Source organism: Maniola jurtina, chromosome 19 (assembly GCF_905333055.1).
Source record: "Maniola jurtina chromosome 19, ilManJurt1.1, whole genome shotgun sequence".
Lineage (NCBI taxonomy): Eukaryota > Metazoa > Arthropoda > Insecta > Lepidoptera > Nymphalidae > Maniola > Maniola jurtina.
In genome coordinates, this window is record NC_060047.1 from 4,367,023 (window position 1) to 4,489,683 (window position 122,661).

At 37.2% G+C, this 122,661-nt stretch overlaps 3 protein-coding genes across 4 annotated transcripts; 2 read left to right on the forward strand and 1 right to left on the reverse strand.

Moving 5' to 3' along the window:
- Positions 1-55,790: 55,790 nt before the first annotated feature.
- LOC123874747 (nucleolar protein dao-5-like) lies at positions 55,791-60,358 on the reverse strand. Its single transcript, XM_045920233.1, has 3 exons — positions 57,575-60,358; positions 56,904-57,128; positions 55,791-56,234 (listed from the first exon to the last, which is right to left on the reverse strand). Exons 1-3 carry the CDS (start codon positions 60,143-60,145, stop codon positions 56,151-56,153), a joined length of 2,880 nt encoding a protein of 959 aa, XP_045776189.1. The 5' UTR covers positions 60,146-60,358; the 3' UTR covers positions 55,791-56,150.
- Positions 60,359-60,898: 540 nt separating this feature from the next.
- LOC123874745 (chromosome-associated kinesin KIF4-like) lies at positions 60,899-78,092 on the forward strand. 2 transcript variants are annotated; one of them, XM_045920231.1, is made up of 20 exons: positions 60,899-61,124; positions 61,216-61,611; positions 62,416-62,517; positions 63,134-63,325; positions 63,881-64,040; positions 64,957-65,168; positions 65,737-65,899; positions 66,523-67,057; positions 67,499-67,687; positions 68,027-68,200; positions 68,551-68,754; positions 69,576-69,730; positions 70,275-70,423; positions 71,068-71,312; positions 72,161-72,286; positions 72,801-72,989; positions 73,566-73,805; positions 74,507-74,556; positions 74,636-74,936; positions 76,612-76,695. In XM_045920231.1, exons 2-20 carry the CDS (start codon positions 61,371-61,373, stop codon positions 76,615-76,617), a joined length of 3,633 nt encoding a protein of 1,210 aa, XP_045776187.1. In that variant the 5' UTR covers positions 60,899-61,124; positions 61,216-61,370; the 3' UTR covers positions 76,618-76,695. The 2 variants fall into 2 exon arrangements, with proteins under 2 accessions (XP_045776187.1, XP_045776188.1); XM_045920232.1 differs by lacking the exon at positions 74,636-74,936 and having other exon boundaries at positions 76,612-78,092.
- A 3,477-nt stretch (positions 78,093-81,569) lies between these two features.
- Positions 81,570-121,248, forward strand: LOC123874769 (putative epidermal cell surface receptor). The gene is made up of 18 exons (XM_045920257.1): positions 81,570-81,759; positions 101,529-101,654; positions 110,859-111,355; positions 111,534-111,720; positions 112,070-112,199; positions 112,700-112,847; positions 112,935-113,313; positions 113,410-113,626; positions 113,770-113,978; positions 115,728-116,058; positions 116,135-116,333; positions 116,430-116,566; positions 116,937-117,127; positions 117,484-117,703; positions 117,947-118,050; positions 118,284-118,451; positions 119,204-119,287; positions 119,664-121,248. The coding sequence occupies exons 2-18, from the start codon at positions 101,546-101,548 to the stop codon at positions 119,669-119,671; spliced, it is 3,318 nt and encodes a 1,105-aa protein (XP_045776213.1). The 5' UTR covers positions 81,570-81,759; positions 101,529-101,545; the 3' UTR covers positions 119,672-121,248.
- The last annotated feature ends 1,413 nt before the right edge of the window (positions 121,249-122,661 follow it).

Genomic DNA, 122,661 nt, shown 5'->3' on the forward strand with positions numbered 1-122,661 from the left:
GGTAGATACATGAGGCACAATGCAGTTCCAAAATTGGTAGATGTTTGGAGCCATTGGAAACTAGAGCATTGAATAGTATTTATGGATGGAAAATCCGATGCATGTTTGCTTTTCCGGGTTGCGTGTGCCCGACAGCCGACAGTCGCGGGCAAACACCGGCGCGGACCGTGCTGTTGCGAATACGCTTACCATTAGGTATATTATAGGTATATAGGACGATATGTACTTTAATGTGTATCAAAACTATGTGTGTTTAACGCGTATTATAACACGTCATAATCAACCCATCGCCGGCCCACTACTGAGCACGGGTCTCCTCTAAGAATGGGAAGGCTTTAGGCCATAGTAACATCACCACCCAAATACCTTCAAAGTATAAGAGTGAAAAGACAACTTAGACCTCATCATTGCTTTTTGAGCATGATCATCGTCAAGCGTAAGCCTATCATGTAAAAAAGTTTAATTGAATAAAAATAATTTGAATTTGAATTTGAATTTGAATTTAAAAAAAAAAACTTGTTAAAGTTAATATTATTAAACTACATATTACTTATTAAATTATTAAAATAACAATCCGAACTGGGCCAGCGCGCTCGCCCAGTTCGGATTGGTAGACTTCACAAACCTTTTGAGAACATTTATTCGGTTTGATCGTGAATCAGTCAAATATTAGGCTATGGGTAACGTCAAATCAAAGAAATCTAGGCGTTTCATAGCCTACCTAGCGTCAAATGTAGGTAACATTTGACGCCTGCCAGTGACGTCGAAGCCTCTACGATTTGTTACAAGTTCCCTAACTGTCGTGAACTGTGACATTATGGAGGACAACTGAAGTCTTCGTGAATTCCTCTTGCAGATGAAAATAGATTAGGTAAATTTGGTAGGTAGGTACTGTATGAACGGTTTCGTAATAAATATCTAATTCTGTTCAGTACACATTATATTTAACGTGATGTTACGAAGGAATTTGCATGTAGCGGTGCCACGCTTGCTCTAGCGAGCAAATACGATCGCGGGCAAGCGTGCGGGAGAGTAAGCTCGCGAATAAGCACCACGCCACGTCGCTATGCCAGATGCATCAATTTGCAGTGGCCCACCAAAATATGCTACATAACTAGGTATACAAATAACTGAAAAGCCAATAAGTTGGGCCTTGTTAGGGTTTTACGCCCAAAGTGTAAAACGGAGTCCACACTTCATAGTCGCTGATCGTCCTTCCCTGGGTTGAGGATAGTACGCAGATAAATTTTCTGCTTTTATAAAATAACTAGCTGATGCCCGCAGCTTCGCCCGCGTGGATTTAGGTTTCTAAAAATCCCGTGGGAACTTTTGATTTCTCAGGACAATGTCGCAAAGTTTTTCTATCGATAAAAAAAAAAATTACGCAAATCGGTTCAGAAATCTCGGAGATTTCGGTGTACGTAGGTAGAAAAACACAACTCCCTTTTTGAAAGTCGGTTAAAAAAGTAGCCTATGTTACGCCCTGGTCAATCCTCTATTTGTCTGTGAAAATCCCGTCAAAATCGGTTCAGCCGTTCCGAAGATTAGCCTTTTCAAACAGACAGACAGACAGACAGACAGACAGACAAAAATTTTAAAACCGGGTGATTCAGTTATGGTATCGTTCAAATAACCATATGAGCTTAATATGAGGTAGTTATTTCGAAATTACAGACAGACACTTCAATTTTATTTATTAGTATATAGATGAAGGTCTGGCATTCGCTGACTCTCTCTAACAGGTTTATTAATGCGGACGCAATCTAGTCAAACAATATTATGGCATTACTAAATCGCAACAATCAAACACAGAATTGATAGAAGTTTATTTATTTTTTATGGTCCACCAAATTCGCAGAAGCGGGGTGCACTTAATGAGATGCGGTGTAAACACTCCCTCATTCCTTGGGGAGTGCCCGGTCTTTCGGAACTGGGTGTTTTTTGATTCGACTCGGGTATTTGTCGAGAGCGCAAGTTTATTGCAATTTGTTAGCAGTAAGGGGTGACGTCAAGCGTTGTTTTCAGGATGCTATGTTTTGATATCTTTATGTTTTTCTTGTTTGTATGTTATATGCTGACACAGTGGCGGTCTTAGGGCGTGGTAAGCAATGCAACTGCCCGGGGTCTCAATCTTGCAGGGGTTTGGCGCTTCAACCTAAATAGAAAAAGTCATAATGAGGTAGCTAAGTAAGTCTCTGAGTACTAAATACTAATGTGTACTTGAATCTCACGCAATGGCATTATTTTAAACAACATTAAAACTCTAAATTTTTAATATTTAAGGAATAAAAATATTTTCAATTAACATAAATTCTACAGAGCCTAACGGCTACCACCACCGGCCCACTACTGAGCACGGGTCTCCTCTGAGCAACGGCTAAACGCGAAGGTTTTAGGCCATAGCCTACCACACTGACCAAGTGCGGATTGGCAGACTTTACACACCTTTAAGAAAATTATGGACAGCTCTGAGGCATACAAGTTTCCTCAGGGTTGTGTATCATTGTGCCTCAATTTCAATAAGAATAAAGTCGACTTCGATTAACAAATACCACACACAGTCCATAGCAAACAAGTCCTACTATCAAACAACTGCACCAAATATGAAATTTCATCATGAAGATTTCTATTCAAAACAAACAATACACGCCTGGCTCGTTATCACAACAGCTTGGACATGCAGGCCCGGTACGGTGTAATGTCAGTTGGGAGGAAATTTTTTAATTATTCACCGGGAATGTTTATGCAGGTGTGTAGCTGCCCTAAATACCGGGCGGAGTGGCGCTGTCTTATGCGACAATAGTCGGTTTTAGGTGCTATTGTGTCTCCTTAATTTTTTCTATTACAAAATATTGCTTCCTCTATCAGCTATAAAATGATATACTTAATTGGAGCAAATTGTGTTGTGGTTCGATATAACAAAATTTATTTGTCTGTTTATTGGAGCGTATAAAAAAATCTGCTCATGGGATTGCAAAGCTGGAGTCTGGAGGACATAGTCACAGGATACAGTAGAAATCAACAGGAGCAAGCCTAGGCCTAAGAGACCCTAGAGCCTAAGGATGTAGGCGTGCGTCGATGACGATGATGATTGTAGTAATGTCTTTCTTGACAGGCCAAAATCTGAGCCGAGCTTTTTTTTATTCAGATACAAGTTAGCACTTGACTGCAATCTCACCTGGTGGTAAGTAATGATGCAGTCTTAGATGGAAACGGGCTAACTTGGAAGGGGTATGCCAGTATTTATTAAGCCCTTACTCCTTTGGTTTCTTCACGGCATCAAACCAGACGGCACGCTTGGTGGCATGGCTTTGCCGGTAGGGTGGTAACTAGCCACAGCTGATGCCTCCCACCAGCCCCGACCAGTGATTTAAAAATTATACAATTCCAAACACTGGCCGGGAATCGAAGCCGGGACCTCCCACTAATAAGACCACAGCGATTACCACTGCACCAGGCAGGTCGTCAAAGGGGCGCCAGCCAGGTAACCTCCCAGTGTGCCTGGATGCTGCTGGTCCCTTTTGGATGCGTCCGAGGGGAAGAGCAGTGTTCGGGCCGGTGCGCCCCGGTAACATGGCCAATAATTGCTCTTCGGAGATATTGTTGGCTATGGCTAATGACCTGGCAGGGGGGGAGGTTTCTCCGCGTGTCCCTCTGACTAGCAGAGGGCACAGTGGACGAAGCGTAGGATGGGACGCGAGCGACGTGCGCGTCCCAGGGTCTCGGGGGACGCACTTTCGTTGGTGCGTCCCGGAGGTGCGGTGGTGGGTCCCCGGTGGAGGGTCTGCCTCGGCAGACGTCGCTGGCTGGATCGCGGTTGTTTGCTTCGGCCGTTCCCGTGACCCAGTCGCCAGGCGACGCGCAGTAGCGCCGCTGGGGTTTAGTGGGTATTCCGGTCGCCTCTCGGCCGGCGAGTCCCACATACCCTCCCTCAGCTGCCTCACGGCTGGCTGGCTAGCTTCCGGGGGGGATGCGTAAATGCATTCCCCAGCGTCAACAAAAAAAAAAGGCAGGTCGTCAAAAGGCGCCTCCTCCGATTCCTCCGATCCTCACAAGTAGCTCGGCTATCTGGACTATTTGTTTCAGCCATTTTCCTTTGCAGTAAGCTAAGGATGCGCCTGTTCAGCATCGGCCTGACAGACAGTCAAGTCTATAGTTTTTGGTGTCATTTTTCACCCCCGACCCAAAATAGGGGTGTTATAAGTTTGACGTGTGTATCTGTGTATCTGCCTGTGGCATCGTAGCTCCTAAACGAATGAACCGATTTTAATTTAGTTTTTTTTGTTTGAAAGATGGCTTGATCGAGAGTTCTTAGCTATAATCGAAGAAAATCGCTTCAGCCGTTTGAAAGTTATCAGCTCTTTTCTTATAGAGGTTTTTCTGTCGGGGGTATTTTTAAATTTTGAGTTATTTGTAATGTTTCTTTATGCATTTTAGTCTGAGTTTATTTAGTACTACACATAAAGTAATTACTGAAGGTAAATTGAGTACAGAGTAGAAGTAGAGTAGTAGATAGGTAGTAGGTACCTACTTCAATTTAATAACGACACAGAGCAATAATTATTATAATGAGAAGCTGAGGAGCGCTCCCACCAATTAATTACCGCCGCCTTCTAAACTCGTAGTTACACTAGGGTAATATTACTTGTTCTATTACTAATTAGGTACACTGTGCTATCTCATCTAGTAGATACGATACCTAATGTTTACCTATGTACCTTATTATTACCTATGTATCTTGTATCTTTAGGTAAGTACATGAAGCTGGGTGAGACTTCGTCTGTGTTGGTGTTAGCTGGCGGGCGTGCTCTGCCTTTTTGGAGTGTTTTTTTTTGTTAAAACTGACTGGAAAGCGCTCTAAGGGGGTGCTGTGCGTATGTCGGCGAGCGCCGGCACAGACGGGGTCCATACTTGTATAGTTTAACTAACTTGTTACGAATAACTACAAACTTGACATTGGCTAATCTTAGTAAAGCCAGACGAGAAAGGAAGGAAGCTGGGTCGCCTTTGTTTTCATAAGCGTGAAATTTGATTTTGGTGCATCCTAATTCCCAATGTAGCTCATGAGGTACGAGTAAGCTAGGGTGGGGCTAGTTGAGTAGGTATAGGGGTAAATTGGGCAATCGAAATATCTAGATATATGTAGATAACTGGAGATAGAAATGCCTTAGTAGAATGTGTAAGGTAACTGTAATTAAATGTTAAGACCTACTTGTACCCATATTCCAATGAATAAACCATTATTTATCATATATTTATTTAGTGGAAATTGTTTTTGCTCGAAAACTCGGTAAAATTCAACCTTTCAGCAAAAAATTTCTGAGTCATTTTTTAAATTCAAAGATCTACATCAATAAAGATTTTTTTTATCGCACTAGGTCTAACAGTTGGCCATTGAGTGCAATCTCACCTGGTGGCAAGTGATGATGCAGTCTAAGATGGAAGCCTAATAATCCCATATCCCTTATCGGTTTCTACACGGCATCGTACCGGAACGCAATCGCTTGGTGGCACGACTTTGCCAGTAGGGTAGTAACTGGCCACGGCCGGAGCCTCCCATCAGACCAAACTAGAGACAATTTAGAAATTATTAATTTCCAAATCACCCCTGCCAGGAATTGAAATCAGTACCTTCCACTTATAAGACCACAGCGGTCCAGGGAAGTCATCAAAATGATGAGATGTTATATTTGATTTAAAATGGTAGCTTCATATTTCGTAATAAAAATTAACAAACTTTTAATTAAGTAAATGGAAGACGATATTAACAAAAGGAAAAATTCATTAAGGTTCAAGTATTTACTCAGCAGCATCAGCGACATCCGCGGGCGAAGATAGCGTTTAATTTCGCTCTGCCCTGTTTTATTACACAAATTAACCCGTTTTTACTGCGCTATGCGATACATAAATAATACGGGGTACGCCTCCTACTTCCCGTCTTCGAAAATTAAGTATTTGTTCTTATATCATTATCATTATTGCCTACTAACTTCCTTTTCTCTAACAAAATAAAGTTAAACAGTACTGACATCCAATTACTGCCCGCGAACTGCCGAATAGATAGCTATATGTATGTATGTATGTATCATACATGACAGATTCTATGTTTTTCACCGTAGCGCCTAAACTGCTGGGCCGATTTTGATGAATGAGGTGTTAATTGATTCGTTGTAAAGGTCCAGATGACATAGACACACGAAAAAAGTGACCTGACGGATGTCACATCAAAAAAAGTGGGGGTCTCCAAAAAATATTTTTGCTATTGTATCGAGTGGGAATGTCAAATGAAAGAGCAGAAAATTCTGAGTTCATGAATACAAATTACAGTATTAAAATATACCAAACGACAGAAAAACAATTTTACTATAATATTTCAGCGTTTGTCAAGACGATCATAGTCGAGTTTTAGTTTTCAATTTTATCTTGTTATTAAAATAAAGGTCAAATATATACTATAATGATAAATTTGACACTTAACCAAATTGCAGTGGTAATTAAGGCTTGACCAGACCAGGGGTTTCAATAATCACAATGAGCAATAAATATAGAATAGAATTGAAACGTTCACACCGCTGACATGCCCCTCGTATCGTGGGCGATTCACAGTTACACAAATTGGTGTTAGGGTTCAAACCTGCACTCATACGCAACACATGTTTAATGATTAATAGTTGTACTTACCTACAAATTGACAAGCGGTCTTTTATATCACTAACTAGACGTTGCCCAAAACTTTTACCGGCATTTTCATTTTCCCGCCGAACATAGAAATCCCCCATATTAAACGAGTGTGTTTATTTGTTGCTTTGTCCTGCAACCACAGCGCAACAGAAAACTCAGTCTCATTATCCCTACAAGATTGATTTTTTGACCGACTTCCAAAAAGGAGGTGGTTCTCAATTAGGCCCCCTTTTTTTTTAAATGTAACTATGTATCTACAACGATCTTTACAATATTTCTGGACCGATTTGCAATTTTTTTTTGACTGTCGACAAGCGCAGGCCTAAGTTGAAATTAAAAATACTACGTTATAAGAATTCACCCAGTCATCATACAGTACCTACCTACCTACCTGTGTAAGCATTACATGGTATTAGCCTTATTAGGTTTGTCTTAGATACAAGGCATTCCACAAAACTTTCATAGAAGGATGTCGGTCCCTTCACGTTCCCCTTTATTTATATCTTAACATTTGATATATGTTTGAAAGTAGGTAAATGGTAAATGCGAAGACAGAGCGCGTCTGTCGGGGCGCGATAGCGGGCCCGTGCCGGCCCTCATCCCCGCAGGATTAGAACGACCCTAAACTTGCCAAGAAACCAACTTTACTCCAACGCCGATGCGCAGATTACAATATGCCTAGTGTCTGATTAAACTCATTTAAGTTTGTGCAACAATCGGATAATTCATTGGGACTTATCTAAGTTGTATACCGAAATAATTTTGATTTTGGGAAATATGGAAACTTATTCAAGGGATTTACTGGTATAAAAGTATGCAAGCTATCTCCATACCAAATTTCGCTAAAATGAATATACTTAAATTAAAACACGTTATAACCAATAACATGAAGTCGTGGGTAAAAATTTGTAGTAACATAGAAATGTGTAGAAAAATTACTTCACTCTCAAGTCCCACGTCGGGCGCCAAATGTTAAAAATTTATTTTTTCTTGAGCAACACAATTAATCGATCTTTTGATCTGTTAGTGTTTATTTTCAGTCAATTTCTATGTGATTTTGTATTGAATATATTCGCGTCCGTTACATGATGCCCAAAAGTGGTTATTGAAAAACTAAGTATTTGCTGAAAATCATCACAACGTTAACTTTTTACTATTCTATTTTAGTTTAATTACTGTGCTGTTTCTCTAGTACAATCACTTGCAGAAAAAAAATCATGAAAATATACTAACATAAGCTTAGTGTAAAATTAGACATTCGGCTTGCTACTTTGTTTTAGTGGACAGTTTGTCCACTAAAACAACCTAGCGAGTCGCAACTTATTATTTTTCGTTCAACAAAACAAATCTACGTATCAGTGACATTAAGTGCTTCAATCTCTCGCGGCCAACAATATGGCACGTATGCCACACGCCGGCCACCGTGCCACGTTATTACCATATTCTTTTAATATCGTGCCACAGTGCGTGCGCACGCGGCCGTGTTTACGGCACGCGTACGCCACGCGGGCGTTCGAGGGCCACACCTACCATCACTAATTTCATCGGGAACACGATAATGAGGGTGGATGCGTTCCAAATTTAAAATAATTTGCTCATTTCGTTGTTGCGGCGCTGTTTTATTTGAAAACAATGGTGGACGGTGCAGTATTGTTTAAATGTCGATGTTTCCATTTTTCCCCTTTAGGATAAAGTTCAAATGATCGTACAATCTCTTTAGTTGCAATTTTTTACTCGTATCGCTAACTTGCTGCATAATATTATTTTCGACAGACTTTAGTTCTCGTTCTCTCGTTAGGTAGAGCAAGCCCACCCTGCAAAATTTTTGAGAATTTTGTGACATGGAAATTTTAAGAAGCAATTCGCATACATTTTTTGCAAGTTCACGTGGCTTTTCCATATTATTATGTCAATAATTTTTGTGGGGAAAATGCGCGGTGAAAATTTGCAGTGCGGGCTTGCCCTAAGATCTAATTAATGCATTTCTATAGTTAGTAGGTAGGTATATTTCCAATTTTTTAAATCCACAACTTTTTTATTATTTAGGTATTAAATTTAATACGATGTAACCTTACGAAAATTGTTTCGAAACTATTGATACCATTATTGATTTTTTTTCTGCGATACGGTCTACTGATAATAAGCATTTTTTAACCCCCGACCAAAAAAGAGGGGTGTTATAAGTTTGACGTGTGTATGTGTGTATCTGTGTATCTGTCTGTGGCATCGTAGCTCCTAAACTAATGAACCAATTTTAATTTAGTTTTTTTTTGTTTGAAAGTTGGCTTGATCGAGAGTGTTCTTAGCCATAATTCAAGAAAATCGGTTCAGCCGTTTGAAAGTTATCAGCTCTTTTCTAGGTATTACTGTAACCTTCACTTGTCGGGGGTGTTATAAATTTTTAATTTACACTTGTTTATACTTTTGACCATCTTTTAAATCTGGGAGAAATTCTTACGCTTGACCGATCTACGCGAGGACATCAGAGTATGACGTCAAGCCTTAGAGGCGTCCTGGTGTGCGTATTTTTCGTCACCTCCATCCAGTATAGAGCTGGGCTGTAATTGAAAGCAAACACGCATTGTTGCGGCCCGTATCAATCAGCCCGCGATAGTTTTAGAGCAAATACTAGGGGCAGAAATAGGGTTGGCACTTCGCAGCTGCATATCAAAATCCAGCGTAAACCAAAGACTCAAGTGCTACGAAAGTTAAAAATATGGAGACTACCTGTAGACGTAACTGAACTAATCAATAAATAAAATAAATTAACGAAGTTACTTTTGACGCACAGCTATTTGCTTGTATATTTTTCGTTACATTTTCCACATTTTCATGCTTATTGACAACCCTATGTAGGGCAGTCCCTCTGTGGAATTATCTTTAAACCCTGTCTGTGCGTATTTCTCCACAGTGTTAATTTGTGATTTTAATGGACAATGAAGGAATTAATCCATGTATTTACGACATTTTTAGTTTAAATTAAAAGTTTGTAGATTAGTTATTTACCTATGAAAAGTTATACAGAAATGTTTGTCATAATTTTGTTGAATCCAACATAAAAATTAATGAATAATAATTAGTTTGTTAATGGTAAATTACTTATTTTATATACCTAGAACATTGTATAATAAAATAGGTACGTACCTAATAATATGACGTTAATAGCATATTGGTAACATTGCGGCATGCATACCTACTGTCTCTCTTCCCTATACGAGCTCATACGAAACGCATTGAATAGAGAGAATAAATTGAGTTTTAATTGTTAAGGCCAACTTCTACCAACACTTAATAAGGAGGCTACAGCCCGCCAAATTCACAGTTTAAGACCAGGCTAAGATACCCTAGGGTGCTTTGAAAACTAGCAAATTCTAAAAAGTAGCTAGTGCCAGTGCTTTTGATCCAAATTCAATAAACTGGTGTCACATTCACACCTACAGCAATGCCGATGCGATACATTGCATCGAAAAATTAGACAAAATCAATAAATCCATGTTATTCAACATTTCTATTTTTCTATGCAGTCACGTGTCGAATAGGTTTACACTAGCGGAAAAAAACTGTAACAATCGAGTCGAAAGCGTAGTGAGAGAATTTTAACAAGTTGGCCCTCTCTATTTGATTTGTTTTCAGCCGCCGGGGGCCTTTGAAAACCGTCTACCAACTATTTTAATATTTCATTACAGGCACTCGGTTTTAATAGCTTTCAATGTTAGGTTTTTATTGTAGTTAGTCGGTTTTCCCGCTAGGAGGTTTGAGTTTGTGGTTTAAAACCATTTGATTCTGTTTGGGAGATGTGAATTTGAGATGCTAGTGTGCATGTTGGGTAATGGGGTAGACTTAGCTCTACATATCATTGATGTCTATGAAAGTGTGTTTATTACAATACAATTAATAGAGATAATGACTACTATTCAGCTCTCTAAATGAAAATTAAAATAACTCAAAATTTAAAAAACCCCCGACACAAAAACGTCCTTAAGAAAACTAGAAAAGAGGTGATAACTTTCAAACGGCTGAACCGATTTTCTTCGATTATAGCTAAGAACACTCTCGATCAAGCCACCTTTCAAGCAAAAAAAACTAAATTAAAATCGGTTCATTAGCTTAGGAGCTACGATGCCACAAACAGATACACACACATGACAAACTTATAACACCCCTCTTTTTGGGTCGGGGGTTAAAAAACATGAATTGCCCTTTGTGAAATTGTTACAGAAGGAGCTTTTATGGACTTTAGAAGTACCTATATATTCATGAGTAGGTAAGTAGATATAGGTAAGCTTAGCCATGATTGGTTATTTATTTATAATTTAGATAATTTATCTTTTACATGGTCTCTTGACACAGATATCGCTACTTATGTCAAGAAAATTATGAAGTAGAATTAAAAGTAAAATAATTAAACTCCTACTCAAAGTTAGTTAATAATATCCCGTTTTAACATGAAAATTAAAAGTTTCCGTGTAGCCAGGCGACGGGTTTAGTCCGAGTTAGTAACCCCATCGTATCGTTCCGCGCCTTATTTAAAACACAAATATTTGTCTCGAATGAAACTTTTCCACCGTCTCCGGGGCCTTTATTAATATTTTATTATTTTGTCTTGTACCTACCTCCGTTCCAGAAATTTTCAACTTCCCCCGTTCGAAACTCCCGGCTCTAAAGCGATTATATTTTAAATTATTTTAATTAAAACACTGTGTAAACGTCTAAGATTCGAGCTGTTTAGTTTGTTTTGGAAGTGTTTGAATTGTATACTCGTAGTTAAAACGTAGATTATTTTAATATCATACAGATATCTTAATTAATTTTCTGAAGAGATTTTTTTTATCTGGATCCCATCTGGATGGACTGGGCTGTACCATTAGGTACCTTCTACCTTCTACATAAAACGTATTAGATATAAATAATTGTACAACATGACTTCTTCACCTATACATACAGTGCGATGTTTTCAGTATTTGAATTTTTAAAACACTCTCAAAAAGAGACTCCATAAAATAATAAGTTAGCATTTTTCATTTACACTATTATTACGTATTATATTACAATTCTAAATTTTGGTTTTTTTTTACCCCTATCGATTCTTTTATTATTGCCCGTAAATATTTTGACATTCTAAAGAATACTCAAGAAAATATTGACTCATTTGAACGATTTACATTAGACGACATAATATTGATACCATCATCTTTTGCCGCACGATTTCAGTTATGTGGTAAATATAAATAGTAATAATTAGTGCATTTCTAGTTTCAAATGATTAATTTTGTAATTATACTCACCTAAATTATAATAATTACCAAGAAAAGTATAAATACCAACCTTAGTACCAAGTAAAGTAAGAATAATTACCAAGAAATTCCTTAAATAATCTTATAAAATATTTACAAAAGCATACAATATAATCCAAATATTCAACGAGCAGTGGTAAGGTGGGTATAGTACATAAAACGCTGGTGTGGTGCTCATGGAAAGTATAATTTAGTTTTCAAAAATAGAAATAAATTTTATCATATACCAGGATTCTTAAAATATACCGAGGAAAGCATTATCAAAATAATTTCCCGAAAATCGAGTTTATCGGAACCCCAAACATCTCAAAACTCAAACATCTTTATTGAAATATTATTATGATTATTTTTACACTAATTCAATGGTATTTAGGAATATATCCAGAGTCGTGTCGTGTGTCGTCGTCGTGAGGTGTAAACGGGCAAATTGTTGCCATGTTGTCTTAACAAACTCGTGTAGACCATTTTTACTCGGAGGTGAGCTAAGTGTAACCGACACCGTTTGTATTGTAGATTAAAAAATGTTTATGTACATCGATGGAGTTTCCGTAAAATAGCGGTGTTTTCAAACAAAATATTGCCTTTATCCCTTTTCCATAGCCACCAAACCTACTTTTAGGTAGGATTGGCTTATGTAGGTACTTATATACTTATCTATTTATCTACATCTTAGGTACTAATAGGATTGGTTTTCCATTGTGTTAAACCCTGTATCAATTTTAAGACGAGATGTGTTCAGCAGACGATTCAGATGAATAACATGATTGACTTGCTCAAGATATCTCGTGTAGTAGTTAGTGACTTTAACAATCCTGTTACTGTTGTTGAAACTCATTTAAAGTAAACTTACATTTAATACTTAAATATTTAGCGTTTTAATTCTCATCTCGATTAAAAATCCTATTGGTGTAACTATACCGCCGAATTTTACATGAATTAGATAAGTACCTATATTAATATCAGAAATGTGAAAGTATGTCTGTTTGCCTATTGACTCTTCATGTCACAACCGACCTTAACGAGCAGAAATAGCTTGCCTTCCGGACTACTTTACATCCGGAAAATCAAGAAATTACCACGGGGTTTAAAAAAAAATTTACGTGGATGAAATCGCAGTGATGAAGTGTCCAATAAATTAGATGATGAGTCCTAGGCATGTACTTACAGTAAAATAAAGTTAAATATTCAGGTAAGTAATAGGCTATTCAAAACATTAACATATTACAAGTTTGTATAAGAAGCTCGTAACTTATGCCATGCAGCTAAGTTTTTATAAATTTTACACAAGTTCCAAGATTACCGAACATTTCCCGAACCCTGGTAGAACTTTATAGACGTTAATTAATTCAATCGATCAGTGAGAAAATCGGAAAATAATTTTTGGCAAGTTCTCAATTTTAATTAAATTTGTCAACTTTTAATTAATGATCTTCTAAAAAGATTAACGGTTTTAAAAGCTGTCTTTTTATAAATTTGTGAAGTGAAGATCACACCGGTGACTTCGTCTGCGAAAATCACAGGCGAAGATTTAGGTTTTTAACTAAAAATCACGTGGGACCTCTTTGATTTTTCAAAATAAAAAGTATTCAATGTTCCTCTGCGGGATAGGTACTCACAACTACAAGCTATATCTTTGCCTGTCTTCAAAATCGGTTAGATATACCTACCTACTGTGGCCTGAAAAAAAATTGACTGATAATCACACTTTCGCATGACGTATAATAAGTATTAGTAGGATGGATAATTTTCGAATTGGATCACAGATGGATTTATACCTAGTTACCTAATTACTTAATTTAAATAGGTAGGTGCCTCGTAGGTACCTACTTCTAGGCAAATTACCTAATCTAATCTATACCTGCCTTTAAAAGAGTGGTTAAGTAATATCGATCTTGTTTAACGATTTTTTAATTCGGACATCCTCCGAAAAAAACAACAAAGTAATAGAAATAAATATAGGTATCAGAGCTTGAAGATTTTCGTATTCTATTCCTAATTCATAATCTAAGCTTTTATATCTAGATACCAAATTGGATGTATGGCTTATCTGTTATTTAAATGCAGCTCGGGTAATCCACAGAAAAGCTACTAAGTACATAATATACCTAAATACCTACATAATTATTGTGCTAAGATTAAAGTTACACCGCCTAATACCATTTCAAGAGGCAAAAAATTCCGCAGGATTTTATTAAATTGTATTGATTTTTTTATTATTTACTTTATTGGAATAGAGTAATTTTTTTAGTTTATGGATTTAGCAGGAGCTGTCACTTCACGCGCAATTTTGGAGGACCCTCGATGTTGCCAGCGTACGTCACGCAAAAGACATCAAGTGGTTCTGGGATACGAAAACGAGTCTTTGTATCATTATATTTTGTCGGGATATATGTTTTTGACACCTCTCTTGTAAGCACAATAATTATTGTTGTTATATTTTCTTTTATTATAGGCGATTACGCCAAAAGTATGAGGGAATCAAAATATTATGTTGAAATATATAAAAAATATAAATCTTTAGAATAGAATTCATTTCAAGTATCAAACTAAGACACACTAATGTTTGTCAAATAATATGATATTTTATATTATTATCTAAGTGTTTAAAAGTTTACTTCTGAGAAAATAACAATAACACTCTATTTAAAAAGGAAACAAGACTATTTCGAGTCTATTATAGATCAACCTACCTATATATTTATCTCATCATCACCAGCCCATAGACATCCATTCCTAGACAAAGTTCTGTTTTACTTACACACGAAGATAAAAAATAAATTAAGTACTTAAATAGGCATGCCGCTGAGTTTTAGAGCCACCTACTGAAAACCATGTTAGAAAATAGTTAAGTAAGTATAGGTAGTAAACTAACATTAATTAAAAGTAGGTAAATGCCTATATATCGTGCTTGATTATGTGAGCTCTAGTAAGGAGAGCAAACACTACTCATCCGAGAAACAATACTTTCCTACTGATAACTTAATGATAATACTTATCTCATCCTCACAAAACTTATGCACGATTTCTGAACAAGCTGAAACCTTAAAATATTCTGTTCTACATACTACCCTTGTTACTCTTCTTACACTACCGTAAAACAAAGTGTCCACTACCAATAAAACTTACAGAAGTTAGCTCTGGCAAGCCACTTGCATCTGTACTATCATGTATTCTGAGCTTGCACTATGTAAATACTTGCAGCAAGTCAATTTTTGCAAGTTTTAATAGGTAGAAAAAAGAGTTTTTACTTTGCATTGTGAACTCTATCTTCAGTGCTCGGGCTACATTAAGGTTAACGTCAATGCCATAATTATCGCGATAATTCCACCGATAATAATCAACGATTCAAACTGAGTAACCACACTTGAACGTTGTCTAATGCTAATAGAATTGGAGTTAAAAACGTCTTACGCCAAACGGCAACGTGAATGCCGTTGAGCAATTTATCGCGTTGACGTGGCTACACCTACGGTTAACGGGAAATGCCGTTGAAAAACGCATTAATGGCCGTTAATGCAGCCACGGCATGAGGATGCTTTTCGGAGTGAAACGTAACCTATACGTTGTGTGGTGGTAGAGCGTATTGGTTACTTGCTTTTCCTACATGTTTAGAAGTGGGGAGGACGGATGGTACATATCGCATACTGTTGTACATTATAATATTCCTATCTATTTAAATGTCTTTGCATGTTGGGCCTTGTACCTTACAGATTTGTATGTTTAGCGTGTATGGGTATGACATCCGCAAAGTCCTACCTACCTACTATCTAAAGTCTCCTTGGAAAATTTGTTTCCAAATTTGGAAACATACTTATTTAATTGCAATAAAAGCACGTCATTTATATTTTGTTTATAATTAAACTAAAATATTATATTTTGTTTTTGCCTACCTAATTACGTAAAACGCCAACAACGAGAGCAAACAGTAAATATCTACGTAGGTACGAGTATAGCTACGAGAAACAATACTGATAACATGATAATCCTCGTATAAATCACACACAATTTACGAGCCAGCTAAACACATGCGGTAAATTATCGCATTGTACTTAAAAATAACACCCTGTTTATGTACATATTACTCTCTTCTATACAGGATGTTTAGTAATTAGTATATAATGACGACACGTACCCATTCTACTTTGATCTGATAAACACAATGCTGAAGTAAAATGACGAAATAAAATTTTAACCATACAAAATTAAAAAAAAAAATATGTCAAAGTTTTCATGACCCCTAACGTGTCCTAACTCACTGAGATCGTTGACCATCTTTAGATAGGCCGAGGCCAACAATCTTAGTGAGTTAGGGCACATTAGGGCCATGAAAACTTGGTAATAAAAAAAATTTAAAATTGTGTATGGAAATTTTAATAATTTTATTTCATCATTTGACTTCAGCATAGTGTTTATCAGATCAAAGTAGCATGGGTACGTGTCGTCATTATATACTAATTACCAAACACCCTGTATATTGTGTACCTACTAGATAATGTCAGCGACTTCTGTCACGTGGACTACCATAATATGTAGGTACCACTTGCCTTCTCTCCTAATATCACCTCCGAGCTATACCTATGGTTCGAGCCTCGATAGCTCAACGGTTGAGGAGCGGACTGAATTCCGAAAGGTCAGCGGTTCTTTGCACAAAGGGTTGCACTATTGTCGTACCCACTCCTGGCACAAGCCTTACGCTTAATTGGAGCGGTAAGGGGAGTATTAATCTCTAATATTAATAAGCTAATATTCTTTTTAAAAAAAACAAGGTAACATAGTAGGTATCACACTAATATTATAAAGGCGAAAGTTTGTATGTGTGTGTGTATGTTTGTTACTCCTTCACGCAAAAACCACTGGACGGATTTGGCTGAAATTCGGAATGGAGATAGATAATATTCTGAATTAGCACAAAGGCTACTTTTTATCCCGCAAAATCAAAGAGTTCCCACGGGATTTTGAAAAACCTACCTCCGCGCGGACGAAGTCGCGGGCGTCAGCTAGTATTTTTATTGTTTTCTACAATATTAATGTGATGTAAATATAATTTTCAATTCGTTCCTATTAGCCTAATATTAATCAAGGCATCTAAAATTAAAAAATATGTTTTATAAAAAAAAATTTTTACTTTTCCGCTTATAGCGATCCATTGTGCCACCAACACGTGGCGGTGTTGTCATATCACCGTACATTTTTCCCTTTTTATATTCCCAATTCATCGTACCGGCCAGACGTGTTTATTATTATTCTATTCTTCATTCATCTTTTGTACAAAGAACCGAGGAACTATAGGCCGCGTATAATAAGTGACATAATGTCCATAGCAAAAACGCATCATGAATGTTAGAAGAAAAATGTTATGCGTCCATTCAATGTGTATTTCGGATGTAAAACAAACTGACATCGAATGTAAATACTATTGTCGAGTGTTGTCATCCGAAAAATAACAATTTATAATGGATATTTAATGGGTCTTTTTCAAGGTCTTTTTGATGAATGGAACATCTTTTAGACAAATAGTCAAATGACTTGCATGATCGATGCGACCTTTGGATTTTGTGATAATTTGTCTTTGTTTAAACAGGGCACCTAATTAGGTTATTCTTGTATCAGCTTATTAGAAATGATGTCGTATTTAAATACGTATCTGATTAATATATTACAGTAGGTATAGATAGGTAAACCTATACCTAAAGTACTTCGTCCTCGTGGATTTAAGTGTTTTAAAAATCCAGTGGGAACTTTTTGATTTTCCAAGATAAAAAGTAGCCTATGTCCGTCTCCAGGATATTAGCTAGGTATGTATTTACCAAATAGACCAATAGCCATCTTTCACGTGTATTTAGATTTTTAAATCTAGAGGGAACTCTTTGATTTTTCGGGAGAAAAATAGATTAAGTACATAATTATTATATTAATATGTGCAAGTAAAAGTTTTGAGAAGACTTTTGGTACAAGAATAAGCCGTGAAAATGTAATAGACAGGCAGACAAACTTTCGCAATTGTAATATTAGTATGTAATATTAGTATGGAATGTTCGTCAAATGATTTTTCTTCCCGTGTTTTATGACTCTTGCAACTTGAAAATCGAATGTACCTAAGTAGGTATACCTACCTTGTTGTGCAAACACAAAATATTAGCACAAAACTTCAAAAGCTTTTTTCTCGAAACAGCCTTTTTTGCGTTACTGCTATCTCGATTACCAAGGCAATTCAAAAAGTATATCATAAAAAAAGTCTGGATCCAAAGACTTTATAGTTACAAACTTAATTTGATAAATAATTTTGCTAATTTGTTTTCTCTCATCTTTTGGACCATTTTCTTGTCACTACACGAAAATAGTCTAAAATCAGAAAGCCTATATATCGACTATCAGTATTGAGCTAAGTATAAAGAACTTTTAGTCTTTCTCATTTAAATAACAATAAAACAAATCATTTCCGTATTGTACTAAATAACATTTTGAATTAATGTAAATAGATTCTTTTGTGTCCAAATTTCGATATGTTCTTCGTTATGATACTGTATTTTGTATAACATGTATGTCTGTGCATCGTCCGTTTGTCCGTTTATTCACGGTAGCACAAACGTGTCACGGTCTTTTGACAATCCAAGGAATAAAAAACACCAGTCGAAAATCCTGTAAAACATTTTAACCTTTTCTGTCTACGTAATAAAGATTAATTTTGCAGAGGACTCACAATGTCAACCGCAAAATTATTTTGGTTTTCCTTTAAAGGCGGATCTCGAGTTTTGGTTACGTAAAAAGCACCCTGCGCGTGAGTGGAAACCAAGAAGAATTTCATGCGCGCTTATGCTAATATTTTTTTAACACGTAAACAGTCCTATTTTTGAACAGTTGAAATTATGCTTTGTTCACCTTCAATAAAGTTTAAAATTACTTGAGATAAATTCAAATTAAAAAATTAAATAAGTACCTAAATGTATTTCGGGCGAATAACCGCAATGAGTCACATTGAACGCCTTTTATTTATTTTTCACAAAACTCTTTAGGCTAATTCCTGTATTTATAAAGCTTTATACTTAACAGATAAATTTTTATCTGTGAACAGTGACAAAGAAGCAAGAAGTCTTCTTTAAGTTTTAGTAAAGATACGAGGCTTTTATCTTTGAGACTAAAGAAAAACCCGAATAATCTCTTTCGTTCCTCTAGGTATAGCGTATAACCGTATAACTGATAGGCTTCACGCGCACCGCTTCACTACCGCAGGAACCTACTCAGTTAAGCGTTATGCCTGTACACTTGTACCCCAGCAGCACCCCCTGAAGCCCTGACCCACCTGGGTGGCCTACTTCGATTCTGGAGTAAACTTGGCTGGCTTGAGTGGTCCGGCGAGACCAGCGGTCTCACGTACAACAGACAACTAGGTATGTCTAAGTGAGGAAACGAAACCCAGGATAAAGAAGAACAACCTCCTTCGTATTTTTTCAAAGCTATGAAAATTCCACCTTTTACCTACCTAAATCTACCTTTGAATGCAAGTAATATAGTAGGTAAGTACCTAGTATAAACATAAATATTTATAGACAATTTGAATCAATCTATTCAGGCATAACATTATATTTGGAAAGTATACAGGTATTAGAATTGTATTGTTAATTCTACAAACTACAACATACGTTCATCTCTCCTAAATAGAGTCGTTAATTTGCGTAACGCAAACACAAGTGCATCATGTGAGCCCTTTGCATTCCTCAACTACACTCACAATGTACCTGTTCCGAAAATAAGACTTCCTGTACCGACAAAGGGTATCGCGGATTCGCCACGCCCAAATCAAAATATATTATCGAGTAATAAATCCGGCAAAAACGTTAGGAACTGGCAACATCGGATGCGATTGGGGAAAAAAAATTTGCGATGCCGTTCGCACAATCAATCAAGCGCTAAGCCAATAAACCTCAACGATGCGCTTTTGAATTTGGAATTCGATTTTTGTTGAGGTATTGTTGGGGATGGCCGGCGGCGCGCGAATCTGCCTTGTCGAATTGCACAATGAAAGGGCAAGCGGAAGTGAATATGCCGGTGTCTCTTGGTGAATAGAATAGGTAGGTTTGATGCGTTCAGGAACTATTGAGGTCGCTGTAGAATTGTCCGCAATGGTACAGACAGCATAGAAAGTTCCTGATGAGAGATTTTCAGGCAGCAAATAACGTAAGCCAATAAAAGACGACGACTAATGATGTAAATCAATATAATTATGAACTTAGGTCAATATTTTATTAACCAGTTTAGATTAGGCTTTCATTTGGATTCAAAAGTTAGATAAAAATATTCTAGCTTCTATAACATTTATGTAGGTAGGTACCTAATGTTACACCAGTTTGTAATAATTTTATTCGTTTTTCAATAATTATAAGCAATATAAAATTTTCATGCTAACGCTACCCCTAACAACCATAACGTTTGTAAAATATTGAATAACAATACAACGCCCCCTATTGAATAGAAAAACTGCTATTGTAACCTTTAGAAAAAAAGCTCTGGGTTGCCAGCTACAAAACTAAACATACCATAAAGGTAGTAATAATGAAATATGTATTACACGTATAATGTTGTTAGCCCCCGTTTAGGGCTGAATGGGCTTTTTGATAGTCCATTTGACTCGTAGCTTTTGTGAAAAGTTGTGCGTGAAATCGTTCGAGATGTGATTGATTTATGAAAAAGGTAGGGAAGCGATACCTCGGCTAAATGTTTGATGGTTTAGCTAATTACAGGGGTTGATAATGGTTATAGGAACGTTAATACGCTCAGTGTAACTGATGAAAATTTAGTTTTATGTCGATAAAATATTTATAAGAATTAATGGGAGATGAGTGGTTAGAAAATAGACACAGATTTGCGATAGACAAAATATTTTTACTTGATAAAAATTGAGAATTTGTGCATAATTGCGATTTTGTTAAAATGTGATGATAATGTCAAGATTATTATGTCTTTTATGAAAAATTTTAAGTACCATCAAATTTTTAAAAAAACTACAGAAAGCTATTAAACATACTTTCATCACCAAACCCAAATTAGATTTATGCAAATAGGATTTTTTTATCTCTCAGAATCACGAAGACATGCAATTTTGAACACTATATCTGAACAACTAAGTTACATTGCTTCAAATCGAGTGTGGTACTTTGAAAGCTTCACTTTCTTAGCGAGTCCGAGATGTAGGTAAAGCCAGTTCACACTAATTAGTGTTAACCAAATAGTGTCCCCTTTGACTTCAAAACCAGCCGCTTCCGGTGCCTAATGGCTTTGATGTAGGTGCTGCATGGAAAAGTGGTTATGAAATTGAAATACATTTTTTACCGACATACCTACTCGTAAAATTGGTAGAGTCAGTTAGATGGAGATACTTGATAGATTAATGTTTAAACAGCTATTCATGAGTGATTTCCTTTTTAAGTATAAAATGGACTAGCTATACTTACGTATTTAATCGATGTTAAGCTATAACCGACGCGCAGCGAGCCGAGTCCCTATGAAAAAAGACCCCGGATAGGTTCGAAACGAGTCACATGGACTAATTAATACGTGAGTATAACCGGTACATTCTATACTTAATAGATACCTACATAAAAAGATATACAGTTTAAAAAAATATCATTATGACGTGATCTGCGGTTATTTTCAGTTGCTTATTCTATGTATACAAAAGGTTATAGGTACCTAGTACCTACCTACCTAACATTTAGGTTCCCCCAGCCATAAGCCTATATACAAAAATATTTTACATAAACTCTCAAGAATGAAAGTTTCCTCACGAGTGAAGAGGGGTCTCTCCGTCACTCGCTCCATTCAAACGTAGTTCGTCTCTCATTGGAATACTAACCAATCATACTCATTGGAATTTTGTAGAAACGTTCCGGGAACTAATATCTATGCCTTAGGTTTTCCAGATTTTCGTTAAACTATTCAGTTTCAAAGTTACGCGGTCTTAAAAATTCACATACAAATCTTTGAGCCCCTGTAATTTTAAAACTACAAATTTTTAGAAAAATCTAAAACACCACAGGCACGGATATTAGTTTCTAGAATATGTCTGCAAAATTTCATGGACTTTGGTTGCTTAATATTCAAATGAAATTGGGACTACGATTGTATGGAGTGCCCTGGAGAGAGCCCTGTTAAAACACACAATACTCCGGGAATAAAAGGTGCGTGCCCGGGATCGATCATCGAACCCCCGACCTTCCGAATAGGAGGCGGATGATTTTATTGACTCAAGTGAATCACAACTCACAAGTCATGCGACTTTGTGATAAACAAAAATGGCTGCAATTATATCAGGTGTCGCAAACATTCGCAAACAGAGGAAATCGCGGGGCTCAAAAGTGACGTTAATTTACAATTCAGAGGAGATGGGGTGTCACCTGACAGTCAAAGCATTCGCAGAGTATAATGTCAAGATAAATAATGAGACCCGTTATCAGAGATAACTTACTTCGTGGAATCTTCCACTAATTACACGGTTGATCAAAATAGTAGATACCTAGGTCCTACCTACCAAAACTACATAAGTACCTATAAGTGTTTTATTTGGTAAAGAAAATAAATTAAAAGGTATCTACTTACTTATAGCGTAGCTAGGTAGTAGCTACGCTATAAGTAACATAACTACTTACTTATAGAGTAGCTAAGTAATTATTTCTGTGACAAATTTTCGATTCACCGTTAAAAAACAGACAGACAGATAAATAGACATACAAACAGACACTTTCACATTTATTATATTAGTATGGATCATATACCTATGTATGGTTATAATTATGGGTTGGATGGATGCCATTATTATTGGTAGTCATCAAGCAGATTATCTAATGTACTTGCCTACTTAAGTGGATCTACTAGTCATATAGGTTAAAGATATAAGCTGCCTTAACTATCCCACCCTCGTTTACACTGTACTATTATTCCTTTAAATATTAACTAACTCAAAATATTTACTCCAAAATAACATAGAATTATGCAAGTCAATATTAATCGCGTAACACTCACAAACATTTATCAAACAATATTTTTCGTTACAATCCAGAGCATATTACACAGAATTAAACATTAAATATTTGCTTCAATAAACGCTAGTATTGTTTGCTAGTATAAAATAATATAAGACTTGACAAATTCATTAGAATGTTGCTTCAATTGTTTTGATAAACAATAACTTATAGATTTAGGGCGGGCGTACATTGGCATTTGATGGGCACTTTATTTTAGTCTTGCCCGTTTTAAAACGTACATATCTACTTTAGCGGGGTTTAGATTTTTCTTCCGAAGGTAACTAGCTCTTTGATTTTCTGGGATAAAAGTAGTCTGTGTTCAGGATGTAAGCCAACTCTGCACCTTTCATCAAAATCGGTCAAACTGTTGGACCGTGAAAAGCTAGCAGACTGACAGACACTTTCGAATTTTTGTTTATATTAGTATGGATTATTTAAATCACATACTGATAAAGGTCACCATCAAACGTAGACCACAGAATGCAACAGCGACATGTAAGTAGGTGCTACAGGTAGGTTGTTAGGGACAGCAAGTTCTCTCGTGGTTTATTTATTAGCACCTCACTCCGAAGTTTTGATGCGCGGGCGCAGCTGAGATGCTCTGACAGAATGCAGTATTTCAAAGTGACATAACTTGGAAATAATGAATACTTAGGTGTCTTATGTAGACACCTAAGTATGAAGCGGGCTAACCTGGAAGGGGTATGGCTGTCTTCACTTTAGTTTCTACACGGCATCGTACCGGAACGCTAAATCGCTTAGCGGCACAGCTTTGCTGGTAAGGTGGCAACTAGCCACGGCCAAAGCCTCCCACCGGACCAGACCCGGGAACTCCCACTAATAAGACCACAGCGCTTACCACAGGCTGTCAGATAGAAGTATAATAAAATAGTAGAGGATGCCCGCGACTTCGTCTGCGTGGATTTAGATTTTTATAGATCCCGTGGAAACTGTTTGATTTTCCGGGATAAAAAGTTGCCTATTTCGATTACAGGGTCGCAAGCTACTTCGGTACCTTTCATACAAATCGGTTAAGTGGCCCATCCACTTAACTTTAATAATCTTTAATAATCCCGCGGAAACTCTTTGATTTTCCGGGATAAAAAGTAGCCTATGTCCGCCCCGGGATATAAGCTAACCCTGTACCAAATTTCGTCAGAATCGGTTACACTCTTGGGCCGTGAAAAGGTAGCACTAAGACAGACAGACACACAGACAGATAGTCAGACACATTTTCGCATTTATAATATTAGTAGGTATGGATTATTTGTGGATTATGCCACTTTGCCCTCACACGCCTGATATCTGTACATCACGGTGTTTATTTCCATACGTAATTTTCCACATTTGTCCACAGTCCACGGCCGCAAGATGGCGGCCGCGCTAACGGCTTGGGCAAACATGATTATTGGAAGTCGCACGTCCACGCGTGTTTGATCTCGCTTATTGGACAACATGGATTATGGTGTTAAAATACGCACGATCGTTGTAAAGTTTCATTATCATCATCATGATCAACCAATCGCTGGCCACTGCTGAGCACGAGTCTCCTCTCAGAATGAGAAAAGTTAGTCCGCCACGCTGCAGCTGGCCAAGGCTGGAATCTGGATAGGCAGACTTCACACACCTTTGAGAATATTATGGGGATCTCTCAGACTTGCAGTTTCCTCACGATGTTTTTTGCTTTTCGGAGGTATGTAACTCCGAGTTATAGGTGCGTGCCTGGAATCGAACTCAACCGTCGAGTAGCAGGCGGATGTCTTAACCATTAGGCTATCGCGGCTCTCTGCAGTTAAAAAGTTTCTATCGCTTATCTAAATGTTGGATGCCTGCAGCTTGCTTCGTGGATCTATGAGTAGTCCTTTCAGGCTTTCACCCTGGTCTAGTGGCTTGCGAATCTTGAGATCCTGGGAATGAACAGGCCAGACTTGGTCACGAGAAATATGCACGAGTAGGTGTAACTGTATAGTGCATACCTACAACGGTGCATCTCTACGACGGCTTTCACGTACCTAACTTTGATTCCTTCAAGGCATTCCGAAACAGTGGTAGATTATTTTCTTGATTCAAAAGCACTTGCAAAGTTTATTTGAATAATAAATATTAAGTATTTCTAATTCTATTTCTAAGTATGTCAGAGATAGAGATTAGAGTAAGCTGCAGCGCTTTTTTTTAACGCTTGGGAATGCTTTTACGCATTTTACGGGGGGGTATGTGGGACTCACTGGCAAGCCAGAATACCCACTAAAACCCAACGGAGCCGTCTGCGTCATGACGAGACGACACAGGAACGCAGTTTTCTGTACGAGCTGAATTGCACTTAATTTCCAGAGCCGCTATTTATTTCATTGTCTTTCTATTCTGTACCTGGAAGGGACTATTAATACTAATAACATTAGTATAAAGCATTCTGTTAAATAAGTCCCAGTCCGGGTCAAAAAGTTGGTCCAAAAACCTATTAGGTTTTCCTACCAAGAAATTCTTAGTACCTAGCACTAGCAGTCCGGAAAGCTCTGGGTACGAGAGTGTAGGAAGTAAGGGTAGGTAACCCAGATAATATGTGGGCACAGACAGACAATCATAATATGTATATCGCTTTTCAAATATGAATTAGCCCGGGCATGTTATTATATTCTTTGTGGGCATGAATTAAAAAGACAAGCATTGTTCTTGCGCTTTTTTAACTGAGCCTCGTTTGCAACGCGATCCGTCTTGAACGAGTTACAAAATACTGTCTTTTACATAGTTTGTTGAAGTTTATGTCGTCGTATCTTACTTATTTCAACAACTGTTTAACTTCTTGTTTATATTTTTTTTAAATGTACTTTTGTTGCAATGAATTGTTTATAAAATGTTTTGTAATTTATCTAAGTATTTAGAAATAAAAGAAAAAAATAACTAACATGTTAAACAGCTTAGTACCTATAGTTTGAAAATCTGCATCATTTAGGTTTTGTCTGTTTAGAATACCAAAAGAATTTTGAGCAAGTCCAATGGGATGCAAACAAAAATTAGTTTTTTTTTATATCAAGTTTCTTGACTCGTTGTTTGATTTAAGATCGATTAGTCAGTCATTTAGTTTTTCTTTTTACATATTATTAGGTATGGCCGTAAAACCATTACAATGTGTATCATAAAGCAAGCAGGCTTGTATGTATGTTTATGAGTGCATGTGTGTGTATGTGTGCTTAAATGTTTTAACATTAAATATTACTTAATCCACCAAATAAGTAAATATATGTCTTCAAGGCGTGTTACAGTAAACTATATACGTGTGTCACGTTGCTATGTACACGTGCGTGTACACAGAAATAGCCTTGAATACACTATGTCTACACTTCATACATTTCATTATGTTTACTTATTAATTTCATACGCTCACTACTTCGCAAATGTCTACTTCTAGATATTGCAGGTAGTTATAGTAGTCATGTTCACAATTTAATAGTGCCTTGAAACGATGAATTTCATTAGTATTATGTATTCATATTGTGTGTGTTGTAAAACTCGAAATTTAGTAACCTAAAGACTGAACGCATACTTCAATAGGCGCTTTATAAGTGCCTTACACATGCCTAAGTGGGCTATCAATATCCACTACATTCCTTCAATCACGTAGCAACGGAGTAACGAATCAACGTGATTTTTCGCACTGATATACGTTGTTAAAGGCCTGGACAGTGATATAAGCAACTTTTATACGGAAAATCAATTAGTTCCCATAAGATTTTTAAAATCTAAATCCGCGCGGACGAACTTACGGGCATTAACTAATAGGTTCTATTTAAGGGATAGTAGAAAATGATAATATATGCAAGGAAAGTCCAATTTCTCAATAAACTTTTAACACACATACAAGAGCTTTGTACGAGATCGTAAAAAGAAGAAAATAATTTGCCTGCAATGTTGTTAATGTAGTTAATTATTCTGGTAAATATACAAAATTTCATAGGTCTTTAACTAAGTGTCACGTTCACAGCGTTCCCATGCGTTGACAAAACCCAGTTTGCTGAGACCAATTTCTCAGACATCCACCATCGTGAACAATGACTCTTAAAAGTGTGTAAACGAGGCTTCAAAACTTTTAATTTATTATTTAAAGTTCTAGTTTATTTAAACGGATCATCAATTTTCTACAATCTATTATATTATTACACGATTGTCCTAAAAAGGAGTGTAATGTTTTCAGGGTTTATGTATGTAGTGTTGGCGTCACTCAGAAAAGCAGGTATTATTTAAATATTTTTATCGAATTATTGGAATGTCCTCTCCAAAACCAACACAAAAAAACACAAGTTTAATGTGTAAGGTTATCCGAGAGTTTTAATCTAAACAAACTAATGCCAAAATAAATAATTTAACTAGAGCGTGATTGTTATCACAACATCTAATTATTCAGTTCACAATCCAAATACCGAAAATATGCGATATCGCTCCGAATCTCAGAAGGAGACTAAACTAAAACCTTCAAAACACCCGTATTTATGCAAGTTCAATCTTGTTGGCCTCCTAGCAACAGATTGTATGACATCGAATGAGCCAAATATCGATTTTATCAAACTACCTGCATTAGATAAATTAATAATTTTATATTATTGTTGACAATGCAAATCAATTTTTAAAAGTAACCTTACAGTTGGTATGTATGTGAGTTGTTTTTTCTACCATAACTTCTAAATGCTACCTAGAACTTTGGATATTAGTAAGTATAGGCACAGTTTTATCGTTAAAATCCTTACATCAATCACGAGTGACACTGGTTATAATTTTTTTTTAATTCAATATGATGGAAAGGGAAAATTTTCATTTTTGCAGGGCAGTGCTGTTTATCAATTTGTTTAATTACAATTTCCGCTGCATTTCCCATACATACATTGCCCTATAAAATAAAAATACGTACTACAGCAGGATAATTTTTCATAAAATAATGTTATTTTTAACCCCCGACCCAAAAAGAGGGGTGTTATAAGTTTGACGTGTGTATCTGTGTATCTGTCTGTGGCATCGTAGCTCCTAAACTAATGGACCGATTTTTTGTTTGAAAGGTGGCTTGATCGAGAGTGTTCTTAGCTATAATCCAAGAAAATCGGTTCAGCCGTTTGAAAGTTATCAGCTCTTTCTAGATACTGTAACCTTCACTTGTCGCGGGCGTTATAAATTTTTAATTTACATTTGTTATTTACTATCATATGCTCATGGTTATGAACGGTTATGAATTGACACATTTTTCTACAAATTGTAACAAATGGCCAGTGCATCCAACAATATTTGCCATGTCCACACATAACCCAATCATTAGCCGGGGCTATTTTTAAAAATAATTTTACCGTATTGTATAAAACATTTTCACAAATATTGACTCGGCAAATGTATACCGATTTACCCTTGCTTATAACCTTCGAAGTCACATTCTAGCATGATAACCTGTGTAAATTTATACTCATACTGTGCGGTAGCCTGTTATTTATTTTCAAAAAGTTTTTTGAATGCATAGTTGCCCAGATTTAAGATGTACCTATAATTTTTTTTTCGTTTTTGCTTTTCTGATAAGAAAACCTAATACGGTTGAATCGGAAATAAAATAATCTTACATGTGATATAAAATTCGATTAAATAACACATGATAGGTATGTTAATAACTCTTAAGTAGGTACTTATCTGTTTTTACCTGGCTACCCTTGGTTGCGCAGAGCGAAAAGTAGGTAAGTACTTAGGCAACCTTAAGGTGCCCACGCACTCGAACTGAACTGCAACTGAACTGCAGCTGAACTGCGCGTCGCGGCAGCGCGCTGCACGATATTCTCTCCAGCCGCGACGCGCGTACCGCGTGGCGCGGCACTGCCGCCACCTTGGTTGCGCAGAGCGAAAAGTAGGTAAGTACTTAGGCATTAGTCTTTCAACTCCATGGGTATTGGGTAGGAATATTCCTACAGTTAATATAATATTCCTATAATTTCAGCTGATGCTCGACTTTCATACGAGTAAATCTACTAATCAAGGAAGTATGATCGTTTTTTTTTACTGTTAACATCATCGGCACATGATTTAGCTAGGCAACCTACTCGCAATGTGTCAATCGAAACAATATTATTCTTTCTCCCCATTAAATCCATATCTATATTAATACCTATCATAAATGCGAAAGAGTGTCCGCCTGTCTGTCTGTCTGTCTGACTATCTGCTAGCTTTTCACGGCCCAATAAACTGATTTTGAAGAAATTTGGTACATAGTTAGCTTACACCCCGGGGAGGGACATACTTAGGCTTCGTTCAATCAAAGAATTTCCACGGGATTCTTAAAGGTCCATCCGTTTAACCAATTTATATGAAAGTTTTAGAGGCAGCTTGCGTCCCGGAAATTGACATAAGAAAATTAAGGAACTCCCAGGGGATTTCAAAATTCTAATTCCACGCGGACGAAGTCGCGGACATCATCTAGTACTAGATATTTCTAATACCCGATCTTAGACCATCTATCCTGCCAAGAAAATCGCAATGCAATGCACCAGCATCATTTTGAAACCATTTTCAATATTGACATGGCAAATGTGTACAGATCTACCCCTGACCGTGACCTTGACGGGCAGATTCAGGCACGATAACCAGTGTTAATATTGGCACCGCACACTGCACTGTTTGACGAACGCTCTACTCTATCAATATATAAACATAATATTTATATTTGAAGCACTTTCGGCAACACCGACAAGCAACGCCACTTGTGTAATTTGTCGCTGATATTGATAACTCCAGTTCTACGGGACCGTAAGTTCTACGTTTAGCTTGGGCGGCATTTTCAGTTTCCACTGGAAATCATTAATAACAATTAGGTACTTTTTACATGACTATCCAAAAAAGGAGTAAGTAGATAGGTATAATGTTTTCAGGGTTCACGTATGTATGTATGTATGTACTAAGTTTCTTTATTCCATCATAACTTTTAAATTCCCTAAACAGATTTGGATTCAGATAGAATTCTCAGAATAAACAAAACTAAGTATGGCGCTCCAAAATCAATGGTTAGGACTTAGGATCCTATCCTGAGTGACACTAGCTAAAATTAAAAAAAAAACAATGTAGCATATAGCGCCATTTTCATATATTTGTTAGGATTCCGTACCAAAGTGGCAAAAATTTAACCCTTATGGTACAACTTATTTTTATATTTATTAAATTAGTTCGTGTATTGGCAGAGCAGTCGTGTTTTATTTTTTTTAAATTAAACAACTTGTACAATTATATGCTTTTATACGTTAATAATATTATGTATGTATTTATTATTTGTGTAGTAACTTAAATGTTATTTCTTGCTTGTTAACTTACGTAGGTACACAATTTTATCCTTTCTCACTAGTTACGTGATTGCCTAGCAGAGATCGCTTCAAAACGATAAGGCCGCCAAATTGTACTACTTATTTTTTTTTGTGTAATGTTTTATTTTTATTTTTCTTTTTATGATGGTGTACAATACAGAATAGGTATATCAATTAATTTTAATTCAATTTCAAGCGGACACTTAGGTAGGTAGAGCTTGTCTATTTTACCTATGAAAACTAAGAAAAATAATTTTCTTCATGAAAAGGTAGTTTTGCTTATTTACTCACGTGTTACAGTGAAGGTTACATGTGGCTGTTGGATTAATTAAATATAGACCGTACTTAATATTACGTTACACTAATTTCATATTATTTTATGTAATGTTTTTCTCGTTTATATTTAAATAAATTAAGATAATACAACGTAATTTTTGGGATCCGTTCCCGAAGAATGCCAACTGGACACTATTACTAAGCCTCCATTGTCCGTCCATCAATCCTTTCGTCTGTCCGTCTGTCTGTCAATAGGTTGTATCTAATAAACCGTAAAAGGTTGAGGAGAGTTGAAATTTTCACAGAATGTGTATTTTTGTCGCAAATAAAACCAATTTCAGTGAAAATTTATTTTTCTAGTTTCTGCAAGTGAAGTTGCTCCATCTGCAAAGCGCCTAAAACGTAAAGAGAGAGTGAGATAACCCTCAGATTAATTGCACCAGTGTTGTTACCAAATATTTTCCGTGCAAGCGTCTGTAGTTGTGTACCTACTATGTACACTCACTCTTCTGTTTATGTGCTCTGTGCATATTTAGTCAGCCTAGTACACCTTGGCCTTAAATGATGATGTTGTATACCTATATTCGTTTTCATTTATCTTTATGAGAAATCTACACACCATTAATATTTCTTTAAATCATTCAAAATCTGCATAGGGCAATCCAAGTTTTGGCCTGATCTGCCATTTATATCTTACAAGGGTACAAAGACCGTATAAAACAATATTAACTAAATGAATCACTTTAGAAACAAGAAACCAGCGCGAAACAAAGAGATAAAACCCATTCTTAAACTATGCAAATATCGTAATCCTAGAGTCCTCAATCCTCATTTACAATTACTTACATGGTAAATATATTATACTTACATGGGCTCAGAAATATTCATAGTGCCTACCTACCTACTTAAATATTAAAATAAACACTAGGTACGACTTACTAATTCGTAATATTCATTCTAATATTAAAAATGCGAAAGTGTGTGTATATCTGTCTATTTATCTTTTCACGGCACATCCGCAAAACCACCTTTGAAGGGTACAAAAATATAATTTGCATCCCGGAGTTAGACATAGGCTAGTTTTTATCCTTGAATCCTATATCAACGAGATTAAGAGGGGTCTCTCCGTCACTCGCTCCATACAAACGTAGTTCCAATTTCATTTGAATATTAAGCAACCAAAGTCCATGAAATTTTGCAGACATATTCTAGAAACTAATATCTATGCCTGTGGTTTTCCAGATTTCTGTTAAAATATTCGGTTTCAAAGTTACGCGGTCTTAAAAATTCACATACAAATCTTTGAGCCCCTGTAATATTAAAACTGCATATTTTTAGAAAAATCTAAAACACCACAGGCACAGATATTAGTTTCTAGAATATGTCTGCAAAATTTCATGGACTTCGGTTGCTTGATATTCAAATGAAATAGGAACTACGATTGTATGGAGTAAGTGATGAAGAGAGCCCTGTTAAAAACCCCCAATTCAAGATGACGAAGTGACAAGCATCATCTACTTAACCTAGGACTAAAAAATTATATTGACTTGAATATTGCTTTTATCTTAATGACGTGGAAAATATTCGAAGTAGTAAATGGTTCATATTATATTTGAGTAGCTTACCTAATTAACATAATTAATTTTGTGAGATGTGTATTATTCACAAGGATTTTATACTCTTACTAGAGGGTGCCCGCGACTGACTTCGTCCGCGTGGATTTAGATTTTTAAAGATCTCGTGGGAACTGTTTGATTTTCCGGGATAAAAAGTTGTATGTCAATTACAGGGACGCAAGTTACCTGGGTACTAAATTTCATACAAATCGGTCAAGCGGATGGGTTTTTACTTTTTAGGAATCCCGTGGGAACTCTTTATTTTCCGGGATAAAATGTATGTAATGCCTTCCTAGTCCGTCCCCGGGATATACCTAAGCTAACCCTGTACCAAATTTCGTCAAAATCGATTAAACTGTTGGGTCGTGAAAAGATAGCAGACAGACAGACAGACAGACACACTTTCGCATTTAAATTATTAGTATGGAGTAGGTATATGGTATATGGAATATATGGCACAGTTCACGACAGTTAGCCATAATTCACACGAGCGTTATAAAAACGTTGCGTTAAAACCCGACGTTGGCGGTTGCGCGTTAAAACAGCTCTCGTATGAATGAGGCCTTAGGGAACTTGTAACGAAACGTCGAAGCTTCGACGTTACTGGCAGGCGTCAAAATGTTATCTAGTAGGTACATATTTTGACGCTAAGTAGCCCAACGTACGACGTGATTTCCGAAGTGACGTCACTAAGTATAAAGGCTCTTCACTCGCACGTGAAGTCGCGCCGTTATTTCACGCTGTGAATGTATGCCGCGATCCACGCGTGAACTGTGTCCCTTCCACACTCGCAAATCTTCACAGTCTTGTTCGTGACTATGGAAGAAACCCTTTGTCGCGGACCAAAAACCGACACTGACCGGGGAAAGGCGCGAAACGCGAACGCGAAGGCGTGAGCCGTGAACAACATCTACACTCGTGATTCGCAGTTGTCGCGGGCTTTCGCGGCCGTTCGCGGCTGGTCGCGCCGCGAGTGTAGAGCCCACTAAACATAATAACCTGGGTATTTGACATCAGTAAATCTTCCATTCAGGATCAAATCGAGGGCTCCCTCACTCTAGTTCACTCTGACACGTCTTAATACTCAGGATTCTCTATATCCTGTGGATTATTGAATCTAGAATATTCAAATTCATGTTACCTATTTAAACTTTAACTAATTCTAAAGATACTTAAGTAGGTATATCCAACAGGAAAATTCAAAATCTGCAACAATCTGCAAAATTAATATCATGTAGGTAATATAAAGGTTCTATATGCTAAATATACATAGGTAGGTAGGATTTAAATATTGTCATTACGATTACGAAAGGTAGGTAGTCCAAAGTCAGATGATAAGGTCGGTTCCAGAGAACAAACTCTTGCGCAGCGCGCTGAGTAAACATGGCGGCGATAAGGCGGCCATCTTGCCTGAGATCGAGGTTATGACGACGCACGGTAAATTACTTGGGTATGATTTTTATTACATTTATATACCTAGGTACTTTAAGTTTGCTCGCGTCTTATTTATTACAGAGACAGAGAGGTGAGGAAAATTCTTATTTAACTTGGAAACTATTTAGATAAAAAGAAAAGCTGACTTTCAAACTGACTGACTGATCTACACGCACAGCTAAAACTGATGGACGGATCGGGCTGAAATTTGCATACAGTTAGCTATTTTTTCAAAGGATTTTCGAATATTTAAACCCTAAGGCATCCCTAAGGAAAAATAGGTTGCTGGTTAAACTAAGCTAGTTCAATAATATGAATGATCTCAATCATTCAACGAAATTTTTTGAAGTAGGCTACCTGTAACCTACTTCAAAAAAATTCTGGGCCGGTGGTAGGCTTCGGCCGTGGCTAGTTACCACCCTACCGGCAAAGCCGTTCCCGTACGATGCCGTGTAGAAAATAGAAATCAAAAGGGTAAGTATGGGTGTAATGAAACTTCCAGGTTAGCCTGCTACCATCTTCCACTGCATCATCACTTATAGTGAGTTTGCAGTCAAGAGCTAACTTGTATCTGAATAAAAATTAAAAAAAATATGATTCCATTCGCTTTTTAATATTACCACGCGATTTTTATGTTACCGATAGGGCCACATTGATTGTACTGAACCACCGAACCATGTACAAAATTATAAATTAGGTACATACTATAAAGTAGGAAACAATTCATATTTTCATGTTACATTACAACTATGCAGATGAAATTTTTACAGGAATGCGAAAATGACTCATAAAGTCTATTTCACAATACGCGCTATGATTTTGCAAGACAAACATATTGTAGAATTAATATTCAACAAGATAAAACTGTTATCTTTAGTAGAAAAACAGGCTAATCCTGTCGCCGAGCGAGACGGAGAACAAATTTGCTGTATCAACAATCAACTGGCACCTAACATTGGTACGTATGCCTAAAGGTGCAGTAGCATATAGGGGATAGTTTTCCGGGATAAAAAGTCTGGCGAAAAAACCAAAATATACAAAGTTAAGCTGACTGAACTAGCTGACTGACTGACTGACTGATCTAACAACACACAGCTCAAGTTACTGAACGCATTGGACTAAAATTTGGTATGCAAATAGCTATTAATTAATTATTATTATCTATCTCATCTGTCCAGTAGTTTGAGCTGTGTGTTGACATAAAAATTCAACCTACTGAACAGATCTGATCAGTCAGACAGTCAGTCAATGAGTCAGTCAATCAGTCAGTCAGTTTTTCCTATTACATAAGTATTTAGATAAAAACATGATTAGCAGGATGTAGAGTCATTAGCAAATCATCGTCAGGAATCTTCAGGTTGTGGACCATTTGTGATCGTACGCAACAAAATGTGGCCTCACCCCAACGTATAGTCACCGCTTACACAGCAAATATTTCAACAAAGATACAGGGGCGCTCAACTCTAACTTTAACTACCCTGTGTGCACAGGGCTTTATGAGAAGAGCGAATAATGCCTGCTAATACGTATTTTAATTGCAACGATATGGAACGAACTCTCGATTGGAATTTTGATTGCATTGTTAGTTTCTTTGTTTCAGGAACTGGATTTTTTAAACTCGATGCTCTACACCTAATTATCACTTCTGTGGACATCCACTGCCCGCCCATTCCGGAAAATCTGTGTCTAGATTTTCCGGAATGGGCGTGTTTACACACATTCCTTGCCCTTCTTCATTTCATAACGCATCACTCTTTATATTGATCAGAAATCCATTGTGAATACTAACTATGAGCCTCATAAGAAAGCTCATTTACTCAGAGGGCGATGGAGAGGGCTATGCTTGAAGTTTATCTACGTGATCAAATCAGAAATGGAAAAATCCCTAAGAAAACCTTTGTAACAGACATAGCTGAAAGAGTTGCGAGACTGAAGTGGCAATGGGCAGGGCAGGGCACATAGCTAAAAAACTGTTTGACATTGAGATTGAGGTTCCCAAGTGCTGGAATGGTGACCTCGTTAAAAACCCCCTACTCTGGACTAGGTCTACTAGGTGGACAGATGACATCAAACTTGTCACAGAGCGCTGCTGGATTCGGGTGACCCAAAACCGTGACATGTGGAAGTTCATAACTTCAAGATACCTATGTCCAGCTGTGGACATGGTTGATTATGATGATAACGGTAATCACCATAACATCAATTGGGCTGCTGGCTCGTTTGGTCACTTACTAATTACTAAACCTTGTCGCCTTTTTTCTTAAAAACCCCTTTATCTAAAGAAACTCGATGAAAATGCAAAGTAAAAGTATAACCTACTTACTTGTTTGTATTTTAGTAAACTAAGTGAAAACCATCTGAACGAAATGTTACAAAAATTTGCCTGAAAATATTTGTCCAATACCCAAATTCGTGAACATAAAGCCGTATACACACTGCTAGATTGCCCTAATCGCCCCGGCTTTCAAATATTAGTGTTTGTCAAAGAAATGGAGCCGGAGTGTTTGTCTGTCCGTGCCCCAATCAAACTAAGTCACTGTGTTAGTTATCCATTGCCATTTGTGTTTGTTAATATTTGCTAATTTGTTTGTGCTTTGACTTTGCTTCTTGAAACGTTTTTGCGTATATTTTTGACGACCGTCCTGGTGCAGTGGTAAGCACTGGGTCTTATAAGTAGGAGGCCCCAGGTTCGATTCCCGGCAGGGGTAATTTAGGCATTTATAATTTCTAAATTGTCTCTAGTCTGGTCTGGCGAGAGGTTATGGCCGTGGCTACCGCCCTACAAGCGATTCAGCGTTGCGGTACGATGCTGTGCAAAAACCGATACTTAGGTAAGGCGTATGGATGTAACAAAAACTGCCATACGCCTTCCAAGTCTGCTACTATAGACTGTATCACCACTTACCACCAGGTGAGATCGCAGTCAACAAAGTAACTTGCAATTAAATAATTAAAAAAAACCCGGAGATTTGGGGAAATTGGAAAATGATTAAGTATTTGCTATATCAACATCTTAGTTCTATCTTTTTTGAATGCTAAGGTTGCCTGTAGAATGCCGTTTTTAGCGATAAGACTGCCTTTGCACCCTAGCACTATTTAGCAATTCCTCTCTCCGTATGATATCCCTAATTACTGAGAGTCGTAACCCCTTTTCATTAGTCGTATAAAATCTAATATGTAAGAGAGAAAATACAAAACACACGAGAGTAGAAGAGATGAATATCTACCAATATACTTACCTACCTAATCGAAATTTCACTTTAAATGCGTTTGTATATCCAGGTATTATATTATAATTATTATTATAGATCACTGGTTAATCTTTTCAGGCTATAAGTAGTTACACGTATTCTCCTTTTTTTATAATTGATTGTGAACCACCAAATTAGCGCCAATATCTTCTAAAAACGTCTAGAAATCTAGTCACCTATTGTCTGTCTGTATGGAACCTACTGTCTATTAAATGTCTAGTTGCAAGCTCATCCAAAGCGGAATTCTATTGGCAAAGCGGGCCGATTCTTCTCGTCCCCAATTAATCCGAGTTAAAAATCGTTTAAACGGTACCTGAGCGGCGAACAACCAATTGAATTATTAATGCAGCCTCCACAAACGGCGCGGGTACATATTTACTTGTCGCGTAAATAGATGCGCACACAGCGAACACGCGTTTCGGGCAGTATATGCGAGATGCGGAGATGTTGACTTGTTATTTATTGATAACTGGAATAGATTTTATAGAAATTGTGGTATTTCAATCACTCAATGACGGGTGGATATCGTTGGTTTGGAAATTACTGAAGTACGGGGAGGTCATTGAATGAACAGAGTGTGTGTGTACGTGTGTTTCAGGGTATGTCTGCAACGAGGGATGGGAAATAGGAGGCCTTAAGTACTAGGAACCGTACAGTCACAAACCGCAGTGTTAAAAGTCGCCTCACTAGGTGGACAGACGACATCAATGTTTCGCAGGAAGCTGAAGGATTTAGGCAATGCAAGACCGTAGCGTGTGGCTGTGAAAGTTCCCACAAGATACCTGCTTATATGCCGCAGTGGAGGTCTATTAATAAGATAATGATAATTATGATGAAGTATCTATACACATTCCTGTTTATTTTCTAGTGAAATATATCTATTGTTCCCCTTACAATAAAATACTCTGTCATGATATTATGTCCAATTTATCTGAATATTTTCCCCAACCACATTCGCGTTCTTGTACACAATACGTACGTAAAAGGCCGTAGTTTTCCCGGTTGCGCGCGCTGTCTTCGCGTGTGTGGGTGCGCGTGCATGTGTGTTTCAGGGTTGGCCTTTTGCGAGGAGGGAGGGGAAACAGGGGCCTTACTAGGAACCGGAGTCGCTCTCTCCAGCGTATTTGCCGACTTGTGCAATTAGCAGTTCTTTATGAATATTCAACAAGATGCCGGCTTTTTATATTAATTGACGTGTGACTTACATGTAAACGGCTCGGACGTGGCTGTGTGTTAAGTGATTCCGAGTCATCCGTTTACATGTAACGACCTCCCCTCCTTTGTAACTGGTTTATGGACTTGGTAATAACCCAGGCCAAAATGGTTCTAAGAAAAAATATCAAAATTGGTTGATTAGTTTTCGAAATAATTGCAAACGTACCTACACACATACGGGTTGAATACAGAATCTCCATTTTAAAGTCTAGTCGGGTTAAGAACAAAAAATATGACCACCTGATTCCCCAAAATTAGGAACTATTTTTACGTCAATTTTTCGAAAACAATTTTTTGTGTAAATGGATGGGCAAGTCGAAAGTATGTAGATCTGTCTATTTCGTTATATGTGTCTATCTATTTCGTTATATAAATAAAATACCCCAATTGATAGGTCAGAGCCGGCTGAAAAACAAAAAAAAAATACGCAGGAATTCAGAACCTCCTTGTTTTTTTTTATACCTAATGTAAGTCTTGACAACCTTAATTCGGACGTTTTTGGAGTATTTTGGACAAGCTAAAAATTCGAGATCCAATGTATTGAACGAATTGCACGTTTCGAGTTTCGACTCTCTATGCGTCTCGTGGAAAATACAGTTAGAAAGAGACAACATTGCGTTTAAAGAGATGGCAACAGCGGGGATGAGTCTTGGAGAACTGAGGATTGGAAAATCATATCTGCCAAAATGTTGAGGGCCGACATTTAACTCTATGCTTTTGGATACAAAGTTAGTTATTGGTTGGAAGTTTTCGTGTATGTGGATATTGTGCGTGTTGTATTAAGGCAGAAGAGTGCGGACAACAAATATTGATTCGGAGCCTGGTGTGCGAGGGTAGGTGTAGGGCGGAGGGGGGGACATAATTTGGACTAATTCCTCCGATGTTGACACAGCCTTGTCTGCCGATGCAGTCGATCAACTTATCTTTTCTTATACAACTTTTAATGGTTGCCAAAAAGTTTTCAATGGGATTTTCACTTTTTAATCACTTTAGAAGACACCATAGAGCAGTCTAACTTCCACAAAAAAGACAAAGAAATCTGAGATTTTGTATACCTATAGGTTCTCACTTAGTAAGGATTTTCAGAATATGCACCCAAGCGAATTCGTGGCAGATCAGTTAGTCACCTATTGGTAGATGGATACCTACCCCTAAAAGCGAATATAGGCAAAAGGTCTTTATTGGCATAAGTACCAAAACTATGAAGATCTCTCAGGCATGTAGGTTTCCTCACGATGTTTCCCTTCACCGTTAAAGCAAGTGATATTTAATAGCTCAAAACGCAGATAACTCCGAAGTACTTAAGTACCTAATAAAAGTGCGTGCCCGGAATTGAACCCCCGGACCCCTGAATGAGGCAGTCGAAACCCTTCTCACTCTGAGAGACCTATGCTCATTGGCTTTCTGAAATAAAGATAACCTAACCTAACTTTAACGACGGGGTTATGTCCCAGATTACGAATCGTATCGTTTAATTACTTCAATTTTTAGTTAAATTTCTTTGGTCACTTTAGGTATCTTCGTACCTACCTCGCCCGTGGGATTATTGGTACAAACTTTGAAAGTTGGTCATATTTAAAAAACTATTTACCAATGTGCATATTTTTGCAAGTCGTTTGGTTAAATATTTGACGTGACACTCGCCACGCCTATGGGAAGGTAAGAACATCAGTAGCACTTAGTGTGTGCTTACGAACGTGGCATACATAATTCATTTACCTATAGAAGCCTCCAGGGCATAGCGGTGGAAGGGCAGATTGAATATTACAGACTACAGATACTTACGGGTTACAGAAAATAATAAATAAACAACCAACTTACTAACATAGTCATAAGCATTTGTTTTTATTACTAACAAAATGGATGTAATATCTGTAATAAAGATGATTATTATAAGGTTGAAAAATTTCTTTGAATATGTTGTACCATCAGGTTAGATTTATGCAACCTCTCCCACTGCCAAGGGTCACTGAAGAGTCAGAAATATGTGCTTTCCAGTCCACTTCTTATCATTTTCTTTTGACTGTTATTAATTTTTGGTGGAAAGTAACTCTTCAACAAACAACAGCAAATCCTCACATAAAACGAATGCATATTGTAATCTGAAATTATTGATATACTTACTTATAACTTTTTTGGAGTGGGTTTCCATACCCTTCCACAAACGACGAAATTCTAAGAGTACAATTTCGACTCTTAGGTTTAATGATTACCTATTATACTAAATTAGATACCTACTAGCGATAGTAGCCTCCTAATAAAGCGCAGAGTCAATCAGTGGGCAATGGAGAGAGATGTTTGGAGTTTCTCTACGTGATCAAATCAGGAAAGAGGAGAACTAGAGTTACCGACACAACGGGTTGTGAAGCTGGAGTTGCAACGGGCAGAGTTGTCAACTTGTCACTTTTCCCGTTGCAACTCCAGCTCTCTCTCTCTCTCTCTTATTCTTTTTATTTTAAGACAAAATAAAAAGAATAAGAGAAACACACTATCACACTAATATTATAAAGGCGAAAGTTTGTATGTGTGTGTAAGTGTGTGTGTATGTTTGTTACTCTTTCACGCAATAACTACTGAATGGATTTGGCTGAAATTCGGAATGGAGATAGATAATATCCTGGATTAGCACATAGGCTACTTTTTATCCCGGAAAATCAAAGAGTTCCTACGGGATTTTAAAAAACCGAAATCCACGCGGGCGAAGCCGCGGGCATCTCCTAGTAGGAAATGTTTATTTTGCTAGAATATGGTACACGCATTTATTATTTATATTGGTCTTAAACATTAGGTAAAATCGCATATCCTGTCACGCATGGCGTGCAAAAATTGAATCCAGTCCAGCATATAATCACACCTCAGACATTAGATACAACATGTATCCAGGGAAATCGAAGAGTTCTTCGGGATTTTAAAAACATGGACAAGGCGTGAGGCGCTAGTACTTACAGTAATAAATAATTTTAATATGTAACGACCCTTTATTTGAAAACAAACGATTTTCTCGAACAGCGACTAATAAAATATTACCATCGCATAGGCGGTATAGGTAATAGGTATACTTGGCATATGTTGTAGGCAAACAACGGGCATCCGCTACGTAGCTTATCTCACTGTGTAAACCTCGCTGCTATCTTAAAATATTTCCATACAACGTCTTGGGCAGGGAATTCTTGGAAAACGATAACTCTGAAACTGTATAGCGTATATAACTTTAAGTTAGGTAGGTACCTATAAATACTTAGGGGCACATATTATTATGACAGAAAATCTATGAAGTTTCCGTCACTTACTCCATACAATCGTAGTTCCAATTTCATTTGAATATTAATCAACCAAAGTCCATGAAATTTTGCAGACATATTCTAGAAACTAATATCTATGTCTGTGGTTTTCCAGATTTCTGTTAAAATTTTCGGTTTCAAAGTTACGCGGTCTTAAAAATTTACATACAAATCTTTGAGCCCCTGTAATTTAAAAACTACATATTTTTAGAAAAATCTAAAACACCACAGGCACAGATATTAGTTTCTAGAATATGTCCGAAAAAATTCATGGACTTTGGTTGCTTAATATTCGAATGAAATTGGAACTACGATTGTATGAAACGAGTGACGGAGAGAGCCCTGTTAAGCAACCAAAGTCCATGTTTTGCAGACATATTCTATAAACTAATATCTATGCCTGTGGTTTTCCAGATTTCTGTTAAAATATTCGGTTTCAAAGTTACGCGGTCTTAAAAATTTACATAAAAATCTTTGAGCCCCTGTAATTTAAAAACTACATATTTTAGAAAAATCTAATAGATATTAGTTTCTAGAAGACAGATAAAAAGTTTAGTAAAACAGATATTAGTTTCTAGAATATGTCCGCAAAATTTCATGGACTTTGTCAGCTTTACAGACCGTAGCTTTACCCGTTGAGCTATGTTGATTTCTTTGGTTTCGAATTTCCTATAGGAAGTCATGGAGTTTCAAATATATTTGATTACGTAGAAAAACTCCAAGCATAGCTCTCTCCATTGTCCTCTGAGTAACCTTATCACTCTTTTATTTTTTCAATGAAACTTTTACAAGTACTTTTGAATTGTCAAATGCACTTACTTACCACTGGTTCGGAATGCCTTTCCTACCGAGAAGAACCAGCAAGAAACTCGGAGGTTGCTCTTTTAAAGATTTGATATACAATTTTATGCCGTAATATAAAAGTAATTGCAGTCCCGCGCATTGCTGGTTAGCGCTGCAGGTCAAATCCACGCTCTTTTATCATTAATATAATCTTTGATCGGGTAATATGCTCGGTTAACAAAAATCCCATAGATTACCATAGTCCCTAGGATGTAGCGAATAGAATAGCCATAATAAACAGCAACCCGTGTGTAGATACGAATATCCGAACTTTGTTTGCCTTCAATAGTGATTAAAGCAAACAATTCGCAGCGCATCCGACGCTGTACGTACGCCGACATTTTGAATAGAAACTAAAAAATTTATAGCTCAATATACCATCCTAAATCATGAAAAGTTTAGCGGGAAAAAAGTTTTTGTTTCTTTTATGAATTCCCTGCTTGTTATTATTACGTAAGTAGACAGTTTCCCATTGCATTAACTTACCAACATTATTTTTGAAAAATTTAGGTGCAAAATACAATGATAATTGTACCTTCAATGCATATGCCTATTTAAATACTCCTTCAAGGATTTGTTTTCAAATGAAAGAATACCTAAGTAGGTACTTTGTCGAGAGAAAACTTAGTATACCTACCTACCTACTTAGTATGGTATTTAACTTAGTAAGAAGGTTTTCTACACTAAGTAAGTATTTTTTTATTTACTGGATTCATCGGTCTATGAAGGCGTCCTATAATTTGTAAGTATCTAGTGAATAACTTCAGATGAAATCTATAGGTACACCTGCTCTGGTAGTGGAAAATATCTAATGCTAAGCTCAATTTATGATTAAAGACGTAGGTATTGTGTTTCCCGCATCTAGACGACGACGTTATCCACTTACACTATTGTTTAATCTTCCAAATGCCAGATTTGATCACACATTTACTCAATTAATACGTACAAAACAATAAAAGAAACATTAAAACCCCCCATTCAACTATTACCAATAAAGAATCACGGCAAACCCGCAAGCAAAACGTTAGTCAATAAACGTCAAATGTAAGAACCGGTGCATAAAATCGCAGCCCCCGGCCACATCCCTTCATCCCTAAAGGAAGGGATGATCCAAATCTTACCCGATATTAGCGCCCCGGGCAATTCAGCGGCATAAATAAAAAATACTTATGGGGTAGGTATAAATATGTAATGAATTTTTTTAGTCGAACGAGAGATTTGGCCTTTGTCGACGTTTTGATTATAGTGGGGTGAAATCAATTCAAACTCAAAATATTCGTTTTATCTCCTCCACGCCACGCAAGTAGGCAGGTATGTAACAAGTCATACTCATCCATTTTGCTTGAAAGCCATAGATAAAATAGATATTCCATAAAGTGCCTAACCAAGTAGCTGGTGTCTAGCTGGACGAGTAAACATTACAGACAGAAGCTTTTGGCTATGCGTACGAACACTCGAATTTCTTCATATACTCACCTAAATGTCAAGTATTCATCATCATCACGATCAACCTATCGCCAGCTCACTACTAACCACGAGTGTCCTCTCAGAATGGGAGGGGCCATAGTCCACCACGCTGACCAAAAGCGGATTGACAGACTTCATATCTACACCTTTGAGAACATTATGGAGAACTCTCAGGCCTGCAGGTTTCTTCCATGTTTCCTCCTAGAATTACGGCCACGGCATGTATCTCAACAGAGGCTAGTCCTACAAGTAAAATACCAATTAAAATCTTTATTATATTCCCTCACTTTTATAATCCGATGTGTAACGATCCGACATGACCGGAGAGAGATCTAGCGCAGGATCTACGTATTTACATGCTCTCCCAAGCACGGACCCACGGGGACTGAGTAAAGGAACTTGATAGAGAGCCCCAAAATATTTTTTTGGCCAGACCCCAAACTCAAACCCTGGATCTCATGATCTGCAACCCAATAAGCTAGCAACTAAACTATCGGCTATCGAGTCAAAAATCAAAATCATTTATTCAAAGTAGATAGGTACCTACTATTGTACGCCTTTTGATCGTCTAAATTGTTAGATTTGTAATATGATATAGGTACCTAGTTGGTGATAATAAATTAATTACATAAACTTAAAACCAAAGCTACGAGGGTTCAAAACGCGCCCAGATCTAAGAAGAGCCCACAACAACCTCAGCCGGGTATTCTTCTAGTCAAGGTAGGTACATATCGGTCATCAGGACAGGACATTAGTCACTGGCCGCAAGATGGCGCCGGCCACGTGACCGCGATGCGTTTTTAATTGCAACCGTTCCGTGTTTTATGTTGTTTGCGCACTTTGTTTACCCCCCTTTATTTATGGGCTTTATCGCCGGTGGGAACGATCGGGAATTACTGGGGGGTGGGCAGGCTCACCTCGAAAGGAAAATTTAATGATGAAGGATCGCCTCTTGATTAAAGCGATTGGTTTCACTTTAGCGATTTAATAGTGCTGGTCCCGTAAATTACAGGTATACCTTTATCTTATATACCTATATTATATATCTTACTAGCTGATGCCCGCGACTTCGTTCGCGTGGATGTAGGTTTTTTTAAATTCCCGTGGGGACTCTTTGATTTTCCGGGATAAAAAGTAGCCTATGTGCTAATCCACGGTATAATCTATCTCCATTCTAAATTTCAATCCGCCCAGTAGTTTTTGCGTGAAGGAATAACAAACACACACACACATACAAACTTTCTCCTTTAAAATATTAGTGTGATCTGATGCCCACTACTTCGTCCAAGTGGATTTAGGTTTTTAAAAATCCTGCGGGATCTTTGATTTCCCGGCACAAAAAGGAGCTGCCTATGTCCGTCCCCGGGATGTAAGCAAACTCTGTACCTACCTTTCATCAAAATCGGTTTAATGGATAGGCCGTGCAAAGCTAGCCGACAGACACTTTATTATCAAAATTTTCATATAGAAAAACAGTGGCCTCATGTGACGTTTGTGACTACCACTGGTTCGGAATGCAGATTCTACTGAGAAGAGCCGGCAAGAAACTCGGCAGTTCTTTTCAAATCGTAAAATGTCACTCCATTGAATATTACCTCCATAAGCATGTTAGTATAAGTAGGGTTAAATAATGACTCCAGTCCTTACAAAATCAAGCAGATAAAGCTACGTCTTTCTTCTCAATAAAATATCCGTTACCTTCTTCCGCAGTACGTTATATAGTCATTTGAATATTACCTACTTGTACCTCCATAAACAAGTTACTACTTTAGAGACAAGTGTAAATTAAAAATTTATAACACCCCCGACAAGTGAAGGTTACAGTAACTACAAAAGAGCTGATAACTTTCAAACGGCTGAACCGATTTTCTTGGATTATAGCTAAGAACACTCTCGATCAAGCCACTTTTCAAACAAAAAAAAACTAAATTAAAATCGGTTCATTAGTTTAGGAGCTATACGATGCCACAGACAGATACACACGGCAAACTTATAACACCCCTCTTTTTGGGTCGCGGGTTAACAAATAATGACTCCAGTCCTTACAAATAAGGACTCGAGTCCTTACAAATTCAAGCAGATAATTTTGCTACGTCTTTCTTCTCAATAAAATATCCGTTACCTTCTTCCGCAGTACGTTATAAAGTCATTTGAATATTACCTCCATAAGCACGTTAGCGTCGTTAGACTGTAGTGTGCTTAATCTACTTAGCGGCTAACAGTTCCCAAGTATTAGCACCGTGTGTTGGCGCAGCGGCTTGTTTTACATAAATTCTACACACGAGTTCCAACTTTACCTACCTAACTACTCTCAAACGTAACTACATAACCAGTCGTACGAGTAATAGTTAATAGATAGGTATGTGTTTCAATAGTTTAGTTATTAACTTTAGTTTAGGTCTTACTTAGGAACTAACTCAATAGTTAGCGCCAATGCTATGCTCAGTATTACAGCAAATGTCAAACAAGTGTAAATTAAAAATTTTCAACACCCCCGACAAGTGAAGGTTACAGTAACTAGAAAAGAGCTGATAACTTTCAAACGGCTGAACCGATTTTCTTGGACTATTCCGCGCCTACGATCCAAAGTATCTAAGTTTTCCAAAACATCATTTTCAAATAAATAATTATGTATATCTAGGCAAGCAGGCAACGTCCATCTTGACAGCTTGACATTTGTCAATTGACACTTGAATATTATGAACCTAAGGGTTATATTCTAACCTTCTTTTCTACAAGCAAACTAGAAAAGAGCTGATAACTTTTAAACGGCTGAACCAATTTTTTTGGATTATAACTAAGAACAATCTCGATCAAGCCACCTTTCAAACAAAAAAAAGTAAATTAAAATCGGTTCATTCGTTTAGGCGCTACGATGCCACAGACAGATACACAGATACACAGATACACAGACACACAGATACACAGATACACACGTCAAACTTATAACACTCCTCTTTTTGGGTCGGGGGTTAAAAAACAACTTTTCTTCTGTTCTTATCTATTTACTTTTTCTTGTAAGCTGTAAGTTTCCTTGTTAAATAAAATAAAATACAAAATCTCATATACAATGAAAAGAAAAATCCTGACTCACTCACTGACTAACTCATGACCTAGCCAAGCCATGGACAAGTCATTATTATACTTTTTTTTCAGTCTTATTCTCATCATCATGATCAACGCATGCGATGGGTATGCGCATAATGTGATTGCGCAATAGTGATACTGCGCAAGGGCTTAGCCCGCTTAGACCATAGTCGGCCACGTGCGTCGACGCAGTGCGGATTGACTTCACATACCTTTGAGAACATTATGGACAACTCTCAGGCATGCAGGTTTCCTCACGATGTTTTCTTTCAGCGTCAAAAGCCAATGATAAGTAAGTAGGTAACTACTTATTCACAGCTCCGAAAAGTTAGATGCGTGTCCGGGATCGAACTCCCGATGTCCCGATAGCAGACCGACGTTTAACTGCTAGGTTTTCATCATGCTATCACCGTTTTATTATTGACTATCAGCTGTACATGAAAATGTACTATTATTATAGTATTTAGTAACGAAGTATCAAGTTATCATTGTCCCCCAGACGTGCAGCGATAAACGCAGCCTAAGCAAATACGGGACGCATCTGCTGCGCGCCCTAGCTTCGGCTTCGATAAGCGTATCGGGTCGCAGAGGTAGATACTTACCTATCTATACCTGTGTAGCTACATAGTACAACATGGACTAATAGCGCGTTCACACAGGCTGCATAAGCGTAGACGTAGCGCGTACCATTGCGTTGTAATGTTTAAAACATGGCACACCGCTCGCGTAAAGCGAGGACTGGACGTATGCTACCCGGTGCCCGATGGTATGTTGCCCGGTGTGTTAAGAATTTACGCGCGTCACTACGCAAGTGTCACGTGTACGCAATTGGTGTGAATCGGCCTTAAGGTTTAGATCTATAGAGCGCACTCTGACTTTGCTTACACTTAAAACAGAGTCGAAACGAGACTGATGTATATCTTCTTCTTCTTCTTTCTTAGCCTTTGTTAATCCATTGTTGGACATAGGCCTCCTCACGTGCACGCCATTCCTCTCGGTGTTGTGCGAGCCTCCTCCAAGTCTTTCCCGCCAGCTTGGTAATGTCGTCTGACCAACGGGAGGGCTGTCTTCCAACGTTCCTCCTTCCGGTGCGTGGCCTCCATTCCAGCAGCAAACGAGTCCATCGCTCGTCTGTAGTCCTACACACATGCCCTGCCCATCTCCATTTCAACCTGGACACTTTCAACTTTGCCAGACCTTCGTTATTTTATAAAAGCTGAAAGTTTCTCTGCATATTGTCCCTAACACAGGGAGCAATGATCAGCGACTATGAAGTTTGGACCATAGTGGCTTTGGAGGATAACAGGAACTTAATAAAGTTGTAAAAAGTCTTACGTCAAAGTATAAAGTCTAATATGAAAAAATCACGCCATGCATTGCCAGACACTTTTAAACTTTAAGGGCGTCTGGCAGGGGGTTGCCACGACACAACTGAGATCTATAGAGCGCACTTCGACTTTGATCAGACTTATGACACTGTTAAAACGAGACAGCGTTGTACGGCTGGCATAAATCTGTCTCGTTATAACTGAAACTTAAGTCTAAGGCTGGTTTTACAGTGACGCTTATCGTCCGCGCGGGTGGTAAGCGCGGTGGCCGAATAGCCGTCAGCGCGGACCATCCGCGCGACTATGTAACGATCCAAGAGACGCAAAGCTCGTGGCCCGCGACGCTTACCTACCGCGCTGGCGAAAGCGTCACTGTAAAACCACACTAAGCAAAGTCAAAGTGCGCTCTATAGATTTCAACCTAAGTGTCTGGCAGTGCATGACGTAATTTCTAATACTATTCCGAAGAAAAATAAATAAAAAATAAACACTGGCCTTGACACCGCGCCAGTAGGTATAGTATCGTCCCTAGGGTTACACGCATACGTATTTAATACACAAGCTTACGAACATTTCTTCACTTTTTCAGGAATACGAATGTATGAGCTTTGCCTACCTGGAGTTTTATAAAATCTTTGTAAGTACCTACCAAATACCTATCCCTACATAGAACAAAAGATCAGCTATCGAACTTGAGAGTCGTGAGACTTGTGAATGTGACTTCTATTAAATTGGAAGCACTTTAGGGCGAGTGGGGACATGTAACAAGATAGAGCCGGTCCGCGCCATGCAGCCAATATAGAGATTATCTTCCTTGGGCGACTTGGCGTTGCGTTGGCGGGAAATTCAGCAAGATGGCCGTTTATGTTAATAAAATTGTATATGTGTGTTATATTATTTAGTAGGTAAGTACTTAAGTAAGAATAATTATTTTATTATTGATCAGTAAGTTGAGTAGTGATAGCCAAGTGGTTACGACGTCCGCCTCCTATTGAGGAGGTGGGTGTTCGATCCCGGGCATGCACCTTAACTTTTCGGAGTTATGTGCGTTTTAAAAAATTAAATATCACTCGTTTTAACGGTGTAGAAAAACATCGTGAGGAAACCAGCAAGCATTGGAAGTAGAAGAAGAAAGCATTCTCCATAATGTTCTCAAAGGTGTGAAGTCTGCCAATCCGCTCTTAGCCAGCATGGTGGACTATGGTAAAATTCTTGGAGACCCGTGCTCTGTAGCGAGCCAGCAGCGACGGGTTAATCATGATGATGATGAAAATGAATTATTCGACTTGAATTATTATTGTTTAAGGACAGCTAGCGCCATCTATTAGTGAGTAGGGCAAATATTAAGTAATTTAACTAACTATATCATTTTATAAATAACAACTTAAATATTAATAATGATAAAAAAAATTAATCACAAGACTCAGAACTGGGGTTGAATCAGAAGAGTTATAGGTACCTACCTATCTACTATGATATGTGAGATTTTGAAGACACCATGTCACTCTGAACTTGCACTGATCGTGTTTAGGGGTGCCAACCGTTTTTATATTAACATAAACTTTATAGTAATTGAATGCTGACATGTACCTACTAATCAAAAGCACATCACGGAATAATGTCATGAAAAAGTTCATCACACATCCTGGCAGACTCGTCCACAATTCTATTTGCGGAAGCAATTTCGCGAAATGCCACAATTTATTTAAAAATTACGCCCTTGTTTGTGTGGGCAAATATTGACGTGTTTGGTTTATGATAATGGCAACACTGGCAGGTAGGCTCCGCGCACCGGCTAGCGACAATATTATTTACCTGTACACATATTATTTAATATTTACCATCGCAATGTAAAGTTTACAATATAATGTTTGTCAAGTATGCTCCTCTTTGAAAGTTTATGATTACACCTCATATAGTGGTTTTTAATCAAAGGTAAATTTGGAGATTAAACAACTAGGTTGAACACCTGATAGGGTTTGCATAGCGGGGGCAATGTGGATGTTGGCGTTACTGACGTTACCACCGTGTAAATATAAACAACTTTCGCTAAAAATGAAATATTATGGACTTTCAATTTTCATATTTTTAACCCCCGACCCAAAAGAGGTGTTATAAGTTTGACGTGTGTATCTGTGTATCTGTCTGTGGCATCGTAGCTCCTAAACTAATGGACCGATTTTAATTTAGTTTTTTTTGTTTGAAGGGTGGCTTGATCGAGAGTGTTCTTAGCTATAATCCAAGAAAATCGGTTCAGCCCTTTAAAAGTTATCAGCTCTTTCTAGTTACTGTAACCTTCACTTGTCGGTGGTGTTATAAATTTTTACACACTTGTGACTACAACTACCTGTGTATGGAGGAGCAAGAGTAGAAATTTATCAACCAATACTTGTCTGCACAACTGATCTAGAATGACAGCACTTCTCACAAGTCCAATGCCTAGTTAGGTATATATTTTATTATGGAGCAATAAAAAATAAGTTGGGGCATAAGATAAGTAATATAAGATGGAAAATAAATCACCATCTCCTATAGAAACTAGAATTTATTGTATAAAATTGAAGTGCATTCAATTACATAGTTACCTTCCTAGAATAAATCCATACTACGGAAATGGAGCCTTCGTTTTTCGTAGAATTTCACAAATCGCAGCTAAGATTTGTGGTCTACGACTCTACGAAAATAAGCGTCTCTTTCCCTTCGTCTTCAATCTATAAATAAGGTATAAATCTACCTATATGCTTGCTCTTAGCTGCAACCAAATCTGATGCAACGTGATGCTGTGATATCTATACCTACTAAATATGATTCTAGGAATGCGAAAACAAGCCCAAAACATGCCAAAGTGACAAAAAGTACGAATGGGGCCCGGGTTCGTCGCATTGCAAATGATGTTGCTGAAGAAGGCAGTCAGTTTCTTAATCGAATGAGAAGATAGGTGCAAGTATAGTTTATTCGACGAGCGAGCCCTAATGACTGGAGTGACGAGTCCGGCGGGGAATAATACTGCAAGCACAATAGACTGTAATGTTTAAGTGCGGAAATCAAATAAAGAAGAAAGAAAGAAAAGTTCAAGAATAGAATATTAAGTCTCAACGTTAGTCTCGCAACAAAAGTGGCGATCGTTCTAATGCTCTTAATCAATTTACAAGTGTTGATTTGCTACATTGAACGGCGCTGTGCTACCGTCTACCGAACAAACTCCTCGATTGAACGCAAAGTCGAACCGCAAACAATATCATCATTGTATTTGTACTGAAACAACAAATTTGTAGCTAGCTTTAAATGCAAGCCCGACACGCCGGCACACACTCAAAGTGTGTACCGAGACAATATGTAGGAAACATTACTACGATCTTAAGCAAGGCGACAAAATGAATCTCCGCTCGCGACTGATACGGCCCAGTTCAAACACAGTCAGCGCCATTTTGTTTTCACAAGCGGCTATCTCGGCCCGCGCAAAGCACACAAATTCCGACCTAAAACCAACACGTTAAAAACGATATTAGGGCTGAATGGAACTTTTGTAGGAACATCGGAAATTAAGGGACGACCAGACACGATTCTGTTTGCCATCTAACGTGGTCCCAGGACGAAGTTACAAATATTTGACGTGTCAATTTTGTGAATGTTGACCGAGAATTGCGGTTAATATTCTCGACCCGGCTAACCTGGAGCGATGAGCGCGGGCACCTTTTAATTAAATGACTAAAACATTTCGATTTCATAAACCGTTCAACTTCAACACGGTTAAAGTTTGTAGTATAGGTAGTAAATACCTTCCAGGTACAGAAAGATCAATTCGTACAGACAGACGTTTAAGTAAATAGCGACTCTTGTTACGAAGCAATAAAGTGTAATTCAGCTCGCACAGCGCTGCTGCTTAAAATTTAATAAACCGCCTCTCTTTTTATCGCTTAGTATATTATAACGTATATTATAGTTAATGTCTCTCTCATAAGAAAATAATAATAGGTACGCAAGTAAGCCCGACCTGGTAATTTAACATGGTGGTTTAGACTGTGGCGTGCAGGTCATAAAGGCGTAAAAGCATTGCTCACCTAAGTTGAAATAGCTTGATTCAGATTTTTTACAATTAGAGTGAGTAAATAGGCTACTAGCTTCGAATTCTCTGCACGACACTGGTAGGTATTTAATAGGAAACTAACTTTATTTAGGTAATTATCTAAATAGATACCAAGGTAGATAAATGATAGGTAGTTATCCAAGGAAATAGTTAGTCTTCATACTTTATCTAATTAGGTATTAAACAAGTACATTTCGACTACCTAGATAACTATCTCATTCCAAACAACATAATAATATATTATTCATACAATAATGAGGTTCTAAATATAGATAACGAGGCAAAAGTAAATATTGTTTATTCCACCGTCGGGTATCTAACTAATCAATTAGGTAATTAGCACAAGAGAAAAATCCAGCGATTCGCCGCAGCTAAAAACAATAGCAAACAACAAAGGCGATGGATAGTAAAAAGCGTTGTAACAGCTTGTTAGGGCATATTGCTCGTTACCGCGTCGCTATTTATTTTCGAGTGGCAACATCGAAGAGTCCATAAACAAAAAAACACTTCGGCGACTGTTTTCATTGCCAACAATGCTGCAGCGTTAAGAGTGAGGTTTGGAGTAGGCACTCACTTTTCGCGACATAGGTATCTGAGTAGGGGCACTCAGTACAGTATTTTCATTGTGTGCTTTTAATTTTGAGTGCGCGAACTAGCTCGCTCTCTCGGGGGAATGTTTGCGAGGGTAATATTTGCTTCCGTTGTATAATTCAGCGGCCCGCCATATTTGCCAAAGAGCAATCATTTTAATATCGTCAGGCATCACATTAGGGCCGAGTGGGATACTTACTTTGTTGAATGGATTAATTTTTATATTAATTAGGGGCTACGGTTTTTAGAACGTTTTACGGAATTTTTGTTTGCACAAGGCGTTTGCCGAGTTGAGAATTAGGGACTAGGTAAGTAGGTAGGTACATATTCTAAAAGACTTGTTGATGACCGCGACTTCGTTTGCGAGATTTAGTTTTTAAAATCCCATGGGAACTCCAAGGATTAAATGAACTATAACCATGCAATCACATCGATCCGTCGCGAGTTGCGACGTGATTGAAGGTCAAACACAAACAAACAACTTTCGAATTTATAATATGGGTAGCTATAGTGATTAGTGATGAGGAAATTTATTATTATTAAAGAGTTTGAGTAAGCTTTAGCAATTAAAAATTGCTGAATAAATTAAGTCCTTAGGTACCTAATGATAAAAAACTTATAAGGTATGTACCTAAGTTACAAATAAAGTACCTACTTATGTAATCTATAGCCAAATATAAATACTAGGTATAGGTAGGTACTATGCCTAAGGCGCCATCTCCACTAACGAGAGAATCGCGGCGATAGTCTCGCCGTGTCACAAAATTCGATACAAACAGTCTATGGGCCTATCTACACAGGGCGATACTATCGCGGTGATAGTTTAAGTATCGAATTGTGTCGGCGAGACTATCGCCGCGATTCTCTAGTTCGTGGAGATGGCGCCTTAGGCTTAAATCTATAGAGCGTACTTTGACTTTGCTCAGACTTAAGACACTGTTAAAACGAGACAGCGTTATAGCGCTGGCATAAATTTGTCTCGTTTTAACTGAAACTTAGTCTAAGCAAAGTCAAAGTGCGCTCTATAGATTTCAACCTAAGTGTCGGTGCTAAAGAAATCTGTTAAAAAATAATATATTACAAATCGCCACTTATTTTTAATTTAATTCTTAGTTTCTAAAATTGAACAGAATTTCTGGAAGAAGGCAAGCACCGTCTTTTGTCTAAGTATATAAAACGCTTCATTGCACGATGTTTGTAAATTAGCTACACATAGCGCCATCTGTTGTCGAGGAGCAGTATCTAACACCAATTTACATCTAATGTTAAAACAATCTAGCTGCACCATCCATCCATATTCATACAAATATTATAAATGCGAAAAAGTGTCGATTTGTCCGTTTGTCGCCTAGCTTTTCACAGCCATCCGCTTACCCGATTTTGACGAAAGATACAGAAAGTAGCTTGCATCCTGAGGAAGGACATAGGCTACTTTTTATCCCGGAAAATTAAAGAGAGGGCTTTTTAAAGGTCTTTGGAGACGATAAAGCTGCTTCTCGTCAAGCACGTAGATTTTTGCTTGAGTCAAGCATTTACATGCTTGACTTAAGAATCTAAGAAGCCATACAGATAAATTCGCGGGTATCATCTATTTCCAATATAAAGGGTGGCTTACGGCTTACGTTCGCATATCTATAATCTACTGCGATGGTTTACTCAAACTGCCATCGGTATAAATATTTCCGTTTAGATTTGCTTATATAAATATGGATTTTTTTACAAATAAAACTATTTATTTGAAAAATTAGAAATCGAGTTATTAATATTTATTGTAAACTTACATTTTGTGTAGTCTCATACGTAAGAACGCACATGAATAAAAATTTACAATACTTAAATCAACTTTTTAAACTATTGTTAAAATTTTAAGAGTCACACAATAATTAATAATATTTAAAATTAAAAATTAAATTTACTAATGTCATGCATAAAATGAGATTATTATTAAAATATTATTTAAATTAAATCCGGAAAAATTGTACAAGACGAAATTCCCGCGTCGTAAAAATTAGTTTGAAATATAATATACTTAACTAACTTAAAACGCTTATTTATTTAAAATAAAACATTATTTTTAGCTTAAATAAAATACGTTTTGAAACAAGATTCTGTCCTGTACTTAATAATAAAATAAAATGGCAACACAAAACTGTAAATGGACTGACACAATAAATAAACTTGATGGCTTTAGTTGTTAAAAGTCAAAACACTTATTTATTTAAAATAAAACATTTATAGCTTAAATAAAATCCGTTTTAAAACACGATTCTGTTCTGTACTTGCTTATTAATAAAATAAAATGGCAACACTAAACTGGACTGACATAGTAAAAATAATATAAATAGTCCCAGAGCTTATGCCTTGGCCTGTTAGGTTTAGACATTCGAAATGATATGCCAAACATCTAACACATACCTACCATCTGAGTAAGGCTCAAGAACCAGTGTACATTGTCCAAGAAACTTGACGCGTTAATCTGATGCAAAGTAAACTGAACTTTGTCTCCATTTTAATATTGTTATATTGTACCAATTTGTAACAAATTTAATAAATAAAAAAACAAATCGACACGCATTCTAGTTTCTTTTACATTTAGATTTCTACATTTTTTTAACCCCCGACCCAAAAAGAGGGGTGTTATAAGTTTGACGTGTGTATCTGTGTATCTGTGTATCTGTCTGTGGCATCGTAGCGCCTAAACGAATGAACCGATTTTAATTTAGTTTTTTTTGTTAGAAAGGTGGCTTGATCGAGAGTGTTCTTAGCTATAATCTAAAAAAATTGGTTCAGCCGTTTAAAAGTTATCAGCTCTTTTCTAGTTTTCTTGTAGAAAAGAAGGTTATATAACCGTTAGTTTCATAATATTATGTCAATAGACAAATGTCAAGCTGTCAAGATGGACGTTGCCTAAATACATAATTATTTATTTTGAAAATGATGTTTTGGAAAACTCAAATAGTTACTTTGGATCGTCGGGGGTGTTATAAATTTTTAATTTACACTTGTTACAATATGCAATTTTAGTGTTCAATTTACCTTGTAACTTTTGTTAAAAGACTTGCCACTTCACTTTGTTGCAATGTCCATTGAGTCTTTACACTGCTTCAGTAAAAATAAACAATAAATAATATTATTATTTGTATAAAGTTTAGTCCAACCAACATATTTAAAACAGAGGTAAAAGTTGATCTTATTTGTTCCTTAACCTTAATTTGACCTTAATAATAAAACTTAGATATAGACTTAAAAATATCTTTAACTTAAACATCATTAATGATATACAAAATTAAAGCATAATCTCTGTAAACACATAATTGCAGTACAAAGAGCCATAGAGAAGAAGAAGTAATATAATCTAATTAAATCACTTATTCTTCAACAACCAAGTCAAAGCCATCAATATCTTCGCACATTGAATTAAAGCCGGCTGCCCATGCTTCTACTTCCTTTTCCTGAAACAATATTATAATTTTTAACTGACTTCCGAGTTTATTTTGTTATATTCTCTTAAAAGAATAAAACGAAACTATGTATTTATTTTTTAGAGTTCCGTATCTCAAAAGGAAAAACGGAACCCTTATAGGATCACTTTGTTGTCTGTCTGTCCGTCTTTTGTGTCTGTCAAGAAAATCTATAGGAAACTTCCCGTTGACCTAGAATCATGAAATTTGGCAGGTAGATAGGTCTTATAGCACAAGTAAAGGAAAAAATCTGAAAACCGTCATTTGTGGTTAAATAACAGAAAAAAAAAATTAAAATGTATGTTAAGATTCAAAGTAAGATAACTATATCAAGTGGGGCAAGTAATATGAAAGGGCTTTACTTGTAAATTCTAAAATAGATTTTTATTTATTTTTATGCTTAATAGTTTTTGAGTACGGAACCCTCGATGCTCGAGTCTGACTCGCACTTGGCGGGTTTTTTTTATTAATTTGACTCAAGTAGACAATAGATAAGTTCGCGACAGGCCGACATGGCAATTGGGGTATCAGGTGAGTCGTGGAGGGAGGGCACCCCGCACACCATCCGCGCTATCTCGCAGCAGAGGGGTAGCGCGGGCGCTGTGCGGGGCGTCCCCACATGGATTGGCCTGTCGATCTGTCTGAAGATAGTCCTCTTACCTCCTTTTTAGACAATATTTTCTTGGGCTTCCTCTTTTTGACTGTCTTTTTAGGTCTCTCTGTGGGTAATTTGAATGACAGGTCCTCTAAGTTGTCTTCCTCACTTGAGATTGAGGCATTCCGGTCTCCAATATCCTGATCACTCATTGAACTGTCATCAGAACCAACCACTGGTTTCTGGACAAATGTAACTTTCTTGGCTTTCCCATAACTTTTTCGACTAGGCTGAAAATTGTAAATATAAAATAATTACACACTTTTGTTAACATAATCCATTTTTGTTTACACTACGTTTTGTACCTTACATGTTTGTGAATTACTTAGAATTATTTAAATTCTCTAATTTAAATTATTCGTAGTGTTTGACCACACCTTGATGAAAAAAGTATTTTTGGCTAGACCTTTGGCTTCAGCCAAAATGGACTGAAGTTATTAGCTGAAGCTGATGGTTTCTAGAGATCACCGATCACCGAACTGCAATTGAGTTGCATCACCCAGCCAATCTTCAAGGATTTCTTAGATCTTCAGCTTCACCAAAAGGTTATGTTGATGGCCAATCAATCAATTGGCTTCTCTAGAAATCAGCCTTTGGTCAGACCAGTGTTTTGTAGTACATTTTATTCATTAAACTAGCAAAAAAGTTATTTGTAAAATACACAATAACTACTAACCTTAGGATGGTGAATAAACAACAAATCTATATCTTCAAACAAATGTACCGATTGATCATCATTGTCCAAATTTTCAGAAACACATGACTCTTGTACATTGGCTGTATCTGTGCTACCATCAGCTGCAACTTCAGGAAAGATAGGCGGTTCTGTTGCCGACTTCATTTCATTTCTATTTACACTATTTGATTTTGCTGCAACTGGTATATGTCCTCGAGTTGGACCTTTATATTCATTTATTTCTTGAAGAATACCTCTTGTGCGAGATCGTAAGGATTTAGCTCTATTGTTTATCTTGACAGGAGAAACATTCTCCTGCTCCTCAACCTCATCAAAACCGTAATATGTATTATTTTTATCTACACTCTTGTTCAAATCTTTTGGTGTTTTAACGATATCTGAATTTTCCTTTTCATTTGATGAATAACTGATGCATTTACTATGTTGCTTTTCTGATTCTGGAGTTATATTAACAATATTATTATCCTTAAATGGAGTTTCTTTATTAGGAGTCATATAATTGACAACAGATGTGCTTGCTAAATCTTCGAATAGAGAATTGGCTTTAACTGGTGTTGATTTTTTATTCTTTTTATTTGCATTTCTCTCTACAACTTCTTTTATAAAGGAAATTATACTCGTCTGTTTCAAATTTGTAGTATTATCAACCTCAGGTATTGGATCATTTGCTTCTGGTACAATGTTTGTATAGACGTGCTTCTTTTTATTATCATCATTAAAGTTAATGAATGAGCTTTCAAACGCTGGTGTCATGTTCGGTTTGACGTAAGTGTTAACCTGCCACTTTATAGGTAAACTACCAAATTCAGCCCTCCAAGGACTTGCTTCAGGATGTCTTACGGATACATTCATACTGCTGCTGGCTACAGGTATTTCATGAAAGAAACTGTCATCACGTAAATTAAGAGGGTCTAAATTATTTGGAGTTTGGACAACCTGTACACTACATTGCACATCATTTGAAGGAGTTTTCGGCCGACTCGGAGAGTGAACAGGTGAGTAATCAATGGCATGGTCATCTTCATCCATTTGAAAATCACGAGCTATGTCCTCCACTCTTACAGAATTATAATTCTTTGCGTTAACAATACTCTGTTCTTTATCTACACTCAAATGTTGTTCATTTATAAGTGTGTTTATGTAGTTAGCATCAACATTATTAATGTTTTCTTTGATAGTTGTTGCAACTTCTCCATTTTTGTTAGTTTCTCCATTTTGAGTATTAGAGGACTTTGTGGCAACAGTATTCCTCAAAGCAGCTAGAGCTTTTGCTAGATTCCTGTCATACTTACTCTTTGAAGGTACAGTTTTAGGCTTAGGTTTTCTTGGAGCAGCTTTCTTCTTCTTCTTCTTTGCTGGTGAAGGTTCCTCATCTGGATTAAATGTAAATTCATACACATCTAACTTACTCGAGTCTCTCTTTAACAGATTTTTGTTATCATCTAGTAACCTTAATGAAGTATTTTTGTTTAAACCTATTTCTCTTGATTTAAATATTTTTCCTGGTGATTTTGGTGGGGATTCTTGTGCTTTATTATTTTTCTTAGCATTATTATTTGAATCTGCCACAGCTTTTTGTCTTATGCCATTGCTCACAGCTTTTTGTTTGGTTGCTCTCTTTGTCGGCAAATCAGGTAGAAAGTCAATGAAATTATCATTATTTTCATCATTTATCTTTTTGGCTCTTGTAGCTCTTTTAGGACGTTTTTCAGGTTCACTTCTTTCTTCAATAATTTTATTGTTAGTGTTTTTGTTTTTAGTAACTAAAATAGGTTGTTTTTCAGGTTCAATATTTTGTGTGGCTCTTTTTTCTCCAGTATTTCGTTTATTTATATTTGTTGATGTCAAATTAGGAAGTTTTACTGGTGAAATATTTTGTATGGCACTTATGTTGGTTGTAGCACTGTTAATAACCTTCTTAGATTTTGTTGCAAAAGGTGTACTGGCATTGATAGGCTGTAATGGTATGTACTTGTTAGGACTAATAGAGTGGTCTTCATACTTGCTTGGTAGTCGGCAAATCCTCTTCGGTCTATTCTTTACTAAATTACTATGTAGTATTTCAACAGGATTTTTTGTAGGTGTAAGTTGTACCTTTTTCACGGGTGAGGTATTCTTCTTAGCCAAAACAGTAGCCTTTGTAGCTAGATTCTTTGTGGGCTGAGTATTATTTACAGTAACTTTACTTTTTTCTTGTACTGGGGAAGGGGTTTTAAATGCTGGGACATCGTGAGATGTTGACAAGTTCAAGCTGTTTGATAGATTTTTCAAGACATTATTTTCCTTATACCGTGTGGGAAGGCGTCGAGCGCGCCGAGATCGTTTCACAATGCCATTGCAATCATCGTTTATTTGTTTATCGGGTACACTAACAACGGGCTTTTTCGAGTCAGACACAACTGATGCGTTATCGTCGGATGCTGAATTTGTTTTATCCGATAAAGGTTTTCTGACACTTTCTTTCAATACTTTAGCCTTTGACTTAGTTTTCACGACACTGATGTTTTCTTTAGAAGCTTTTGCTGCTCGGCCTCTAGTTTTGGATGGCATGGCGCACCTCGATTTCTCAAGGATTACACTTCACATTGCTACGTAACGTTAGCTGCAAATATAAACTCTTATGCTAGTTTGGTCACTTATCACAAGTACTCTATGTTTATTCGATTTAAAGTACACTTTTATATTCTAAATTGCGCTATTTAGAGTTGTTTTGAAAAATTTAAGAATTTTCCTAGAATTTTCGCTCGCTTTTTAAGTGTTTGACGTGCGTTTGACAACTAAAACGTCAAATAATAGTCCGTATCACAGACGAGCAACCAATAGTCCGCAATTCAGTATTTACAGATGACCACAAGCAACTGGCGTAGTCTCTACACGTTAAGATTCATCATCAAGAGTCAAGTTGTGCGTCTGGTCTAAATTATGTCTAGTCAGCATGAGTATTATGTTGAATGTCGATGTTGTTGTACTCATGTTGTATCAATTATCAGATGATCCTGAACCACCTTCATTAACCAACTTCAAAAAAGGCGCTGTGTTTTATAGGGCTCCGTACCTCAAAAGAAAAAACGGAACCCTTATAGGATCACTTTGTTGTCTGTCTGTTTTTGATTTATCTTGCAAAATGATGGAAAAAATACCCGAGTACGGAACCTTCAGTGCGCGAGTCTGACTCGCACTTGGCTGGTTTTTTGTAGTTACTTAACATCGTGTGCAGAGCACAGCAACGCTGTTATTTATGATACTGTCCAGCTACTGTGATGGTGTACAAGCGTCATTTTCAAATATTTTTGTATAGGGCAACCTCAATAATTAAAAAACTCACCGTTTGCATTTGAAATAAAGTTTTATTGGAATTTAGATTTAAACTCATGAAATGATTGTGTATGTGATTTTAATATACCTAAATAGTTAGCGAGACTGTGATTTAAGTGATTTATAAATAACTATTACCCTGAACTTTGAGTTTGAACGAAGCGGAACTACAGGTATACGAAACGGAAGATTGTTTTTAGAATTAATAATTATTGTAAGTACTCAACCGTTTTGGCTTTAAAAAACTCACTTTAAAGTTTTAAACTTCATACACCCGAATTCAAAAATAGCTGTTTAATTTTTAGGAAATAAACTTACAGGCCGGTTACAAAGAAAAGAAAATGCTGACGTTTTCCTGAGTAACGGTCATGTGTTGGTCATGTGTATAAAGACGTGAAAAATAGTTCAATATCAAGACGTAAGATAAGTTATAGCCGAGATTAACTAGATTTCGGTCAGAATGGCAGAAACGGATAACAAAGCCACTATAGACACAGTGCAGGTTGCTCTGAGGATTAGGCCTTTGATGCAGTCTGAGATAGACCGAGGATGCGACGAATGTATCGAAGTGGTGCCTGGAAACCCTCAGGTGCAGATAAAAGACCTGTGTTTCACGTACAACTATGTGTTCGCACAACACATCACTCAACAGGAGTTCTATGACACAGCTGTTAAAGGACTCATTGGTAGACTTTTTCAAGGTATAGTACCCGTCTTCTTATACAAGTGTATGCCTGCTTTTTTTTTAATTTATTGGACTAGTACTTGGCTGCAATTGGACCTGCCAAGTGATAATGCAGCTGTGTAGCTGTATACCTATTCAATCTTGACTTGATGGTACTTATATTGAAAGTAGAGCAGAAAGCTGATGCAGGAATTGTGTTCATATTCTACTGGTTTGAATTAGAAATAAAGAAGCACATTGCCCCATACGTGTCTGAGGGATTTTGACTTTGACAATTCTTCTAACTCTTGTGATCTGGTATAATTTTACATATTATTGTAGCTAAAATGTTCTTCTTTTCTTGTTTCTTAACAATATCAATGACTCACTTATTGCATTAATTTTCATCTGTCTGATGTAGTTATGGTTACATCTGGCTGCAGCCATTGTATAGTACTTGTCACCACTTACTGAACAATACATCTACTTTCTGGAGAATATGTTTGTATTGCTTTATTCACATCAATACTTATGAGAATATTAAGTCACTGACCTCTATTAATACACGCTGGACCTGCGATTGCTGACCTGTTATTGAAGCAACTTGATTTTCGCCATTTGGGCGCTGATAGCAACAGTAACGTTAATATAAGGTGTACTCAGAACTAAATGTTAGTAATGAGAAGACCATTTGACACAAATTGTTGATTTAAATTCCTGGTATGCTCAGCGGATTGTTTAGAAACACCCAATAACTGCAATAGTTTAATAACTTAGGTATAGTAAACAGATAGATAAGTTTTCATTATCATAATTATTAAGAATTTCATTAATGTTTCAGGCTATAATGTGACAATACTTGCCTACGGTCAGACTGGCTCAGGAAAAACATACACAATGGGCACAAATTACTCTGGATCTGACGGTGATTCCACTAAACTAGGTTTGTCAATTTCACCTGGTTGGTACTTTATTTATTAGTAGATAAACCCCTGAGTTCATATGCATAAGTTTTAATTTTTCAAAAATCATGTGGGAATTGTTTTGATTTTCCCGCCAAAATCGAAGTTAAACTATATGGTATGGCGGTTATAAGTTGAACAGGGATGCCGGAGAGCCTAATAAAAAAAATTTTTTTTTATCAATATCACTTTTACAAGAAAAGTATCAACAACTGTTTCAGGATGCCTTTCCCACTGATTCAGCATAAAGTTGGATGGAGCATGAAATTATCTATACCAAATAGATAATGTCAGAGAATTAATTTAAGTGGATTTAGGTTTTAAAATCCTGTGGGAAGTCTTTCTGAAGATTTTCTGGGACAAAAAGCAAGTCCATTTTCAGAACGCAAGCTATATCTGTGCTAAATTTTGTCAAAATTGGTTAAACCAATTAACGGATGGGCCAAAAAAAGCGTGCAGGCACACTGTCGCATTTTAATATTAGTATTCACATTAAATCTTTAAATAAGATTAAATATTAAATCTAAGATTACATATTGAATCTAAGATTGAATATAAATATTGTATTCAATCCCTTATTCTATTTTTTCTCCATAGGTGTAATTCCTCAAGCTGTAGCAGACATATTTGAATACATAGAGACGCATGATGATAAATTTATCTTCAAAGTGAGCGTATCATTCATGGAGCTATACCAGGAGCAATGTTACGACTTGCTGTCCGGAAAAGAGAGAGGGCACAGTATTATAGAAATAAGGGAGGATATCAACAAGGGTGTTATTTTGCCAGGTAAAATATTATGACTATTCTAATTTATTATATATTTACAAACTTCATGTATTTAGTTTTTAGGGTTCTGTTCCTTAAAAGGAAAAACGGAACCCTTATAGGATCACTTTGTTGTCTGTCTGTCTGTCAAGAAACCTATAGGGTACTTCCTGTTGACCTAGAATCATGAAATATGGCAGGTAGGTAGGTCTTATAGCACAAGTACAGGAATAAATCTGAAAACCCCGAATTTGTGGTTACATCATTAAAAAAAATGTGTTTTAATTTTCAAAGTAAGATAACTATTCCAAGTAGGGTATCATATGAAAGGGCTTTACCTGTACATTTTAAAACAGATTTTTATTTATTTTATACATAATAGTTTTTGATTTATCGTGCAAAATGTTACCCAATTCGGAACCCTCATTGCGCGAGTCTGACACCCACTTGGCCGGGTTTTTTTTTTCGTTAGTCATTTTAGTAAATAGATCAACAAGTTAGTGTTAGTTTGTTAGTATGTTAGTCTTCAATGGATTTCAAAGATGGTATTATTAGATAATAGAAAATTATTTTCAGGTATAACTGAGCTCCCCGTAACATCGACCATGGAGACGATGATGGCGCTAGAGCAAGGCTCGATCGGTCGCGTGACGGGCTCCACCGCTATGAATCAAGCCTCGAGTCGGAGCCACGCCGTCTTCACCATCGTCATAGCTAAGGAGAGCCGGACTGATAAGTAAGTAATCGAGCTGTATTTAGTCTTAGAATAGGTAAGCCCACCTGTGCGAAGGCGGCGTGACCTCTAGAGAAGCTCATAGTAGTGTTGGCTGTTTTCTCTAAACTTTTTTCACTAGTTTTAACTTTGTCGCGATTTGTCATGTGCGATAGGCACTAGTCACACCTTTGTCACGATCTGTCATGTGCAATGTGCACTAGTCACAACTTTGTCGCGATTTGTCATGTGCGATAGGCACTAGTCAAAAGTTTGCCGCGATCTGTCATGTGCAATGTGCAATAGTCACAACTTTGTCGCGATCTGTCATGTGCAATGTGCACTAGTCACAACTTTGTCGCGATCTGTCATGTGCAATGTGCACTAGTCACAACTTTGTCGCGATCTGTCATGTGCAATGTGCAATAGTCACAACTTTGTCGCGATCTGTCATGTGCAATGTGCACTAGTCACAACTTTGTCGCGATCTGTCATGTGCAATGTGCAATAGTCACAACTTTGTCGCGATCTGTCATGTGCAATGTGCACTAGTCACAACTTTGTCGCGATCTGTCATGTGCAATGTGCACTAGTCACAACTTTGTCGTGATCTGTCATGTGCAATGTGTACTAGTATGTGTGTGGCTATCACGGTGAAACTTTAAAAGGTCAGGAATATATTTTATTAGTATCCTTTGTTATAATAATAATAAGTTTGTGGACAGGACTTAGTTACCCAAAATTAAAAGAAGCGGCTTTAGACAGAGAAGTTTCTCTGGATGATGATTGCCAAACTTTGTTTTGAAGAAGGCATGTGATGATGTGGTATCCTTTCAGATCAATATAAAAACAATCATTTCCCAAAATTAAAATACTAATCAAATTTATTTACATTAAATGCCTCCATCCGTTTCATGCTATTATTTAATTTTTGTTACAGAAACCTAGCAACCACTTCAAAGTTTCATCTTGTCGATCTGGCCGGTTCAGAGCGCATCAAGAAGACTAAAGCAGTGGGTGAAAGATTGAAAGAGGGTGTGAAAATCAACCAGGGTCTGCTGGCCCTGGGTAACGTCATATCAGCACTGGGAGACGGCACCAATAGGAGCTTTATTAGCTATCGGGATAGCAAACTCACGAGGCTGTTGCAAGGTAAGCAAATGTGTATTCATTTTTAACCCCCAACCCAAAAAGAGGGGTGTTATAAGTTTGACGTGTGTATCTGTCTGTGGCATCGTAGCTCCTAAACTAATGAACCGATTTTAATTTAGTTTTTTTGTTTGAAAGATGGCTTGATCGAGTGTTCCTAGCTATAATCCAGAAAATTGGTTCAGCCATTTGATAGTTATCAGCTCTTTTCTAGTTGCTGTATCCTTCACTTGTCGGGGGTGTTATAAATTTTTAATTTACACTTGTGTTAGTATTTTTCAGATTTTTAGTAAGTATATCCTAGTGGTTAAAACTACGGTTTTTGTCCGGGAGGTCGGGGGTTTGATCCCAGGTACATACCTCTGGCTTTTCGGAGTTAACTATGTGTGTTTTAACTTTTAAGTAAGTAATTAAATTATCAGTTGCTTTAACAGTGAAGCAAAACATCGTGAGGAAACTTACCTAAGAGTTCTCTATAATGTTAATCATGATGATGATGGATGAGTTTGGATTACGTGCCAATTGGCATTTTATTGAAGTTTGCTGAACCTCAAATTACTTTTCCTTGCAGACAGTCTCGGTGGTAATTCGTTAACTCTAATGGTAGCTTGCGTAAGCCCGGCTGATTATAATTTGGATGAAACGGTATCAACACTCCGGTACGCGGATCGTGCTAGACGCATCCGTAACAAACCTATCATCAACCAGGATGCTAGAGCGGCTGAAATTCTGAGGTAAGATAGAGATGATGTGCATACTTTTAAGCCTCATTCATACGTGAGCTTTTTAACGCCCGTTAAATAAGCGTTCAAATAGAACAAATGCATTCCCAAGTATCTGTTCGCACGTCAACGCTTTTTAAAGCGTACAATGTTAATACCCGTCAACGCCGGGTTTTAACGCGACACTTTTATAATGCTCGTGTGAATTAGGGCTTATGGTATTGTGCGTGAGTACAGTTGATTACAATTTGGATGAAACGGTATCCACGCTTCGGAACATGGATCGTTCTAGACGCATCCATTGGTAGGTAGATCATGCTAGATGCATCTTTTAATAGGCAGATTGGTCTAGACGCATCCATCGGTTCGCGGATCGTGCTAGACCCGTCCTTCAGTACGCGGATCGTACTAGATGCATCCGTAACAAACTTATTATTGTCAATCAGGACATTAATGCCTGAGATTCTTAGGTAAGAGATGGTTACAAACAAGATACTACTCTTAAAAATACCACCTCAGATGAATGGTCCATCTTCATGTACTTCAAATTATGGTAGATAAAACTTTATTCAGTGACCCACTCCAATTTGTTTTTAGTATTTCTTTGTTTCACATTAACCTCTCGTTCTCCACAGATTGAATAAATTAGTGAATGACCTCAGGCTACAACTAGTTGGGAAAATACCCACAATCAGTGAAGCAGATGCAGCTTCTAACGAGCAGTTACAGGAACAACTCGAAGCAGAAAGAGCAAAATATGCAGAGCTCCTCAAAAAGCATAAACAAGTGACCCAACACCTCGGTAACATGTTGATAGAAAACACAAATCTCTGTGAAAAGGCTCTGCTGGCTGAAATGGCCAAGGACAAAATAGAACGGAAATTAAATGAACTGACAGAACAGTGCAATCAAACTATAGAGAACTTGAGCACCACAGATGCACTACAAGATGATAACAGTCAGAAAACCCATGTTATGGACTACCTTAAAGATATCAAAACTCGTTTGGAAGACTTGCAGTCGGTTAATATCAAGATGGAGGAAGAATTGATTGATCACGAGATCAAGTTGTCGTTTGTCAAGAGTGAAGATGGTGAGAAATCTGAGGAAGTTGAGGAGCTGAATGAAGACCAGGCGGTTATGGAGGAGGAGAAGAGAGCTATGGGACAGGTAAATAATATACATAATAGAAGAAATTTGACTGACTGACCACATACAACTAAAACTGTTGGGTCTAGAAATATAAGATGTCCATGTTTTCTTTATCATGTAGACCCCCATTCAGTAAGGATTCATTCAATAACTGAACTGCACTATAGCCATTAAAGCATCCGTAGTGCAAGCTATGAGCACATAACATAGAAATAATGGACAGCGATACATATCTGTCGCGATTTGTGCACTAATCTAAACTTAGATGCGATCTGTTGTGCAACGTGCACTAGCCACAGTCACTATTTATCATGTGCACTTGTAGTTCTAGTTCCTTGTATGAAAGATTGCATCTGCTTTTTTTTTATTCTGATTCTGATATTTTTAAGGAGCTTTAGGCCAACTTTAAAGGTGACCTATATGCCAGCCCCATCGTTACAAACTTGCTTCTGCTTTAAGGTCGCGCTTAACCAAGAACTGCAAGAGCTCAACCGTGCTATAGCCATCAAGGCATCCGTAGTGCAAGCTATGAGAGCACATAACATAGAAATGATGGACAGCAACAACAACCTGCGAGAGAATGAAGAGAGGATCTCACAGTTGGAGAAAGAGAAGGAGAAACTCATGCAGCAATTAAAGCAGACTAAGGTTGGTACTTATCACACTTAATATTGTAAAGGGGAAAGTTTGTGTGTATGTGTGTGTGTGTATATTTGTTACTCCTTCACGCAAAACCTACTAGACGGATTTGGCCGTGGAATGGAGATAGATAATATCCTGGATTATCACATTGGCTACTTTTTATCCCGGAAAATCAAAGAGTTCCCACGGGATTTCGAAAAACCTAAATCCACGCGGGTGAAGTCGCGGGCATCGGCTAGTCAGAAATAGAATTTCCACGCCAGTGTTTTGCTTTTTTTCGTGCAATAACACTTATGTTCGCCAACTCCTCAATTGCTCGTTTCCAAAACATTTTTATGTCTCTAGACGAAGGACCCATCGCATGACGAACGCCGCAACAAAGTCTCGGAACTGGAGTCTCAGATATCGGAGCTGAAGAAGAAGTGCCAACAACAAGCTAACATCATCAAGATGAAAGAGAAGAACGAGAGCAAGATAGCTGCCTTGAATGCTGAGCTGATAGCCATGAAAGCTACTAAGGTATGGCTTAGTAATAGAATTAGTAAATCTTCATGACAGGCGAATCGATGAATCTATTGAGATAGAATAGTAGGGCAGGTTTTTATTAAAATAGAACAGAAAACTTAACACCTAAGCAATAAGTTTAAATTTGACTTATTTGAAATAAGGTCAAACACTATTATTTTTGCTTTTATTTTTCGGCCTGCTTTTGAAGTTATTATTACAAATCCTGTAGACACTTATGAGTACTTCATACAGCGATATGTCGCTGTATGAATCCTAGCAGTATGGTTCTTCTCATTTCTAATTTGATCACGTAAAAACTCTCCATCACCCATTGAGTTATTGGCTTTATGAATTTCTTCCAGGTCAAAATAATTCGTCAAATGCGAGAAGAAAGTGAAAAGTTCCGTAAATGGAAGGCGGACAACGAGCGCGCAATGCTGCGCCTGCGCAACGAGGACCGCAAACGGGCCACTGCCATGGCCAAGATGGAGTCGCTGCACGCCAAGCAGCAGAACGTGCTCAAGCGCAAGATGGAGGAGGCCGTGGCCGTCAACAAACGGCTGAAGGTGAGATATACCCATTTTGCATGTCTTGCAACTGTCCTGAAGAACCTGGAGATCGAATTCTGGGTCTCTTTCGATCACTGAGCCAGCGTGGTAAGTTAGAGGAAAGGAAGAAGTTCCGTAAACGGAAGGCGGACAACGAGCGCGCGATGCTGCGCCTGCGCAGCGAGGACCGCAAGCGCGCCACTGCCATGGCCAAGATGGAATCGCTGCACGCCAAGCAGCAGAACGTGCTCAAGCGCAAGATGGAGGAGGCCGTGGCCGTCAACAAACGGCTGAAGGTGAGATATATCCATTTTGTATTAAAATGTCATCTGTCTTCAAGCTGACCAAAACTTAGAGCCACTGGGATGCCATAGTGACGTTGCTGGCTACGTAGCCATGGCTACCTCTGGCATCTGTAGCCAAAGGTTGCCAAATGAGTAGCAAACTTCACAACAGTAGCGAACACAAGCACGCGGGCGTCCGTCCTGGCGATCAGTTAACCTTACTTGTATACAAAATACTGGCGACTTATCACCAGATTTCGCCAGAGAATCTCGTCTCCACGTAGGAGCTAGTCAGTTGTGGCTACGCCTCCAAATTAGCGGCGTTGCCAGACCGTAGCCGGCGACGTCGCAGTGTGTTAGCGCTTGTATTTGAATTGACGTTTAAGTGCGGAAACCAGCCCAGAGAGAAGAAGAAGAAGAATGGATACAATAACCATCTTTCCGAATGACCTTGTAATAAGCTCTTGTAGTAACAGCTTGTAGTAACAGTAAAGTAACTCTTGTAGTAACAGTAAAGTAACAGCTTTTCACAAAGTCGATTCGTTTTCTTTTTAGGAAGCTCTAGACAGACAAAAGACAACAGCGATGAAACGCAACGCCAAGGGCAATGTGAAGGCCGGCGCCATACAACAATACATTGAACAGGAGCTTGAAGTGCATCTCAGCATTGTTGAAGCGGAGAAATCCTTATATGAACTTATGGAGTACAGGTAAAATATTAAAACCCATATTTATCATATAATTTTAATAGTCTAATTTTAGTCTTGATCTTTGGGTGTCTTAAATAAATAACATGTATATTATATAATATAACATAATATCTATAAAACTTTATTCATGAATACTTCCTATCTTTGTTGTACTTATTCTCCCTTAACAACCTCTCCCACTGCCAAGGGTCACTGGTAGAGATCTCTTATAAGTGCTTCCCTGTCCACTTTATCTTTCTTTTTCTCTTTATTGTTACAATTTTCCGCTACAAATAAATTAAAAAAAAATCCTGACCCTTTTTGGTGGTGGACCATACCCCCATATAAGTCATTTAGTTGGTTATTAGATGGTAAATATGGCTCTATATATTTAATATAATATAAAATATTATATTGATCAAAACTCATCTGATACTTGATACTTACTGATAATAATTACTGATACTGATCAATGAATGATACTTTGAAGGAAATGAGCTATTTATGCTGCATACCCCAAAAGTTCTATATGTTAAAGTTTTTTAAAATACTGTTTTATTATTAGGGCATGGATAACAAAGCAGATAGAGACTCTTCACAACAAATCGGAAGACGAGGCAACCAGAGAGAAGATCGCTGAGCTGGAGGTCGACCTCGCACTACGCAAGGCGCAAATATCCGACCTGCAACAGAAGATTCTGACTGCTGATCAAGGTAAATTGGCTATTTTTTTTATTATGATACAATCACCCTTGACTGTGATCTCACCTGGTGGTAAGTGATGATACTCAGTTTTTTTCATAGTCGGGAAATATCAGGGGGTTTTTCCTGAACATCATCATCATTATCAACCCCCTGCCAGCTCATTGCTGACCATGGGTCTCAAAATGAGAAGGTTTGACCATATGAGTAGTCTACTATGCTGACCAAGTATGGATTGGCAGATTTTGCACACCTTTGAGAACATTATAGACAATTCTCAGGCATGCAGGTTTCCTCGCTGTTTTCCTTCACCATTATATTGTAGATACCTCTACCTTTTATAAAATTCAGTTCACTAAACCTGACCCAAATGTTTACTAAACATTGTCGAAAGAATTTCTTTAAACAATGTTGAGTTATATAGGTTCAAACAATTTCTTTGAAAAATGTTGAGGGCATAAAAATCTAATTGTATAAAAAAAACATGTCCCCAGGGAATAGGGATGCACTATAAAAAGGATGTTAAAAATTGAAAACATTACAATATTCTAAATCTGTGTTAATGAAGTTGAGTCAAGTATTTTTCAATAGGTCTAAATTGAACCAATAGAAACCAATCAATTCAATTCAATTTCAATTGAATCTTTAAATTTCAGAAAACAAATCCCGCACGCAATGGGACAATATACAATCGATGCTTGAAGCCAAAGTTGCTCTCAAGTGCTTATTCGACCTGGTGGTGGAAGCGAAACGGGATCTGAGCAATCAGAGCGAGAAAGGCTTTCAAGCGCGGTACGAAGAAATCAAGGAGTCGTATGACAGGCTGAAGATGGAGTATGACAGCTGTAAGACAGAATACGAACAGCGGTTGGTTTCAATGAAATCGGAAAAAGAACAGAAGGTATGTGTTGGTGCTGTAACTGTGCGTCCACACACTGCTCTACTCGCGCAATTAATCGCGACGCGCCGCACTAGGTCGCTTGCCTTTGCAACGCGATGGACGTCGAAACTGGCAGCGTGCGCGCTATTGCGTACTTACCGACAAAATAGGGAGCGATGGGCATGAACGAGGAACATGCGAGTAACGCGGCCACACTACGTCTCTGCTTCCGTTCCTCGCTCCTTCCCATGCCACACGGGCAGTGTGTGGACGGGGGGTAAGATGATACGACCTGAAATCGTATTACTCTGATTATCCATACTTAATATTATAAATGCGAAAGTGTGTGTGTCTGTCTGTCTGCTACCTTTTCACGGTCCAACAGTTTAACCGATTCCGATGAAAATTGGTGCAGAGTTAGCTTATATCCCGGGGACGGACATAGGCTACTTTTTAATCCCGAAAATCAAAGAGTTCTTACGGGATTCCTAAAAACCCATCCGCTTAACCGATTTGTATGAAATTTGGCACCGAGGTAGCTTGCGTCCCTATAATTGACATAAGAAACTTTTTATCCCGGTATATTAAACAGTTCCTACTGGATCTTTAAAAACCTAAATCCACGCGGACGAAGTCGCGGGCATCCTCTAGTTTATTATTATAATTACAGATGCTCTCGGCTGTACTCACGTGGTTATTCGACCTAAGTCGAACCAGTTTCGAACCTATCTGGGGTGCTTTTTCACAAGGGCTCGCAACGCGTCGCGGTTGAGGCCAAGTTGCAAGCCGACTCCCTGTGAAAAAAGACTGTACGTAATATAGCCATACTCTGTGCTTATAGTATCAATTTCCATTTTTTTTTTTTTCAGATAAGTGCTTTAGTAGCCCTACAGAGAGGTATGGTAGGGCGCAGTGACCGCAGCGAGGCGTGCAAGCATCTGCAGAATATGATCCAGGTGCAGCAAGAAAGGCTTGAGCAGGTCGAGCAGGAGAATGTGAGTCATCATTTCATATAAAAAGAGAAACTGAATGATTGAAGTATCAACGTCGTGTAAAGTGAAATTTCCGAGGTATTGATTACGAAAATGATCTCCCTTTTCAAAAATTGCAAAGTTTTAGGGTTCCTTACCTCATAAGCAAAAAAGGAACCCTTATAGAATCACTTATAGGATGGATACTCGTCTGTCTGTCGTGTCTGTCAAGACAAAGGACTCAAAACCATCATGAAAAGCAGGTAAGCATGTATTATAGCCAACGTAAAGGAAAAAAATTCTAAAACAGTGCATTTGTGGTTACATTACAAAAAAATGAGTTTACAAACAGATATAATTACTAAATCACTTCATAGATGGCGCTATCTGACATTAGCACACAATAGACTGCTGAGAGAATATATCCGACTCATATATGACCGAATTTTTTACATGCATAAAGGTGTCACTTATTCATTTCAGCAGTTCACACCTTTTTCGCCTATCACAACACCAATCATTGTTATTTTTTTTACAGAAAAGGTTAATAGATGAGTTAGAGGAGCTCAGGAACGCGAACAAGAACGTCAAGAAACGCCCCAAGAAAGACGTTAACGGTGACGTCGAGAATCAAGTAGAATTCCCGCCTTCTGACGAGGAAGAAGAGGACGAGGACAAAAACAAAGACCCGGACTGGAGGATGACGCCTTTGTTCAAACGTATACAGGTATTACATTTCTTTTAATGAATTATTATGAAATAGACTAAAAATAATGCAAAGCCGCGTCACTGATGTACATTTATATTTAACGAAATAGCTGACGCCGCGACTTCGTCCGCGTGGATTTAGGTTTTCAAAATCCCGTAGGAACTTTTTGATTTTTCGGGATAAAAGTAGCCTATGTGTTAATCCAGGGTATCTTTATCTCCATTCCGAATTTCAGCCAAATCCGTCTATTAATTTTTGTGTGAAATACATACACACAAACTTTCGCCTTTATATAATATTAGTGTGATTTTTGATTATAGGTAGACAGCGTAATCCTAACTTTGTGACATATTTTTTTTTTAAGAAATCTTTTAAGGTTGTCATTTCGAAGTTTTTCAGGGTTCTCATTACGATAATGATATTAATTTTGAAATCCAACAGGGCCGTCGTATTGTTAGTTTTTTTGTAAAAAATTATATGAGTGGCGTATATAACTTATCTTGTATAAAAACTTCTTGTATACGTTTTAAGTTTATAATTTAGTGTTTAACCATGCTATACAGCAGACATTATTATGGTGTATTATGTCTACAGGCACAACGCTCCCGTCTAACGGGGAACTTTACACAACCCGACACGACTATCGAGTCGTCGACTCGCGCCGTGAAGCGCGGCAGCGACGGCGCGCCGCATTGCACGTGCCGCGGACAGTGCTCCACCAAGATGTGTGGATGCGTCAAGTCTAACAAGGCGTGCGACGCGACTTGTCGCTGCCAGCCGCTACAGTGCATGAACAAGCGCACGTCGTCCGACGCTGAGGACAAGGAGAACAATGTGAGTGTCTCGTCCCGTTAGGACCACTCACGACACGACTGGCGACACGTCGACTCGCGCCGTGAAGCGCGGCATCGCTGCCGCGCTGTCAGACAGACAGACCGTTCCATAATGTCAATAATATGGGAGTGACTTCTGAGGTTTTTCGGGGGTGCCTATCCCACAAATGATGTCCATTTTGAAATCCAAGATGGCCGGGTCGTATTTTTTAGGGTTCCGTACCTGAAAAAGAAAAACGGAACCCTTATAGGATCACTTTGTTGTTTGTCGGTCTGTCTGTCCGTCTGTCGCGTCTGTCAAAAAAGCCTATAGGGTACTTCCCGTTGACCTAGAATCATGAAATTTGGCAGGTAAATAGGTCTTATAGCTCAAGTAAAGGGAAAAATCCGAAAACCGTAAATTTGTGGTTACATAACCAATAAATCAAGTGGGGTATCATATGAAAGGTCTTTACCTGCACATTCTAAAACAGGTTTATTTTTTGATTTATCCTGCAAAATGTTGAAAAAATACTTGAGTACGGAACTCTCGGTGCGCGAGTCTGACTCGCACTTGGCGGTTTTTTAATTGATATGAGTGTCATTTTCGATATTTTTACCGATATATTAATCGATCGGAATGCTGAATAAATAAATGTGTCATGACTCATGATGTAACATAACTATAACATCAAAATAATTTTTTTATTCCTTTAATTCCAGCCGTCCAGCACTACAACAGAAACATCCCCGATTCCCATGTATGATAACCGGTAAGACATTTTATTTGGTAAAAAAATGTATAATTTATAGTACAAAATCAAAAGTAGTAAATTATATAAAAATGTTCAGAGTTGACTCGTCGCAGGAACTAAGCGAAGCATCGCTAACAGAGATAACGTTAGAAGAAAATCCAAAGGAATTTGTTGAGCAAAACATTACTCCAAAGCGAAATCAACGTTCATTGCTCCCATTGTCGGATAGGAAGTTAAAAAGGAGCGGACAAAAGCAGACATGGATGTTAGCACTGCTAGTATACCATACATGCGTGGCACCGATGTCTGGTTATTGCGCCAATAGCATATTCCAATACGGGATGGACGTTGCCCAGTACAATGTGCTCTCGAACGTCTTCAAGTTCCTTATGCGAGAGGTTACGCCCTACGAATACAGTTTTGCGGACTATGCTCTTACTTAATGCAATTTTACATGTTAAGGGGCATGAGACGGGTCTGCCCGCGAGATTCAAATTTAATTTGGTTTTTCGCAATTTGTAAACTAATGCGACAAAGTAGGCTTATGGCACTTTAGTTGCGCCAGTGGCAGTATCATCCTCATAGGTTTATAAAAAAAATCTTTACTTGAAAGGGTCCAGTTAAAGAAATTAGTTCGAGTATCGACTATAATTTCTTAAACTGGACCCTTTCACGTAAAATTTTTTATATAAACCTGTGAGGATGATACTGCAAATTGCGAAAACCAAATTAAATATGAATTTCGCGGGCAGACCCGTCGCATCCACCTTAATTAATATGTTTCAAATTAAAAAATAACGATGAATCTTCGCTTAACTGGATTGGTGACCGAATTTATAAGTTTGAATTTCGCGTTCCAAGAAACAATTGAAACGAAACGGCGCCATTCGTTCTATCTCACTCCCACACCACACAGATATAGTGTGTAAGTGAGAGGGAATGATTAACGCCGCTATGTTCGATTCGTTTCTTTCGAGTTATATCCATGAATACTCAAAATTTTCGTAAAATAAAATCGAAAAAGAACGATTCGATCCACCTCAATTTTTTTTATAATATATTTTAAGGGATAACGAAAAATACAAGTTTTACAAAAACTTATCCGGGATTTGGCACATATTTAAGAGGAGGGAGACACACTAAATTCTCTCGTAAGTGCATAGTTCTGCAAAACTTAAGTATGATATTTCATCAATCGATTATTATATTAGTAATATTTATTTTAAAAAAAATAGTTTTTCATGTTTTAGCTTATATTTGATTAGCATAGTCTTGCAGAACTAGAAGCACTGTTATAATATAATAAGTGGCGTGCTTTACGCAAATAGATATATAGACTAGTTTTATTTGATTGTTGATTCATACCACAATTGTTTGTTAGTAATGCTAGTGTTTTTAGATGAATTGGTTGCTGTAGATTATATTGTGCCTGAGTTAAGCACTAGTCACACAAAACTACACTAAGGTTGTGCCTTTGATTTGTCTTTGTGTCTACAATGCACAGTGTTGCTTGTTTCATACAAAACCAAAGGCACGAAAAAAAACGCAAATCCCGTGTGACTACTGCTTAAAACGAAGGTATAAATGCAATCATCGTTTCGGTCATTGGTATTGCCTATATGTTAACAAATCACTGACCTCTACTAATTAATACAAGTACGCTGGATTTGCGATTGCTGGTCTGTTTTTGAAGCAATTTGATTTTCGCCATTTTGGCATTGATATCAGTAAGCGTCATGTGAGCCTACTCGAAGCTAAATGTTAGTGATAAAACATGTCAACTTATTGTCAACACGAAGAGACTATTTGACACATTGTCAAGTATAAGGGCAAGCTTACACAAATTGAATGCATGTTTAAAATAATTCAATTTTTCGTATAAACATTTAAGTGTAATCGGGCCCTTAAATTCCGATATGCTCGGTGAGGCGTTTCGAACCAACATTAAAAATAACTGTCATTTTGTATAGCACGCGTCTTCTAGCGTACTTGTAGTATGCCCATTTCAGTTTTATTAGTCCAACTTACAAAACTAAATGCGGTTCATTAAAACGTTTTGTTTTTTTTTTTCAGAGATGAATTTAACTCAACGTATGTAAAAAAGAAGAAAACCTATTTTTTCCAAGACAAGCCAACTGCAGTGAAGTAACTAACTTAAGGAATGGAATCTCTATTTTTCGTTTTTACATTCAGGCTTCAGAAATCAACCACTAGTGAAACGCACTTATGCCAAAATCATATTTTTAATCTTTATTGAAAAACCTCTGGAGCAAAATGTTTAAGCTTAAAGAAGGGGAAGAGGATTCTATATAATGACGTATATGTATTCCAAATAAAAAAAAATTGCTTAATTAATCTAAAAAGTACTTATACTTATATATTTTTGGTAGAGTTGACAAAAAACATTTTAAAAAATGATTTTGCGAGAAAAATTCAAAACGCTCTCTTTTTATACCTATTATAACTAAACTATGAACTACTAATATTATCTATGATGAACCGTTTATTTATTTAAAAAAATATATTTTTCAAACTGTAATCAGTTGTGTAATCGAGATAAGTATATCTGCCTATATCTGGACTACACATGATATATCACGAGTACGAAAAGAAGCTGTAAGGATTTTTAATGTGCCTAAGGGTCAGCGCACACTAGGCAGCAAAATGCTCATTTTCATTGTTAATAAAAAACATCACAAGTAGAGTTCGAAGTAGTGTGCAAGAGAAAATTAAGTGGCATGTGTTCAAATATGTCCGAACATACGCGTGTATCGACACTTGTGATCAATCGCCGCTACTCCGCAGTGCGTTATTTGCAATCAGACGAAACGCTAATTCATCATACCCACAAAATATATCCCAGTGCATAAAAATCTTTACTTCCATAAATTAAAACACAAACTAAGTTGGTATTTTCTAATGGTACAACTCCACTATCAGGATTCGGCAAATTGTTCGAGTTCCGTATAATTTATGCGAAAGTTTAGCGTTCGGTAAATAGACTGGCCATACTCTTCGGTCTACAGCGAATGATTCGTGTTCGGCGACTTTTTAAATAAATTTGACAAATCAGCCGGCTGGCAGACGCGACGTTCTTTTACATAGAATAGTCCTCCCTGTGGTGTATTAGATATATCGTGGAAAAACAAAAGAGTAGCCGCGGGATTTATTTATGCCAACCATTCGGAATAGCGCGAATGGTTAGAAAACGATAAGATTGCTGCTGGCCATACAATTCACGATATCGCGAATTATTATTTACCGAATCCCGATAGTAAGGCCGTATCATAAGCGATGATAACGCACGCGAGCGTCCGTGAAATCGATTGAGATTGAATGCTCACGCATCCACGACTCTGCTCGAATGTTTGCCTGACCGCAAAGAACATCTCGAACATTTTGCTACTCAGTGTGCGCTGACCCTTAGAAATATGACTTTAAATTGTGTAAAATTATGAAATGTATCTAAATTATTTTTATTATCTAACTGTATTATCCAAATATAAATTGATGGGCGTCTGCGCTCAAGTTTTATAATAAATATTTAACGTATATTTTGCATGTTTTATTTTGTCTCCATATAATTGGTTCGGGGTTCAATTGTCATGTATCATCGCCTGGAACTCGGTACATTAGATCGAACCGTAAATATGGAAAATTACTCCAGTTCTATCTATGACAAATCGAATATCATACTTTGAAATGTTCAAGCAAAGATTTATAGTGCTCAAGCAACATATTGGATTTAAAAGTTAGTACGATCTCGTGGAAGAAATTCTGGCCCCCATGAAATAAAAATTTTAGGCACAGGCTTTAGTATTTTGTGTGTACCTAGTATTACTCAATACCCACCATATCATTCTTTACAAATATGCTATGGCATCTAAAGCCGCGATCACACCTGTGAGTTTTAATCACACGATTAGCTTACATAATTGATTTACAAAAAAACTAATGTAAATGCATTGTAAATGTACCTACTTATAAGAGTGTTTATCATGAAATGTTATAACATATTAGGGCTATAGTGATATCAAATAAAGAAAAATAGGGCTTCCTGTACAAATGTACTAACATTTCCAGAGACGTCGAAGCCTCGTTCTGTTAAAAGATCCCTATTTCGTAACTGTGCCGTCGCGACGATTGATACGGCACTAAGTAGTGCGCGAAGACCTTTATCCTTCCCTCTCTTATAATGCTGTAATGTGCCCGTTCACTCAATGGTATGAGCCAGGTATATCCTGGCATTGTGTTCTAAAGAATTCGAAATTGTTAAACCACGTGAATAAACAGTTTAAACAATGCATGCCTGGTTTTGTTGTTTTACGTACAGATTGGTATTTTCAAATATTTTTTTTCTATCTCGCCGTTTTATAGTTTACGTTAATTTAACTTGTGGTAATTTTCTGTTTTAGGATTTAATTAAAAACATTTTTATCAAGACCATGAATCTATACTAATATTATAAATGCGAAAGCGTGTCTGTCTGTCTGTCTGCTACCTTTTCACGGCCCAACAGTTTAACCGATTCTGAGTTTTGGTACAGGGTTAGCTATCCTGGGGACGGACATAGGCTACTTTTTATCCCGGAAAATCGAAGAGTTCCCACGGGATTCCTAAAAACCCATCCGCTTAACCGATTTGTATGGGTACCGAGGTAGCTTGCGTCCCTGTAATTGATATAGGCAACTTTTTATCCCGGAAAATGAAACAGTTCCCAAGGGGTCTTTAAAAACCTAAATCTACGCGGACGAAGCCGCGGGCATCTTCTAGTTAAAGATAAAATATGCAATACCTGATTTTTATAGTTCTAACCCGTAAAAAGAGCTGCCACATACCTACAGACAGGAGGAGGAGGAGGTCTAATTTATCACAACCCAGCGCTGGCCCACTACTGAGGACGAGTTTTCTCTCAGAATGAGAAGGATTTAAGTCATAGTCCACTATTTAAGTTTCAAGACCCAGCGATTTGTGCTGTAGGTGCGTTGTTAGTTTCATCTTTCATACAGCTTAAATAGAATAGGTAGGTATAATATGCGACAGGTCGAGATGGCAATCAGAGTGGCACAGTCCCCGCACTAACCCGGTGCGGGATAGCTAGGGTTGCCAACTCAGTTGATCAGAAATCCGGGAGGTAAAAAAACTTAATAAAAAAAAAATGTTTTATTTAAAGTTATATTTTCGTTTTCGTTATAATATTTGACGCTCAACCAGTTCACATCAAAGACTATATATTTATATATATTTACCACTATGATATTTAACTTTTCTCTTTTTCGGCAGTGTTTTCTGCGTTGAGCTTTCCGAATCCAACAATACACTTTATTTAGACTAACAGGAACAAAAACAGTATTCGGATTCGCATACAAGATTTACAATACAAAATGCGCACGGAAATCTGGCTGTGATTACGCAACTAGGCGCGAAATCGCCGACCGGTCCGGGCGTACCTATGTCTCTGGACATGGTCTGGACTGACTGTTTTCTATATTTACAAAGTATTTTGTGACTGACTGACACTGACGGACAAGCTGTGCGTGTAGCGCCAGCGGGTAGGTAGCGGGGGCGGGCGAAGTGGATCACAGTGTGGCGCTCGCGCCCCAACCGCCTCGCCACACACTGGTCATTCGCCAGTCCGGGAGATTTTAGCTGCGTTCCTGGAGCCGGGAGATTTTAAAATCTAATGCCTTTTTTCCGGGAGAATCCCGGAATTCCGGGAGAGTTGGCAACCCTAGGGATAGCGCGGGTGACGCGCGGGGCGTATCCTCGCCTCATATCCCAATTGCAACTTCGACCAGCGCGTACTATAGGCAGGGATATTACGTAGGTAGGCACAAAAACATCTTTAATTCATTATACCTATTAAAAACGTGGGCAGTATACGTGTACCGATTAAACCATGTTGAAACGACATCCAAATCGGCATAGTCCATATAAAGGCGTGACCATTTCTAAACAAGTTCGTCTAAGGTTAAACTTTGAGTCACTATAGACTACAGAGCCACTGGGACTTGGGAGGCAGCCGGCGTTCGTTTTCGAGTAGGTACCTTGACCGATTTAGTCGGTACTTACATCCTGACCGCTTCGGACGTCATCGAACGTTTTATGAGTCAAAAGAAAGCCTTTGGCAGTCCCCTACTATGAGTTCCCTTCAAAAAAAACGTCGATGTTCGAGTTCTTAGAATAAATATATTTTTATTCAAGTAAACTTTAACAAATGCTTTTGAATAGTCAAAATAATATACCACTGGTTCGGAATGCCGTTCCTACCGAGAAGAACTAGCAAGAAACTCGGCGGTTGCACTTTTCAAGTATTCATTTTTCAATACTATGCCATACTATACAATCAATTGCACCCCCGCTTGGCCAGTCATCATTGGCTAGTGACAGTTAATTAGAGAAGGTTTAAGGTTGCTTTGGTAGGTAGGTTTTGTAGAATTACGCCTGATGAGGTCGGACCGAAAAACGAGATTGAGCTTTTCTGTCAGATACCTAAGTAATTATTCTCAGTAGAAAACCAGAGTTAAAAAATTGGTCTTGTTAAACCCTGTGCCTGAAAAAGCACGTTATAGCGATGATCCTGCGCCTGATTTGTCTCCACTCGATACATCGAACTATGAGAGTGAGAGAGTAGAGAATTCACCCGTGTTTTTGCATCACACTTGTGCACTACAATGTCCCATCTTAGGCCACATCATCACTTCCCATCATGTGCGATTGTGATCGTGGTCTGGGTCAAGCTTGCACCTATAGGAGGAAAAATGGCTAAACAAATAAAACAGATCAAAGGGTGTTGGCGGAACGAATGTGATGAACACACTCTAGGTATGTTGAGAATAAATATTTAACTCAACCACCTACCTACTGGGTACATGTACATAAACTTATATTTTATTGAACTCGAATTCACAGTTAATATGAACGAGTACGCATGGTAGGGGACCGCTGATGCGTTTCGCCGCGTCGAAGAAAGGCTCGGAGGCTCGCTTTCGATGTTTACAGGGAGAAATCTAAGACCGGTCTCACTCAGTTCGAGCCGCGCGCCGCGTTCACACGTAGACGAATAGGTGTATTCCAACTACGTTATAACGTGTCAACAACCTACAAACATCTCGAAGAAACTCCGCCGAGATTAACACTGTGTTCCGCTGTGCTGTGTGGTGTAAAACTTTTTTTTTGATTAGAAAGTGCGTGTGTTGTGTGTATTACTTCGGAACACCGGTACGTTTGAAATGTAATAGCGGTATTATTTAGGGCTTCCATTCACTGTTAGAAAGGTAGCTTCTTACTATTGGCGTACGCGCAGTTATTTAACGGCTTGTTAGGAAAAAAATTGTGAAATTTTACTTAGGTAACTAAACTATCGACTCTACAGGTATGGACTATAGATATTTACCAATGCTATTCACAAAATAGATAAAAGTAATTTCTTACTAAGTGGATTCGAACCCAGGACTCTATGCTTCCTACAACACTATAGGGCGCCTTCAGGTATAGGCCTCCAATAGGATTGATATTGAAACTTTTGGAAAACGATTGGATACAAATTCTTCGCCAGAGAAAAATCCAAAAACTGCTTCAAATAGATACTTATCTAAGTATATTTTTAGGGTTCCGCACCGCATCGCCGCACGCAATAAAAATTTCAAATAGGCTGCCATGAAAATTAAAAAAAAATAAAAAGTATTATTTCGTGTATGATGGTACGGAACCCTTCGTGTGCGAGTCCGACTCGCACTTGACCGATTTTTTAGTTAATCAGAATCATATTATTAATTTTTCTTCATTTTTTTATTAAAATTAGGTATGGGGTTATCCACACAATTTCCAAAATCGACATATTTTTGGTTATTAACATATTATATTTAGTCAATTAAGTACCTACCAAGTTTATTTTTAAAACTCTTGGTCAAAGTGCTATAATGGCATCTCTTTTTCGGTACACTACACTGAATAAGTCTATCCTTCTCACATTTTTGTTAATCAATTTGATAATGGCCCCTAAGTCCCACACGCTTACGTCATAACTCTAGGAATTTCCAAATAAGGTTTCAAAGAGTTTTATGAAAATCGTAACAGGATTTTATAAACTTATAATAATATGTCATGTTCACTTTGACCTTGAAGGTCACTGATAAATTTTATTTATTGAACAAGAATTTATTATGTTTTGATAAATAAATAACTTTAAGCCTAAGGCAAATATTTTAATGGTCAATTTGACATTTACGAAAATGGTTATATTACCTGTTTAAAAAAAATGATGCAAACAAGTTATCAAAAATGCTCCATACAAAAGAGTTCAACGAATGTCTGTAATGTGTACGCTAAATGATCACAGTTATTAGGCAAAAGGTACAAGGATAAGTCAATGGTAATAGATTATCTAATTTTAGGCATAGATGAATCGTATAGGTAGTCAATTTGGATGACAGTAATTTTGCAAATAAATATCTAGGTACCTATATGATTAGGATAGGATTTTAAACTCGAACTCAAATCATTTATTCAAAGTAGGTATTGTTCTTTTGATGGTCAGAATTGACAGATTTTTACGATGATACAGTAGTGATAATAAATTACGTAAACTTAACAGGGCTCCCTCCGTCACTCGTTTCATACAATCGTAGTTCCAATTTCATTTGAATATTAAGCAACCAAAGTCCATGAAATGCAGACATATTCTAGAAACTAATATCTGTGTCTGTGGGGTTTTAGATTTTTCTAAAAATATGTAGTTTTGAAATTACAGGGGCTCAAAGATTTGTATGAAAATTTTTAAGACCGTGTAACTTTGAAACCGAATATTTTAAGAGAAATCTGGAAAACCACAGACATAGATATTAGTTTCTAGATTATGTCTGCAAAATTTCATGGACTTTGGTTGCTCAATATTCAAATGAAATTGGAACTACGATTGTATGAAACGAGTGACGGAGAGAGCCCTCTTAAAGCTAAAGCTACGAGGGTTCCAAACGCGCCCAGGTCTGAGAAGGTAGGATCAAGATAGGATCTACCTACAGGCAGAGATTGTACAGCGGTGATAGCCTAGTGGTTAAGACTTCAGCCTCTTCGGGGAGTACGGAATTCGAATCCCAAAAATCAATATCACTTGTTCTAATAGTGAAGGAAAACATCGTGACCAAACCTGCATGTCAAAGAGTTCTCCATAATGTTCTCAAAGGTGTGTGAAGTCTGCCAATCAGCACTTAGCCAGCGCGATAGATTACGCTCTAAGCCCTTGTCCCTGAGAGGAGAGCCGTGCTCAGTAGTTGGCCGGCGTTGGATTGAAATGATAATGTAAGTACCTATGGATAATTTTAGACTAGATCGCGCAGTTTTACTTAGGAATTGATATCTCGATCCATACTAATATGTATATGTATTATAAATGAGAAAGTGTGTCTGTCTGTCTGTCTGCTATCTTTTCACGGCCCAACAATTTAACCGATTTTGACGAAATTTGGTGCACGGTTAGCTTATATCCAGGGGATGGGCTACTTTTTATCCAGGAAAATCAAAGAGCTCCCACGGGATTCCCAAAAACCCATCCGCTTAACCTATTTGTATGTTTGGTGCCGAGGTAGCTTGCGTCCCTGTAATTGATATAGGCAACTTTTTATCCCGGAAAATCAAACAGTTCCCACGGGATCTTTAAAAAACCTAAATGCGCGCGGACGAAGTCGTGGGTATCCTCTAGTCTGGTCAGCTCAGCTCAGCTCTACTCCGCGCCGCTCCGCTTCAATAGAAACATTTGCCATTTTTCATCGCTCTTCTCCGCTTCACTACGCCTAAGTGGAACCGCACCCTATATCTTATCCAGCGAAGAAAACCGCATAACACTACTCTGGCGAACTGTAATGTAACAGATAAGATTGAAATGCGATATGTCATACAACAACCTGAATTCATATTTAATAATCCGCTATAATCAGTATAATGCAGATAATGTCGGAGTGGTCAGTTATAATAATTATTTTTAGATTAAGAGTCGCTGTAAGTTCAGCGACCTGTGTAGCCAAGCTAAATAGCCATTTCCATATGCAAGAACTGTATGATGAACGGTGTTTGTTGCCTTTCATTAGATATCTATTTTGTTATATTACTTTATAAATAAATAGAAGATGCTTCTTAATATATCTAATATTTGAATGAATTTAAAAAGAATGTGCAGTCAGTATGGTGGCAACTGCCAACAGAAGTTAAGCATATCTACTTGACACTTCCATTTACAAGTGTAGGTAAATTAAAAATTTATAACACCCCCGACAAGTGAAGGTTACAGTAACTAGAAAAGAGCTGATAACTTTCAAACGGGTGAACCGATTTTCTTGGATTATTAGCTAGGAACACTCTCGATCAAGCCACCTTTCAAACAAAAAAAAAAAAAACTAAATTAGAATCGGTTCATTAGTTTAGGAGCTACGGTGCCACAGACAGATACACAGATACAAACGTCAAACTTAGGTATAACACCCCTCCTTTTGGGTCGGGGGTTAAAAAGGATGTGCAGTCAGTGGCAACTGCCAACTGAATTGAAGCATACCTACTTGACACTTCCGTTTAAAATAGAACCTAGATAGGTTGCGCTCGACATAACTACTGTGCTCCCCCTGGCCTGCGGATTTTCCTCAAGAAAAAAGGGAACAAATAAGAGCTAATAACATTAGCATGTTGGTGAAGCGACCTTCAAGTTTTAACCCATTTCAATTATTATAAATTATATAATTATATTATTGTAAATTGAATATGTATAATGTGTTTAATGTGTTTACATATGTACTTGAAAAGAGCAACCGCCGAGTTTCTTGCTGGTTCATCTCGGTAGGAACGGCATTCCGAACCAGTGGTAGATTTTTTTGACGATTCAAAATCACTTGTAAAAGTTTAATTGAATAAAAATACTTTAGATTTTTTCAAAATCGACCAACCCGCCTAAATAAGTTGTCGCTTCAAAAATTATCCTATTTGCATACTTCAACATATTACAGGTTACAACTCTCTACTGCAGTAGGTACCTAGTACCTACCTGTAGCCTACATGAGATAGGTTAATATTAGAACCCTCGTAGCTTTAGTTTTAAGTTACGTAAACTATATCGTACAAAAACAATTTCGACCATCAAAAGGAGTACAATTGTACCTACTTTGAATAAATGATTTTGACTCTGACTTTTGACTTTGACTAAGATATTTTATGTAAGATTATTACAAGGCACTGTACAGTTGGTATGCTAGGTATTTATTATAAGTATTTTGCCGTTAACTAAATTACTTGATTCGGCTGTCAGCAGTCAGCCGCGACTCCCTCGCTGAAGCCGGTTCCCATGTGTGCCGAGGCCAATGTGTCAACGCACGTGGCAATACCACATTCGATCAGATATTTAATACCGCGAACTACTCGTATGTATGGACTGTGAAGTATCGAAAGATTGCAAAATAAAAACTTCTGAAGAATATAACTGTCTATAGATGTATATTATACTATCTAGTTATGCAAAGAACAATTATTAAGACCCGTAGGCCGTAACCCTTACCTATCCACAACTGACAACGAATTTGAACATATTTTTTTGTTTTTTAAAGAATATTAGCCATGCTAATCATACCTAACTAATACTCCCCTTTCCCCTCCAATTAAACTTACAAAGCTTGTGCGTGGAGTGGGTACGACAATAGTGCAACGGGTGGGGTTTGAACCCCCGACCTTTCGGAATTCAGTCCGCTCCTCATCCGTTGAACTATCGACGCTCAACGATCGAGGATTTTATTATGTAGGCTTTTCTTAATCCTGTATGTTTCAGATTCTTGATTCAGCCTCTTTTCTGACCTCATTAATTGTTATGTGTAGTGAAAGTACACGCATTGTTACGCAGATTATGCTGGAATGCACCTAGATACTGAATCATGGAAAATTCGTAGAAAAGAGGTTTGTTTACACAGTTGCTATTTTCTAAAGGCCTGAGCAGACGCAAGGACCCTACAACTGAAAGTCACAATAATAATTCACAATACGAATTTTTGAAAATCAGTGAGGGGGTGGAATTTTCAAAAATCCTGAAACCATTTCTTCATTTTTGACTAAAAACCTAAATACCAATTATTATGGAAATAACTTAAACCAGTGATAAAAATTATTTCAATAGAAAATCTTTCTGTCTATTTCTATTTCTAAATGACGGACTTTCATAAAAACTTTCATCCTCTATTACTGCAAATTTCACTTCTGAGGGGCGTTACCTTCAGAAGTGAAATTTGCAGTAATTGTGAAAAGTACGTTGCGTATTTCTTTATTTTTGTGAATAACTTAATTAATGACGGATTTTCATATAGGTAAACTTTCATCCCTCTTTTGACGCCCTTATGGGTTGAATTGAATTTACAAAAAATATTTGTTAGTAAATGCCTGCATTATGATGAACCTGCTTCATTTGAAATTACTAACTCCAGCAGTTTAGGCTGTGTATTCATAGTCAGGTCAAGTATTTTTAACACGTCTTTATTATAAGTGTACAGTCATAGACAAGTCTTTTAGTCTGTATAATATGTCTTATATAAGTAGATAGATTTTGTAATGCCTCTAAAAATAAAGATCAAATAAAAAATAAGGGGCTTTTACCACCTTTTACTGTGCACGACTGTACAGTAGCTACAAGATTATTATTATTTCCTACCAACGTACCTGTTCAAGTTACGGTACTTACGAGTACACTTTGGATTGTATAATTTTCACACATCTTTTGAATCCTGTTGTATAATACAGTCATGCGAAAATAAGTCCTAAATATGTGGAGTAAAGATTATTTTCCTTTACCAAATTTTTTCAAATATTTATTCCGCTCAGATACATCGTACTTATTCGACATAACAGTGAGATAACAGTAACATGGTATGTTACTATGTATAATAATATGTTTATGTTGGAAAACTTAGTGAACAGTAACATATTATTATAAAATATAAATACCTACCTGTCTACTATGTTATTAATTATACTCACGCTGGATAGCGCCGTGTGAGAAATAATTAGGTATAGTAGGTACTCGTACCTATACGGTTACGTACTCATACCCGCGTTAACATACCGGTATGTTACCAGGGATGCCAATGATAGATTTAAGTATAGGTACCTTCTTACGTTTTTTTTATTTTTTTTTATTTTACTCACATATCTACCCTGCCATAGAGTTTTGTAACTCTAGGTAGCCAAATGAAATTAAAAAGATATTTTTTTCGTAACAATAACTCAGAATTCCTTATTTTAGAGGACGTTAAAATGTTATTAACTTGTCGGCAGCACTTATTGTACTTACGTGAGGTGGCATTCGAAGTGGGGACGATCCCCCACCTCATATCCCGATTGCCATCTCAACCTGTCGCGAACTATACCTACATATTCATGAAAGGAATTTGAGATATAGATATACCTACCTTAGGTTTGCTTAGCAAAGAATATAAAATATAATATTTTAGTTAGTGCAAAATCAATAGAATCAAATCTACCTACCTACAGTAGGTACCAACCCTGGTATAGTAATAACTGTTATTAAATCGCTTTCCGGTAAAAATAATAATTATTTTTTAACATATGCTGTAATTAAAGGTAACTGTAGTTAGTCTGTGTCTCATGTAACACCACAAGTAGATAAATTAAATATATTCCTTGAATGAAAACCACAGTTTTACGATATATACTATCGTAAAGCTGTGGTATGGGTTTAATGAAACTGACGTACCTACCTATCTTTCTCAATAAGCCCGCTCCCATCTTAGACTGCATCATCACTTACCACTAGATGAGATTGCGGTCAAGGGCTAGCCTATATTGGAATAAAAAATAGAGTTATCTTTCATGTGATGCTATTAAAATTAATAGTTAGTAGTAACCCTAATACAAAATCATCAATATGCTAGTTGTGTCTTTCAAATTCACAATGACCCGAGCGACATCGCCCGCCAGACTCTGTAATTCAAATTCATGAATATAGATAAACAGCCGATTTAAAAATCGTAAATTCTTTCCTAATTTACACATTTATTCAAGATCCCACACCAGTGGAAAATTTATTAATTTCCTAGCTACAAACATGCTTTGACAAAACATTGAAACTTTTATTCAAAATATTTAGGTAAACTTTTACAATGCACTTTTGAGTTTTGAGTAGGTACCTAGTCAAAAATCATTCCCACCTATTTCTTGAATGAAAATCCTTTCGAAAGATAAAAACTTTTATATTAAGTACCATTATGTATAAGTAGCACTGCCGCTATCTATATGCTCAAAGTATACTCCAATCAAAGAAAAAGATAAACCATTTATTCAAAATAAATAAATGTTGCTTACTTTGAATAAAGTATTTTAAATGAATGTTACGTATTCTTTTTCAATTTTGATGGTCAGAATTGTAAGATTTGTAAGATGATTTTTAGTGGTGATAATTAATTACGTAAACTTAAAACTAAAGCTACGAGGGTTCAAAACGCGCACAATCGTCTCAAATATGTATATAGGCATACATATATATATTATACGTTGGTACCTACTACAGCAAAACATAGACATAATAATATATTATCGCAATATAAAATACGATATTTCGATCTCAAAAGCATTATAAACTAAGAACTGAATCGAATGTTTGCGATGAATTTGAAGACATTTATTCGAAAGAAAAAGCAAATAAACAAGTTTAAGCTCACACAGGTTTCACATCCCGAGCTTTTATGATTTTTGAACGGCATGCGAGGCGGTTTGACCTCACGAGTGGACCTTAACGTGTAGGTTAGGTACCCTGGTGCATGTTATACATACTTGCGTTGGTATGTTTTACATTAAACTGCCAAGGACATAACATACAATTACAAATATTTGTTATTTGTATTTTATAGAAACTTTATTATTGTTTTTACTAAGCTTTTTCATTAGAATAATGACGTTACTAAATACATATTTGGTACGTTAGTGTAGAGTGGTTTTTCTTTGCAAAGCCGGTGGGTATATAACAGTTTTATCATCATCGTCACCCGATATACGTCCACTGCTGGACAGTGGACATAGATCTTATGTAGGGACTTCACAGGCCAAGGTCCTGCGCCTGAATCCAGCGGGCAGCGGGTCCCTGCGACTCATTTGATTTCGTCGTCCACCTTAGTGGATACCGGACGGTATTTCAAGCTTTCAATTTACTGTTAACCAAATACTAAAATCCAACGTTACTACATTTATTACTGGAAAAAAGGATGGAAAACATCTCCACTCAAAAAACAGAGCAGGGTGACCCTAATAAAAAGGGGAACTTTTATTTAATATGCAAAAGGCCAAGGTACCCGAGCTACTTCGTATGCGAAGCATATAATATTCAACCTCATTATAGGCTAAAAGTTATCAATCTATAAATAATAATGCGTTCTAAAAATGTAAAATTTAGCATTGAGATGGGCAATTTTAATTTAGATTATCTGCTTATATCCATCTACCTATCAACACACATTGCAAATTCGAGGCACATGGCTAGTGAACTAACCAACCAATATTATGATGTCTATCAAACATTATGGGGACTTCGTCTGTGGTGGCGTTTGCTGGCGCGCGTGTTATGCCTTTTTGGAGTGTTTTTTTGTTAGAAGTGGCCGGTTTTTGTGTTCTGCTGGTGTTTATTGGTGGTCGAACTGACTGGGAAGCGCTCTAAAGGGGCGCCGCGCCGCGTGTGTGTCGGCGGGCGCCGGCACGGACGAAGTCCATACTTATACATAATATAGTTTCCCTAACTTGTAAATATAACTACAAACTTGACATTGGCTGATCAGTGTAAAGCCAGACGAGAGAGAAAAAAAAATCAAACATTATTGTAGATAGGTAGGTACATAAAATATACTAATACCTAATGCATATGTATATATATGTATATATACATCAGGTATTAAAGTGCGTGGAGGCATTTTTATTGTTTCGAATGTGTAATTCTAACCGGCGCGAATGCAACGGTTTGGACCTGCATAAATGGGTCTGCACTCTGCAGGGACCCATAATAATTTCTACTCATGTGCCCATATAGTATTTTATTCGGCTAACGACTACATTCTTTTAGAGTTAAAAATATAATGTAGTGCTCTCTGCTCTTGTAGTCTATACTAATATTATAAAGAGGAAACCTTTGTATTTTTGTATTTTTGTATGTTTGTATGTTTATATTGAATAGGCTCAAAAACTACTGGACCGATTTCAAAATTTCTTTTACCATTACTTAGAGGGATTCTTCCGAATCCGTATAGGCTATATTTTATCCCGGAAAATCCCGTGCGAAGCCGGGGCGGGTCGCTAGTTGTATATAAACTTGTAATAATTGTCGTTTTTACTGTTAATTTTACGGAAACTCATCGATTTTGTTAATTTTGCCTATCACTGATGATAATCCGTTGACGACGGATGTCCGGATTGCGGAATGGCACAAAGATTCTTATAACTCTACATCGCCTCTACTTTTTATGCATGAAATTACGCTTATCTTTTTATCCTAAGTATTCTACAAAACTTGAAAGCAAATATTTTTTACCTAAGTGACTAGTTCTGCTCTGGTAACTCTTCTCAATAGGCAACCGATAAGCAATCTTGACATATTTGAGAGTCAAATAGCAGGACGAAAATATATTACTATGCCATCACATTGTGAACTTTGTGTGTAGTGTCAAAAGGTAACTTTTTGTTCACGTTTCAGGGACCCAGGACCCAGGTAAGTAGAGCCTAGGGTTCTACCTAAAAAAGGAAGTCGCTAATCAACGGGTGATTTTATCTTAAGTTATAAACCGAAATATTTAGCTAGGTACCTACCTATAGATTATATTGGATGGATATACTTACCATAATTTTATAATGATACATGTGATCTTAGGTGTTTTGTCTAGATTTTTTACTATTTGACTTTTGTAATGTTTATAGCAGTACTGACAAGATGCGGACGAATGACCGCGATAACCCAACTGCCTGATTAAATCTATTAGAATTGAGTGGGTATGTATATTTGAATTGGATGTAGGTATCTTGGTATCGCACGGCGGCGTATTGCAGAGTCCTGAATCCTGATAGTAATCTCTCTATGTGTGTTCTACCTCCAAGTCTTTGATATTCTCTTTCGACCGCGAGCTTGCGATCATGAATGTTGTATGGTTGGCAAACATAAAGACAGAGGGCAATCGTTCCAAAGCAAACCTTTTGGTCTTGGCGTCTCTAGTCGTCATTACCTGCCACCACTACCATAATACAACCATATAGGAAACTTTTTACTATTCCCTTTATTCTTGGTTAAAAAAAGACTACATAAAAGTGTACCTAGTAAGTACATACCTATTTAGTCCTTTTATAAAATTACCAAATGTCTGACGATACTACATCTGACCACCTCTGACGATACTACATCTGATTATATCTGACGATATTACATCTATGTCCATGTTTCTGATTAAATAATAATTGTGGAACCAATTCCCTTAGGCGGTGTTCCCACTAGATTTTAACATGGAGTTATTCAAGGGGCGAATTCTTCTTCTTCGTCGTAACACTATTGGCAGAGCGGTTGTGGTCATCACGAAGTGACAGTTTTGGGGGCAGATGTTATACGCCTCACGAGCATTCTCCACTTTCTGAAAAGCCGGCAAAGCATTGACGGTTCCATTGGTGCTTCAAATGTTTCATTTATAGAAGAGATATATTAATAGTAAGAAAAAATGCTAATTTAAGGAGATCACAGAAAACTCTCAAAACTCACATGTAGATGCGTAAGAGTCGTTAGAAGGTGCTGCGAGATGCAAAGTGAAGAAAGAAAATGAGATGTTAGCAGTTCTTATCGATATCAGCCGTAAAAATACTTCCGCGCAGATTATCACTGAAGTCTGAGTTTATAAGCGTTTCTTCGATCTGCCCGGATCGTTGCACATCTTTTGCGGCTATTGCGCTGCAAATCTTGCAGTTTTTCTCATGGTATGCGATTTTTTTTTTTAATAAAGAATATTAGGCATACTAATCATCAGTAAAACTCCCCTTTCCCCTCCAATTAAGGTAAAGCTTGTGCCAGGAGTGGGTACTACAATAGTGCAACGGAATTTGCCTTTCGGAATTCAGTCCGCTTATCCGTTGAGCCATCGAGGCTAACTTTTTGCCATGTTTGCAATCAATGAAGATGAAAACTAAATATACGTTGGTACATGTTTTAATGGCATTCCTACGTTGAGAATCATACTTAGGCATTTGAAATATGCAGCTATTCCGCCTGTCTATAATATTTCATCCATTAATTTGCTTGTATCATGAAACGGAAGACGAACGAAGAATCTACCATCCATTAGTATTGACTAAGACAAATGGATGAATTATGTGAGATTATCATTAAGGCTATTAATTAAAGTGGAGGTTAACGAAGAGCATTGAAAAGCTAAATAAATCAAGATGGGAAAACCATCTAGTAGGGAATAATAGACATAATTACTTTACGTTTAAATAATATTTCCCTTCCCTTCAACTAAAAGTACGACATTAGTGCAAGACGTTTGGTTTGAACTTTCGACCTTTCAGATTTCAGTCCGCTTCTTGATCGTTGAGCTATAGAGGCTATTCACGTCTCTTAATGCCCCTATGAAACTTCGACAAATTTTTAATAGGTATAATTTCATAGGTTTTCCTCATTAAAAATCTATTAGTAAATATTTGATTGTTACCTACCTTCGTTGCAGGCGTATGAGGCCTGCGTATAACGACAAAAGCGTGTTAAATACTTGCCGGGGGATTTTCCGTATCACGCGATAAGTCAATAAATTTTGAAAAATAGAAATTTTTTGAAGCATATCGAAATAAAAAGTCAGTCAAGTCTGAGTCAGACTCGCACACGAAGGGTTCCGTACTATCGCACATGAAATAACATTTTTTAATTTTTAATTTTCGTAGCGGCCATTTTGAAATTTTTAACCCCCGACCTAAAAAGAGGGGTGTTATAAGTTTGACGTGTGTATCTGTGTATCTGCCTGTTGCATCGTAGCTCCTAAACTAATGATCCGATTTTTATTTAGTTTTTTTGTTTGAAAGGTGGCTTGATCGAGAGTGTTCTTAGAAAATCCACGAAAATCGGTTCAGCCGTTTGAAAGTTATTAGCTCTTTACTAGTTACTGAACCTTCACTTATCGGGAGTGTTATAAATTTTTAATTTACACTTGTTATTATTTGTTGTTATAGCGGCAAAAGAAAATACACATTCTGTGAAAATTTCAACTCTCTACTTACTATTACGGTTCACAAAATACAACTCGCTGACAAACAGATGGATGAACGCCAGGGGAGGCTTAGTAGTAGGATCCCATTCGCAACTTTTACGGAACCCTAAGAGTGTTTTCACCAAACCATTTCATTCCATCGCACAATAACGTTCACATAATAATTAAATTATCATCGCAGTCGTAAAATATAAAAAAAGACTCTCAATGAAGTAATGTTAGGTGAAAGTTTGCTAACGAATGCATGTTTTATATTTTAAGAAATCGTTATTACTTTTTTTTTTGTCTGGTCACACCATGGTCACACTAATCCAAATATTTTAAATGTAGGTATTTTAAACTTATCGTGTCTATACTGCAACGACACGATATTTTGGTATTGATCGTGGAGCAGACGTACAAATGTGTCGTTTACTCGTTTCACTTTTCGACATTTCGGTGGGATCCCAATGCCTTGCTCCAAAATTAAAATGTTCTGTGTTTTTCTGTGTTTACTCTTTATTTTGTTATTTAAGAACAGGTTAAGTAAAGAAATTGTGCATATTTTGATCTTATTATTAAAGGAAATGTTTCGTTAAATTTAACGGTAGCTATCTATATCTAAGTAACTGAAACAGTTTTTTAGGCAACTTTATGACACCATAGATTTATTTTTTCAGTTTATCGCATACCTATTTATCCACGTACAATAATTTTGTAGACACTGACTTTAATATAAAAGAATATAATTTTAAAGAAATTTTACAAGTTGTGTACCTTTTTGTGCTTAAAATTTATCGGATCGATATCGTAACAACGTGTACTTCTCGTTAAGTATAAAAAGTCTATCAGACGATAGGCGATATCACGATATAGAAACTAGAAAGTAAATGACATTAGACGAAGAAATCTCATTCTATAATATGGGAGCTTATAATATTATAGCTAGCACCGTTTATTCTACTTTTTTATTCAATTAAGTAACTAAATCATTTCCAATTTTGAAGTAGTCATAATTAGATAGAATCTTTGTGTCCAACTAACCGTGCAAGTTATAACCACCTACTTAATAAAGTAATAAACGTTTTGTAAAATTATAAAGGCACTCTATAATTACTATAATGTACCTACTTACTTGTACTAGTACCTACTTACAATGAAAACCATACAAACCCAGTTTGCACAACGCAAGGCGAAACGAAGCCAGCTATTGGGGTCGATTTCTTTACAACTTAATCTTCCCACCACTCCCACCACACGTGGCCACGTTAAGCTATTGTTCTTAGCACACCGTCTGCTGCCATAGTTCGTGTTCACGTATACGTATATTAGCGGGCGATGGCGCGTTGGTATGTAGGTAATTGTATAGGCTCAAGCGCAAGTAGGATTTACAGGCTTTGACCATTATGTATTTGCCTTTTCACGATTGTTTCCAGTCTGTCAAGCTTTTTTTCAGTGTCACGCGTATCGCAATCAGCGCCTGCAAAACAAGCGATGCCTCCACGGTTGCGGGTAGCGACCTGCCCCAGCTACGCATGGGTGCCTATAATATATAGTGTAATATAGCCTATGTCACTCAGGAAGAATGTAGTTTTGTATGGGTGAAAGAATTTTCGAAATCGGTTCAGTAGTTCCAGAGATTACTTCCTGCAAACAAACTTACAAACTTTATCTCTTTATATTCGTAATATTAGTGTAGATTTCGAGCTTGTAGGATGGAAACGTAAGCAAAGCTCAATTGCCATTGCGAACAAACAATGAAACCATGATGCGAAAAATTGGCAGTCAGTGAAACTGCCGACAGAAGTGAAACCTTAAAACTGTTGATACTTCCATTAAAAATTGAACCTTAACAGGGCTCTCTCCGTCACTTACTCCATACAATCGTAGTTCCCATTTCATTTGAATATTAAGCAACCAAAGTCCATGAAATTTTGCAGACATAGTCTAGAAACTAATATCTGTGTCTGTGGTGTTTTAGATTTTTCTAAAAATATGTAGTTTTAAAATTACAGGGGCTCAAAGATTTGTATTTTTCGTTAAAAAAAGGCCCAACTTTGTGCTCGTTTTTCTAGACAACGAAGCAATTTAATGAAATTTGGAAAAACCACAGACCTAGAAAATTTAATGAATATTATGTAGTAAAAAAATTATTGTTATATATTTTATATTGTTATAATTATGTGGGAACTACGAAAACCAGAAATTACACCCAGAAATCTTGAAAATTTCGTGCTGTCTCGATTTGTGCAAGCGGGGTGGTGAAGTGCGGGGGACGACACGTGAAACTGACAGAAACTGACAGTCTAAACACACGGGCCACATTTAGACTGCACCCGACTCCAAACTTGTCGATAGGTCTAACTAAATACACTGGTACATTTCAACTTGCGTTAGACGTATGCGTTACCTACTCAGACGTTGCCTGTAGATAAAAATATGTCTCATGTTTGCTGGCAATAGCGCATGCATCAAACCCTGCAAGTTGCAACTCTCTTGCAACCTATTCCTCACGCAATACGCACAGCTTTAATATTATAATTTTTGACAATGTATACTATATGTAATGCCATATCACAGGTCACTCTCTGATTTATTGCTAACAATTTACTTCTAATAATAGTGTGACAGAAAGTGTGACGGTAGTTTTGACCTCTGATTGGCCGACTCTCTTTCACTATTTGCTAAAATTGATGATTGCAACAACAATTTTTTCTTTTTTGTAATCGAAGACAGAACACGGACGTCAAACAGGTTGACTAATTGCAATCACTTCTGACCGGCTAACATTGTTCCGCTAGTGGCTCAAACTCACTGTCGCAGCAAGAACATGGTAAATTCAGCCAATCACAGCAATTTGAATTGGTTATCACAAATGTACCGATCTAGGAACCGAGAATGCACGAACCAGGGCAGATAGAGATAAGAACAATAATATCATACGTAGGAAATCGACGGGGGATCGTTGACAACGATAGCCTTAAGGGTTGCGTTAAGGAATAAATCTTAAAAGCTAATAAAATATAGGTACACGTCGGTGACGCATATTGAAGTTTTTACTCTGAATACTTAATCACCCGATACACCTAAAGAAGTTTTCACTATCCACTTTAAAAACATAAAAAAAGGTCAATTCATACGAATTACCGCGACCGCGCCCGCTCTGCGGGTTAAAGTGAACATGCACATTAATCATGCCTAAGTATTACACGTTCACGCTATTTTGTATAAGCTGGTGTTTATCCAAAACGTAGACGAGAATTTGAAAACTGCAAAAAAGATGCGGTTCTTTTTACTGTTACTAAAAAAAACTTAAAAAATTAACAATAGATCGGCGGTGTATTACTTATAGAGTTTTCCTCCTTCATATATTTTTGCGTTTGCGGAATTAGGCAAAGGTCCGCATTTCAAAATAATAAAATGTATAATAAGGTACTAACTTCTTATTCCACTAAGATATTTTCTATACTAATAATAAAAATTTGTTTCGATAAACCCTGAAACTGCAGAATCATTTCAGAACCATTTTAATATTTTTTCACCATTTAACCTTAAAAAATCCATAATAATGTTATAAACCATACAGAGATGGTTTACATCCTGGGAATGGACTGAGGGTATTTTTATCCCGGAAAATGAAAGAGTTCCCACGGATTTTTAAAAACCTCAATCCACGCGGATGAAGTAGCAGGCATCATAGTAGGTTATAAATTAGACAAGTAGGTATAATTGTAATACCTACATAAGTGAGATTAGTTTAGATTTTACTTATTTTTTATTTTTTACCGAATTTTGCAAAGTTCAACTGTTAAAAGTGACTAGCAAAAAACCTAAGTAACTGATGGCTAAGTACAAACTTATTCAATTACCCAAAAGAATTTTAACGTAAAAAACTGAGCGGCTGACGTTTCGATTTTTTGTTTCCATTTTCTTAATGGCCACTAGATACCTGCGTTAATTGGCTATGGAGGTAGCTAGTTACACGTACCTACACCATGACCAATTAACGCACCATTCCAAACAGATTACAAAGATAACTTACACAGAGAACCATCATTGCTTTATCATTAAAACATTGTCGTAAAAGCGGTAAAGACCTGACCAGACTCGTCTAGCGGCGACAGCGTGTATAGAGCGGCTTTAAATAGTAATACAAACAAGGAACTGTATGAATCCACTTCGGATCTCGCGTCGTTTTCATTGTTTTCCTCAGTATGGATGGTAATTCTTTTATCAAATCTCTACGTACGTAAGCGAACCCAACGAAACGCAACGCGGTGGTGCGCTGGTGCGAAATTATTGGCGACGTAAAACGATGAGACACAGTTTTCACGATCCAGCGTGTGGGACGCTGAAGTTGGCGGTGCGTCACTCCCGTGCATCAGAGAGCATGTAAAGCCGTCGGTCCTGCGCGTGATATCTCTCCGGTCGTGTCGGATTTCCCCCTAGTCGCTTTAAGATTGAGGGAGTAGAGATTGAGGCATTCGATTACAACATGGGGTTACTCAAGAGTCCGACCAACACATTCCTGAAAGGCCGGCAACGTATTAGCCGTTCCTCGGTACTGCAAATGTTCATGAGCGGCGGTAATCACTTAACATCAGGTGACCCGCCTGTTCACATACTTGTGCCACTTGTGCACTATAATATCTCCCGCGCAGTTGGCTAATCTATATGGAGATTGACCGCCGTGGCCGAAATTCGGTCATAATTAATCATGTGATGTATGTATTGTAACTTACTGTACCCATGTTGCTCACAAGTTCTGTTCGTTTCAGTCTTCAGTGTGAAGTCCTATCGTACCGCAGCCGCCACGCGTCGCTACCGCTCGTTGTCTGTTAAGTGCTTTAAACAATTAAACAAGCATACGTTTTGCTCGAACGCAATAGTAATTGTATTGAATGAAGTTTCCACGCTGAGAACCACGTAGTTCCCACGTAAAAAGCACCTCGAGGTTTTTCTCAATCGGTCACCGAAATTTCGTAATCCATTGTGTACGCCATTTGATCAATATGGCATAGTAAGATGTAAAGATTGTATTATAAGGTGTGATTATTTTATTAAAATATTAAAAAGATTGTAATTTAAGGTGTGATTATTTTATCAAGTTTGAACACTTTTATTACCTGTTATCTCCCAAAGCCACCATGATCCAAACTTCATAGTCGCTGATCATTCCTCCCTTGGGAGAAATATTGGGAGATATTATGCAGAGAAGCTTTCAGCTTTTATAAAATACCGAAGGTCTGGCACACGCTGGCTCTCTCTCTCTCTATAAATAAAACCCAAGAAATCCATAGATAAGCGACACTCTATAGATATAAGTAAGCTCAAGAAAAATAGAACATAGCATCTTCGAGAACCATAACTTACGCAACGCTTGTATCGAGTGCATTGTAATCCTTTCGTAACGCGAACAATCGTATCTCAAAATGATGTCACATATTCAAATTATGTTAATATTAATTTCGATTTCACTCGATTCAATTTACTATTTACCTACGTTCTGTACCTACGACCTCCTACGAAAACGACAACCTATAATGAATAATGATACAGTTCCAGACACGTAAACAATGGTAGGTAGGTGGGTAACACGAAATCATTGTCATTGTTACGTTGATGTTTGATGACTGAAGTGCCTACTTAGTTTTATTTTGGGAGTGATTAGGTAGGTACTTAAACAATAATTTCTTGTAAGTAATTTTATTTTATTTTATTAGAGAGAAAAACCTTATATACAGCTAATTAGAGCCTCAATAGCTCAACGGTTGAGGAGCGAACTGAATTCCGAAAGGTCGGCGGCTCAAACCAAACCATCGATGTATATGGATTAGCCTTTCCCATACAATTCCGTCCGCAAAAATACGCTTGAATCTTACGTCATCGTCATTGACAAAGTCAATAGACTTTTGCAAATTCTATTGACTTTTTGAGCGCGTTTTTTATCTTCGAAGGGCCTATCCATATACATCGATGGTTCAAACCCCACCTGTTGCACTATTGTCGTTTACCCACTCCTGGCACAATCTTTACGCTTAATTGGAGGGGAAAGGGGAGTATTAGTCATGATTAGCATGGCTAATATTCATTTTTAAAAGATTAGAAAGTTTAAAAATAGAAATTATAGAAAAGTATAGTTAAGTACAAGTTTTCACAGAAGTTATAAGAGAGCGAAAAAAGCTTGTGTGGAAAAAGTAACTGGGTTGATGAAGGCTGGGAAATTAGGGGTGGAACAGGCCCGAACAAAGGACATGTCCAATTAATCAAACCCACCTGATAGTGGAGCAGTAATGATGGGGAAACTCAAGTTCCTATTATTGTGTGAGACTGAATTGTTTACTGTGAGTAAACTTTTCTCATCTCTTTGTTTACTTCTAGCAAAGATGACTCCTCCTGTACCTAGTACCTAACTTTATTTTTATGACTAGTTGATGCCCGCAACTTCGTCCGCGTGGATTTAGGTTTTGAAAATCCCGTGGGAACTCTTTAATTCCCGGGACAAAAAGTAGCCTATGTCAATCGCCAAGTCTAAAACCGCTTACTATTCCCGTGCAAAAATCACATCGATCCATTGGTCCGTTGCGACGTGGTTGAAGGACACACTAATAAACCAACAAACAAACAAAGACACTTTCGCATATGGTTAGTAATTTTTTAATCTAAATATTTACCTTTCCTAAATGGTTTGTATTATGTTACGTAATTCGTAATTTATTTTTTAAAACAAGCTGCATGTTGGCACGAACGATGAAAATAAATAAAAACAAGGCTTATTATTTTCTCAGAAACCAACTTGCTTGTCAGAAAAACGGAGTTGATTTACTGGAACATTGTCGTATTATGTAATAAAAGTTGGTAAAAAGTAACAACACTGAAGGTTCGTCGACCTCGGTACTCTGTTAATCCGAAGTAATAAGAACTACGGTAAGATGGAGGTTCCAACTTCCACCTTTAGTTACAAAATATGTTAGGCATAGTATATTAAACATATAGCACGAAATTTTATAGCTTTTTAAATGTAAGTTATTGAGATTTGCCCTGATTATTTTGTCTGAAACACAACTACTTAGGTACTTACATCTGTGCAATTTGTTTTCATAGCTTTACGATCAACCTTGATGCCAGGTTTTTTTTTCAAAGAAATGCCATAGCATTCAAATTTTTCACAACAAGAGAGAATAATATAGCAACTTAGATACCATAGACTTATATTTGTAGATACTTATTTAAAAGTAGATATCTACTTATTAATACGTATCTATTGAAGTAAAGTTCTATATAAGTGGAAATTCCTTTATGCAACAATAAAATGTCTTAAGCCGGCTCTACACTTGCACGTGAAGTCGAGCCGTTTTTTCACGCCGTGGGTGTATGACGCGATCCACGCGTGAACTGTTTCCCTCCAGACTCGCAAATCTTCACAGTCTTGTTCGTGACTATGGACGAAACCCTTTGTCGCGGACCAAAAAACGGACACTGATAGGGGAAAGGCACGAAGCGCGAACGCGAAGGCGTGAACAACATCTACACTCGTGATTCGCAGTTGTCGCGGGCTTTCGCGGCCGTTCGCGCCGCGAGTGTAGAGCCCACTTTAAATCAGATTTCGCGAATCGCGGTGACATGTGCATATATGATATACGACATACTATGGGCGCTAATAGTGCGTCTGTATGAATTATTTTCAGCTAGAAGCCACTTATTTACCTTGTAAGTAAGCTAAGGAAAACCAAAGTATATGTATGAATTGCGCAGATGGAGCGGGAGCGGTGATGTCGCGGGCCGCATGCGCAGCGGCGCTGGTGTGCGCGCTGGCCGTCGCCGCAGCCGCCTACACCGTCGACTGCAACCACGAATACACCGACTGCGATACGGAACTGAGTAAGTACTTACCTACTTACTTTGTAAACGTAAGTGGCCAGAACAGTGTCCGTCGAAATTAAAGATTCGCTTAAATTGATATTCAAATTCACATACAGTACAACCAAATTAATAATGCGCATGCAGATCTTCGCTAATTGTCGTATTCCGAATCATTGAATCGTAAGAGCCCTAAACAATGCACTTGCATTTTGCACCTTGTTATAAACAAATAGGAGTCAATATCATGTGTATCATACGCCCGTTGCCGAACAGTGACGAAGATTTCTATGCGTATTATTAATTTGGTTGTACTGTAAATAGGTATTGCTTTTTTTGGCAGCAAAATGGTCTAGTACGTTGAGATGTAATTAAGGTACAGACTGTGGTACATGTTGCATAGGTAGGTATAGTTGTGGGCAGCTGCTGAATGCAAAGTCGATGGTTTCATACCCTCACAAGAGGATTTCCCGGCGCAGATGTTGTATTCTGAAACAGGCTCGAAAAAGCTGAAGAAAAGGAATATTTGTGAAAGAATAGTCTATCCTATATCCAAACTCGTATATCAGCATTTACTACTTACCTACCGAAATAGTTGGAATTCAAAGGCGCGTTAGTTCGTAATTTCGGACACAACCATAACAGTTTCGCTCTATGGTTAAAGCGTGGTTAAAACGCGTTTAGAACAAGTTTCTTCGAATAAAGATTTATATGGATGAGCCGGAAAAAATAACACACAGAATCTTTTTTTAGTACCTACTTAATGGAATTTTTATATCAGATGTATTTATAGATCTGTAGTGGATGTGGTATTTTGTTACACGTCTTTTTTATGAGGAAGTTAGCACGCATATACATATAGATTTTAAAATCATTACCTTGCAGGTATAAAATTATTATAAAACCGTCACCAGCTTTGCACGGCTGAAGTTTACAAATGAAGACAAAACATACTATCCCCGACTTTTCGGTGGATTTTCCCAAAAAGAACTTTCAGGTTTCATGCAAACATTTTTTCTGATTAATACAAAAAAAAAAACCAAATCGGTCGAGCCGTTCTCAAGTGATGATCTTTCATACATGTATACAATACAAAGCTATGTGATACCTACTCGTAAGTACAATATAGGTAATTGTATAACATCATGATATATATATGTTTATACTTAATACCTATTTCATACTGTCTTATACTTCACTTAAAAGGCGCGATGACGAAAAAGGTCAGCAAAATTTTTCAACTTCTGTAATTCTGAGTCAGGCATGTGGGCTTAGCCATAATATTTTAGAGTAGAACGTTAATTAAGACTTGATAAACTTTTTTTCTAATTTTGCCGCGATAGCCTAGTGGTTAAGAGTTAAGACAATCGCCTCCCATTCGGGAGGTCGGGAGTTCGATCCCGGGCGCGCGCCTGTAACTTTTCGGAGTAATGTGTGGTTATTAAATAAGTAAAATATTGTGAGGAAACCTGCAAGTCTGAGTGTCCTCCATAACGTTCTCTATGGTGTATGAATTGAATTCTGCCAATCCGCGATTGGCCAGCGTGGCGGACAATTGCCTAAGCCCTTCTCAACAGAGTTTTTGACATTTTTTATTTGAATGTGCTTCGTTAGTACTAAGTGGAATAAACTCACGCCGGTACTTGAGAACGTATCAACATCAACGAGTTGCAAAACATAATATAAACACGGAATATCTTCACTATTGAAAACGGTAAAAGAAAATGAAATGTGACGGAACCGCCGCGTTGTGGAGTCGTGAGTTCACCGCCGTTTTTTTTCAAAGGAAGATCAACACATTCCGCTGGGCTTTGTTCTTTTTTAAATGTTTTCTTCACGGTTTTTGTAGGAAGTGAGGCGGTCCGGCCATTAAACAATCTATCACAAATGGGTCTCAGACACAGGTAGATAGTCTGGTAGTAGGTACACTATAATTACATGTTATTTTATAACCACTGAATGTAAGTATCTACCTACTATATCTACCTTATAAGTTATACGATGTGGAAGTGATTAAAAATAAACTTGTTTATTATAAGGAAAAGATTTGATCATCACAACGTCCTACATCTTTAAGCTCTATGTTTACTTAACCTTTTTATTTTATAATCTTTTTCAATGTCTATTAATCTTTTAATTGAAGAAAGCTTTTGGGTTTCTATTCCACTGTATCGAGTTACTCATAGTTAAACATTATTTAGTTGAAGTATACGCTGACCGTGGTAACGAGGTGAATGGCGGTTTCTTGTTATGCGTCACAACTTACGCAGCAGCGGTGGGATGGAACTTTGTGAGGTTTCTAGTCGGAAGGCCGTAGGAGTCCGACATAACCACTTTGCTTCCCCGTGGCCAGTGATATCCATGTTGAATTTTTCTTACGAATTTTTATTTCGTAAGGAATACCTACAATATTAAAGCGATTCAATCTTCTTACTATCATCTCAATCTATGTATATATGCTAGGATCATTACTATTACTTAGGTAGATATAATTTTTAAATTCAATAAATAATATTTCAAACCTGATGGAAAGTATTGATGTGCCGGCTGGCCTAGAGCCCTAGAAGATGCCTATTCACTCTTGGTTTAAAAATATCCTGATTATAATTATTGGCAGGAAATATAGATCGCGGAAGAGTATTCCAAACCTTAGCCATATGCATATGAGGAACGTTAAAGTTGTACAAAAGCCAATAGTTATGAAATTTTGTGGTCTCTTAAATAGTTTATTTGCTTCATTTTTTGGCTGAAAATAGAGGTGTTTCAAGGGTCATAATTTCAAATTAAATATAATTTTACTACAAATCTAGTATTTATTAATCTAGAACAACCAATAATAGAATGACAGGCGTAAATCGTTTGTATGAAAAAGCGTGTAAGAAGTGTTATGCTTTCGTTAATTCGTATTTTTTTTTTGATCATTTGAATCAGTCCAGTGATTTTAGCGTGATGTGCACACTAATAAATAAACAGAAAAACTACTAAGTTGGTACTTATTACGATTTTATTAGGGTTCCGTACCTCAAAAGGAAAAACGGTCTGTCTGTCTGTCCGTCCGTCCATCGTGTCTGTCAAGAAAACCTATAGGGTATTTCCCGGTGACCTAGAAACATGAAATTTGGCAGGTAGGATAGGTCTTATAGCACAAGTAAAGGAATAAAACTGGAAACCGTGAATTTGTGGTTACATCATTTAAAAAAAAAATGTGTTTCAATTTTCAAAGTAAGATACCTAACTATACCAAGTGGGATATCATATAAAAGGGCTTTACCTGTAGGTACATTCTGAAACAGATTTTTTTTTATTTTTATGCATTAGTTTTTGATATATCGTGCAAAATGTCGGAAAAAATACCCGAGTACGTAACCCTTCGGTGCGCGAGTCTGACTCGCACTTGGCCGGTTTTTACAAGTAGAAATGGTTGCGTTCTTGAGGAAAAACACTGCAAGATGTCTATAGGCATTCCTTTAGACACTTTCAAATCCATAAACAAAGGTACCTACCTCTATCGATGTAAATTGTCGCTTTGTGTGTGCTCTTCCGCGTTTCTGCTATTCAGTTCTACTTATATACAGGATGTACCTAACCAGAACGCTAGCGAAACCTTAGCGTTATTTTACTCCACCTTAAGACCACCAATACCAATGACCATTTGCCTTGTCTTTTGATTTTAGTGATTAAGTATTTTTCAAACCCGCATTATATAGCGGGTAAAACTCGGGTCAATGGTCGCCTACGACTCGGCATTGACTTCGAGTGACCTATTTACGGAACGCTCGTTGATCTCAAGCGTCAGTCAGATGTTTTATTTGCATTTAAAAAATACAGGATTTTTAATTTTTTTCGTAGTTTTTTTATAGTACCTTGTCAGTAATCATTAGTATTATCACCTGTCTTCGTTTTTACTAGCGTTCTAGTTACACTCTGTATATAGCTATCATTATGTGTAACACCATTGTATCTATCATTAAACTTTTTTACGATTAGCTGTTTTGTTCAGCAGAAAATTGCACTCGCGATTACGTTTACCCACTTATACATTGTAAAAGCGTCTTAGAGGATGTTAGTCTGTTTATTTATCACTCTGTTAACTTTTCACCGCTCTTAGTTACCAAACGTCAAAATTTCGTCGTCTTCAAAGACGGGGTCCGTTCTTTTTTTCAAAGAAAATAAGTAGGTATCTTTACTCAAGAGAAAGCAGGAAATTCTACGTGGACGAAGACGCAATTTACAGTAGGTAGGATCTATCTATATTATATGCGAAAGTAGTATATATCTGTTTGTTTGTCTGCTACCTGTCCACCATCTATGTAGACGATTTTGACTTTGTGACCAAGATAGCCTACATCCCAGGGACGGATATAGGTTACTTTTGTCCCAGAAAATCAAAGAGTTCCCACGGGATTTTAAAAAAACTTAAATCCGCGCGAACGAAGTCGCTGGCATCATCTATGTAGTATGCAATACATAAGCAATGTAACTATTACACTACCTTTTGGGGTGCTGAATGCCAAGTCGAGTGAAGTAGTAGTATTAGGTATTTTTTCTCAGTTTATTCAGAAAATCACGCTAATGGCGCGTTCGCAGACAGCGTCACGCACCAGTTGCGCTTGCGCGGTTATGTCAACGACTGTGATACTTACGTGCAGCAGCTGTTGCTTCAGTTTATTCCCAATCAATATTGATAAGTTCTATTTTTAGGGTTCTGTACCTCAAACGAATAAACGGAACCCTTATAGGATCACTTTGTTTCCGTCTGTCGTGTCTGTCAAAACCTATAGGTTACCTACTTCCCGTTGACCTAGAATCATGAAATTTGACGAGTAGGAAGGTCTTATAGCACAAGTGAATGAAAATATCCGAAAACCGTGAATTTGTGGTAACATCACAAAAAAAATTAAAATGTGTTCATGAACTAATAATGAATTAGTAATAATAATTAGGTAGTATTTTCAATTTTTAAAGTAAGATCAAGTGATGCACATCATATGAAATGGCTTAATACCTATACATTCTAAAACAGATTATTATTTATTTTTATACATACCTAATAGTTTTTGATTTATGATGCAAAATGTCGAAAAAAATACTTTTTCCCCCCGTTAAATCTTCGAAGTTTACCAATCGAAACATCTGGAATAATTATGGTGATAGTTACTCCCCATAATCGTAAATTACAGCCCACATTATTATTCGTGCAATTAATATAATAAATTATTCTAATATTATGATGCAATTACCTACTTACATTGAAATCCCTATTCGTTGATTGAGTATTGACATCAAGTCCTATGACTAGAATAACTCAAAATTAGCCTTACTTTAACTTCTTAAAGTTTATTTTTCTCTAAATCTCAATAGGTATCTCTAATCTACGATATCGTGATGGCATCACCATGCATCAACGTCTTGAACGCCATTGTTTTCTGACCTTGTTCTATTTAAAAGCTTTGATGCGAACGAATGGATGCGTTAAAGCTGGGAAAGTGAAGGTGTTTGGAGGTTAACAAGAAAATTGCCTACTTAAGCATGAAATACAAGTACCTAAGCAACATTATAATATTAAAAACTAAGAACTTAAAAGAAAAAAAGAAAGGTACTTAAGGGGCATGAGACGGGATTAAGAAATTAGCTGTATTATCGACTAATTCTGACACATTAGTCGATACTAGAGCTAATTTCTTAAACTGGACCCTTTCAAGTAAAGATTTTTATATAAACCTGTGAGGATAAGCCATAAGCCTACGTTGTCGTATTAGTTTAAAAAATGCGAAAATCCAAATTAAATTTGAATTTCGCGGGCAGGCCCGTCGCTTCCACCTTAAATGAGAAGGGAAGGCACCTTACTTACTTAAGTGTATATACATTTTAAGTTAAATTCTGATACGAGAAAATGAAAAAAAAAATAGTAACAAATAAAATAAATATAAATAATAGTAAAAGAAAATGAAAATTGTAACATAATTCTAACAACAAATACAAACTGTTCTATAAACATTTTACAATGTATTGATTTAAGTTACGAAACGTTCTAAAGTGTAATTTCTCGAATGTTCTCTCACGGATGTCCACCTGTTACTTGAACTTGAGATGTGAACGGATTTCCTTATGAGTTATGTGCGATGAGCGATGCACGAACTCGATGCCGATGTTCTATCACGCATAAACGCAAGTAGGGCGACCATCTTCGTCCATTTTTGGAATAAATTACTTGATAATATAACTTCGATAGCTCAGCGGTTGAGGGGCGGACTGTATTCCGAAAGGTCGGCGGTTCAAACCCCACCCGTTGCACTATTTTCGTACCCACCCCTAGCACAAGCTTTACGCTTAATTGGAGGGGGAAATTAAAAAAATTAGCTAATCATGACTAATATTAGTCATGATTAGCTAATTTTTTTATAACTGAAAATCCTCATGGATACCACCGCGCCTATAAAGGGCACGGAGGTTATGTCGGACTCTTACCGACTAAGCCCCACGGTGTTCCACGCAGCGTCTGGTGGCTGGCCTACGGAGCTAGACCCATTTACGCAATCCAGCCAGGCGGCTTGTAGCCAGCCAGTTGTAATAATTATTGGAAAAGCATGAAATCAGAACATCCTACTGAAATCGTTTGGTAACCATAACGCTTACACAAGGAGCCGGATACACGATACGTTTGCGCAACTGTATGGACATAACGCGATATTAGTCATTAGCACAATATGTCATCGGTATTTTAAGGGTTTCACTTTTTCAAAATGTCAAGTATGCTTCCTTGTCGCGCTGTTTGATCCCGGATACAGAATAGAATTTCAAGTATCAAAAGGAACATATTGATTCTTTCATTCAAGAAACAGCAAATAAGCTTATTAGTGGACTCGAGCATGATTTAGACTAGTAACAACTATTCCTAATAATTTTGCCTGCCGTATTATTCCTCTCCTCAAATTCGTCAATGCTGAAACGCATAGGTATCCCTTTCAATTAATCACATATGATCCCAGTACCTTCGCATACAACTCGGCAAAGAGAACGAGATTTCGATTCTTAAACGGTTTAACGTGCTCTCCGAGGCATGCAGTAAACGAAAGTCCCCATCAAGTTACCAACCTGAGTCAATGTTATACAATAGCAATCGATTAAAATCTGTGTTAGTAAATAGGCTACACGTCCCCTTGTCATAATAATTATGTCAGGAGAAACGGGGATGACAATTTTCATGAAAATTACCCAGTGTATGAGCAAATAGTGTGCTATCTTTCCCCTCTCTAATAATAACGAGAAAAGTTACTAATAAGTAACATTGTATGAAATGAAATAACATCTTTAGAAAATAAAAATATTCGTCGGTGTGTAAAGAACGTTCGGAAATAATAATTTACGAATTTATAATCGGGGCTGTTAAAACCTGGATTTTGGTCACAACCTGAGTGAAAATATGGATACGATTTTTAGACCACTGTGACAGATAAATACCTATACCAAATGAAACAGAACGTTCAAACGCCATTGCGTCTGATAATGTCGGTCAATACCACATTGAGAATGGGGCGATTCTATAACGTATACAAATTAACCGGTCGGTGCAGTTCGAGCTTTTCGCGTCCTTTAGGTGACCTAGTTTGTGATAGCCGTGAAGATTAAGGTCATAAGGTAAGGTGAAGGTGAAGATCATGCCTAAAGCACTAAGCACTAATAATATAAAGTTGTTGACGCTCTCAGCTTATTATTGATTAGATACAAATATCTGAATAACGAATCTGATGATTTTATTCTTTAATTGGCTAACTTAACGATGCCTTTTTAAAACGTATTTAAGAATCAGTGAGGCCAATTAGTAAATAAAATCGTTAGGAGATATATTAGTTGTATTATTTAATTTTTACAATCTGTATAAATTATCTTAATCTTAGGTCCTTCAGATCTCCTTCTTCGGTCGGTATTTAACCAATTTAAATGGCAAAATTATGCTGTGTGGCACAATGAAAGCCACTACATTTTTTTAAAGAATATTAACCAAGCCATCTTTCCCCTCCAAACTTTCTATGAGTTGGTACGACAATAGTGCAACAGGTGGGGTTTCCAATCGCCAACCAATATATAAATTATAGTTGAATGCACTATATCTTCTTTTACCAGCATACAAGATCTTGTCAATCATAAAACTGATAAAGATAATAATTTTAACAAATTATAATAGAGAATCGATACACAAGTCAGAATCGTAATTATATGAGTGTCTTTTCCGTAGAAAGTAGAAGTAAAAGTCCCACAGTACCTACACCGGGTATGTAAATTATTTATAACTCGTTTATGTTAGACTTACTTACTAATGACCAGGAATTTGCATTATTTATGAGCACGTATACATCGCAGTTTAAAACAAAAGTTGCATCATGCTCCTATACTATTTTTAAAGCGACTTATGATTATACTTTGTAATATGAGTTAGGAAGAGCCGAGCATTCCGAACCAGAGGCAGATTCACTTGACGATTCAACAGTAGGTATTTGTAAAAATTATTTGAAAAAAAATCTAATGTTAGTTCTATTTGCCATTGTATAAGTATCTCCGCCAAAATATTACAATTCACAAACACCAATTTTATATTCCAATGTGAGCAATTTTATAATTTGTAAATTCAGCTAGGTATTACAGCTAGGTATCTATTGGAATTTCTCATTCAAATTCAAATTCAAAATATTTTTATTCAATTAAACTTTTACAAGTGCTTTTGAATCGTCAAAATAATCTACCACTGGTTCGGAATGCCATACCTATCGAGAAGAACCAGCAAGAAGCTCGGCGGTTGCTCTGCATTCTGACTAGACCCGTGCTTAGAAGTGAGCCGGCGATAAGTAGATAGAGATGATGATGACCATAATTTTAAACCAATGTTGTCGATCAAATTTTAATGACAGTTAAATCGATTACAATAACGGTTCTTAGCGATTGACCAAGTTCCCATTGTTTCGTTGTATCGTTAAATTATTGACGCTGAAACCATAGTTATAAGATTCGTGTCAATTGTTTGGTATCAATCTCACGGTGTTCTCCATCATCTAATCTTGGTCGTCTTGGCAGACCTCGTTCATAAGAAAATATATACTTGCTATGAGACTTACTTCCATCGTGATATTTACGGTCCAACTTTATGTAAAAATGTATAATATATAAACCTCTTTGAGAATTCTCGTCACCTTAATCTTTTTAATAAATGCATTTGCAATTTTTTTACAGGTAAACTAACTGAAGATGAAGAGTCTGCATCAACTTTAACACATAGTATACCTGCACCGATAGAAGTGGAATCACCTGAAACAACAACTTCTACAACCACAACTGCACCAACAAGATCAACAACTGTCGAACAATTTGCAATAGAAAATAAAACAGAAGCACATAATACACTTTCTGAAACTAACGAAGCCACAGAATCTATAGCAAAACCGAAGCCTAGGCTATTAAATTTAAATGTAGATGAATTACACAATTTCGCTACTGCGTTACATAATCAAACCAAAGGACCAAAAAAAGCTTTAGAGGATCTTAGCGATGTTAACTTGGATAACGAAGATGAGGATGAGCCTCCAAGATTAACAGGAAACGACTCAAAAAATAAACAGATACCTGATAAATTCTATACTAATCTCCAAGCGCCTTTCAATTCCATGTTAACTTTTGATAAATCTGAAGAAATGGAAGAAGTATGTAAAGAAAACGGAGTAACATATAAGGTTAGTAATTTGGTAAAGTTACTTTTAAATCTAAGATAACTAGCCTATCTAATTAAAAAGGAATGATAAGTGAGAATCTCCATTGATATAATTAATTACAACTTACATAAAACTTGCAAAATGTGAATAATACTTAACTAGAAAAAGTTCATGCTGCTAAAGAAATATTTTACTACAGACAGGCGAACGAATAGATAGAGGCTGTGAAGAAACTTGTGAGTGTTCGTCAGGTGGGCATTTTGATTGCTCGTTGCGATGCAAACATCCATTCATACGTCGTGGCAGGCGGCTCAGCGATCCCCTGTGTTTTGAATCCCCAGTCGACGAATGCTGTTCCATTATTGCTTGCGCTACAGGGACTGGAGGTAAATATGCATTTAAGCTTTAAAATTTCTTACGATTTCCGTAAAGTTATGTTTCCAGTCTACAAAATCAAAGTTAAAGAATTAAAATACAGTCATATAGATTTGTACAGGATATAATAATGTGATAACTCTACAAGTACAAATAAGTATCTCTTATCAGTTTCTACCTGAGATCATGTAGATTTTTTTTATATATATGCACCTACAAGTTATACCTAATGTTTCGATAGGCCAAGAAGGTTTTTTCAAAATTCTAAAGCTTTTCTCAATAGGTTTTTATCTCTAAAAAATGCTATAATATGTGTCTCTGAACCACTTGAATGAACCGTTGTAAATATTGTTTATTCAGACTCAAAAACAATGACCCTGGAGGTGTGTCGTTACGGCAATGAAACTTACCCAGTGGGTGGAAAGTGGAATATCAAATGCGAACAAACTTGCACTTGCGAGGAGCATTCCGTCATCACTTGTAAACCGAGGTGAGTCATCGTCGGTTTGTAATGCAAAATAGAACCACTAAAAAGTCCATACCTTCAATTCTAGAGAACCTATAACTGTTCTGTCTATTCATTCATAGATCTTACTCGTATTTTATAGGTACCTATACTACTTAATTATAATAATACTACAATTACTATAATACTATAATAATACTATAATTTATTTACTTACATGGTACAAACTATAAAGTTTATTTATGTCGCCCATCGCCCATCAAATTTTTAATGTGAAGCATACGTCTCGTTAATGTTTAAATCAAAATTGACACTGTACGTAACTGTTGTACAAAACTTTTTATTGGTGAACAGGTTCTTGTATCTTAAATGGCTTTTGTAGATTGGCAAGTTAATTTAATATGGCCCCGGTATATTGTCAGGTTTAAACGGGATTTATGATTCGTTATAAACTAAGAGTACTGTTATGATGTGTAGCCTGCAAGTTGCAAGCTACCTACATCTTGGAATTTTGTTTATTTTAGGTGTAAGCCTCTACCGCAATCAGACAAATGTATCAACGTGCAGGATCCACATGATGAATGCTGTGAAGTACAAATTTGTGACGTTTCTCAGGATGTCCACGAAGAACCTATTGATAATAGTACAAGTACCACAACAACTACAACAGAGGTAAATCACATAAAAGGAGCATGATATAAGTACCTAACTGTAGAGACCTACCGAATAGAAGATCTAAATAACAGTGTATTTTTTTAGATACCGAAAGGATTGCACGATGTAATCACTCCACAGACCACATACCGCCCTTTAGTTTTAACTGAACCTATTGGCTCAATAAAAGTCTTACAAAACAATAGTGTCCAAGTTAATCTTATGCACCCGAATAAAAGCGACGATCCCATTCACTTATTATTGAGTAGCGATGGAGGGAAAACCTATAGTAACATAGAATTGAAATATTCCAATTTAATTCTAAATCTTGAAGGAGGCAAAGATTATATAGTCAAAACTAAAGAAACTGGGACCAAATTTAATTTTACAATAACAGCATCCGATGTCGGTAATGAAGTCCCCGAAAAGACATTTAATACAACGAAAGTTGGTTGTTATCATGACGGAGAGTTCTATGGAATTGGTATGTTAGTTAACTTTATTATTTTTAATCTAAAAGCTCTAACATTGAACGATAGAGGTAGGTCTTTGGCAATCCATTAAATTTCTTTAATTTCAGGTGATGAATTTCAAATTGGTTGCACTGAACTGTGCGAGTGCACTGGACAAGACAGCAGAGAATGTGCTCCTCTGATTTGTCCTTCACATGTTGGTCTGGAACTTGTATCTAAAGGTTGTGTGCGATGGGCTCCCAATCCACCACCTCAACCCCCAAATTGTTGTCCAAGGACTGCGCGGTGTTTGAGTGATGGAACTTGTCATTTCAACGGTGTGGCGTAAGTGGGTTTAGTTTACTAATTTTTATTGGTTTCGTAAACATTATTTTACATGTCTACTATGAAAAACTTTTACTAGATATCAATATCGGCTATTCTTATTTTTATTGTTAACTAAGTAATTTTCGATTACTCTGTTTTAGAATTCCAAATTGGAGCGAAGTACCTTTAGAATTAACGGGTTGTGAGCAGCATTGTTATTGTGAAAATGGTGAACTAGACTGCCAGGAGGCGTGCAATCCGCTGCCACAACTACCTCCTCAGACACTAAGATGCCCACCACAGCATCATCCGGCACCTGTAAATATATCCGACGACGACTGTTGCAAGCAATGGGGTTGCGTGCCTCGTGGTAAGCAAGCACTTAATCGACGTAGACGTAACTTTTTAAGGAGCAAAGATTTTAATAGCTATCATTATTTTAACGTTATGTTATGTTGTTTTATCTAGTATATACGATTGCACATGCCATATTTACAAACACTATAAACATAAAACTTTTCAACAAGCATGTTATGAATCGAGACATTATTCATCTTTCATGTCATCAATAGCTTTACAAAACAGTTGCATGTCCGCTAATCATTCATCATACATTATTGCTTACAGCTGGAAACATGAATGCATCGACTTTTCAGACCTATGGTATGCCGTCTCACAAACAAATAGTGGTGAACTATGTGACGCCAGTTACACCTGCAATACCATCGATTACCAATTACTTACTACCTGCACCTACTATGACTACAGAAACAAATTTTTACAAACATTTGAGTCCTGTAATGAAAGGTTCCCCAAAAATCCTTAAGACTTTAATTCCCAATACAATTCACAACGATACTTTAAAATCTTATCTTGATAAACCACCTGATCAATTAATGGATAATAATATAAATGTATTTACCCCCGAGGATATCAATTCTCCGTTTAAAACATTACATCCTGAACCTCCTCTGTTAATGAATAATCTCGATTTGGACATAAGATCATCACATTCTAAAAACCCAGTTTTAAGCAATCAGTTCACAAAATATATTCATAGCAGTTCAGCTCATGATAATATGAAATTTTATCCTAACAAACCAATAAATATACCTGGCAGCAAACTTATAAGCCTTACACAAGATTCTGGATACGTTAAGAATACTGATTCAACGAAACATATTACTTCAAATCCTGACGACTTAATTGTAAAGCAAATATATAGCTTTCCAACAGTAAAAAAGGATCCATCATCTCGATTACACAATTTAAATTATTTTCTTCCCGCTTATGATAAGAAGTTTCCAGTTCCGAAACCATTTCAACTGGGAGACGCAAAAACTAATTCTGAAATATTCAGACTCAATCAGCCTCATTTTAATGCTATGCTTCATAACGAGTCAAATAATGCTCCCATGACCATCAACTTACTTGATAAGTTACTTCTCGATTCAAACGATTATCCCGACCACAAATCCCATACTTCCATTGGACAACATGTGACTGTAATGAAAAACAAAGATTTGATGGCTGGACTACGCACTGACATTAAATCTAGCATGTGGAAAAAAGATCCTGATACACATTTATTAATCAAAGCACCCAATCCGTATGAAACTGTTTTGCTTAAGGTCCCATCTAACCCCAAGACCGAATTACATTCCATGTTTAAACCTAGTTTGCAAGAGGTTGCAAGAGCACCTAGTAAAACGTACTCGTCCCTCGATTTCGAACATCTCCTCAACCAAATGGAACTAGAATCTGAAGTTAATAGAAACACTGGACGATCAGCGGATAAAAGCCACGGTACATCCGCGGCAGGTCAGTGACCTAGCCTTGGAATGAATCTTATTTTGTATGGCCTTATTACCCTAATAATTTTGACAGAAACGACTTTCATATTTACGAAGACTGACTATTCTTGTCCGTAAAAATAACAGTAACAAACTAACCGCAAAATCAATTTGTAACCCGCTTCTTCCATATCACAAATTTTTTACATTTACTAGATTTATTCACAACACTAGCACTTCCAAAGTAGCACTGTAGAACTCTATTTTATTGTTCAAAAACATGTAATAGTAAGCGTCGTCATTAATATCGAAAATTGAAATTACAGGTCAAATTCCATCAGGGTTCCCTGCAAAGCCCCCATTACATGGACAGCCTCCTCCATTCCTACCTACAGTGCCTCCTGAAAACCGATACCCACCAGATGAGATTCCCGATTATGAACAGAATAACATACATCGTCCTGTTAATCCTCTAGAACCGGCATTATCTGGTCTCCCTCCAGGATTTCCCATACCAAGCTATGGCGATGAGAATAAGAAGCTTGCGGTTTTATCGTTGCAAGGAGATTCACCCACGAGCATAAAGATGTTGTTTGGTCTTCCACCAGTTTACGTTGGACTTCGTGGCAGTGTTGATTTGAGATATACTGATTCGGCGTAAGTTGCGTTCCTTCGCTAGCCATACTTACTTAAATCTTGCGTATTCGTCTAAGTCTTTTATTTATTTTTACAGAGAAGAAGATATATCCCAATGGTATTCGCAAGTGTTTGCACCAGCAGACGAAGTTCTGACCACACCACGATTGGAGTTCCGTTTGACTGGATTGAAACCCTCGACGACCTATAAGATCAGAGGAAAGCTCTTCCTGCACAACCTCCCTATTGAACCTGAAAGTGAAATTTATACCATGCGCACGCAAGATTTACCTACAGTAAGCGACTTTTAACTTGAAATTCTCTTAATTTTCCTGACATAAGAATTTTCAGTTCATCTTGTACCTACCTAATTTGATTTTGATAAACTTCAGGTTCTCCCTCCAGAAGAAAAGCGAAGAAAAATCGATTGCAAATTGACGGTGGTAGATGTAAATGACACAACAGCTCATGTAACGTGGAGGCATTTCACTGAAGAGGAATTACAATTTATTGACGGCATACAAGTCAGGCAAGTTACATGATTATGAGCTCCTTTAAAAATAACCCCTTGCTCCTGTCCTTTAGCTTTTATTTAGCTCCTCTTTTCTCTAACTTCTATCTCTATAAGGCCTATTAATAATAATAAAATCAATCTAAATCTAAATTTAAGAATCCATATCAATAGTTGTAAATAGGGGGACGTGTGCCTGCCCTTATCTTTTTGCATCTCAACCGCTGAACCGATCTTGAAAAATTTAGAGAGTTAGGTGAAGATGGAGACTGCATACCTTTTATCCGATGCAATCAAAAAGCTCGCACAGGATTTTTATAAAACCTAAATCCACGCGGACAACGTCGCGAGCATCAGCCAATGCTGAATTTGAACTTCGGAATTACAGATATCGTCCAACCGGCACCCCAATATTCAGCATGACAGAGCTGCTCCACCACAGCCGTTCAGCTGCTGAGCTACATGATCTCCGCCCAGGGAGCAGATACGAGGCCTCTCTCGTCTTGATACCACCGCCACGTGCCACCACAGAACTATATGACCCTGAAAACGTCGAATTTACAACCACACCATATATTGGTAAGAAATTCTAAACAAGTTGATGAAAATTAGAATATAAATTATCGTATTGAGAAATTCATTCATCATCTAAAGATAAAATTATCAAAATGTCTTCTTCTTGAGAATGGTCGTGGTTATGATATCTTTTACTGCAGATCTTGCGATCTTCCAGCAACTTCTATTGGCAGCATTATAATATATCACTCGAAGACAAACGAATTTGTTTCAAAATTGTATTAATTATTTTTACTGATTGCCTTCTCAAGATTATGAAACTGCTGGATTAAGAGCATTGTTGTAACCTTACATTACTATGTAAGCAAACACAATAATCCGTACTCGTAGACAGCTCACGTAATTTCTATTAATTCCAGATCCATACAATTGGTCGGTAATAGTGGAAGTTCGAAAAGTGGGTGCCGAAGCAGTGGAAATGACATGGCGAGGTATTCCTGTGCCCGCCGAACGTTGGGTTCGAGTGTACCGGGCAGCGCACGCTTGTGGGGAGAGCAGAAAGGAGCATGACGCCTTCCGTCTCGCTGCCAGAGATTCACCTCCTACAATCACGCTTACTGGACTGGAACCTGATGCAAAGTAAGCTTGATAACGCCACAGTTGATATGCATCGTCTCTCTAAGAAGCAAACTGCTTGTTTCTCAAGCAACTTCGTCAACAACCTCATACAACTCTATTTTTATCATCATGCGCCTAATGGTGCATCTATCAACCTGGCTGGACCCCATATGTCTACAGTCTTCTGAACTGTGCCCCGATCTAGAGTACCTATATTATTAACATTGTGTAAAGCAAAGAAAATTTTAAGTATTTTTTTTTCAGATGCCGTGTGTGGTTAGAACTCTTCCTGACTAATGGCAAAGTGAAGACCAGTAATGTGTTGGATGTTCATACGAAATCTTTGGACTCACCCGAACCTATTGACAGTGAGTACCTCATTCTTCTTCCAGGGTAGCGCATTCTATCGTAGGGTAGTATACTATATGATGCAAGTTGTTACACAATGACAGGGTATGATACCGAATTTGAGCCAGCTCTAAAAGCGTTAAACGGATGGGTCGTGAAAAGCTAGACAGACAGACAGACACATTATCTTGTTTATCATATTAATAATATTATGAAAGTATGGATATACAAAGATATATTTTATTTTTTGTAGATGTAATAGAAGCCTCCTCAGTGGCCGACAGCCGCGGCGCGCCTAGAGGGGACTACTACGGAGCACTGGTGGTAGTGGGGGTGGTTGCTGCGTTGGCGGCTCTCACGTCTGTCCTACTGCTGCTGGTGGTGGTGCGGCGACATCGGCCGCGGTCTGTGCCAATCACGTGTGAGTAACTTTGAAGATATGCGAATGATTGTACATTCAGTGACTTTGGAACCAGATACACCTCAAAGCGCAAAGCTCAGACCTCTCCGCTAGGTGGATGGATGACATCAATTAAGTAGCAGGGAGCCGCTGGATTCAGGCGGCTCAAGACCGTGGCGTGTGGAAGTTCCTGCGAGAGACCTATGTCGATCAGTGGACGCCTATCGGATGATGATGATGATGAGACCCTCAAAGCAAAAAAAAATCTTTTAAATGAATTTGTACCCTCCCATTGTAGGAAAAAATATTAGTAACTAGCCGATGCCCGCGACTTCGCCCGCGTGGATTTAGGTTTTTCAAAATCCCGTGGGAACTCTTTGATTTTCCGGGATAAAAAGTAGCCTATGTGCTAATCCAGGATACTATCTATCTCCATTCCGAATTTCAGTCAAATCCGTCCAGTGGTTTTTGCGTGAAGGAGTAACAAACATACACACACACACACACACACACACACACACATACAAACTTTCGCTTTTATAATATTAGTGTGACTAGCTGATACCCGTAACGTTGTCCACGTAGATTTTAGATTTTTTAAATACTCTGCAAACTATTTTATTTTCCGGGATAAAAAGTAGCCTATGTCACCTTGTTTTTCTTTAAATATTAAAAAATGAAATATTTTCTTTTCTTTATAATCCACAACAGTCACAGTTTATGATTGACTATAAATGTATCGTAGTTTCGCTTACTAGATGGTATCGTTTCAGCTGTGCCATCAGCACCCCGAGAGTCGTCTCTGCCGCCATACGATAACCCCGCGTACAAACTAGAGTTACAACAGGAAACTATGGGTAAGACTGAATGAACGATATCAGCTGATCTCTATGATCTGGAGGCTACGGTTGGAGCTGTTATAGATACCACCAAGTAAAAAAGACTCCAGCCTTGCCTTGTCTATGTCATGTAAAACACCGAAAATGCGGCACTCTTTCAGCGGTTAGTGTTATAAGTTTGACGTGTGTATCTGTCTGTGGCATCGTAGCTTCTAAACTAATGAACCGATTTTAATTTAGTTTTTTTGTTTGAAAGGTGGCTTGATCGAGAGTGTTCTTAGCTATAATCCAAGAAAATCGGTTCATGCGTTTGAAAGTTATCAGCTCTTTTCTATTTACTGTAACCTTCACTTGTCGGGGGTGTTATTTTTTAATTTACACTTATTGTTTACAGATCTCTGACAATTAAGTTCCCGTGGGCACGCGAACGGGCTCAACGGGACCACTGAACGTGTAGAAACACAAAATGGCCGGCCATACAATGAAATGGGTGTCTAACCCAAATGATTACAATAGCAAGAAAACCTACCTACTGTACTCATACTTACATTGGTTTGAAGATTGCTATGAAACGTCAACCGACAAAGATAAATAGTTTTATAGCTACAAATCTCGTTCTTTATATGAAAATAATATTAGCTACTTTAATACTTTTAGTAGGATTTGACCCGGGTCTTTTTTTGGTCAGTCTGGAGCAAAGTTTATACAGAAGCAGCGAAAGGTGGCACGGATAATCTTCATACCTATCTTGAATGTAGGTAAACGTCTATTAACGCTACAAAAGTACCTAATTAAAGAAGATAACAGTGTCCGCGCCACGTCTCGCCACTCGCCACGTCTTTGAGCTCAGCGCAAACGAGCCACTCACCATAGCCACATGTGGCGCGAAAGTGACACTAGTGCGTGGGTGCTCCCGTTCGCACCTATCTAGATGCGCTCACTGTTCATTGGCTCCATACATGAACAGGTTGAGGACCGGGTGTGGTGGTGCTCTATAGGGACGGCCTATGTCCAACAGTGGACGTCCACAGGCTGATGATGATGATGAACAGTGTATTTCGCAGCTTGTTACTAGCCACGTTTGGCTGTACCAAGGCTCGTTCGCGCAGATCCTAACTAGGATACGGTCTTCTGTTTCTTAATACAATTGTATTAATTTACAATTAGTATAAGTATAAACAGCTGAAGTAAAACTTGTTAATCGGTTTTTAATATTTCATTAAAATGTGAAGATAAAGTGGTAAAACGTGTGCCTTATTGCATAATATTTTTTGTATATAATGTTGATATTAAAGTTAAGGATAGTGTAGTATACTTAATGTATAAGACTGGTGTCCACTTTTGTGGTCACAAGGAAGTTTTTTACTTGTAAAATGATGATCTAGATTCTAAGCTCGTTTTTCATCATACTTTCGAACCCGAGCAGCTTTTTTAGATTCTGTTTTTAACTTCAACTCTAACAAAAAGTCTTTGACATGTTAAACGCTTGGTCATAAAAGCAGTTTATTCAACCTCGCGTGTAATATCATCCATAGATATAGGCCTCGGCACGGATTTAAAGGCGTGAATACCGATACTGAGTCTCAATGGCGGATCGCTTGATATAGTGTTCTTGATTGATTATATTACTAACTATCATATTATCACGTCTACCTTCCGCATTGGTAATTGCGCTCATGCCTCTAGATTCCTGCCGATACTTATACAACGTAAAATTTTAATGGTTGCACAATCATCCAATAGGGAACCTAATATACTCATCTTATAAGGAGTAGTGTAGATTAGGTATGGTGATAAAATACAAAAATGCTACTAGATTAACGAGTCTAATATTTAATTATAACTGATAAGTTACCTAGCTGGGATACGTAAAATAAATGTAAATGATGTCATCGGATTACGCAGTTTAATTTGTTAATAATAGAAATATCAAATAGAATTGTTACAATAATTTTTAATGAAATAAAGTTTTATTTATATTTATCTGTTTTATTACTTTTTGTGCCTATCAAAATCAAAATTGCGGAATGTGGGTAGTTTTATTTTAAAGACGATTTTTCCTTCTAAAGCCGCGTCCTAACTAGTTACACTTTTGTATAGAGAGTGATGTTGATTGAATATGAAAGTTAAATAAAGGGAAAGGATGACCAATTACAAAAACGTCGTTTAATTCAAATACAACACCAAATCACATTATATTTTCTATATAGTTATACATAATAGATTTCTCTTTATATGATTTGATTAATCCCCTCTAATCTGCAATGAAACTATTAATGCATGCCATTACAAAACTATATTAATTAATTTATGCTATTTTGAATATATTAGAACAAAACACGAACTGTCATTATATTTCAACATTTTTTTAAGAAAATATATAAAGAGCCCGTTATTAGTTTTTATGGGCCCAAAGTGGTTCATATTTTTTAAACCTCGATTAAATTTTACACTATTAGGCTAAGGCTACACTAGACCGCGTAAGGAGACACGATACTTAGGTATCCACCGCGAAGCGTTTGAATTCAAAAGTTTTTACCCTTAAAGTTTAGTATAGTCTAAGCCTAGACGTCGCAGGGCATACGATCCGATACGACTTTCAAAATACTCGAATATTATATAAGCAGATAAAGTCAAAAAGATGATTTAGTAGATAGCTATTTATAAGAGCAAATGCCAACAATTTGTCGCGTCGAATCGCATGACTTGCTCAATAATAAGAGTTTTTCAAATAATATATTCTGCTTATAGTCTAATATCTTCAATGCATACACCCAACGTGCAAAGTGGGGTATGTGCTATGAAAAGTGTCATTCAAATGTCCTTCAAATAGCTGGGTCAATGAAGGCCATTTGAAGTTTAGACAATGATTTATATAACTTCAGATCATAATTTAATAACTATTAAAATATAAAAGTACGTAACCAGTTGGGCACCGATCACAATGGCAACTGAAATCAGGTGAGCATGTGACGCGTAGGCATCGCGACCAAAGCTAGTATGTTCATTGTCTTATTTTTGCAAGACAAATAGGTAAAGAAAATCGGTCATTTATGACCAAAATCAATATACCTGTAGATCTATGGTCAGGTTTTGGCAAAATATTACAACGTACTACTTAATAAGTAGGTACTGAGTAAATAACTTATCGACAGATTACGGATAGATCGCGTTTCCATTTTCACATTTTCACAATATTCAGTTTTAGTTCATCATAAAAGACCAATATTCTTCTATTTATCGATATATGTATACCATAAGGTTTATTTTATTATTCATTCTAAGTACCTACTTAGTTGTAAAAAAATCTAAATAATAAAAATTACTTGCTGATAAATCTTGCTCAACTTCTAATTTTATAAAAAACCATTACCTATATAATATGGTAATTA

Bases quoted from the DNA above. Each gene is read 5' to 3' on its own strand.
- LOC123874769 (XM_045920257.1), top strand. From the start codon at position 101,546: ATGTCGCGGGCCGCATGCGCAGCGGCGCTGGTGTGCGCGCTGGCCGTC. The intron at 112,848-112,934 runs GTAAATCACATA...GTATTTTTTTAG, and splicing joins CCACAACAACTACAACAGAG to ATACCGAAAGGATTGCACGA. The intron at 116,567-116,936 runs GCAAGTTACATG...TCGGAATTACAG, and splicing joins ATTGACGGCATACAAGTCAG to ATATCGTCCAACCGGCACCC.
- LOC123874747 (XM_045920233.1), bottom strand. From the start codon at position 60,145: ATGCCATCCAAAACTAGAGGCCGAGCAGCAAAAGCTTCTAAAGAAAAC. The intron at 57,129-57,574 runs GTTAGTAGTTAT...TACAATTTTCAG, and splicing joins TGTTTATTCACCATCCTAAG to CCTAGTCGAAAAAGTTATGG. The intron at 56,235-56,903 runs GTAAGAGGACTA...ATATTGTTTCAG, and splicing joins AAATATTGTCTAAAAAGGAG to GAAAAGGAAGTAGAAGCATG.
- LOC123874745 (XM_045920231.1), top strand. From the start codon at position 61,371: ATGGCAGAAACGGATAACAAAGCCACTATAGACACAGTGCAGGTTGCT. The intron at 67,058-67,498 runs GTAAATAATATA...TTCTGCTTTAAG, and splicing joins AGAAGAGAGCTATGGGACAG to GTCGCGCTTAACCAAGAACT. The intron at 72,990-73,565 runs GTATTACATTTC...TTATGTCTACAG, and splicing joins CTTTGTTCAAACGTATACAG to GCACAACGCTCCCGTCTAAC.